Consider the following 144,179-nt stretch of genomic DNA (forward strand, 5'->3'; position numbering starts at 1 on the left):
GAAACTTTTTACCCTGTCTTAGGCTATAGTGACATGTTAACCTTTTGAGAGGGCTACAGACCCAAAATCTTATCAGAATTCGATATTTAAATAATCAATTTGATAACTCTTTAAATGTAGATCATTGTAGTGGTCTTAAATTTAATCATACACACGGATCGGTAAAAAAATTTAGTCGATGTTGAATAACGTTAATTTTTGACCTACAATTAAGCATTAACTTAAGTTAATAATAAAATATTTAAATCAACACCAAATTAGGTGTGTAAATAATCAATTTTGATGTCATTAAAATAAGAAACATTAAGGTCAACTCTGATTTAATAGATAAGTCACTTATCAGCTAAAATTTGTTGGTCAAAACAATAATAACATTTTTCAGAGCGTTCGACCCTATGGGACAAATCAAATAATATATGTTTCAAAATATCTTGAGTTATATCTGATCTAATCTATCCTTAAATTGATATAAATGTTAATGTAAATAGATTTTATCTATAAAATTTCAATTTTTTATGTATTAAAATTATTTATTTTAAATATTCTTTAAAAGGTTTATTTAATTTTTTCAAAAATAATTTTTGAAAAATCAAAACTCAATAGGGTCATTGCAACCCTTGGGCATGTAGGGTTATTTCTTACACTTAAATTTTTTTGTCTAATTCCTATATGCTCTATTTTCAACACAAACTATCATTATCTAGACTATTTAATTTATTTTTTAAAATATTTTTTTTTTAAAAATAAAGTTCTAAAGTGATCTCTACCAGGGTCGGCAGGACCTAGTGTTGTTTTGAGTATTTTATTTTGTTTGTAGATTAGATTTTAAACCCATGAAAATAAATTCAAATTTATTGAATTTACATTATATACCTATCGAGTTATCATAAATTCGCCTGAAATCCTATTTGACTTTATTTTGGTAAAATTTAGCAGTTATTTTATTAAATTCTTATTTTTTCATAATTACATTCTGAATGCAAATTTCATAAAAAATTAGCTCGAATCAATTTTAAGTTTTCATACTATATTTATTATAATTCCTCTTAGGCTATTTTTTATTTTTACACTTTTTCTCATAAAAGTTATTATTTATTTATTAAAAATTCCTTAAAGAATTACATGTATTACTTCTAAACTAAATTTAATTTCAATAAAAATATAATTTATTGTATTTTTTAACCTTAATTTAATATTTGATTAAATCCTATTTTAGATTTGAATCAAACTTAAATTTAATTATAATATTTTAAAAATATTTATTAAATCCAAATTCAAATCCAAACCTGATAAAAAATCAAAACCCTAATTTAAAATAAATTTTCTATTGAAAATTGATTCTAAATCCTAATAAAATTTTGAATTATAAATTAATTTTTATCTTAATCTCAAACAATATTTTTAGCCTTAAAACAATGTTATTTCTTTTAAAATTTAAAAATATTACAAGTATTGTACTTATAATATCAAAACAACAACAACAACAACAACAACAACAATGCCTTCATCCCAAAACAATTGGGGTCGGTGATATGAACCAAAAAAGAAAATCATTTTGGGTCTTTCACATGAATCCTTCTCCTCCAATCATTTATATTCAATGCCATGTCCTCGGTGAGGTTCAAAGCATTCATATCCTTTGCTATCATCTCCATCCAAGTCTTCCCAGGCCTATCCCGACCTCTTTCAACTAATATATTTTCTCATTTCTTCATCCTTCTAACTGGAGCATCATTAGGCCTTCGCCGAATATGTCCAAATCAGCGTAAACGATTCTCTCTCATCTTATTTTCAATGGGTGCAACGCCTACCTTCTTACCAGAGCCGGACCTGTAAAGAGGCCAATGAGGCTTGGGCCTCAGGGCCCCCCCAAAAAAATTTTAGGGGCCCATTTTTAAGATGAATGAGTATTGTCTAGGTAGTTTATATAAATATTTTATATATTTTTATTTAATATAATATAAATAATTGAAATATTATATTTGTTTAACGTGAATGCAAATTTTATTGTTATTTTGATTCGGAGGCACTGCCCCAGAACTCACTATTAATAGGGGGCCCATTTTTTCCCTCCGCCTCAGGCCCCATGAAACACAGGTACGACTCTGCTTCTTACGTATATCCTGGTTCCGAATCTTATAATATAAAAATAAATTAAATAAAAATATAAAATTCAGAATTTCACAAGTTAAAAATTTTCACTTATAAAAGTTAATCATATCAAAACTTTTCATAAGCATTTTTTTTTTCCGTGAGATCTTTTCTTCTTCCAAATGTGCCCTAAGGTGGCAATGGATACTGCTAGAAAAAATGAATGCAAAGTTTTTTTTAGTGTAGCAACTAGCAAGTATACATGACTTAGGTTAGAGGTGGATCTTAGTACGTATCCACTAGAAAACGTTCACCGAAATATGAATATGAATTGTAATAAAAGTGAAAAAAAATTCTGACCGTACCACCATGGGTCGCCCGTTTGGCCAGGGGTGTGATTGTGATTTGTGAGGGTGCTGAGATAAAAGACACCAGATCAAACTCAACTGGTGCACACGGGTGTGCCCGTAGCTTTCAGAGGTGCCCGTAGTTAATCAAACTGGACTTCGATGCATCGAGTCAACCGTGGACTCAGTTGAGCCGTAATATCATCTTTTTATCATAAGTGGGTCAAGCCGCCATCATCATCAAGTCTTGTCCCAACTACATGGGGTCGGTTTTACCAGTAATTTTTCTCCATTATTGTCTTTCTAGAACTAAAAAATGAGAAGTGAGGTCGATCAGCCCTCTCTCCCCGAGAGAGAGAGAGAGAGAGAGAGAGAGAGAGAGAGAGAGAGAGAGAGGGGGGGGGGGGGTTATAAAACTTGTAATTTTTTCGTTCCTAATTGCATTTTTCTTACCATTTTCTCACTTTCAAACGTGCCCAAGTCGGACTCAGAATCATGTCTATATCCTATCCAGTTCGACACCAGATTTGGATCTAAATATGCTACTATGATCTGTCCTGCATCTGACCTGCGGGTATCCTTGAACTTATGTTACCCTTATAGGTCTTGGCAGTGGTCTCTACCTTTGGTAGGTCCGCTTGGACCTAGACCCAAAACCAACACCTTAGATTCCGTTTTGGTTCAATCAACAAGGTTTTTGTATGCATTTTCGTAAATATATACTGATATTTTGTTGAGAATTTTAAGAAAACCAACATTTTTAAATGATCGCAGAATTTTTCGGGAAACGGGCCTGAGACAAGATGAGCCACCACTCATGGTTCTGCTCGTAATTTGAAATCATGAAATAAGATTGACAAGCTCGAGCACGAAAAACCAATGTTAGTCTCATTTTAACTTATTTATTAATAATAAACATATTTTTATATTGTAAAATGAAGATGGTGGAAGTGAAGTTTAGAGTTCAACTCCTATTACTTATAAGTTTGAAAGGATTATTTATTTTGTAAATGGGCTAGTTTGAGCTTGACTCAATAGGTTATAGCTTCAAATTCTATTGTTCTCAACATCTGAAAAATATATATTTTTGTGAGTGAGCTTGCTCGTGCTTGGCTCATTTAGCATGAGCTCGGCTCGCCGGAAGAAGCGAGCCAGCCAAGCTTTTCCAGCCCTATGGTGAGGCGCTTCGGCGTGAGGGTACTTTAGTAATTTGACAGCGTACTCTGGTCGCGGTGTATAAGCGAGGGGTTTTTATCTTAGCGTATTGTTTTCCAACGGGAGCTCTCCGTTTCCCTCCAAAACAGATAGAGAGAAGCATTCCAGAGTCCCAGACTCCACACAGAGAAAGAGAGAGGGAGCAAGAGCTCAAACCCTAACGCTAACCCTAGCAGAGAGTGGGAAAGAGCTAGAAGAGAAGGGGGGGAGAGAGAGAGGGATGGCTCTTCTGAGGCCGCCTCCGTTGCCGGTTCGCTTCATCGCTCACCGTTTCATCAAGTCCGCCTCCCTCTCGTTTCGCTCGTGCCCTCTCCCCTCCGCTCTCATCACCAGGTTGTCTCCCTTCCTACCCTTATCTCTCTTTTTTTTTCTGCGTTTTTTTATCGTTTTCGGCGGTTATTGGGCTCGGCGTTTCTTGATGCTTTGAGCGCGTAGGTATTGCGTTTTTCGTTACTGTGGTTGATCTTGATGGTCAAGAAAACCAATTCACTTCGGATTTCACCAGTTGAGTTTATCTCTTGCTTCAATCTGCGCCAAATTGGGCGTTTCGGGCCCGGCTAAACGAAACTACGGTTGAATCATCAACTGGGTGAATTTTTTCCAAGTTAATACGGTTATTCGATATTCCACTCGATTCTGCCATGGAAATTCCTACTTACTCCGTGAACACTTTGAGCATCACGTTGGTTTACTCGTCGATTGAGTGGATGCTGCGTGTCTTGACACCGTATTCATCCATCGTTTGTATGCCCTTTGTTTTGAGTAACTTTTTTTTTCTTGGTTTGTGTGGTTTTAGATTCCAATATGTTAAGTTTGCGGTTTTCCTCCGTGGAAATTGGATGTTCGTAATTTTCTTATTTGCCACAGACTAGTAGAACTCATCCTTTATGCGCTATTTGAACCCTTAATGTTGCGGCTTTGATGAACGTATCGGGTTCCCAATGATGGTTTTGTATGGGTTATTTTAATATTTCTTGTTTCATTGCAGGACTAGATTTGGATATGGAAAGACTCCGAGTTTATTTGTAAGAAGAAATGCTATTGCTACTAGGGTTTTTATGTCATCGAATGTATCTACGGAAGCTTTTCAAGAGACTCGGAAACCAAAAGCCTATGGCTCAGAGCAAATTCAGGTTAGTATAATGGTTATGCGTACCGTTTGAGTATGGCAGCTGATGTTTATTATTTTAGAGACACTGTGAAAGACACCTTCATTCTTATTGGTACTTTTTATTTGACTTCACTTTTTTATTGAACTTGTTTTATTAATGTATTTTTTCTTGTGACCACAAAGCAAAGGGAAGATAAATGGAGAACGTAGAGAACAAAATTTGAAATGGGAGAGGAAAAGGGATCTATAGTGGTTGCTTTATTTAAAGAGGATATATCCAAAATCAGTTCAGGGTTTTCTGATTTCATGTCTCAAACCTTGGAAGTTAAAGTATAAATTTGATAAAACTATTACTTGGATGAGTCATCCTTTACTCATGATTTGGCAAAGTCAAACTAGTCTCTGATGAAACTTGGCTTGAGTTTTTTATAAAACCAAGTTGCATATGACTCTGAACTTATTGTGGCCCTGATGTAGGATGACTTGGCAGAGTCATGGGTTAACTCTCTGATATTGTCAACCATTATTTCTGCTGCTAGTCCAATTTTGACACTTCCAACCGCCTACTTTTGTAAAAGTATGTGATGACCTCTGAAAACAACATTTGTTTGATTTTCTTAAGGCATTGCTCGTGTTGCCTTGGATCTGATTCATATTCAACTATTCTTGTATCATTTGTTATATTCCATTAACAATTCAAAATTTCACTATAACAATGGAAAGGATATTCAATACATATCCATAATCACCTATATCGTTCAAGGTAATTTCTTGGCAAGAGTTTTTCTTGTAGAGATTTACATTAATTGGTTTTTCTCGGAAAAATCTTGGGAGTTTAAAAATATACAAATAATAAGAAATATAAAAAAATAATATGTATTCTTGGAAAAATATAAGGATTTGAAAAGTTTCTAAAGTACAAAAAGATACAAGCAAATACAAAAAATGGGCTTAAAATATATATAAAAACAATATATTTTTTCTTCAAAAATATTGTGATAATATCACGATGTTTTGAAAATAGCTCTATATTTTGCCTATCTTATCGATGACCTGAATTTGTCGATAATATCACGACATTTCAAAATATCAGCGATATCTTGATGCTGCTTTTGATCCATCAGTCCATGCAAAAGCTCCATTGCTCCGTATTTAACAAAGTGCACTGTTCGAGATTTATTATTCATTTTTTGTATAGTGTATTCCTAACATGGATATGATATGTCCTGTAGGCTTTATTGGAAATATTCATGCTGATCCAATATCTTCATATTTAATATCTAGGTACTTGAAGGCTTGGAGCCTGTTCGGAAGCGACCAGGAATGTATATTGGAAGCACTGGATCACGTGGGCTGCATCACTTGGTCTCTCTCTCTCTCTCTCTCCAGGTCCCAAAAACATGTTTAGTTAACTTCTATATCTCATGCTTGTATCTGTATGTAGGTTTATGAAATATTGGACAATGCTATTGATGAAGCCCAGGCAGGATTTGCTTCGAAAATAGATGTTTTGTTTCATGCAGATAACTCTGTGAGCATCACTGATAATGGGCGTGGGGTAAGGGCTTAACCCTCTGGAATATATTTGCGACCTAAGGAAGCATAAGGAAGATATGTGTGATCTATTTTTCTCTATTGCTCTTTTCTACTCTGACTTGTATATCTGTCTTGAAGTATGAAAGGGTCGCCACTTGTCAGTGTTTTCTGCTTCATCAAACAGACTTTTTTCATCAGTTTTTTTTGGGTGGGGGGCGTGCTACCAATTCCATTAGAGAACTTTTGGAATTTATGTATCTCACACCTATCTATCTTATGGCCAGATAATGTGAATGTTCTGTGGTTAGCTTCCTGTCCCATTGCAAAATAAAGGCAACCACTTTCATAGACTTCTTATTAAGGAAATGATATCTTAGGGGTGAGTGAAAAGTATATATAGGAAACCGTCTCTTCCTAGTTTTGAAATCACAAAAGTTTGTTCTTCCAATTATCCTTCACCATTTTTTGCTTGCTTCAAATATGCTCCTCTTGTTTGTAGTTTGTACCAGCGTGATATGATGGGAACTTGGACTTTGGGTTCTCTTCCAGTCCAACATGCCACTAGTTTATAAGAATTGATTAGTGATTCAAGGCTTCATACCTCATATTTTCCTACTTTGAAGTGCAAATGGTCAGACTATCATGTCTGTCCTGTTTTTTCTTCATATTCTTTTTCCTTGCCCTTCTTGCCAATTCCTATTCCGCATTCTGTATTGTAATGAAGGGATCATTGTTTTCTCTGTGACTTCAGCAATGGTGCTGGAATCTTGTAGTGGTGATGCATGTTCAAACGAGTAATTTACGCCATGACATTCCAATTAAGCAATTCAAATTCTACAATATCTGCCCTTATTGGTGACTATGCTTCTGTGTATAATGTGTGTGTGTTTTTTTTTGTATTATTTACAATTTTCTTATAAATTGATAAGTAGGGTGGATAGCAATGTGAAGCCCTTTTTCTCCTTTGTATGAATCAACAGGAGATTGCCCCTTGCAACTTTCTAGATGCAATAGCTAGAACTATATTTTTTTTAGTTACTGATTGAAGCCTGTGAAGTTTCTTGTGTCCCAGGTTGCTGTTGCATGAACTAAATTTCTTGTCTATCTGCAGATTCCTACAGAATTACATGCTACCACAAAGAAGTCTGCCTTGGAGACCGTATTGACAGTAAGATTGTGGAAATATTTCTTTTTCAATTTTGGATAGCTATATCTCTTTTAGTTGCTGCAATGTTTGATATGACATCAAATATGTGCACCTTTGACTATGTGGTTGATTTAGTGTTATTAAGAGCATTGAGGCCAGTGAGGCACTACATCCTACCTCTGAAACGTGGCATAAAGTGTAAGTTTCTCAAATAAATATTAAAAATATAAAAAGCTTCAAAATAACAAATAAACAATATAAATAATTTTTAAAACCATTTTCAAGCAGCAATGTTGGTGCAATAATTTGAAAAAAAAGGAACCAATATCACTGTAAAATATTACTTTCTTTGATGTGGGCTTATGAGCTTATATTTATTATGCACATAAACTTAAGTGGCTTATGTCTATGTAAGCTATCTGGATTCCAAATAAACAAGCAAAGAAAGAGTTTGTTAACTATTAGACAAATCAATTTGAACAAAAATGCAAAAAACATGCAACCCAGATGATTGGGGTTTGTTGCATGTAGGGTGGGAATTGGTCCTTTTCCATACAAAGATAACCCATTTTTCCACCATTTCAAGTGAAACCTATGGTACCGGCCTACCAGGACACGCCATTTTACCCTCCGTATCTGTGTCGACAAGCGTGTCCCCATGTTGACACACATCGAAACCGGGACACACCATTTTACCCTCCGTACATACAAGTTTTATATTCAATTTATAATTATATTTTCAGTTTATAACTTTATATTTTTAGTATATAATATATATTTTAGATATAACATATATTTAGATTATATTCAGTTTATTTTGAAATTATTTTGTATTTATGCGATATATATTATATATATATAGTTTTCTATTGTAATAGTTTTTTGGGCATATTGGTCTTAGACCAATGTAGTCTATGGGATATCCCCAACCACTATATTTATAGCCGATGGGAGCATCCCAAGGGCCAATGGCTATATGGCTCTCATGTAGTCTATAAAAGGGGTTTAGATCCCCTCTTGTTTCTAATGCTTTTTCTTAAGCATTTAACATTAGTAAAGATTCTATTTTTTTTTATGTTCTTGTGATTTTCCTTAGTGGCTATTGCATGCACTTGTTGTGCTCTTGTGTTTGCCATTGATTGGCTTCTTGTATTGCCCCTTTGTGGACTTGTGTTGTTCTTTGTGCTCTTGGTATGCCCTTAGAGGCTTTTATTATTTCTGCTTATACAGGGCCTTGGGCTCTTGGAACATGTTGATTCAAGTTCGTGTTTGTGATTAAAGAACCTTAGTGTTCTTAATGTGAAAGAGTGCTGTAAACAAGTTTTCTTGTAGGAGGATCACATGATTGGAGACTCTCTTGCTTTGGAAAGCTCGCCATCAACATTCTTCTCCAACTATCTTCTTCTCTTTTCTCTCTCCTCCACTTATCGTCTACTATCTTCCATCTTTTTCTCTATAAGATGGGTAAAAAAGAACCCATGACGGTGGTCACATTCAAAGTCAATGATTCTAACTATCTAATGTGGGTCAACGCCATGGAAAACCATCTTAAAGGTAAAACACTATGGGGTATGTGAGTGGAACTACATGTGAGCCACAACTCATACTTACCAAAAAAGATGGAGACCAAATTAAAACCCTTGATGATGAAAGAAAAAAAGACTTGAACAAATATCATATTAAGGTGGAGGATTGGGAGGTTAAGAACGCTCAAATCCTATTTTGGTTCCTAAATAGCATGAAACTTAAGATAGCCTCCAACATTGTTAAATTTAAGAAAGCTTGTGATGCTTAGGTCTTTTTAAGGAATATGTTCCTTTAAAAAGACTTGACAAGACAATATTTCCTTCAAGAAAAAGTTCAAACAACAAGACAAGGAGATAAGAGTGTGAGAGATTACTTTGATACTCTCCCTCTTCTCTTTGGGATGAGTTTTTCATGCTTGAGCCTCAATGGGAAGGACCTGATCTTGAAATGAGGCGAAAGCAATTGGAAAATGAACTCTTTATGTTCTTATTTGGGTTAAAACCCGAGTTTGAGCTAGTTAGGTCCTCTATTTTGCATATGACAACAAGATTATGAAAGTTTTTAAAACACGAAAAGACTTCGGATTTGAGTTTAAGTATATCCAAGTATGTCTACTGAAATCATCTACGAATGTAACATAATATGAATAACCACCTTTTGACATAACGGGAGCGGGACCCCATACATCCGAATGCACTAATTCAAAAATTTCATTAGACAAGGAGGTTCTAGATCCAAAAGGCATCATTTGCATTTTTCCAACTATACAATCTTCACATACAAAATCTTTATCTTTACAATTTTTTTTCAAAAATGAAAAATGCGATAATTTAGATATATTTGGGTGTCCTAATCTTTTATGCCAAAGATCTAATTTAATGTCTTTGATATGATTACAAATAGAGTTTTTGGGTAAACATAAGGAATCAATATAGTAAATATCTCCTCTTCTATGGCCTTGCCCAATCAGCTTCTCTGACGGGAGATCCTGCAACCAACAAGCCTTAGATGAGAAGAATACTTTACACCCATTATCGTAAATTTGAGAAACTGAAAAAAGATTTAAGTCTAATTTTGGAATAACCTTCACATTTGCAACAAAAAAGTTTTTTGAGATATTGTTGAAGTTTCCTATACTTTTAAAAAAGTCGCATCGATGATTGATAGACATGAAAAATATGAATTAGTGCAATCGGATAATAGAGACTCATTATGAGTCATGTGAAAAGAGGCTTCTAAATCCAAAATCCAAGAAGACTTACTTGGAGGAGAAGAGGAGGAGATGTCGCCGCTGAATGTAGGAGTGGCTTTAAGAATTTGTGAGACGACCTCTGCTGTTTGGGCAATGGTCAAATCATTGAAGTTGCTTCATTTCTTTGATTCTTGAGGTTCTTCACTTATGACATCCACTTTCTTAAACTTGGGACAATCCGGTCTTATATGCCCCGGTTCCTTACCATGATGACAAATGATTTTACCTTTGTATCCTCCTTCGTTATGCCATTCTTCATTGAATTTTCTTTCAAAGTGAGGTGCTTTATATGTTTTTACAAAATTTTTGGGTCTTGATACGATAAGAACTTCATCATTAGACTTGTACATTCCAAGTCTTGTTTCCTCTTGACAAATTTGAGCAAGAGCCTCACTTATAGAAGGAGTCAAAGTCCTATGAAGCAAGGAGGACCTAACTTGCTCAAATTTCGGTCGGAGACCATAAAGAAAAGAGAAAAGATTTTCTCTTTTTAATTTTGATCTTCTCATTTCAATAGCCAAACCCTCTCATTTTGGTTCTAACATGGCTAGTTCATTTCAAATAGGAGATAAAGTACCATAAAAATCTCTTACACTTTTATCTCTTTGTTTGGTATTATATGCATTGTCTTGAAGATAATATAGCCTAGCCATATCTTTTTTGGATGAAGGTACTCTTTAGAAAAATCCATGCATCACATACCCTTTTAAACTCGATGATGTTGGTAGCGATTTTGAACTCCATGGTATTCATGAAGCATGAGAGAATTTGAGCATTGCTAGCTTTTCAATCTTCCAACTTGTTTTGATATTGTTGCAAAACTCTCTTTTTTTATTCAGATAGAGCTTTGATTTGATCTCATTCTCTTCTTGTCAATTTGAGTTGAGGTTCATTAGTGGTTTCACGAACAAAACCCCATAGCTTTTTACCTTTGATTTGATTCTCCATAGCGGTTGTCCACATTAAATAATTGTTTTCATTGAGCTTGTAGGAGATGATGGAGGCAAAATATCTCTCTCATAATGAAGAATTCTTGTGTAGAAGGATTGGATGATGACTAAAGATTGAAGATCACCACCACAAGTAGGATAATCCTAGGATAACTTTCGCTACTTCAAGAGCCAAGCTATGTAACGAAACAATAGTGCACAAATATAATGCCAACAAAGGGCTACACAAGTGCACAAATATAATATGGTCTCTAATGGATCGATAACAATCTCATAAAAGAGATGCACAAAAATATGAAACCCACAAGATCACAAAAGCATAAAGCTCACAAGAGCATAACAAAAAAGATATTGTATTAATACACACCAAATGCTTTTGTAAAGCCTCCAAATACAAGGGGAGGTGAGGCTCTATTTATAGAGCCTCACATTACATAAAGGTAGGCGGTCCAACGACTAGTTGGACTTACCACCCAACAGTCATATTGACTTTAACAATTAAAAATAATAATAAATAAATAAAAGAAAAAGACTTTTCAGTTCCTAATCGATTATACTAAAATACATTATATGAAATGACCAAAATACCCCTGATATTACGTATATCAATGAATATGTACACAATATTTTAACACCCATATCATACAATGCATTATCATAGGTGTCAATTTCCTCATGAATTTGATCTTGAACCCTATAATTAGGGTTCAACCTTTCGATGCAAGCCAAAAGTCACTTGTTGATTTTCCTGTCCATTTTAAATGTAGTGGATTATCTAAATGCATGTTTTAAATTATATGTTGCAGCATGAAGATGTTGATGAAGTTGCTCAGTCCACCTATGATCAATGATGTTCCATATATGTATGCACAAAATTTTTTCTCCTTCAAATTATCTCTAATGACCTCTTTTGCTTTATCCATAGCCTCATAGAGATAACCTATAGCTGGTATGTTTTTACTGTCAACCAATCGAAGCACCTTCACCAAAGGTATAGTTATTCTCAACAATTTCATGCATGAATCTCATAATTCACTTCTAAATATTATATCTACAATTTCCATATGCATTTTACTCATTTGATGAAAACATTTTTTTAGTGCAACTCTATGCTTTATTAGACTTTGCACTGTCAAAAAATTCGTAGCAAATCTAGTAACTGCAATATGAATCAACTCAACACCACTAGTGTACTTCATCATTAGGATCAAAACCCATTTATGATTGTAAATAAATTTAGTAATTTCTCAACAACATTCAACTGTCTGTTGTACCTCATCCATGCTGTCAATGTCCTCAATCATGCGGTTTATACATTGGGCAATAGACAAGGTCCAAAAGAATGACCCAAAATTTTCTGCCAATTCTTTATCCGCTGCCCTATAATTTGCTGCGTTATCAATAATAAATTGTATAATATTTTAAGGTTCAACCTATTGCACAACCTGATAAAAAAACTCTGAGTGATACATCTGCTACCTTGGGCATATCAGACATATCAATTGACTTCAAAAACATAGTTCATTTGGGGCAATAGATAAACATATTTATCAAGGTCTTTGACTTTCTGTCTGGCCTCCCATATGACATGATGCCACACCTAGTTTCTCTTCATGACCGCTTCATCTCATGAGATTAGAAAATGATCATGATGAAATTATACATATTGATGATTCTAGTGACTCCTTTAATGGAAAAGTTATGAATCATGAGATTCAAACTTATTCTAGAAGAACTGGTGTGGATTCTCCATGTGCACTTGATAGGTATTTACAGTGTTGTGAGAGGCGTACGCCTCAGTACCTGAAGCGTACGTCTCAGAGGCGAGGCGCACGCTCAAGGTACTGAGGCACACCCTCAATACCTGAAGCGTAAGGTTAGTTTAGAGTGTGGCTTAATGGAGTTTTTTTTTGTAGTTGGGTCACGTGCGATGTTTTAATGAGCGCACCCGCCTGCACCATGACGGTTTAATGAAGGTTATTTCACTGAAAGTGTCTACTGTCCTGCAAGTTGCTGATGCATTTATCACAATGTTTGTTTATAAATATTTTTCATATTTTGCATTAAATATGATTGTACTTTCCAATATCTTTTTCTTGTGAAACAGATTTCGAACACAAACTTGTTTCGGTGTTGTTCATGTGCCTCAATCTATTTATTTCAGAAATTGTAGAATCTGATTTGCATTTACATGAGAATCCTAAATTTAATCAGAATCAGTTCCATCATTTAGTTTCTGAATATTAAATATGAATTTGTGAAGTCTTTGCGTGTGCTTATCCAAAAATTAAATTTACAGAAGTGGGAAAATTTCAAAATTGCAAACGGATCCGATTAGATAAACGGTTCGGCTTCATAAGCTCAAAATTTAAAACATTACTTTAATATTTAATATGATTTTGATGCCTTTTAATAGTGTTTCACTAAAAATGTAAGTTTATCTATCAAATATCAAAAATAAGTTTTATTAATTAAAAATGAAAAATCAGTGTCCTCTTTAATATTATATATTTTATTATTTTGATCATGAAGCTTACGCTTCAACGCCTCGAGGCTTACGCCTCGCTTCATAACATGCTCAACGCCTCGCTTCTCCTCATCGCATTTAACAACCTTGGGTATTTACAAAACCAATCATATGAAGAATCTAGTATTATAAAATCCAATAGGATCTCGAGAGCTTCTAATAAATTTATGTCTTATGATTCCTTTTCACCTAGATTTAAGACATGTCTTATGTCAATTTATTCATTTTATGAACCTTCATCCTACGAGGATGCTAAAGACTTGTCCAAAACGGGTAGATTCGATGCACCTAGAATTAGTAACACTAGAAAAAGCTAAAACATGCGAAATTCGTCTATTTACCAATTTGATGTCAAAAATACTTTTTTGAATGGAGACCTATACGAGAAAGTGTACACGAACCCTCCTCCTGGTTTTGAGATCGAAAGTGAGAATTTTTTTCGTTTGAGAAAAGCTCCATATGAGCTTAAATAAGCTTCAAAAGCTTGGTATGATAGATTTAATATTGTTATGCTAAATCCAGGTTTGAGATCTTGCTATACTGACACTGCTTTTTTTGTCAAAGATATAGGTGCTGTCATTGTTATTCTTCTATTATATGTGGATGATATGATTATTACATGAAGTGACAAAGAGAGAGTTGATGAAATCAAAATAATTCTTAAAAGGAATTTTGATATGTCTGATCTTGGTTTTTTAAGATTTTTTTTTATGTTTTGAATTGACTTACTCACTTAGAGGATATATTCGTTGCAGTGTTGCAGATATTGTTGTCAAATCGATAATCTCTGATGATAAGAAAGTTGATGCGTTGAAGGTCATCAATGCAAAACTAAGATTGGAAGATAGAACACTCCTTGAAGATCCAACTCCATACCGTCAACTAATTGGATCCTTGACTTAATTGTCCATCACAAGACCAAATATTGCTCATGTTGTGCATTTTGCCAGTCAATTTCAACTTACGCTAACTACCAAGCATGAGTGTCGTTTTGAGGATTATCAAATATATAAAAAATTCTTTGACTAAAGGGTTTTTCTTATCCTCATCCTCATCTTTAAATTTAATTGCGTATACTGATGTTGATTATTGAGATAATCCTCGTGATAAAGTCTCAACCATCGGTTTTTGTGTATTTTTAAACGACTCTATTATATCTTTAAGGTCTAAGAAGCAACAAAAGGTCTCGTTATCATCAACAAAAACTGAATATCGAGCCATGACAATAACTATGAAAATTATCTGGCTAAGGAGTTTTCTCAAAGATATGAGTGCCACCATTTATGATCCTTCGAAGTTGCCATTATGTCATAGAAGAATACTTAAAAGAAATTGTTCAGTCGCCATAGCAGACCTTCGAGTGCCAGCTACCTGACTTCTTCATTAAAGCTTTACCTTCACCTTGTTTTTATTCACTTGACAAATTTTCGGTAATTACACCGGAAGTTTGAGGAAGAGTGTTAAAATATATGAATATAGTTTTCTATTGTAATAAGTTGTTGCCTTTATAGGGGCATTTTAGTCATTTTACATGTATGCAATAAGTGTTGCTCATTAGGGTCTGATTTTCATTTTTGCTTTTTATTTTTTCTTTTACATATTGTGTAAGGGCATATTGGTCTTAGACCAATATAGTTGTTGGGATCTCCCCAACGTCTATATTTATAGCCATTGAGAGTGTCCCGGACCGAGCCTCCGGAATGGGGCATGTGCATTGTGGAGATCTACTGAGTGGAAAACACATTGAGTGTAGGAGCGCGGAGTATGCGTTGGCTTGATCGGTGACATGCGGTGATAGCGCCACACGCGATAAGCAATGATATCGGCGTTAGTGCATCGTTGTGTGGCGACGCAGACGTGGAGCTCAAGCAGTGCCAGCGGATCTGAGGATGTTGCCTTTGGAGATTTGGTTAATGACTTCTCGGCTTGCAAGAGTTTCCCACGCGTAGCGGTTGGACGCAAGGGGGTGCGTGTGGGTTAGAGCTAATTCCCCCAGGGATTACCTTAGGTGGTTCCAACCGAGTATGATGACTCGGGGCTAGTCGAGTGAATGCCTAGGCGCAGACGAATGAGTCTAGGTGGTGCTTTTCGCTATGGTGTTCAATCATCAACCAGTCTTTAGACTGGGGGCCACAAGGTCTTGTTCCTTCAATGACGAGGTTTTGCTGTGTCGTGCACATGGAGCCAGGAGCCGCTATACGCTTCATGGCTCGCAAGGCTAAGGCAAGTTTGTGCCCCTTTCGTAAGTGATAGCTGGTATGAGACGACTATGCACTAAGCGGCATAGACTAGATGAAATTCACATTTGAATATGCACTTCATCAGCTTTCGCTAGGCAGCTATGCACGAGGTGGTGCGCAGGGCCAATGAAAATGATTCAGCACATGGAAAAGTGTTGGTGCGCGGCCTTTGGCCATTGGGCTGGCCAGACTGGGTAGTCTGGCACGTCACGGGGTTGCAAAATTCTTTGCCCGTGAGAGGGAGCATCCCAATGGTTATATGGCTCTCATGTAGTCTATAAAAAGGGGTTTAAATCCTCTCTTGTTTTTAATGCTTTTTCTTAAGCATTTAACATTGATTGCCCTTAGTGGATGCACTTGTGCTCTTGTGTTTACCATTGATTGGATTCTTGTATAACCTCTTTGTGGACTTGTGTTGTTCTTTGTATGCCCTTAGAGGCTTTTATTATTTTCGTTTGTTTAGTTATATTATATATATATATATATATATATATATATATATATATATATATATATATATATATATATATATATATATATAGCCGTGTCCCCGTACCTACATATTTTTTGGAATCGCTGTGTCGCTGTGTCGTACCCTCCACACCCGCACCCGTACCCAGGTGACATAGAGTGAAACAAACATGCCCTTAGACAACTATTTTTATGGATTGAGTCCCTTTTTAATGGACTGGGTATTTTCTTTTCCCTCTCTGTCAGGAACTGTGTTTATCAATCATTTTCGTTTATCACCAAACTGTAAAGAACATTGTTAACGATACTCTAGATATGTTACCTACTTTTTTGCATCAATAGTTAGGTGCAATCACTTGAGTTGTGAAAGCTGAAATCTATTAGATATGTCCTCAGATAAGCTCTGAGAATTGAGTAAGTTGTGGCTGTGTCGCTGATTGAAATAATATTTCCTCATTTGATTATTTTTGGTTTCCAGAGTTACAGTTTCACGATGTACACTTTACTTCTGTTGTTTTAATGATCTGTCATGTGGTTTGGTGACAGTTTTCTCAAATTATTCTTTTTAATGTTGACAAACAACTAATTTGCTTTAATTGAAACTGTGCAGGTCTTACATGCTGGAGGCAAATTTGGTGGCTCAAGTAGTGGCTACAGCGTTTCTGGGGGTTTGCATGGTGTTGGCTTGTCTGTTGTTAATGCCTTGTCTGAGGTGTTCTCTTCCTTCCTATATTTTAATTTCATAATTTATTTTTACGTTGTTAGAAATTTTTGCTCATGTTTACCAGTTATAGTGCATCTTACAGTTCCCATGCAAAAGTTATTATGACTGATGTGGAATAAGATGGTCTTGTGATGTATTGGTTTACATCTTTCCTATGCAACCCGAGCATGTACTACAAGATAGAACTGTGCAAAGACAAAATATCATTACATAAAACTACAAAATACACACAATCAATCATCTAAGACGGTAGCCTTTGATCACTTGCAATGATTTTGCTAATCATGCAATAGATATAGATAACAAGCAGTAACCTGATGAACTAGAAGTTTCTTTTTTGAGGCTCTTGCTTTTTTTTTTTTGGATTTATAACCCGAAGAAACCACACCCGGTGCGAAGATCTGGTTGCGCTGGCTCAGCCTGCCATACCTACGGTTATCGTGCCGGCAGCGTAAAATTCCGAGGCTAGGACCCCTCTCCTGGGGCCTATGCTACACATTGCCTTGCGCAGAGGGGAGACACCCATGGGAATCGAACCTTGACTGCCCGTCTAGCAACCAAGGCTCCACCCCACTACGCCAACCCCGTTGGGGCTTTTTGAGGCTCTTGCTTGATAGGAAAATTGAGGAAGTCATTGGTAGGATCATAGGAAATGGCATTAGGGGCAATTTTTTAATTACACATATGATTTTTTCATATGTTGTAAATATAGACTTTGTATGGGTATTTTGGTTATGTGCATGCAACCCTAGTATCAATATCCAATACAATTGACAGACCCACATAGAAGAAACCAGTGGGTTGCTCTTCCTCTCCAATGTGATTCCTTGGTCTTCATCCTCTTTGTTTTCTTAGGTGATTTTCTTTTCCTTTTCTTTCTTTCAATCTATCTCTACTATTCTTTTTTTCCATTCTATCTTAAACCTTACATCCACACCTACTCATGTCTCAAACATAGATCTAATCAACAGATTTAAATGGTATCCTCTATCAATGATGATCTTTTAAAGCCTCATTGTTTCTTGAAGACATTTCAATATTGGCCAATTTTGACATGATAGGTACAATGCTTACACTACAAAATGCGCACATTAGTTCTTTGATGGTAGTGGTTTAGATGTTACAAAGCAAGCTTATGTTCTCTTACAGTTTTCATTTTGGGCTCTTCTTGTTAGGCATTAGAGGTTACAGTTTGGCGTGATGGTAAAGAATATCAGCAGACTTATTCACGTGGAAGGCCAATAACAGCTCTCACCTCTCTTCAGCTCCCGTCTGGATCAATTACTCGTCAAGGAACACACATTAGGTTTTGGCCAGACAAAGAAGGTTTTTCCTTTTTCCCTGCATGAATTTGTTGGCTATGTCACACGGACACTTCACCCAGCACGCATTTCATGTTGACATAACATAACATGTACCCCAAATGTGTCATGACACTTCAATGAATTTCATCATATTTGTGTAGAATATGGTTCTTTAACTTCACGAGTGTTTTAGTATGAACTTCATTTGTTAAGTATTTGAGTTGTTTTCTTTCTAATTTTTTGTCATGGATATGAGTGCAGTTGCATTAGTGATCTTGATCTTAACTTGGTAGGTGTGCAGTAAGAATATGGAGCCTCAAATGTCATATTACATACATACATACATACATACCTAAATGATTAATCACATAAATGCCTGTGTCTTCTACTTTCCATAAAATTGTCATGTTTGCATCACATATCGTGCTATCTATGTCCCATGATCTTGTCTGAGTCACTGTGACAATTTATCAGTGGTCATGTAAGCTGCCAAAAGTTGGATGCCCATCAGTGTGGATGTACTTCTTGATGTGCTTTAAATTTGATGGATTTTGTTGTGAAGTATTTATTTGGGAAAGTTTTTTAATACTTTACTAGTTGATTATATAATGCTTTTCTTTTTTTGCAGTATTTACTACTGATGTCCAATTTGACTACAACACCATTGCTGGACGTATCAGAGAACTTGCTTTCTTGAATCCGGGGGTATGCTTTTCCATTATGCTATTTTCTATTATGATGGTTCCTTACAATATTGATCCGAGTGGCCCTTCTCACTCTTTATGCAATTTAATTATTCTAATACCACGAGTGCATATGTGTTTATGCCTTCAATTCCTGCAAATTTTCTTATTTTATTACATATATTATTTTTATCAGTCTCCAAAACAAGTCACTAGTCTGTTCTCATTGTATAACTAGGTATCCTTTCAAGAAATAAATGTATTTTCAGTACCTTACAGTTGATTCATATCATATTAATTGCCAAATTAAATGTAGATTGTAGAATGTAGAGTAATTCATAGTTGCATGTGAGAGATGCACATAAAGTCATAAACTACATGTATACATTTTTCTGTTTCTAAGGCTTGACTGTACTTGATGGTAGTTTGTGCTAGAAAATCAGAGCATATTTCATGCATGGGCTTCCAACATTTCCTCTTGATTCCTTTTCTTTCCACCTTCTTCTTGCTAGATATTATCTTTGTCTGCCGCTACAAGAAAATGGGTGAGAAAACCAATATTTAGTTTCCTTTTAAGATTTATCTTTTTAGTGTAATAATTTGTTTCATGAAAAATGGTTGGTGAGAAAAAGCTGCAGATGGGGTAGTGAAAAAGTTATCTTACGACTGGTGGGTCGATGACCAATTTTTTTTCTCGAGTTACCAAAATGTACAACCATGGCACTTAGCATCTGTTGGAGGGTTAATCATATAACACTACAGGGAAGAAAGCAAAGTGAATGGCTTGTTAACTCAATAAGATTGCAATGCCTTTTTCATCTAGGTGCCAAATTTACTCTAAGCCTTTCCCTTACCTAAATTGGTTGTCTTTTTTACAAGGATCATCTGCATAATGTTTTTTTAGTGACAAGATGGCTGTAGCTGCCAGTTGCTGGATTGTAGTGTCAAGATCAATGAGTGCTCTTTTTCTCTCTGCTTCTTTTTTAGCTTTAGGTTTTTGGGTGCAGGTTTGGGATTAAACACTCTGGCCACCAAGTGGCAAGTTCTGATATTTGTTTTGTAACTTTGTTAAACATTTGGCATACCAAGTGGCAAGTTCTTTTGCTGAAAGTATCCTAACCATTTACAAAGCCTAGCATATTTATAGCCAGACCTTCACTGGCTGGAGATCTTGTGAGTATGTAGACACTTTGATGTGCACCTATGCACCATTGATGGGTTTATGGATGAACTGATGGCATTTTGGTAAATTTATAGACCACATTGAGATGATGTCTTCGTTCTCAAAGTACTACTGATAAACATCTATATTTTTGTGTAATTGGCGACCCTTGGTAGTAAATGTTAATGTATGGTATGACATGCTTTTTCTAATTGGTAAGGGGCCTACAACGGTGAACTTATTCTTATTAATCAATGTGTGCATGTTTCTGTTATATTGCATGGTTTGTCAAAACTAGCTATGATGTTTATTCATTCTTTCTGTTTTGGTAAGGTCTGAGTTCATGGCCTCTTTTTACAGCTGGCAATCACTCTGACCAAAGAGGATGCTGACCCAAAGAAGGCACAATCTAATGAGTATTGCTATGCTGGTGGGTTGGTCGAGTATGTGAAATGGCTGAGTAATGATAAGGTATTCTAAATTTATTGTACAAAATCAATTCTGGTCTTAAATTATATATATATATATATATATATATATATATATATATATATATATGTATATATATATGTTTGACTGCAATTTAATCGGTATTTTTAAATAACTTTGATCTAAGTATTTTTTTTCTATTTAAGCTGGAGTTGGTCGGCAAATAAATGGCTAATGTTTGGAAATATTTCTTTAAGAGCTAGTTTTGTTAAATTCTTTTAAACACATGGCTGAAGTTGGGAAACAAATGGAAGGATCTGATGACCGAGACAGTTATATCAACCATATATAGTGTTAATTGGCATAGTTTTGGATCTGTGTGTGTGTGTGACTTGATTAGGCATCCAGTCATTTTTGGTTGTGATGTTGATATGATGTCGTCATGTCAAGTATTGCCCTGCTGTTGGTGAAACTTTTAGAAATTCTGCAATTTTAATGTGAAGATGCAACATAAAATAATGGTTAAAATCTGATGTGAATTTGAAAATAATAAACAAATGTAAATATGACCCAGATACACATTAAGATCCTATTTATAAATCCATATACTGTAACTAATATGATGGGCTCAAATAGGATGATCGACCAAGCCTAATTTGTTTCGATCCCTAGTTTGGATATGCATGTTAAAGAACCAATAAAATCAGGTCAAAAAATGTCTTGGGTCTAAAGTGGTTCAGTTTAAGGTAGTTTTATGTGGGTGTCAAGTATGTATTTCAGAGAATCAGTTGGTTTGGGTATAATTGAGTGTAAAAAACTGTTACATGGATACGACTGCGGATAGTGGGATACAACCATTTTTATGAAGTTTCTAATATGACTTATAAGGGATATGGAACATGAGTCAAAATGGAGTATCCATGTGACAGGTAAAAAATGAATGACCTTAAAGCAGCTTGCAGGTTGTGTTGTACCAGAACATTTGTACGAGTCCCCTATCATAAACGTTGTGTTCAGTATTATTAACATATTAAATATGATGCATTTAGCTACAATATATGGTTCTTTGAAAGCAATTGATCCCGAAATCTGGTGCGTCAATTCAAGCTTTTCATTGGTGAAGTTTCCCTGTGACTTGTGAGACGCAGCTTGGCAGATCTAATCTGGCTCCCCCCAATAACCTATCCTATGTCACATGGGTGCGGGTGCGGGTGCGGGTGCGGGGATTCGGCACTTCCAAAAAACCCGGGTGCGGGGGTGCGGCAGGGGCAAAAATGTAAATATATATATATATATATATATATATATATATATATATATATAAAAAAAAAAGGGAAGTGTATCACTTTGATCATCTTATCACAAGAGAAGGTGGTGATGTGGTCTTCCCAGGTAATAAAATCATGCCACTGATGGTGTTTCCCGCTTATACAAAGTTAGGCCATATTTTGACATTAAAAAGTTTCATAAGACATTTAGGGTAAAATGAGGGTTTTTATAATGCATCGTATCTCTCAAAGATAGTATTTCTCAAAGATGAATGTCATTCATGATATACCACTTCTAGCATGCTTGCACTGACAAATACTATTATTAGAGCAAAATGGTCTCTATACGAGCTGGAAAAGCTTCCAGTACAGTTCTGGGCTGTCAGCCCTGACAGCAGATTTTTTTTAAAGATAAACAGCAGCTGCCACAGCAGATTTTTTTTAAAGATAGACAGCAGCTGCCTGTCAGCCCTGACAGCAGATTCTTTTTTAAAAAAAATCAAATTCGCAAGCCCATTTCACAGGGAATTTTTTTTTTTTTTTAAAATCCAAAAAACAAATGGACCTAAATGATCCTGGGTGCGGTCAACGCACCCAGGATCGGGTTGACCGCACCCGGTGCGGCACCCGAACCCGCACCCGCGTCGAGTCGCGTCGACGCGGGTGCGGCACCCTGCTAGCCGAATCCCTGTGACATAGAACCTATCCAAACAGCACGAACCCCTTCTGATCTATACCATGATTGCTATAATTGTTTGAAATGAAAGAAACAATTCTGACTGACCAACTTTTTTGTATCAGTATCTCTGGTTTCAGAAAATGATCTTAGAGTGCCCACTGTACATGTAATGATTTTAACCTCCTTTTTGTTATGTGCAGAAACCTATTCACGACATTTTGTCTTTCACCAAAGAAGTGGAGGGGATTACCATTGATGTAGCTCTTCAATGGTAAAACACTTGTGAAATTCCACTTCCTCCTTTAGCAATTAGTGTTAAGATTCATGTGCATTTATCGTGTGTAAGGCATGCCTATGTTAAGAAAACGATACTTTCTGTGCCTTCCAAATAAAGTGCTTGTGTCCATGGATTGCTGCAGTTAATTTTAGTGTCTGGAACACCAGATGGAAGCTTCATGTGGATTCAAGGAGGGTTTTTAATCATTTAAAATGTTTCCATCACAATGACATTTTTCATGTCTTCTGCATGAAGTGCTTGTGGGTTTAAGGGAGGTGTTTAAGACTTTAATCATTTGAAGAACTTTCATTGTATGTCATCATGATTTTAAAAAATGACAACCCTTTTGATATCCTTATGGTTCTTGTACCTATCCTCACTAACATTGAATCTGTTACTTGAGTTGGTCTATAGCTTTGGGAGTCAGAGTCTTGTTTCTTATTAAACGTGGTGAATGTATCAGCTGTCTTTTATTTGGTTTTTGGGTGCTCACTGCTTCTGAATCAGGTGTGCAGATGCATATGCAGATACCATGTTGGGCTATGCAAATAGCATCAGGACTGTTGATGGTGGCACCCACATAGATGGTATAAAGGCCTCGTTAACCAGAACACTCAACAACCTTGGGAAAAAGTCTAAGATTATTAAGGTGCATTGTTTAGTTTCTCGTGTTCTTGTTTGGAGTAGTGGTATTTTGTGGTTTCTGTGAGTGGAGATTGAGTCCAATGGCATAGGTTGTTGAACTTGAAATCACATATTTGTGGTTATATCCACAAGCATTGAATGCAAATATTAGAAAATCAGTGGGGCTAGTAGAGATTATTGTGCTCATGAAGGTGTAATGAGATGGACTAAATCCAAGAACGTCGCTTATGGACAAACAAGAACACACTTCAATCAAGTAGAATACTTGATTGAATCATCCAAACCACCCTCACAAGGGTAAAAACTATATATATTATTGTGTGGAAGAACTCTCCAAAAGACATAACAAATGCAAGGCCTTAATGGCGTATTTATACATGAGCAAGAGAGGGGGCAGCTCCAAGTGGCTGTTGGGGCTGCCCCCAAGAGAATAGTCTGCCCCTAATGGGCTGACGCCTATTACAAGAAAAGATCGAAATACCCATGATGGGTATTTTGATTTACATAGAATATAAATACATATATGTATATGTATATACATATATGTATATACATGTACATATGCGTATATGTATATCTTAACACCCCCCCTCAAACTCATGGTGGAACAACCGAGAGTTTGCCAAGTAGGAAGTGAAATCTAGGCGACGATAGCGTTTTGGTGAAGAAGTCCGCGAGTTGATACTCTGATGGAAGATAAGGCAATGTGATAGTCTTCCGCATAAATTCTTCACGAACATAGTGACAATCCATTTCAATGTGTTTTGTCCTCTCATGGAACATATGATTGCTTGCAATATATACAACGCTCTTGTTATCACAGCATAATCTGGAGGGTTTTGTTATGTGAATTCCCAAGTCCTCCAGTAATTGTCGCAACCATGCTAACTCAAACATAATCGTTGCCATGGCGCGATACTCCGTTTCAGTTGATGGAAGAGACACCTTTTGTTGCTTCTTAATTTGCCATGAGATTAGGGAGTTACATACAAAAACACAAAAACCAGTAGTTGAGCGTCTATCATTCACATCCCCTTCCCAGTCAGAACGAGAGTATGCAATAACTTCTAACAAAGAAGATGATGATAAAAACATTCCATGACTTATGGAATTCTTAATATATCTAATAATTCTCATTACAACACTCACATGTACTGTAGTGGGAGCATGCTGAAATTGACTGACAGAATGAATAACATGAGAAATATCAGGACGAGTAATAGAAAGATAATACAAAGCCCCAATCATTTGTCTGTATGGGGTTGGATCTTGCAGAGGTTTTCCATCATCTTTTTTCATTTTTGCATTTATGACCTCTGGAGTGTCAACCCGTTTTTCATCTGAGAGTCCTGATCTCTCAATGATCTCTGCTGCATACTTAGTCTGTGACAAAAAATGACCATGAGTGAGTAAGCCATTTCAATTCCAAGAAACTATCGTAAAAAGTTAAGATCTGTCATTATCAAAGTTGCCTTTAAGCACATCTTTGATATGATTTACTCCCTTCTTATCGCTTTCTGTGATTATCATATCATCTACGTAAAGCAGAAATATAACTATCCTTGCATTGGAAGACTTAACAAACAATGTAGTGTTAGTAAAACAAAATTTAAAATAAAGCTGAGTCATCACATTACTGAACCTATCATACCAAGCTTTGGGAGCTTGTTTTAAGCCATACAAGGCTTTTCGTAGCCGAAGAGTTTTTCCATGTGCTAAATTCAAACCTGGTGGAGGATCCATATAGACCTCCTCATCCAGATTACCATTCAAAAAAGCATTTTTTACATCCATTTGAAATATAAGTCATTTTTTAATTGATACTATAGAGATAAGAGTTCTAACAGTCGTCATTCAAGCAACTGAGGCAAAGGTTTCATCGTAGTCAATTCCATATTCTTGACTGTATCTCTTAGCAACCAATCTAGCTTTATATCTTTTCAATGACCCATCACATTTAGTTTTTATTTTGTAGACCCATCTACATCCTGTAGTTTTCCTTTTTTTAGGTAATGTTTGGATTTCTCAAGTTTTTGCATTTTCTAAAGCTTCTAATTCGTCATTCATCACTTTAATCCATTCTTGATGATTTTTAGCTTCATGGTAAGATGATGGTTCTGTATACGAGTGCATAGCCATAAGACATGATCTATACCTAGGTTCAAAGGAATCATATGATACAAATTTACTAGGAGCTTTGAAATTCTTACCGATTTTCTAATAATAGTAGAATCTATATCTTGATTTTGAGAATATATTTCTAAAGCACATGGTGGGTGATATTCGGTACGTCGAGTATAGGTTTGTATGTTATTATGAAATAGGTCATCGTTTACATTCTCACTTGCATCATGAGTATCTTCATTTTCACCCTCATGCTCATCATGAATGTATTTTCACACCTTTCATGTTCGTTGACAAGGTCAAAAAGAAATGAATAATCATAGTTCTCTTGGATTTTTTATTTGCTAAAACCATTTTCATTTTCAAGAAAAGTAACATTCCGTAAAAAATATAATTTGTTTTGTTCTATAACACCTATATCCCTTTTGATTTTCGGTATATCCTAAAAAGACACAAGGGATTGCTTTTGGGAAAAGTTTATCATTCTTATGAGTAAAAACAAAACATTTACAACCAAAGACTCTCAACCTGTTATAATCGGGAGATGTTCTAAACAAATTTTCAATAGGGGATATATTTTCAATATTTTTTGACGGCATTCTATTTATCAAGTAAATTGCTGTAAGATAGGCTTCAGCCCAAAACACTTGGAACATTTCTTGATATAAGAAATGTTCTAGTGGTCTCAACAATATGTCTATGCTTTCTTTCGGCTAGTTCATTTTGTTGAGGAGTGTATAGGCAAGATTTTTGATGAATAATCCCATTTAGATCAAGAAAGTTTTTGAATTCTTTTGATACAAATTCTCCCTCAAAATCGGATCTAAAAATTTGAATGTTGGTTTTGAATTGAGTCTTTACATAGTAATGAAACCTTTTAAAGCATTCAAATACTTCTGATTTTTGCTTAAGAAAAAAGATCCAAGAATGTCTACTATAGTCATCCACAAACACAACATAGCATGATACCCCGCCTTTGGATATAACAGGAGTCGGTCCCCGTACATCCGAATATACTAACTCAAATGGATTTTTTGATATAAAGTGTCTTGGCCCAAAGGGTAAATCCTTCATTTTGTCAAAAATGCAATCTTCACAAACTAAATCTTTTTCTTTATATCTAGTAAGAAATGAAAACAAATGTAAGTTGGACACACTAGGATGCCCTAGTCTTTTGTGCCAATTTTCTATATCTTTCTTTTCTATAAAATTACAAAAAGATTGTTTTGATAACTCAAGATTGTCCATTACATAGAGATCTCCTCTTCTATGGCCTTGTCCAATCGGCTTCCCGGACCGGAGATCCTGTATTAAACAATCATTAGATGAAAATAATACTTTACAACCATGATCCGTAATTTGTGAAACAGATAAAAGATTTAAATTTAATTTTGGCACAACTCTAATATTTGGTATGTGAAACTTTGGTTGTTTTTGAAAAATCCCAAAACTTTTGATTTTTAAAGATGTTCCATCGACAGTTGAAACATAAGAATTATTTGGGTTAGAATGACATTCAAATAATATGGACTCGTTTGGAGTCATATGAAAAGAGACACCGGAATCTAAAATCCAAGAAGTCTTACTAGGGTCACCATTTGTGGATACGGCCGCTCCCGAGAAGAAAGATGATTGAGTTTTGAACATTGGTTGTAGCGCCTCAATTAGTTGAGCCAAGGATAGTGAGCCAATGCATTTGGAGTCGTCTACATCATTCATTTCAACTGAAGCAACTCTCTTATCATCTCAGTGATCCTCTTTCTTTCTTTTGGGACAAAAAGGCTTGATGTGTCTCGGTTCATAACAATGGTAGCATATGATTTTGCCACCCTTTTTGTACTCATGATCACCTCTTTTGTCACTTCTTTCATAGTTGTTTGGGATTCTTTCATTTTCATTCTTTATAAAATGAGGAGGTTTGTAACTCCTAGTATGATTACTGAGCTTTGACATAACAAGCACGATTTCTTCATCCTTTGAGGAAGATGCCTTATTTAATCTATTTTCTTCCATAGTCAATTCCTCAAGAGTTTCGACTATTGATGGCATACCTCCTCTATGAAGGAGAGCGGACTTAGTTCCCTCAAATTCGGGCCTAAGCCCATTCACAAATTGGTAGAAATGCTCCGTTTTGATTTGATTTTCACAAAGTTCTATATCTTGAGGGCAATGCCATTTTGGCTCAAGAAGAGCCAATTCATCCAAAAGGAGAGAGAGTGCATTGTAATATTCTCTAATACTCATCTCTCCTTGAGTCATAGTTCTCATCTTATTTTGAACATTACATATGTGGGCAATATCTTTAAGACTATACATGTTTTTTAAATATTTTCATGCGTCACTAGCAAAATCAAATTTTGCTAAACTAGATATTAATATCCACACTATTGATACTATCTTGGAATGACCCTGAAAAGAAGACATTATTATCTTCATTGTATGACTGACCCGATCCATTTGTATAATGAATCGGGTCCAGATCCCGTTCATGTATTGTAAATTATCATTTTGTAAAAGGGTATTTTCGTACCCTAATGTTTACACTTTATTTTAAATAGAATGAGAGGGCAGTCACGATGGACTGAACCCTCCTTTCATCTGGAATTTCTCTCTCCCTCTCTTCTCTTCTCTCACTGTAGATTAGGGTTTCATTCTTTTATGGTATCAGAGCAGGTCGTGGATCTGCGTGAATCTGCGTGAAGAGAACCCAGCGTGGATCTGCATCAACTATCTGCGTGGATCTGCATCAGCTATCTGCGTGGATCTGCATCAGCGTGGATCTGCATCAGCTATCTGCGTGAATCTGGGTGTGAATACCCAGCGTGAATACCCAGTGGAGAATTTCTGGTCGTGAATCAGCGTGATTCTGGAAGTTTCATCAGTATACCAGCCCAATATCTGGGTGATTCTGGAACCTTCATCTGTGTGTTTCTGTCAACAAAATCCGTGTCTAATAAAATCAGGTCCCCCCTTTCCTTTGTGAAAATTCGATCATCTCTCTATCCGTAGTTAATTTCTGCTGTTCTCTTGTTGTTTTTCCCTACAGTTAATTTCTGCTAATCATTGCCAATCTACCTCTCTTGATCAGTGATTTCCTTCTGCTGTTTTTCTTGCTGATTTTCCCTGCATTGAATATGTGTTTTCCTGCTACCTGCTAATCCCCGTCAATCTGTAATTTTCTTTCTTCTACTTTGTATCTTTTGTTGATTCTAAAGAGAACTGTCTGCTAGCAGCCATCTGTTTTTCCTAATCTGAAGAAGTTAGCCGAGTTCTTTATTTTACCTAAGTGTCAGTTCAATCATATTCATCAAATGGAATTTACTCACGGGCAATCATGCCTGTCCTCAAGTTTTCTTGGTCAACTAGTTTCTGAAAAATTGAATAACTGCAATTTCTTAACCTGGAAAAGACAGATTATTTCGTTTATAAAAAGTCAGGACCTCTCTGGTCACTTGGATGGATCGGTCCCACCGCCTCCAGAATTCCTTTCGCAAGAAAAGGCGGACGATAAAGGAGAACAATCTGTTGTTCTTCATAAGAATCCAGAATATGTTGCTTGGATGAAGAGAGATCAATCGCTAGTGGCATACATCACTTCAACTCTTTCACAGGAGGTCCTTATTGCTCTTCCTGATGATTGTTCGGCAAAGGAACTGTGGGATATGTTATTTTCAAACATATTCACAAATTTCTGAGGCAAGAATCATGTTTCTTAAGCGAGAATTTCAAATGCTGAAGAAAGATTCCATGTCTATTATGGAATACCTGAATAAAATGAAAGGCATCACAGATCAGTTGGCGGTTGTTGGGTGTCTTGTCAGTGAAAAAGATAAAGTACAACAAACCTTGAGTGGATTGGGGCTAGACTATCATGTTATGACGACAACCCTACTATGTCTACCAGAACTTCCAAAGTTTGAAGATCTTCGTGCAAAATTATTGCAATATGAGATGAATCTGAAAGGTTCCTCTGAAACCTCCCATGGGAATTTCGGGACACAAGATGTGCTGGCTATGGGAATGAGTTATGGTCGAGGTAGAGGAATTCCTTTCGAGGAAAAGGAGGCCAAGGGAGAAATAACTATGGAGGTCGTGGCATTCTTTCAACACCCAATGTCCAGGGACAACGACCCATTCTCACCTGTTTCCTATGCAACAAGAAAGGGCACATTAAAGCGAATTGTTGGTTTAATCCCCAAAACAAAGGGAAAGCTCCACAAGCAGAGACTAAAAGGGATGGAGAAGTAAAAGAGTTACTGTTGGCAGCTTTGACAGGATTAAATATGAAGCAAAATGACAAAGGAATTTGGTATGTCGACTCCGGAGCAGCTACTCATGTTACAGGTGATGTAGGTAAGCTCTTGACTCTTACACCTTATGTTGGAAAGAATAGCATAGTCACAGGAGATGGATCCCATCATGCCATCTCACACACTGAAAATGCCATTATATACATGTCAAAATCCTCTCTTAAACTTCCAAGTGTCATCCATGCTCCTAATATTCAAAAGAACATTGTTTCCGTGTCAAAACTTGTTGATGATGCTAATGCTTCAGTCGAATTTACAACCTCTTCTGTTTATGTCAAGGATCTTCGCACGAGGAGGATATTCGCTGAAGGACAACGATGGGGCAACATGTACATCTTCCAAGAAGATCCTTCCTTCATTCATTCCAACTATTCATTCTTGAAGCCTCACCAACGTCAAGTCTTTGATTCTGATTTTATATTTAATGTTTTTTAAAGTAATAAGCCAAGACTTTGGCATAGTCGTCTTGGCCATTGTGGTCGTCATTTCATTGAAAAACTTGTCATGAATAATCTTATTCCTAAGTCCAGTCTGAGTTCAGAAGTCGTTGATACAAAATGTTCTAGCTGTCATCTATGTAAGAGTCATGTTTAACCTTTTGCTTCCATTAATAAAAGAGCTTCAAGACCATTTGAGGTCATTTGTTCAGATGTCTGGGGTCCTGCTCCAATTACTTCTTTTTCTGGCAGCAAATACTATCTTATTTTCATTGATAGTTACTCACGTTACACTTGGATATTCTTTATGAAGCACAAATCAGAAGTTTTTGGATTGTTCCAGAAATTTCACTCTTTTGTTCAAAATCATTTCTCTATCAACATTCTTAATTTCCAGTGTGATGGAGGAGGTGAATTCTCCTCGAGTGAATTTGTTAATTTTCTTCAACATAATGGGATAAAGAGAAGAGTGTCTTGTCCTCATACACCTCAACAAAATGGGATTGCTGAGAGGAAGCATCGACATATTGTTGAGACTGCGATGAGCATGATGCGCGGGAGCAATCTCCCATTATCATTATGGACTGAGGCTTTCCACTCCACAGTTCATGTGATAAATCGCTTGCCCATGAATATCTTAGAAAATAAGTCACCATACTTTTCGCTTTTTGGCATACAACCTGATTATCATGAATTACGTGTGTTTGGGTCTGTTTGTTATGTGCACATTGATAGCTCTCTCAGGCACAAGTTCCAAGATAAGGCTTTGAAATGCAGGTTTATAGGATATGCAGAAGATTACAAAGGGTACAGGTGCTATGATCCCCTGAGTAAGCGTGTCAAAATATCAAGGAATGTTATTTTCGATGAAATGAACTTTGCTGATCAGGATACTAATTCAACTATGGTAGATACTGATAACTCAAGCTCCAGCATTGAGGTATACTACCCATGGTTAAATTCAGAACTCTTCTCCAACGGTACAGTAGACTGTCCAGAAAATTGCAGTCAAAATGAGCCACATGAGGATTCAGCCAATGAGACTCAAACGAAGGAAACTGTTACATATGACTTGGAGCCAACAAGGTATAAGGGAATTGTGTACACTCGGCGAGAGAAAGAGCCCTCATTCATTCCTTGTACGAACACGGATCCATCTGGATCATCCGTTTCGCAGCCAATGGATATCAGAAGATCTTCACGGATTCGACATCCGCTTGACAGGTGGGTAAGTTATAAAAATTTTTCAATGGATTTTCAGTTATTCTTGACATCCATAAGTAAAGAGGATGAGCCTCTTATGTTCTATCAAGCTGCGAGCTCTAGAAGATGGGTAGAAGCAATGAATGAAGAAATGGAGGCCTTACATGAATGTGGCACATGGGAGATTGTGCCTAGACCACTGAACAGAAATGTCGTTGGGTCAAAATGGGTGTACAAGATAAAATATAAACCAGATGGGAGCATCGAAAGGTACAAGGCTCGACTTGTAGCCAGGGGATTCACACAAGAGGATGGTCAAGACTTTGATGAAACTTTTAGCCCTGTTGTTAAGATGGGGACTATTCGTATTGTGTTGAGTCTAGCCATTAAACATGGATGGACATTGAGTCAGCTGGATGTAAAAAATGCTTTTCTGCACGGGGATTTAAAGGAAGAGGTCTACATGGAACAACCCACTGGGTATGCAGAACGAGACGCCAAAAAATATGTATGCAAATTAAAGAGAGCACTCTATGGTTTGAAACAAGCTTCTCGTTCCTGGTTCGATTTCTCTAGAAATACAACGGCATGGCTTTTCTAGGTCTCTTCTGGATTACTCATTATTCATTCACAATGAACAAGGAGTTACTACTCTTCTGTTGCATGAACCTCGTGTGTCACATATGGAGGCAGTCAAACGTATACTTCGCTACCTAAAGGGTACAGTGGGTGATGGGCTGGTATACAAAGGCAAGGAAGAATTAGATCCAGGTGGGAGCCATGAGATTATTACTTATGCTGATGCTGATTGGGCGGGGGATCCAGACGAACGACGATCAGTATCCGGTTATTGCAGCTTCATTGGGCCAAACTTGGTATCCTGGAGCAGTAGAAAACAAAAGGCGGTTGCTAAATCGAGCACTGAGGCCGAATACAGATCGATGGCCACTGCCACGGCCGAGGGTACATGGATAAGACATCTTCTGACTGAAATGGGAGAGCCGATTGCTCGATCACTGTTGCTGTGTGACAATCAAAGTGCCATCAACATGTCATTCAATCCCATTCACCATAGTCGAGCGAAGCACGTTGAAATAGATCAACATTTTATTAGGAAAAGGGTTGAAGACAAAGAGATTGAGCCCATGTATGTGTCAACAAAAGAACAAGTTGCTGATATCCTCACTAAAGGGTTAACAAAGGATAAATTTTGGTTTTTGAAGAACAAGTTGTTCATGGTCCAACACCATGCACAACTTGAGGGAGGCTGAAAAGAAGACATTATTATCTTCATTGTATGACTGACCCGATCCATTTGTATAATGGATCGGGTCCAGATCCAGTTCATGTATTGTAAATTATCATTTTGTAAAAGGGTATTTTCGTACCCTAATGTTTACACTTTATTTTAAATAGAATGAGAGGGTAGTCACGATGGACTGAACCCTCCTTTCATCTGGAATTTCTCTCTCCCTCTCTTCTCTTCTCTCACTGTAGATTAGGGTTTCATTCTTTTAGACCCATCCTCCATTCTTTTCATTTTCTCTCATAATCGGAAATGACTTTAGACATTTCCTCTCCTTGAAGAGCCACTTCTTTTCCATTCTCAATTTTGGTGAGAATGAGTTTGGGTTCTTTTTCGATACTGTCCACCAAACCCCATAAGCCTTTTTCCCATATTTTGTGCTTTACTATGAATGCCAACATCACATACTTTGTATCATTTAGGCGTACGGGAATGGAGACGATTACTTCCCTTTCATTCTCCATTCTTTTACAACAAGAAAAGAGAGAGGTAGAGAGAGGAAAGTGAGAAATGAGGAAAAGAAATGCAAGGTTTGCTTGAGAGGTGGTGCACTTCCCGATGCAACGATTCGTTGTTTTCTTCAAGCTCACAATCATCCTCCTTTTGATGCTTATCACGATTTCTCCTCTTGGAACAATGCTTCAAGGACTCCAAAGCTTTGATACCATGTAATGAGATGGACTAAATCCAAGAACGTCGCTTATGGACAAACAAGAACACACCTCAATCAAGTAGAATACTTGATTGAATCATCCAAACCACCCTCACAAGGGTCAAAAATATATATATATTATTGTGTGGAAGAACTCTCCAAAAGAGATAACAAATGCAAGGCCTTAATGACCTATTTATACATGAGCAAGAGAGGGGGCAGCTCCAAGTGGCTGTTGGGGCTGCCTCCAACGGTCACATTTGTGACTGTTGGGGGCAGCTCCAACAGCTATTTGGAGCTGTCCCCTCAGTCTGAAAAAGCTGACAACAGCCAAAAAATAAATACAAAAACCAAAGAAAATAAAAAAGGAGAATAGTCTGCCCCTAATGGGCTGACGCCTATTACAAGAAAAGACCGAAATACCCATCAACATAGAATACAAATACATATATGTATATGTATTACATATATGTAAATACAAATACATATATGTATATGTATTACATATATGTATATCTTAACAGAAGGTACCAAAGCCCCCATGTCTGCACACGATCATGCACAGATTATGACTTTCTGCTCCGACAGGACCTAGGAGTGTGTGTGCATGAGTGTTTGTGTGTACACGTGTATGGGTGCATGTGTGTGTGTGTTATTGAGACATGATTGGGATACTCGTGTCTCGTGGATCTGGACCTACCAGATCCAATATGTTTCAGATCTGGATCCATTCTTTATTGACGTGTAAACAGGGCTGTATTTTTATTGGTGCATGTTCTGTTATTGTCCCTCATCAGTTATGTATTCATTGTATATTAACGAGGGCAATGTTATAATTATTTCGTATGTGAATATAAATTAGAAAGCAAAGCACACTTTCCCACATTCGGAAACGTGAATTCAGAAATCTGTCCATCCTCTATTCTCCTCCTTTTCTCTGCAGCAACTCTGAAACCACAACAAGCTACCAAAATCTCTGATGATATCAGAGCAAGGCCGATTAATGGGAGTTATCCAAGCTATGTTCTTGAATCTTGATTGCTTTTCCAAATCTCCTATTCTTCTATCCTGTTCTTGTTTTGCCTTCTCACTACCTTTTTCATATATTGCTTCTTCTAATCGTTCTCCATCACGTTTCTTCTTTCACACAACTGCTGTTTCCCCATCGTTTTCCTTTTTTGTTGGTTAAGCAATAGTTTCTTGCTATCTTGCTGCTCAAGTCAAGGCCTATTTCCCTCTTTCTTACTCCTGATCAGTTTTGATATATAAAAAAATATTGTATATCAAATCTGATTTGAATATTGCATTATCAGAATCTGGCTCATACCTATCAGCTCTGATCTGTCTGCAGTTTTTCTCGTGATCAGTCCATTGGCTACTTTTCTTTCATGATTATGCTTGAAATTGGTGTTGGGTCATAATTTTAGTATTTCCTGGTGCCAAAAAAAACCCTCAGTGGGGAGGAGGGGTGGGGGGGCGTGGGGGAGAATTTATGATTCTATTTATTTCTTGAATAGTCCTTTTTCTATCAATGAGATATTCTTGCATTACTCTTCTTTATTTCAGTCATTTATTATCTGTATTCTGCGTGGATCTTAATCTTCCATCTCCAAATCTGTCATCCAGTTTTCTTCGTCAATTAATCTATGAAAAGCTCAACAATTCTAATTTTCTAATTTGGAAAAGGAAAATTACTCTTTTTTATAAGGAGTCAAGATCTATTGAGACATCTAGATGGTTTCTATCTCGGTCCTGCCAGAATTTGTTTTACAGGAAGACAAAGATGAGAAAGGACATGTTGTCCAATGGCAGTTTAGAAATCCATAGTTTATTTGAAGGATCAGGCATTCATTGCTTACATCACCTCAACTCTTTTTCAGGAAGTTTTGATTGGGATTCCAGATGACTGCACCACCATACACTTGTGGATACATTTGGCTTAGATGTATTCTCAGGTATTTGAGTCTAAAGTCAAGTATTTGAAGCGAGTTCTAGAATTTGAAAAAGGACAACATCTTAGATTATCTAAACAAATTAAGAGCAAAACTGATCAGCTTGCTCTTATTGGGTGTGAAGTTTCAGACAAGGATACAGTGCCCCAAGCCCTTAATGGGTTAAGTTCGGAGTATCATGTCATTGCTATCACCATGTCATGTCTTGAGAAGCTCCCAAATTTTGATAATATGAGGCCGAAGTTACTTGACTATGATATGTCACTTAAGGGGCTGTTTGATAATGCTAACAAAGGTCAAGGGGATTCACATGACATCCTCTTTATGGGTTCTTGTAACGATTTCAACTCATACTCCCGAAAAAGTGTGATTTTTTTAAAATCAATTACGAAAAGTTTCCCAAAAACCTGGGGCCTTTACAGTTCCTTTTCACATCCACAAAACCAGAAGGGATCTTACACCCCACCTTTCAAACCAAACCCAAACTGAATCAACTTTATTAATTAAAAAATCAAATAGTCTAAGACAAGTGCAAAATAAAAGAATCAGAGTAAGTAAATGAGTAAGTGAAGGAGTAGAGCCGCGTTGTCCCTAAGTGATCTGTCCAGCCGTCGTAATGCACTTGTAGCTCTCCCAGAAGCGAGTCCCATCACTGGGCGTCAGAGGCTGCAAGATATAAAAAGATGGGTGTCAGAACCGAAGATTCTGCGTACAAGTCCTTCTAAAGAAACAAATAAGCATAAAGAATACAGATAAGATTCATGCAATAATTTAAAGGGATACTACTAGAATAATTACACAATATCAAATAAGTAGTATAAATATTCATCATGCAATAAGATGCAATATCATGCAATTAATCTTACAGGACAAGTAAAGAAACAAGTAAATATGCATGATCTAATGCATAACAGGAAGATGCATGATGTCAGTGCATATGCATGAATAATTTGTTATCTTTAATCGAGTTCTCTTTCATATGCATGTCCCTATTAGAATGCACACACATTTAAGTTTCACTTTTTATTATTACCATTGCCCGCAAATACTCAAAACGGGTAAGAATTTTTGAGGTCAAGTAGGGTTTCCAGCATAACTTAGCACAAAAGTTGTATTTTATTATTGAGTTCCAAACTTAGCCCTCGATCGATATCAGAAAACATCATGCCCAGACCGGGCCAGTGTAGCTGCCAGGGCCTGACAGCTTATAGGTTCTCCATGATGACAAAAATTAGCCCACACATTGCTTTTCTTATGGTTGAAGACACCAGATCCTGCAAGATGCAAAGCTATTACCAATTTTGAAATATAACTTGAGAAAATAGGACTGTTGCAGCTCCTTATTGTGTCACCCACATCTTTATCATATTTGGGAAAAAGTTGCCTTTTAAGTACCTAAGTTGAAATTTATTCATATGATTCTTCTAAATATCCAGGTATGAATTTGTTTATGTGTGTTTGTCCAATAAAATTCATATACCCTGTATTTATGGGCTTACTGATCTAACTGTGAATAGATGGACCTAGAAATCAGCACACAGTCTAAAGTTTTTCTTTTGATGCTAATTTATTTGATAACTTACAGAAGATGGAACATGAGAAGACATAGCAACACTATTATTTACTGAAACTGTTTAGGAAAGGTTTGAAAGATTGCTTTACTATGAGATGATCTTCACATGGAGAATACAAAAGCCATGTACTGCATTAAACAATTCTCCACATCTTAAATTCACACAAATCTATAGAAAATAAATAGTCATGAACATGCGTCAATACATGCTATTCAAATCATGAACCATAATCGAGACAACATTTCTGTTTCACAGGACAATAAGCATAAACAGTTTTTTTTTTTTATGTTTGACAGTGTGCTGGTCTGCTCCAGATTCAGTTCAATCGACTGAATCAGCTGGAGTCATCATTCTGTACACCGCTAGTAAAATTCTTAGTAAAAGACTATAAATTGTGTCATGGAATTCCTTTGCTTATGCTCCACAAAAACAATGCAAAATTCACTACAAATTTCTGCTTCCTCTTTCTACTTAAAATGTCCATATGTTTCTCGGAACAATGGTGATCATGTCGCTGTGAGTATTCTATGCTAAGACGGTTCCAAATTATGATGCTCCATTTGTTTCTTTTGTTTCGTTTAAGAGGTTGATCAATTGATGGTCATTTGTCCAAGAAGCGTTTCTTTACTGTCAACACGGCAAATATTATTTATCAATTTTACTTGTGCTTTACTATAGTGCACCTCATTGTCAATATGGCAAATATTATTTGTCAATTTTACCTGTGCTTAGCCAAGTTAATGGCCTTCGCTATAATCACAGTGACAGTTTTAATTTGCTTTGAGTATTCATTATTAGATTGATTCAGTCGGCTGGGACTGGTCCAGCACCAATCTGGACAGCTGCCTGGGACTGGACAGCAGACTATCCTGTCCCAGACAACTGTCTAGGCTGAGACTGGACAGCTGTCCATCTTGTCCCAGACAAAAATCCAAAAATTTTCACATTAACTGAATATGCACATATTTTTATTTCCATAGATTTGGTTCGGTTTTAAGAACCATAGCCCCATATCCACCTGTCTCTAAATATATACCTGTCAAGGGGACATATCTGCCCAGAATGGACAGAACGGATAGGGGCTCAAATCTGGCCAGATCTGCCCGCTTAAATCATGGGACAAAACTGTCTAGACCTGGACAAAGTGTCCATACAAGGCAAAAACATATATATGCATATGTATACATGCTTTTATATATATATATATATATATATATATATATATATATATATATATATATTGAAAAAACATAAAAACATGCAGAAAATCATAGAAAAATAAATACCACATGATCTAAGCCTTCCTACATCGATTCCCATGGATTAAACCATGGTTGCCAGTTGAGGAAGCGGGAAGCGGCGGGAAGCGATACGGGAAGCGGGAAGCGTGGGACTACTTAGGAGCGAATCGGGAATCGTCTCGGAAGCGACCTAGGAAGCAAAAAAAAAAAAATTATATATATATATATATATATATATATATAATTTGAAAAAATGGGGGAAGCGTGATGGGAAGCGTGCTCTCCATTAAAGGGAAGTGCGCTTCCCATTTAAAAAGGGCGCTTTCCCGCGCGTTTCGGAAGCGCGCTTCCTCACTTACCTCGGCGCTTCCGGTAACTCTGGATTAAACCATGAAAAATCAAGAGAGAATCCATGGTTTCCTATAAAAACATTGCTTAAAGCTTATTTAGGCTTTTTTTCTCATCCGAAACAAAAGAAAGACCCATACCTTAATCGTAGATTGAAAGAGAACTAGAAATCAATGGTGGAAACGTCGGATGATTAGAGAAGAACGATCTCCTTGTCCTCTTCTTCTCTCTTTTCCTCTCTTTTCTGTTCTCTTTTTCTTGAGGCTATTTGTAGAGAAAAAGGGGAGTAACACCCTCTTATCCATCAAAGCCTTTTAGAGAGTGTTGGATCTAATCTCTAATTGAAACTCTCTCACTTTCCAAAATTTTAAAACTCTTTAGGTTGACTTTTCAAACTCCTAACCTAATTGGACTTCTAAGGTTTTCTCAAACCTTCTTTAAGTCCTATACACATGGGTAAAGACTCTACTAAAGAGTTCTAAACAATTAACAAAATAAAATTTGGAATTAAATAAAATTAATTAATTATTAATTAATTATTAAATACTTAGAAGCTTCCAAAAGTTATTTTATTGAACTAGGATACTTCTTAAGTGATTCTATATGGGTTTAAGAATTCCACTTAGAGTCCTAAACCAAGACATAAATCAAATTTCAAAATTGAAATTAATTAATTAATTGGTTATTGTTAATTAATAAGTATCTAGAAATTTCCAAAGGTTATTTTAATAACATAGAAGACTTCTTAACACTAAATAACTCCAATTTAAAGCTCTCTAATGAATTTAAAGTTGGAAAATTGTTGGGCATGAATCTAGATCCGGATCCGAGATCCAAATCCATCTCTAAAAATCCAAATGGGTCTTATGCTGGATCAATACCAGATTAATATGGGTCTTGGATAGAGTTTAGGTCCATATTAATTTGGATCAAATCCATCAGATCCAGTCCGATACAAATTTAGATCCGAATCGACAAACTGCTCCTTTTTCGAAAAATACGATTTTCGGGCCAGCCGTAATCCGAATCAAGGAAAATAAAATATCGTTATGCTCAGAATTTTGAGACGCATCCAACGATATATATCATGAATATAAATTTTGAATTTCACTCGAAAATAACCCAAATTTCGTTAGAATTTCACTTGAATTTAAATATCGAAAATAAAACTCTTTCTTACGTTTTAAGTGACTCATTTAGGCCTTGACAATGAGACCTGGGCCAAACCCAGATTCAAAAGCTTCGGCCTAAAATCGAGATTCTACTGATTTTTCTTCTATATTTAGCCAAATTTTCGAAAATCTCAAAATGATTAAGGGCTAAAATACGCGATATTACAATTTTTCACATGGGAGAGGCTGCGGTTTTCCTGGAGACAGGGGTCGAGGAAGAAACAATGCAGGTGGACATGGTTTGTTGCCCGCTTCAAATATGCCTCCCTTGATGAATAATCAAAGAGGACGTGGTATTCTTATTTATTATTTATGCAAGAAACCTGACACATAAAGGCGAATTGCTGGTATAAAGATGATCTAAGGTACTCTAATGAAACAAAATGTGCACAAATACCGTGCCACTAAGGGCTACAAAAAGTGCACAAAACACGCAAGCCTCTAATGGAAAAAATACAATAAGCCACAAGCGCTAGCACAATCAACTCCAAAAAGTATAAGAGAGAGAACACACAAAAATATAAAAAATAATATGTATTGTAATGCTTTAGACAAGCATAAAGGAGACAGGCAAAGAGCCTCTTTAAATAGGCCACAATAGGGCTCTTAGAGACCTTGGAGAGCTTCAATGTCTCTAAATATAGTTGTTGGGATGTTTCCAACGACTCTAAGAGCCTATTTTAATAGGGTCCTTTCACTTTAGTGAAAGGACAAACAAAGAAAAATAAGAAAAGAAAAAGAATTACAATGTTGCCCCTAATGGGAAACTACTATTACATAAGAAAAAAGCTAAAATGCCCCTAGAGGGCATTACTAATTATATCAATATATATATATATATATATATATATAAGGTATATCCATATATAAAAATGTATATATTTTAACACCTTCCCTCAATAACACTTTCCCTCAAGCTGACGGTGAGAGCACCGAAAGTTTTTCTAGAAGGAAGGAGAACCATGGAGATGTCAAAACTTTGGTGAAGAAATCTGCAAGTTGACTTTTGGATGTGACAAAGGAAAGTTCAATAGTGCCCTTCAAAATTCATCACGAACATAATGATAATCCAACTCTACGTGATTTGTCCGTTCATGAAAGGTGTGATTACTAGCAATGTAGACCGTGCTTTTGTTGATGTAGAGATATGTAAGAAAGTATGAGGAAAGGTATAACAAGAATGCTTAATGCATTCACACGGTCCAATGAATGGACAAACCCAAACCCACAATGGGGAATATAGAAATAGTCTACTAAAGGACAACACAAGAAGCATTTAAAGAGGCAACACATAAAAAATATAAACTTTATTGAATGAGGGCTTGAAAAGCCATGAGTTACATAGGGGATTACCCCTCTATTTATAAGCAAAGGAGAGAGTGAGTGAGAAAAGAGTGAGAGAGAGAGGGCATTGGAAGGCCCAATAAGGACTCGTTGGGCCCCCAACAGTCACATTTGTGACCGTTGGGGGTCCAACGACTCTTAGTTGGGACCCCCAATGCAATGCATTTAATGCATTTACAATCAAGAAAAATAAAAATAAAAAAAGAAAAGAAAAAAGAAAAGGGAGATAAAAGAAAAGTAAAAAGACTAAAATGCCCCTATTGGGCAGAATTACAGAAATACCCTTTATCAGGTATGATGTGATATATATATGTTTATATATATACATGATTACATATATTTTAACACCCCCTCAAACTTTATGAGGGGATAACGAAAAGTTAGGAGATAAAAAAGGAGGATTCCAAGTCTTCAATGGAAGCCATCATCTTTATAGCACATGAAAGAACTTTGCAAATGTCCTTTAACTGTCTTTAATGATTAACCCCAGGCTCCTTCCATGATGTATCATATATACTTCTTTCATCTCATTTTGAAGATCCTATGGAACAAGCCAAAAAGCTCTAAGTAAAAAGTATCTTTGTATCTCAATCAAATAAAATGAATCAAGAGACCATAACATTGATCAAGAAAAACATATGATTCATAAAAAAACAATGATTCAAAAGATATTTCACGTATTTCAATGCAAAAAATGAATTAAGCTTAAATACAATATTGATAAAACTCACTATGTTTTTGAAGAAAGATATGTTGACAAAGGCCCAATAAATACTTACAAAGGAATTTATCAATACTTGGAAGTAAGAAGTGTGCACAAAAGAACACGGAGAACACTCACAAGTGCACAAAGACACACAAAATATGAGATTTGTATTAAAATCAAGTAAAACTCTTTTAAAAAAGTTTTATGTATTAGAAATATCTTTAAGAAGACAATGTTTACACAAGAACTAATTGCTCCCAAGAGAATGTGTATAAGAGCACACGAAAGAAAGCATGTTTAACACACACAAATTAATAATAGGGAGACATTTTATCAACAAAAGATGAGTTAATGATTTCTCACACATCTTAGAGAGAAGAAAGTCTATGCCAACAAATATCATGTGCGAACTTGCAAGAACATGATTTAATTAAGTATGATAAAGACATCCACCCAAGAGTCAAGAATGAATGTTATTTGAGTAGAGAACCTTACTCATTGAGGAATTTCTCACTCAAATATTTGCAAATACAAAAGCTTACTAGGTGATTGAAAACCATAAACACTTAATATGCAAAGTACTTGAATTCCTTATAGGGTAAACGCCAAAATGTAAAATTGATTTTCAATTATGCATATCAATGATATGATCTTTGTATGGATAAATATTTTTCTTTGCAAGTAGTAAGAAAAAACTCATTTAGAAGGAAATCTCTTATGATATATGCATATCAAAAACAAATTAAGAATGAATTTTTGCAAATTTCAACAATAGTTCATCCACTAAAAGCAACCACCTCATTAGTCCTCCAAAACCCATAAATCAAGTGTATAAGATACTAGAACAAGAATATAAACATAATACCACTAAAGGCCAAAAACACACACAAAGGTGTGTATAAACACCTCTTGTCTACATATAATAATACTTGAAACGAGTGTATCAACGACTAAAACAAGAGCATAAAAGCCAACCATGATCTAAAATCACACATAAAAATATAAATAAACATCTCTTGTCTACATATAATGACACTCTAAATCAAGTATGTTCAGCTAGTAGAACAAGAGTACAAAGCCAACCATGGGTTAAAACACACACGAATGCGTGACTACACATCTCTTGTCTACATAAAATGACACTTGAGTGTATCAGCGACTAGAACATGGACACAAAAGCCAACCATGGGCTAACATCACACACAATGGTGTGAAACAACAAGCCTTGTCTACATATAATGACGTTCAAAACAAGTATGTTCAGCTACTAGATCAATAGAACAAAGCCAACAATGGGTTAACAACACATACGAAGGTGTGAACAATATTTCTTGTCTACATATGATGACACTTAGATAAGAGGCATAAGAGGAGAAGACACTTGAGGCAAGAAGGCTTGTAATGAAAGACATTTAACAGGAAGGATATCAATTTTTCAATAAACCTTGAAACACTATGGTTTCAAATCTTAGACATCCATCACAGGTATACATAATTAAGAGCATCCATAATAAAATCAATGTCAAAAAACAAACGAGTGACACACTCATAATCAGAGATCACATAACATGTCATTTAGAGTCAAACTACAAGTTGACAATCTAAAATGACATAACACAAGGTGCCCATAACTCACCTCAACAAACAACTCTGATTCAATAATAACAAGGTCAAGAAGATTGATGCATTATATAAAGTTTGTGATGGGCTATACAAAAGCCATAAGATGCAACAAATATTTATGGAAGTTATTTTCCAAGCAAAGTATCGATTTGAAAAAAAAACATGGTTTCAAATCAAATAATGGTAGATGTAATTATAAGTATTGTTAATATAAGCAAGTTATAAACATCTAACTTGATCTAGTTTATAAAAGGAACCGATTGGAACATATAAAGTTCCAAAAATTTTCTTATGATAATTTTGGCAATGTATGAAAGAATTTACAAACAAGAAGATTTTTCACAAATGATCTCTCACAAGAAACATATTGGTTCACATACAAGGCTTTCTCGCACGAACCACTAGGGTTCACACATAAGAACAATAAAGAGAAAGCAAAATATAAAAGATGAATGAATTTCATTCAAGTTGGATAAAACTTCACAACTAATCAATTTTTAAGAGCTCCAAACGGAATATCTCAATGAAAGCACCATCGGAATTTCAAAAAGAAGCTCACAAGAGATCTTTCTCAATGAACACAAAGATTCATTTAACACACTCACAAGAACCGAAATACTCAAAAGAGTGCACACACCAAGCGAGAAAAATATATCTCATTAAAGTGGGATGAACCCACACAGAAAAGTAAGTTTTAGTAAGAATCATGCTTATTATAAGCAATTCTTCAAAAAGAGTTCATGAGTACATCAATCAAGAGATAAATGCAATAAGGCATATCATATGCAAGGAATCCAATGATTCTAAGAATAATGTAAATGATATCGAAAAACACTATTTAGATTTTGCTCACAACATGATTATGAGACAATTAATATCATTAAAGAGAGTTAAATAAAAGAAATTTAGAAATAATTAAGGCCACATATCATTTTATGGATGTGCACATATTTTCATAGAGGGGAAAAAACTCATGCAATAATTAAGGCCACATATCTTATACAAAAAAACACGTTTACCACCAAATAAATGCAAGTGATAGGATTTATATAAAATTTTACATTTTAAGCATGTAATGTGTCAAAAAAGTTTTAAACATGAACACACATGTCTATCAAGGATGAAATATAAATTGTATTTGACGATTATCATATATATATATATATATGTGTGTGAAATACAAGTTTATATTTTATAAAATAAGACATCATTATCAAATCATTAAGATAAGACAATGATTGACGAAACATCTAGAATTAATAATTCATGGTTATATATATATACTAGAGTTATTTTCAAAAAAGGCTTCAAGAAAAATAAAAAGTTCAAGATTCAAACATAATACATATATCTAGTTTCCTTAAAACAAGTTCAATGATGGTTAAAATAATATTTTAGAATTTTCCAAAAACATACATTTCATTTTTATTTTAATCATGCAAAATATATGTATATATGTGTAATGAAAAGAGGCGGAAGCACCAATAGAGCAAAAGTCACTCTTTAAGAGTGACCACTAGAGCCAAGAACACAAACACCAAATGTGCACACACAAAACTCTCAAATATAGAAAATGACTTAAAGTCATAAGTTGGATATTATTGAAGAAAGGAAAAGAAGGGTGAAAAACCCATGCTACAAGAGGAGAACACCTCCTCTATTTATAGAGGAGGGGGACATCAAGAAGGGACAACAAGGGGGCTCCCTTGTAGTCGTTGGGAGCTCCAACGGTCAGAAATCTGACCGTTGGGGCCCCAACGACTACAAGAGTGGGGCTCCTTGTGGTCATCCAAAAGAAAGAAAATAAAAAGAAAAAAATAAAAAAGGAAAAAAGAAAAAAGGAAAAAGGTAAAAAGTACATTGGCTGATTTACAAGAATACCCCTATCGGGTATTTCAATAAAAGAGAATACGTATATACATACATATATGTATATATATACTTATATATATACTGATGTATATATATATATTAGTATATGTATATATATACATATTTTAACACGCCCCCTCAAACTTTACGGGGAGAAGACCGAAAGTTTGCTAAGGAGAAACATAAATCGTGGAGTTGGGAGCGCCTTGGTGAAGAAGTCTGCTAGTTGTTACTCTGAAGTAAGATATGGTAATGAGATAGTCCCTCTGAGGTATTCGTCTCGAACATAGTGGCAATCCATTTCGATATGCTTGGTCCGCTCATGAAAGGTGTGATTGCCGGCAATGTATATCGCACTTTTGTTATCACAGCAGAGCTTGGTGGGAGTGGAAATGGGGACGCCCATGTCAGCAAGGAGACTTCTGAGCCATACGATTTCCATAGTTGTCATTGCCATGGCCCGATATTCAGCTTCAGTGGATGACAGTGAAACCTTCTGCTGCTTCTTGCATCTCCACGAAATGAGGGATTCACCTAAAAAAATACAAAGACCCGTTATTGAGATACGATCATTGGGATTTCCTCCCCAGTCAACATCAGTAAAAGCAGTTAAGTCAAGAGATGAGGAAGAGGATAAGAAGAGTCCCTTGGATATAGTATTTTTGATATATCGCACAATTCTCATTACGGCTGCCATATGAACCGAAGTAGGTGCATGCTGAAACTGACTTGTTGCATGAACCGCATGAGCTATGTTTGGACGTGTGATGGATAGATAGGTGAGAGATCCGATTAATTGACGGTATGGGGTTGGATCCTCAAGTAGAACACCATCTTCAAGTCTCAGTTTTGCACTAATAACTTCGGGAGTCTCAACTTTCTTTTCATCAGATATTCCTGACTTGGTACAAATTTCTGCAACTAATTTCATTTGAGATAGGATGTATCTTCGCGGGGAATAAGCCACTTCAATCCCTAAAAAATATCTCAAATAACCAAGGTCAGACATATCAAAAGTTTCTTTTAACATGAACTTTACATCATTTACTCCCTTTTTGTCATTCCCAGTAATGATCATATCATCAACATACAGTAGAAGCATAATAATGGAGTCACCTGTCCTTTTAACAAAAAGAGTAGTGTCAGTATAGCAAGAAGAAAATCCTAAATTGATTAATACGTTACTAAACCTATCATACCATGCTTTAGGAACTTGCTTAAGTCCATATAAAGCCTTTTTTAATTTCAAAATTTTTCCATTTAAATTCATACCTGGAGGCGGTTCCACATAAACTTCTTCATTTAAATTACCATTCAAAAAGGCATTTTTGACATCAAGTTGAAAGATTGACAATTTTTTAACTGAGGCAATAGCAATAAGAGCTCGAACACTAGTCATTCGAGCAACTGGGGCAAAAGTTTCATCATAATCTACCCCATACTCTTGGGCATATCCCTTGGCTACCAACCTAGCCTTATGTCTTTCCAATGAACCATCACTCTTAGTTGTTACTTTAAAAACCCATCTACATCCAATGAGTTTCTTGCCATTGGGAGGATCAATGATTTCCCAAGTTTGTGCCTTTTTAAGAGCATTAAGTTTCAGTTCCATAGCTTCATTCCAATGAGCATATTGCTTAGCATCATTGTAATAAGATGGTTCATGAAAGGAGTGAAGAGCAAGTAGGCATGCTCGAAAGTTAGTAGAAAAAGAATCATAAGAAACAAATCTATTTGGTATTTTGGAAATTCGATTTGATCTTCTTTGAGAGGTCTCATCAATGAACTCACGTTGGGAAAAATTTTCAAGGGCACAAGGAGGATTTCTTTCATTCCTTCTAGAGTAGACTTGAATTTGTCTTGAAATATTTTCTTCTAAGTTTTGATCATCACTCGGATGTTCAAAAAGATCTTCACTAAGGGATTCACTAGGATCAATATGATTATCTATGATGTTTTCTTTAGGCAACAAGTCAAATAGAAAGGAATAATCAATATTTTCATTTGGTTGTTGCGAAAAACCATTTTTCTCTTCAAGGAATGTGACATCTTTAGAGATATAAATCTTGTTTTTAAGTATGTCAAAACATTGATAACCTTTTTGTTTTTCGCCATATCCCAAAAAGATACATTCAATAGCCCTAGGAGAAAGTTTATCATTTTTGTGAGTTAGAACAAAACATTTACATCCAAAAATTCTTAGTCTTTTATAATCGGGAGACATATTGTAAAGTTTCTCAAATGGAGAAAGATTTTTCAAAGAGGATGAAGGAGTTCTATTGATAAGATATGTAGATGTTAGAACCGCTTCGGCCCAAAAGGATTTTGGAATATTTCTTGAAATTAATAACGTTCTTGTAGTCTCTATTATGTGTCTATGCTTTCTTTCCGCAAGACCATTTTGTTGCGGAGTGTTGGGGCAAGAACGTAGGTGAGAAATTCCATTTTCTTTTAAATAGTTTTGAAAATCATTGGACATATATTCGCCTCCCGAATCGGACCTAAGAATAGATAGATTTCCCAAAAATTGATTTTTGACCATTGCCTGAAATTCTTTAAAGAAGGAGAAAACTTCGGATTTGCGACTTAGGAAGTAAATCCGCGTAAATCGAGTGAAGTCATCAATAAAGACCACATAATACGAAAAACCTCCTTTAGACAAAATAGGGGAAGGTCCCCACACATCGGAATGAATAAGTTCAAATGACCGAGTGGTAAAGTAATTTCTTTGAGGAAATGGAGTAGCTTTAGATTTCCCAAAAATGCAATCTTTACAAGTCATGTGATTGTCTTTACAAGTATTGTTCAAAAACGGAAAAAGAGACATTTTTACAAAATTTGGATGGCCAAGTCTCTCATGCCATATTCCAATACTTTTGTCTTTTACAAGATTGCAAGATGACTTAGATGGAAGAGTCAAAAAATCCATAAAGTAGAGGTCACCCCTTCTATGGCCTTGCCCAATCAGCTTCCCTGACTGGAGATCCTGCATGGTGCAATCTTTAGGTGAGAAAGAGACTTGGCATCCATGATCGGTGATTTGAGACACGGAAAAAGGTTTAAATTAATGTTAGGAACGATTCTTACTTTAGGAACAAAAAAGTTTTTAAAATCAAGTGATCCAATACTTTCAATTTTTAATGATGTACCATCGGCCGTTGAAACACGGGAGGATATGGGTTCGGAAAAAACATTTGAAAGAGAGTTTTTATGAGATGTCATATGAAAAGAAGCACCGAAGTCTAGTATCCACATACCTGAAGGTGATGAAGAGTAGGCGATGGCGGCCACAGATGTTAAAGGAGAAGTCTTGAGAAAATGTTGGAGAACTTCGGAGATGTGATTTAGAGTTTCTTTGATATCTCCTTCTTTGGTACATTCTTCCTTCTTTGGAGAATTTTTCCCAACCGCGGCTACCTTTCCTTTGAGTTTTGGACAAACCGGTCTAATGTATCCCGGTTCATTACAATAATGGCATATTATTCCCTTTCTAGGCCATTACTATTTTTGTTAAAATGGGGAGGTCTATATGCTTTAACATTCGATCCGGGCCTAGTAACGGCCAAAACTTCATCACTCTTAATGCTCAAGCCAAGTCGAGTTTCTTCTTGACATATCTCGGCAAGGGCATCTTCAATAGGTAGGGCTTTGCTTCTATGGAGAAGAGATGCCCTAACTTGTTCAAATTCCGGGCGAAGACCATGAAGAAATTGAAAAAAATGTTCATTTTCAATTTGTTCCCTCCTTAATTCAATATCTTCCGGAGCCACCCACTTAGGCTCAAGAAGAGCAAGTTGATCCCAAAGAGGGGTTAGAGAGCTAAAATAGTCCCGGACACTCATGTCCATTTGTTTGGTGGAACGGATTTTTTCTTGACAAAAGAATTGTCGAGCAAGATCCTTTTGGGTATACATACCCTTAAGGAAAAACCAAGCTTCATTGGCCCTTCGAAATTTGGCAATATTAGCACAATTTTTAAGGTCAACATTGTTCATAAACCATGCCAAAATTTTGGCATTGTTACTTTCCCAATCCTCAATTTTGGATTGATGATCATTAATAGCTTTGATGCGCTCATCGCCATCTAAAGCTTTTTCAACTTCATTTTCTATTTTGGTGAGAATAAGAGAGGGTTCGGGAGTAGTTCCCATAACAAAACCCCAAAGTTTCTTACCTCTAAGATGATTTTTCATAGCGGAGGCCCACATGAGATAGTTGGACCCATTTAGCTTAAAAGAAAGCTCCACTTTAGAGTCACGTTCCATCGGCACCAAAAAAGTCCTTCCTTTCTTCAAAAATGAGAGCCACACGTTCCAAAGAAAAGCCCAATCACCAACCGAGCTTTGATACCATGTAATGAAAAGAGGCGGAAGCACCAATTGAGCAAAAGTCACTCTTTAAAAGTGACCACTAGAGCCAAGAACACAAACACCAAATGTGCACACACAAAACTCTCAAATATAGAAAATGACTTAAAGTCATAAGTTGGATATTATTGAAGAAAGGAAAAGAAGGGTGAAAAACCCATGCTACAAGAGGAGAACACCTCCTCTATTTATAGAGGAGGGGGGCATCAAGAAGGGACAACAAGGGGGCTCCCTTGTAGTCGTTGGGAGCTCCAACGGTCAGAAATCTGACCGTTGGGGCCCCAACGACTACAAGAGTGGGGCCCCTTGTGGTCATCCAAAAGAAAGAAAATAAAAAGAAAAAAATAAAAAAGGAAAAAGGAAAAATGAAAAATGAAAAAAGGTAAAAAGTACATTGGCTGATTTACAAGAATATCCCTATCGGGTATTTCAATAAAAGAGAGTACGTATATATATACATATATGTATATATATATAAGTATATGTATATATATACATATTTGAACATATATGTATACAATGGTAAAGAAAAAACAAGTGTTTTTCTCATGCGTAATGCATTGGCTAAATACTTGAAAAGTGTAAGAATACATGCCAAGTAATTCCAAGTAGAAGGAAGAGAGATAAGGGATAACAAACACTTCACCACTTTTTTGAATTTTTGAATATCACGCTTCTTGATGCACCGAAGGACTAGCTTGATTATAACCGAGCTTTGATACCATGTAACAAAGTATGCAGAAAGGTATAACAAGAATGCTTAATGCATTCACACGGTCCAATGAATGGACAAACCCAAACCCACAATGGGGAATATAGAAACAGTCCACTAAGGGACAACACAAGAAGCCTTCAAAGAGGCAACACATAAAAAATATAAACTTTATTGAACGAGGGCTTGAAAAGCCATGAGTTACATAGGGGATTGCCCCTCTATTTATAAGCAAAGGAGAGTAAGTGAGAAAAGAGTGAGAGAGAGAGGGCATTGGAAGGCCCAATAAGGACTCGTTGGGCCCCCAACGGTCACATTTGTGACTGCTGGGGGTCCAACGACTCTTAGTTGGGACCCCCAATGCAATGCATTTAATGCATTTACAATCAAGAAAAATAAAAATAAAAACAAGAAAAAGAAAAAGAAAAGGGAGATAAAAGAAAAGTAAAAATACTAAAATGCCTCTATTGGACAGAATTACAGAAATACCCTTTATCGAGCATGATGTTATATATATATATATGTTTATATATACATGATTACATATATTTTAACAAGATGATGATCCCCATGTCTTTGAGCAAACTCCGCATCCATACAATTTTAGTGGTACCGATCGTTATTGCCTTATATTCAACTTCAGTGGAAGACAATGGCACCTTTTGTTATTTCTTACATCTTCATGATATCAACGAATCACCAAGAAAATACAATATCCTGTGGTAGAAATACAATCATTAAGGTTACCACCACAATTAGAGTTAGTATAAACAATTAAACTAGGAGATGAAAAAGAGGATAAAAAAACCCGTTTGTCGTTTGCTTTAGATATCTGACAATACGCATGACAACTGCCACATGAATAGTGGTAGGTGTGTATTGAAATTGACCTGCACCGTGAACCGCATGTGATGTCTGACCTGGTGATAGATAAATATGTAAGAGACCCAATCAATTGGCGATACCGAGTAGGATCTTCTAAAGAAGCTCCATTTTTACCAATTATATCTGATGCAAGTTTCATATGGGACAACACATACCCTCTAGGGGAATATGCAACTTCAATACCTAAAAAATTTCTTAGAAATCCAAGGTTAGGCATACAAAAATTTCTTTTAAGAACATAATCATATCATCAACAAGTTTTGTTAAAAATGTGCTTCGAGTCGTAAAAAGCACACCTTGAAGCGAGGCACAACCTACTAAGCCTCAATGCGCGCCTAAAAAGCGCATTAAGGTGCGAGGCATGCAACTCATGCACCTCGAGGCGCGCCTCACACATGCAGCACACACTTATATAAGCTGGTCAAATTAGGTCAAAGGCCCCATTTGACCACTTTAATGTTGTTAAAAAACCAAAACAAATGTTTTTATCAAAAACGAAAGGGAGAAGGTTTTAGGTCATCTCCCCTTCTCTCGCTCTCCTACTCTACCTCCCTTCCACCGCTCCGTTGATTGGCTCACTGTTCTGGTGGGAGCTTTCGACAACAAATGATACTCTCTCGCTGTTTTCTTTCTTTTTCTCCTTTTTTCTTTACCCCTTTCTTCCTGTCTCCTTTCGTTCTTTCTTCTTCTTTTTCTTTTTCCCCTTTTTTTCTTCTTTTTCCTTTTCCCCTTTCTTTCCATCTTCTTTCGTTTTTTCTTCTTTTTTCTTTTCTCCCTTTCTTCCCATTTTCTCCTTATTCTTCTTTTTTCTTTTTCGTTTTTCTTAACCTTCTTCTTGATTCTTCTTTTTCTTCTTCTATGTTTTTTTTTATATTCTTTTTTTTCTTCCTTTTCTTCTTTTTTTTCTTCTTATTCTTTCAGGGATGAGCCAGACTATTGCTCAGCTTGGTTAAACATGAGCATGAGCTGAGTCACAAGCTCGGTCTACTGGTAAACGAGCCGAGCCTGAGCTCGAGCGTGTGCTATTCGGTTTGCTTGGCTTGTTTATTAGTGCTAATTGTTGTCTGCGAGGCCTGCTTGTCTCTTTAAATTTGAGCAACAATGGTTGTATGACACATCCTTTTGCGACATCATTAGGTCAGAGTGAAACACCATGATCTTCGGCAAGTGGACAATCTTATTGTAAGAATATAACCTGAAAAATCAATAAAAGATTTTGTTAGTCAAACAAATTATGAAAGAGTAGCATTTAAAATATTATGAAAAAGAACATAAATGGTGCACATTTATTATTATTATTTTTATTTAGTTGTTTTTTAATATTTTTTGTGAAGCTTATGCTTTACACTTTGCTACGCCTCAACGCTTTTCTCAACATTGTCATCAACATATAATAACAAAATAGTTATACTGCTACCTGCATTTCTAACAAAAAGAGTGATAACAAGAGTCAAATCCATTGTCAATAACAATTTTTCTAAAACGGTCATACCAAGCCTTTGGAGCTTGCTTAAGACCATAAAAGGATTTTTTAAGTTTTAAAACTTTCTCTTTTTTAATATCAAACCCAAGATCTATATAGACTTCTTCACAAAGATCCTCATTTAGAATTGCATTTTTGACATCTAATTGGTAAATAGGCCAATGTTTGATTGATGCTAAGGCAATTAGAGTCCTAATACTAGTCATTCTAGCAACATGCACAAAGATTTCATCATAATTAATACCATACTCCTGCATATGCTCTTTTGCAACTAGCTTAACTTTATATCTTTCTAAAGAGCTATCACTTTTGGTCTTTACTTTATAAACCCATCGACACCTAATAGCCTTTTTTCCTAATGGTAGATTTACTTCTTTCCATGTGTTGGCTTTGCTGAGAGCTTTTAATTCTAATTTCATAGCATCTACCCAATGTGAATGTTGTTTGGCTTCATGGAAGTTAGCGGGTTCATGATAGGCATAGTACATCATCAGATAAGCCCTATATCTTAGGTAAAATGATTTATAGGGCACAAAGCTTTGAGGAGACTTAGAGATTCTAGGAGTTTTTCTAAATAAAGATTTCTCTGTATGTTCTAACAAGAAATTTTGTGAATAGTTTTCAAAAGCATTTTGATGTCCTTCACCCTCACGTCGGGTATACACACGAACTTCATTGGAGTTCTCATTAAGGGAATAATCCCTCTCAAGGGGACTAACCCCATCAATATGAAGATAATCATTACCACACTCAATGTCATTAATAGATATATTGGAATCGTTTATATGCAACAAATAAAAAAAAGAGAGAATAATCCACTTGTTGTGCACATTGTTAGTTGTATTGTTTCTTTATTCAATTGTTAATTTATTCTTAATTTGTTTGAGCAAGTTAAGGTTATGTAATATAATTGCTTTAGAGTGTTCAAAAATATATTATTTGTCTATTACTTATTGTTGATTGATTTTATATTGTATACATGTTTCTTGTATTTTTTTATTTATTTTTATTTGGAGTACTGCCTCGGCCCCACCTAGGCATTTTTAGGGGATCACCGCCTAGGCTTTGCCTAACACCTATAACAACTAAGGTTGGATCTTGATTTTAAATCATGTTATATTGGCATTGCTCTTTTTATAAGATCTACATGTTTCACTTTTGTTATATTACTCCTATATGTCGATGGTATGATCATCACCGGAAGTGATAAGAAAAAGGGTTGAACAAATTAAACTATGCTTAAAAAAACTTTTGACATGACTGTTTTTTTTTTTTTTTTTGAGATATTTCTTAGGTATTAAAGTTGCTTACTCACCAAAAGGATACATTTTATCTCAAATGAAGTTCACAACTGATATTGTTGCTCTTTCAGAAATCACATATTATAAAACTAGTTAATGCCAAAATGAGAGTTGAAGATGGATTTTTACTAACTCCTTACCGACAACTTATTGGATCATTAACCTACTTGTTTATTATTAGATCAGACATTGCACATGCAGTGCATACTGCAAGTCAATTTCAGTATGCGCCGACTTCAGTTAAAATGAGTGTCATGTTGCAAATAGTCAGATATGTAAAGAATACTATCTCCAAAAGGCTTTTCTTATCATCCTCTTATTTAAATGTTATTGTTTATACCGATTTAGATTGAAGAAGAAATCTCAATAATCGACACTCAACCACTGGTTTCTTTGTGTTCCTAGGTGATTTTCTTGTATCTTGGCATTGTAAAAAACAACAAAATGTATCATTGATCTCCACGGAAGTTGAATATATGACTATGACTACAACAACAACCGAGGTCGTTTGATTGCAAACTCTTTTTATAGATATGGGCATGAATGTTTCTGAACCATCAAAGTTATGTTGTGATAACAAAAACATCATATATATTACCTGCAATCATAATTATCATTACTCTAAGGAAGAATACTTAAAATCTAAGTCACATGGGTGCGGTTGCGAGACTTTCAAAAACCTTGGGTGCGGGGGTGTGGGGTGCGACAAAAACAAATTATATATATATATATATATATGATATTATTTATATAAAAAAAACTCTAGCATCAACAGTTGGAGAGTTGGAGAAATTTATTCAGCAAGAATCTTTTGGAAGCAAATGAGACAGATGAGGACATGACACAAGTGTAAGTTGAAGTATCCATGAAACGTAGCGTTTATATTCAAGATTGAACAAGACCTAGGAGTAGACATTGAGCCCACCCGGTCTGGCCCGAACTAGACTCAGGCCCATCTAAAGCCCTGCCTGACTCTTGTTGCTGAAAACCCCCTCATGTCGATGTTTGGCAAGCATTCTAGCATGCTTGTATTTTCAGGGAGAGTTGAGAAACACTAACAATCGGACAAATCCAGAAACCTCAGCTTCTATTGTAAAATCCCACGTAAAAAAAATCCTTTTGGACTCTGGTCGGATCTGGATCCGGTCCTGACCCATAACCCATTAAGGCTATTAGCATGCGAATGCGAGGGTTAAAACCCTCACATATTTCAAACCCCCACAGCCTCCCCTTCTTCTGAGAAAGGAAACCCCTTCGGGGTTTCCTGAATCGGGCGTCCCCCGAGCCTTCAAATAATCGCAGAGGGGGGGGGGACCCTCACCGCCTGCGCCTCCCTCCTCCGCCTCATCTACCCTCCCGATCGCCCTCCTCATCTCTCTCTCAATCGCTCTCCGTCTGCCTCGTCTCTCTTGACTCGTCGGAGAACCGGTATACTCCCGAACACCACCATCCCCTGTGTGCATCTGCGAGCTCAGCACCATCCCCTCTTCTTCCTCCCGATCATCGTTGCCGCCGTCGTCGCCGTGACCTCGCTGGTAAAAAGCCTCTCCTTGCGATTTTCCTTTTCGGTTGGGTCACCGGTGAACCGACGGAGGGCCGACAACCTCTGTCGTGCCCTCCCTCTCTCCTCTGTTTCCAATCAAGGTGTCGGCAGGAGGTCGGTGGCTCATGCCGCCCCTGGCCCTCTCTCTCTGTGTCGCCGGAGGGTCGGCAGTCCCCTGTCGTTCCCTCCCTCTCCCCGGTGGTGCGTCGGAAGGCCGGTAAGGAGCCAATGGCCCTTTGTTGTGCTCTTCCCTCCTCCTCTACTCCTTGTCGGAAGGTCAACGCACCCAGGGTTGGGTTGACCGCACCTGGTGCCGCACCCAGGGTCGGGTTGACCGCACCCGATGCCGCACCCGTACCCGCGTCGAGTCGCGTCGACGCGGGTGCGACACCCTGCTAGCCGAATCCCTGTGACATAGCTTGAAATCAGCTATTGATTTGCTCCCTTCATAATATCAAATCACGGATTTTTTACCAAAGTCCTACCTTTACAGCGATTTCTCTTAACAAACTTTTGGTGATCTCACCGTAAGTTTGAAGGTGATGTTAAATGTTGATGTATATATGTTTATATGTATGTATATATATATAATACGTAGTTTATATATAATGTATAATATGTATCATTAAAAAATGCATTTTTTTATTTCTTATTTCTTACATTTTCCTTTTTTATTTTTTGATTTATAGCTGTTGAACTAGTCATTAGGAGTGTGTTAAGACTAGCCATTTGGCACTCCTAACGGCTAGTTCTAGCCTCTTGAGCCTATTTAATGGGCCTTATTTCCCATTGTATGTTATGCTTTTTGTAAGCATTCTTATTAATAAAAATATATTTTTTATATGTTTGCTCTCTCTTGCTCTCACTCTCTTGTGCCTTAGTGCATTTGTATTGCCCATAGTGGCTTGTGTTTTGGCTTGCTGCCAATTTCTATCTCAAATATTCTTCGTTATTATTTGATTACAGATTGTTACTTTATATTTGAGAGAGGCAATAAAGAACTGCATGAAAAGAGAGGATTCTAGTTGCAATTCATACTCAATTAAACTACTGCTGCCACATGGTTGTAAAACGATTTTGATAACAGGTGTAACAACTACGTTTGCTGACAGGAGCAGCCTTTTGATGCACTGGGACATTTTTGATGTATGCAAGACCAGTGCATGCCAGTAAAATTCAGAGGGAAATGACAATATATTGACTGCTCGCTTGAGATCTTCTGACTTCACTTTGTATTTGGCTTCTTTTGCTATTCAGGAAAAGGATGTTACTTTAAGCGGTGAGCATGTGCGAGAAGGACTAGCTTGTGTCATCTCAGTGAAAGTTCCAAGTCCGGAATTTGAAGGACAGACTAAGGTTGCTTCCATTTTTTTCTGATTCTGATTTATCCTGACAACAATCTTTAATTCTTTTCTCTTCGTCTCTTTTTGTACCCTAGAAAGTACTTGCTTCTGTCCTGCTAAGAATTTCTGCATATCTTTGTTTAGAATTACCTCATTGAGTTTCTATAGCCATTCTATTGTACTTATGTGTTTGCTTACTTGTTTACTTTAAAAGACAAGGTTAGGTAACCCAGAGGTACGAAGAGTGGTGGATCAAACCGTGCAAGAACACCTGACCGAGTACCTGGAGTTGCATCCAGATGTTCTGGACTCAATTCTCTCAAAGTCCCTTAATGCACTGAAGGTATCCTTCTGCAGTTGTAATTGAAACTATAATGATTAAAATTCATTTTTGATAGACCACCTTCAAGAAACTTTTTCTAGGTTCTTTGCGATGTTTGTGTTTCTAGAGTGACTACTTTTATGTTATTATCTTCAAATGTGTAGTTGAGTTGGTTTGTCGACAGTTTAGTGAAAACACAATTGGAAACAACTTTCCCAATATCACATGAGTTGGCATGAAAATAAGTCTTGTTTTGGCATTTCCTTTTCTTGCATTTTCTGTCAGTCTTTATTTACAAGGATTATTGATTATCAGTTACTCTTCATGTCTGTCTTGTTCTGATTTGTTTGTTTATATGTTGTTTTATAGTGATCATGTAACCTGCATTTATCTGCTTATTGGTTGGGGGGAGAGGGGTGGGAGGTGTGCGTTGTTAAAGCATTTTGTCACCAATTTGGTGGTCAATAAGAAAATTTTTCGCCTATTATAGCTCTGATTCTGGAAATTGTCTCCATGTCTGCATATGCATATGTGATAGAAACAAAAATGGGGAGAGAGTAATTCATGAGTCCCAAAATTTGCATTATAGCAAGTGCTGAGTAATGAGCTTTAGCAGTGGTGATTGCAGAATAAGATAAGATATCTGTATGATGTATGCTTATACTAATTTTAGGTGCCTTTATCTTTTGATTATGATTTGCTTATCTACAGATTTCTTTTTGTGAATTATTAAAAATCTTTTGCGGTATACTGTTTTTCACTTGAGGAGTGGATGGAATTGTTAGGAGTCTCATGTTTTAAGTTGCATAACAGGTCTTCTACTAATATTTTGAAGTGTCCCTTTTTTTCCATTTTAGAACAAATAACCCTTAATTTTTTTTTGCTAATGTTCTTGCAGTCTTGCATAGTAAACCTGGTCATATACCTGTTTCTTGGGCTCTCTTAGACCTGAGTCTTCCTAGGGTTGTTGATCTTGTTGTCACTGACGATTTTGTAAATATTGATTGTTATATGAATTGAAGGTTTTGTGTCCTAAAATGACGATCAGGAGATAATTGATTTATTTTTCAGGCAGCTTTGGCAGCTAAAAGAGCAAGAGAATTAGTTAGAACAAAAAGTGTCCTGAAATCATCATCTCTTCCTGGAAAGCTTGCAGATTGCTCTGCAACGAATCCTGAAGAATCTGGTATATTATGCTCAGAATTACTGATTGAGGTGTTTTATTCTTGTTCTGGATTTGAATAACATCAAGGTTCAATGTTACATATCTAGATGAATAATCCCATTTAATGAGACAGATTTTCGCCTTTTCTGCACTATGATTTTTGTTTCTAACTGTGGATTTCCCTTTATATCGTTGCTGTTAATATTTGAACTATTCTGGAAGCATCCTTAGAATCCTTAATTGTGTATGGTTTAAAAACTTGGTGTGAGAGTGGATTTCAATCAAGGCATGTTTCCTAGTGTGAAGTAATTTGCTTCACCTGAGAAAATAGCTTAAAATTGTTTCCTTGGGGTGAGAATCGGAGAAAAGTCTCACAGGAGAATTTTCTCAACTGTGAATGTTGATTGTCTCATGAGGGCTCTGCTCATCAGTAGGGATGGCTCGTGAATGTCGCCAAGTTGATGATTCATCACAAGTTTGAAACCCATGGGTGCACATCCTTTGCTGCGAGGTCGAGCCTGAGTGTACTCCCTGGTGAGCAAGTGCCCTAGGGTTTTAAGCTAATGAGCTGGGTGAGTGGGGTGGTTTTTCTCCAGTTATCCAAAAGTCATTTTGCCATGAGAAAATAAATCACATTGCAAACTTCTGGAAAACTTTTCACCTGAGAAAAATGAGCTATTTTGCCAGATGAGAAAGTAGGTTGGCAAACTTGCCCTAAATGTTGTATTCTCAAACATTAGTTGAAGATCTGTCAAGTGCTCTCTTGTTTCATTTAAATGTTATCTCAGATTATGATAGTTGTTTAGGTGCTTATGGCATCAGTATGTATTTACTGATTTTGACTAAAAGAATTAAAAAAAGTAGGGATTCAGGTGTTTTGTTCTTACTACATGTACGTTGACAGATTTATAATGAATCTTCCGAGGCTGAACATTTGTTTGTGTATTGCACAACCAAAATTCAATAGATCGATTTGCATTGAACAGATACGGTGAATGGGCATAATTAGCTCTTCAAATTTTTTTGTATGAGTTGTGTTTCACTTTATTTTCAGTATTTCGTTGTTGCATTATGTTGCATTTAGGCTGTAAGTGGCTTTTACAGTAAGACGTAGGTCCAGCACCTTCTGCCTCCATTTGATTTTTGGTATTTTATGGTACAATGAAAGGGCATATTGTTGTATATCTGTGTCTTCTCTTTGATGTATTAGGGTTTGGGACTAACAGTTCCATTTCTCGGAAGAGCAGTCATTACTTTATATAATTCAAGGGTTAATGTTTGTACTTCTCTAAACGGTATTCAAAATGCAGAGATCTTTATAGTTGAAGGGGATTCTGCTGGAGGTAGTACAAAGCAAGGCCGTGATAGGAGATTTCAGGTAAGATGCTTCTGAGGACCTTTTAATCTTTGTTTTTTGGATGGAAGTGTTTTGGACTAGTATCTGCTGGCTCACCTAGAGCCAAGATGGGGTTGTGGCGCAACTAATCATCACACTCATGGATTGATTCATGCAGTTGTTAGAACTTAGAATATATTGGTGTAACAAATATGATCTCTTGTTACTTCTGTATGATGTATAGTGAAGCTTTTGTAATTTATTGACATCTTCTCTGAAGAAATCATAGGTATTTTTGTTGTTTGGTTGTTTGATTTGACCAGAACATCTTTGTGCAGGCCGTTCTGCCCTTACGGGGTAAAATTCTAAATGTTGAACGCAAGGATGATGTAGCTATGTATAAAAACGAAGAAATTCAGAATCTCATTCTTGCACTGGGACTTGGTGTGAAGGTTGGTACATTCTATTCATTTATCATTATCTATGTGGCTGCTTTGTTCCTCCCATTTACCCACTTTATTTTTGTTACCTTAGGGAGAGGAATTTAAGAAAGAGGCCCTTCGCTACCACAAAATCATCATTCTGACTGATGCTGATGTTGATGGTGCTCATATCCGTACTCTTCTTCTGACATTTTTCTTTAGATACCAGGTATAATTAAAAATGCTCCTGTATTTTTAGTCTTTCTGTTAGTCCATCTGAGAGATTAGGCTGGTAAATTAGCCAAACTGCTAGCAAGATTGGACTGTCTTAAAACTCATTCAAACAATGCAACTAAGCTTCTGATCTGAGGTTGCGCAAATTTAGGCCATGTATAAATCAAGCTTAGCTTTTTATGTTCAGTACTACATTATGCATCCTCTCATTTTCTCACGGCAGCTGGTTTGTCCTAGCAATAGGAACTTTCTTTGAGAGTATTTTTTGCAAGTCACCTGTTGCATGCGTTAGGAAAATCGGGATCCTATTGAACCTGTGCCTGAGAGGCACAGTGCTTGTTTCCTTTATGCCATTAACATTATCTTTTTTGCCTTTTTTTGGTTAAAAAGAAGGCACTTTTTGAAGAAGGTTGCATCTATGTAGGAGTTCCGCCACTTTACAAGGTGCGTTTTTTTTTTTCAGTTTTATCTATGTATTTATTTATGTTTATATGCAAGGTAAGGTAGGGATTATGGCCCCCTCCATCATTTTGAGATAAATCATGTGGTTTTTATTGGTTCACCTTGAATTTCTTATTTACCATGAAAAAGTAGGTGGAACGTCGTAAACAGTCTTACTACTGTTACAGTGAGGCAGAGTTGAAAAAGCTGCAAAATTCTTTGCCACCTGATACACCTATTACCATTCAAAGGTTCAAAGGTAAGTTTTTTTTTTGCATCATTATCTTTCTCTATATTTAGACGATGCACACAAGATTCTCGAGAGAAGTTCTTTGATGCGATCACTCTAGACATGCTTTTGCTGAATGTGCTATAGTTTCATTTTGCATGTCATGTTGTTCCTCTGTAACAGGCCTTGGAGAGATGATGCCAGCACAACTGTGGGAAACCACCCTTAATCCAGAGCAAAGGTTGCTAAAACAATTAGTTGTTGAAGATGCTGCAGAGGCAAATTATGTGTTTTCTGCACTTATGGGCAGTAGGGTAAGTCAAAGTGAATGCTTCTATACTTCTGTGTTGTGCTTTTGTTAGCGACAGTATAAACCCCCAAAAATAGGAAAAAAGACAAAAAAAGGAAACCTTGCGACTCAAATCTGTCCATTGCAGAGTAGATTTTTGACCTTAAATAGGCCTACTAGTACATTCTTGGGCCTGGTGTAGCCTGGCTCTTCAGACTGCACTTGATGCGCTGGACAAACACTGCCCGGACATACGGGTGGCGTTCTGTCCAGAACGTGCCAGTTGCTCCCCAAGCACGTCCCGCCTGATTACACTGCACAGGGATGAAGTGGCCCCAGTTGGAACCACTTTATCCTGAGTGTCAAACGCAGAACACTCCATCCAGCTAGCCACTTTGTCCATGAGAAGGTGTCCTGCGTGTCAAACATACTCTCAAAGTCTGTCATGTTGCAGAATGTGCCTCAGGCCCTCAAGAGGCACGTCATGAGGGACTAGATTTTGTAGAACTAGTCCATGGTCCTGACCCATTGTTCTGTGTCAGATACTACTATGTTTTAATTTTCCGCTCTAAATTTTCAGGTTGATGCTCGGAAGGAGCTCATTCAGACGAATGCAGGCTTGATTGACGTGGGCAGCTTGGATATATGATTGTAAGATGTATACACAAGTGCACAAACGAGAAATCAGAGTTCATAATAGAGCCATGTGGATCTGAAGGACATGGCTCTGGTCAGCTAGGCTCCAGTTTTGGGGGTGGGTGAGAACCTGTGCTGGGTTGGCCTGCCTTGGTTTCCGTGATCCCGTTTGTCATAATTTTAACTTGCTGGTTGTAATTCCAATTTATGTTGGCTTGTGACTCCGGCAGCATATTAAGATTGTAGTTTTGATCCATGAGAGATATAGAAGGGCTCTGAACATCCAAACAAAAGAAAAAAAAGTTAATCCATGTAAATTCACCTTACAGTTTTGTTTGCCTTGCTCCAAAAGCCAAACTCTGTATGAGCCGTTTAGAGAAATGGGTGCCATCCTTGAAACTTTTTGATGTCCATTGTATTGAATTGCAAAAATGGCTAAAGATTGATCCATTCTTATGCCTTGAATTGAGACAATTTAGTTAAAAGCCTCTTACTGGAAGCGACTTTGTTGAACTCGTTAAAGTGATGAAATCTATAAAATGTGGTTGATTTACATAAATTGAATAACGTTCAGGGTATGTTTGGTTGCATTCAAATATGATTTGGAATCTCATGCAAATGAGAAACAGAATGTGATTTCTAATTTTGGCCAAACTTTCTGGATTAAGGGCTGGTCTTTGGCTGGTTTGTCTCTATTCATCAGGTGCCCACTCAAGAGCACCTTAAGTGCTGTGGCTTCCATCTTGTGAGCGTCTGCTACTTTTGCGCCATTGCTGAGTCTCCCTCACACCTCTTCTGCTATTGTCCAGCTTTCATGTGGCTTCTTCAGAAAGCCTGGCCGAAATTGGATTTGTCCTTCCTAGCTGAGCCTTGTGTTAGCGCATTGTTGCTTGCTCCTAAGGATCTTTTGTTATGGACGAAAGTTCAGATATGTATGGATATGGTGCCTTTTATCAGTGGTGATATTTATGGAATGAGAGGAATAGGTGGGATACTCGAGGACAAAAGGGCCAGCCTGTACCAAATCCGCATCGTCAAGGACACCAGCAAATGGCCTGATGACAATCTTCACTGGCTGGGGTGGAATAATTAAATCTGCATCACTTATGTTCTTGTTCTTCTTCATCTTGCTGTCTTTTTCATGACTGGGATGGTGATTGCTTAACACCTACCACCATGAAATTACGTTTGCTTCCTCTAAAAAAAGAAACAGAATGTGATTTGAAATCACGTTTGAATTGAATATCATGTGATTCCAAATCACATGGTGGAATATGTGATTTGAAATCATGACTTCAAATCACATTTGATTCCATCTCATGTGATTCACAATCATATGAGATGCAACCAAACATACCCTCAGTGTGTGATAGGTGACATGATCCAGTTATGAGAAATTGGCATCACAAGGCAATTTTTTTCATTGAATATTTCATATGTAACTTGATCAAACACCGAATACACATAACTCCATTGAATGGTCAATATTAATTTTTTTATATTGACGTTTGGCAACCTTGGTGACTCGTAAAGCAGTAAAATGTCAGTATCTCTGCATGTGATAATATTATGGGAATTCTAGTTGTTCCCTTTACTGTGGAATTTGTTATTGCTACTTGCATATCGCTTTTAGGAAAATGTGATTCTTGGTCATGAGAGTTTGATTTGAAGTTAGTTTTTAGTTATCAATGGTAGCCTTCACCAAGGCAGTCAGAAAAATGTTGCAAAAAATGCAGGGTGGTGGTGGTGGTGGTGGTGGGGAGGTGAAACAAACGTGCATCTGTGGGAAAGAAGCATCAGAGGCCGTTTGTTAAATGCACAATCCTTGTTTTCTATGACAGCGAGGTCAAACCACCTCCCATGGGGAAGCACTCTTTCATACGGCATCCCTTTCACCAGAAAGTGCCTTCCTGTGGGTGGGTGTGTAACAAACGTCCCTGATAGATATTAAAAGATCAATGAAATGTGCAATACACAAAAAGAATCATCATTTTCTCATTAAATTATTTTATCAACTTAGGAAAAAGATGTCTAAGACGATTCTTTCAGCTTCCTTTTGTTATCTGATATTCCTTACCATTTTATTTACTTCATTTATTAAATTTTCACCCTGTTTTTTTCATCTGATATTCTTTATCATATTATTTTAATTAATTTATTTTATTTATTTTGGCCCAAAAACACAAAAAAAAAGAAACTTCTAGAAAATCATGTCTGTTAAAACAACGTTTTTAGCATTCACACAATCACACTATGCTCCACGTCTAACATTCTTCTAGTTTTGTTCGTGGGAGGAGCACATCATCAACTCAAATCAGGATTATGGCTTAATTTGGTCGAGGTCCATCTCACTATTGGCATAAGTTACCCGGCGTCTCCTGCCTTTACACATCAGGTGCACACAAATTACAATCAGGGATATCGCTTGACAAATTGCTGTAATTTTATGGACTGATACTCTAATAAACCATGGATGCCAAACCACATTTTTGAGGCAGTGTTAGATGTGCCTTTGTTGATTCTAGGATCATGATGAATTCACACAAAGATATACAGTGAAATAGAAAAAAAGGTTGGGAATTAACCTATCAGTTTACATTCTATAATGTTAGCTATTCGGTTAGGTGCTTCATGTATATTACAAATTACAAGAACCTGAAACTGTCGCAAAGTTTAATACTATCCACAGAATACCCAATGAAAATTATTGCCTTCTCCAGTTAGAAGTAGGGGTGTGCAACAGGCCGGGCAGTCCGATGGGCCAAGCCGACTAGGCCCGCCATGGGCCGGGTTTTGGTCAAGGATTTAGGTCCGGGCCAGTTAGTTACCGGGCTGAAACCCGGCCTGTTATATATGTGGGCTGGGTCCGGGTCGTCCCACGGGCTATCGGGCCAGCAACAGGCCTCAGCTATTTATTAATTTTTAATAATATAAAAATTAATGAAATTAACTAATTACATAGTGATTTGATAATTATTATTTACCTAATTAGTTGCATTAATTTTATGGGAACTTTACTATTTACCTAATTATTTGCACTAATTTTAGGAGAGAGAAAGATAATTTTATGCGACTGGGTTTGTAACTTTGATTAGAATAACTGCAATCATTTTTAAATATTTTTTCTTTGTTTTTTTTGTTTTTTTATAGGTTATGCTGCATATAGGTAAAACATATCAATGGATTGAATAAAGCATGTTGTCTTGCATAGGACTAGAATTCAAGATAGTGCTTTATGTTATTTTGGAAAATTGACGTTGATTTGTTAGTTCAAATACTATGTCATGGACAAAATATTGTTATGAACTTTTGATTTGGATACTTTGAAGATTATCAAATGTGAAATTTTGAATTTTATCGTTTTTCATTTTCTTTCTTTTTTTGGAAATTATAAAAATAATTTATTAATTTTATTAAAAAAATAACCTAACAATGGGTTTGGGCAGAGCCGGACCCTGCCCGGCCCGCGTCATAATGGGCCAATGGGACGGGTCATGGGATGCTCTTCGAACCCAAGCCCATTAAGAACCGGGCCAAAACCTGGCCTGTTAGTAAACGGGCCGGGTCGGGCCGGCCCAATGCCCACCCCTAGTTAGAAGGCAGTTTTCACTCATAGGAGATAGCACATGCTCTACTATGAAAAACATGAAAGGAAGATACTTAGGTCCTACCACCGAGGTGGTATCCCATGTGGTAAGCAGGGTCCTGTGCCAAGCTGAAGGCCCAGGTTCGAATCCCTCTGCCACATGGGGCTCAAGGGATATCTGGTAGGGGTCTGCTTAACCCCCCCTCCCAAAAAAAAAAAAAAGATACTTAGGTTCTGACTGTTGATAGCCAAAACTCAGAAGCACTAAATTTTACACTGTTTAATTTCCTGCTAACCTTTCACCACTTACTACCCATCTATAAATCCCATGCGCCCTCTCATACGATATCAATAAGCAACATACCTTGTAAATCATCACACGGTTAAACCCATGAAAGTCTAGAAGTTGTCTTCAAACTACCACTCAATTTGCCACAAACCATCAAGGTGTTGACATCCATTGATAACCTTGAACAGTTCCATTCATTTCCATCTATCATGAAAGTCTGGAAGTTGTCTTCAAACTACCACCATTATAATTGATTATGAACTTTTCCCCATAAGCTTCACATAATCTTGCATCCATCCCATGTTTCACAGCCAAACTATTGTTGTCAACTTGTCTTGTCCTTGATTCGCTTCTCCATGAAACATCATATTTGTTAATTTGTCTACTTTATTAGTTGCATTAAGAAACATTCAGAAAATTGTCACATGGATCCAACAACTGATCCTACCAGACGACTATATGAGCAAAGCATGGGGAAGCCGTGCAGGACAAATTAAGTCTCAATTAGTTGATACCAATTGTGGAACCCAGAACTGGACCTTGTCATCAACCTATTTGAACCAGTACATTAAATCTTTTCAGAAGAAACAAAAATACTCAACTACAGTTTACAGACCACATTTTGGCTTAAAAAAAGCTGGAAGCAAACAGAAATGCTTCATTTAATTTATATCCAGCTAGATTTATCATTGAACACAAATATATGGACAAATCAATGTATTTACTTATTTGGGAAGAAATAGTTAGAAGAAAATATAACCAACCATCAAGCATTAAACACGAATATATGACTGAGCAAATTGACAAGGTGCATTGACCACTAAGGTATGTGGAAAGAGAACAGATATATCAAATATCCACTAATATAAAGGATAATCCTTATGAATCACGTTTCCATCACCTAGTCAAGCTAATTCTGTAAATCCAAAGTTGTAAAATTCTGGGTTTTCCTTTTTCCTTAAAGCCCAACCAAGCCCTGGTTGTCATTATTATCAGTTCTTTTCTTTCTCATGTTATGTCATACCTTGTATTGTACACAAATTATCTTAGATGTTTATTCATTAAGACATTGATTTTTTTTTTAGGCCCCACTGTTTCAATTAAATACAGAATTTGTTATAGGTGTTAAATACCACACACACACACACACACACACACACACACAAGATAGACTACAATATGCAGATACATATTAGAAGGGCTGTTACCCAGAACAAATTCCAGCCATTAGATTCACCCAACCCTCAGATTTACAACACCTATCTAACTTATTATAGATTCACAACAAAACAAAAGTTACACGTCATATCATCATTTTTTATTGCTGCCAGTTTTCTTCTAATTATATGTAAAATAAGAAAGAGGAAGAGGAGAAGATAAACTACAATTTGCACCTTCCAAGTTGGCATGCATGTAGGACTCCTTGCCTGCTAAGCAAGTGATAATGGGAGAAAGCATGACTCAGCCTATATCACATGGATACAGTTGCAGATACGGGGATATGGCCCCTTTTATGAAGTATCAAATACGAATTGTATATCAGGGGATAAAGAGTGGAAGTTAAAATGGAGCATCCATGTGACATAGGATACAACCCTTCCGAATGAGGTAGCATGTGAGCTAGAAATGATCGAAGTGTCACGAACTGAAGAATATGCCTTGATGTGCCACTTATGGGCAAAAGAACACTTAGAGAATATGACCTTTTATGGGTCAATACACGAAAACAAAGAATGAGCCACTAAGGGTCGAGAAACACTCATAAAAATAATGGATATTATTGGAAAATAATCCCTTTTATAATATATGAATGGAGAGAGGGGTCTCACCCCTTTATATACAAAAAAAGGCCCTAGGGAGCCATTAGGACCTACCCAATAACTAGAATTCTAGCCTGGTAGGGTCCAACAACTCCCTATCCATTTTCCAAAAAGCCCCTTTAAGGTTGGAAATAAAAACAGAAAAAATAAAAAAAATGAAATACACTTATTTGAATACACATATGAAAAGACTAAAATGCCCCTAGATAATATATCTATAGACATACATATGTAAACACACACACACACACACACACACACACACACACACACACACACACACACACACACACACACACACATATATATATGTTTACATTATACGTGCATATATTAACACTCCCCCTCAAACTTATAGTGGAATCACATAAAGTTTGTCTAATAAAAAATGAAACCTCAGAGAGGGCAAGTCTTTTGTGAAGAAATTTGCAAGTTGATATTATATAATAGTAAAATAGTTTTCTTTAAAAATTCTTCGCTAACATAATGACAATCCATCTTAATATGCTTAGTCTGCTCACGAAATGTGTGATTTCCAGCAATGTAGATGGTACTCTTGTTATCATAACATAGTCTTGACGACTCTCTTACGAATACTCCCATATCTTTGAGAAGATGCCTAAACCATACAATTTCAGTTGTCGTAGCTCGATATTCGGCTTATGTGGAGGAGAGAGATACTTTTTGTAGCTTCTTACATTTTCATGAAACCAGAGAATTTCTTATAAACACACAAAAAACAGTAGTTGAGCGTTTGTCATTTGAGTCTCTCCCCCGGTCAGAATCAGAATAAGCAATCAACTTAAGAGGAAAAGATGAAGATAAAAATAATCCTCTAAAATATATCCAAGTATAGTGAGAGTAATCATCCACAAAAATAACATAATAAGTGTATCGTCCCTTGGAAGCAAGGGGGTTAGGACCCCAAACATCAGAATGAATTAGTTCAAGCAGTTTAGTAGCAAAGAAAGACCTCTCTTGATATGGAATTGATTTCATTTTTGTAAGAATACAACCAGTGCAAGAGATTTGTTCATTACAAAAGATCCTCAAATGAGGAATATTGGATAATTTATACACACTAGGATGTCCTAGTCTTTGATGCCACAAAACTGTATCCAATTTTTTAACATTAAAGAAAAAAGTCTTAACAAGAATTTTCAATGATCCATATAATACAAGTCGCCTTCTCTATGCACTTCCCCAATTTGTCTCCCGGATTGGATATCATGTATTAAGCATTAGTTAGAAATGAAGAAGACTCTACATCCATGATCAGTGATTTGAGAAACATAAAGTAAATTTAAATTTAGTTTTAGAAAAAAAAATTATTTAAAGAATACTAAAACTATGAGATTTTTCAAAATTTCCAATTCTATTAATATCAATAGAGGTTTCATCGGTAGCGTAAACATTTCTTTTATTGGTAGAGCTTCTACAATTTAAAAGTATAATGCACCCGAGTCTAAAAATCAATAAGTCATACCTAGAGGAAAAGAGGAGACGGCGGTGCCGGTCACAGATTGCCCTCTAAGTAGAGGTTGCAATGCCTCCACGAGTTGAGAAAGATACATGTTCGAAATTGATTTACTTGAAGAACCGAAGCAACCTTCTTTTTATCTTTTTTTGAATTCTGAACAAAAATGTTTAATATGTCCCGGTTCCCCCACAATTATGGCAAAAAAAGCCTCCCCTTCTCCTTCCACCCATTTTTCCTTCATACACATGATTCTTTCCATAGTTATTGTTCTTATAAAAGTGCAGGGGTTTGTATGTATGAGTGTTGGCACCCGGTCTTAGCTTTTTTTGCTTCATTTTGAGACCTTAATCTAGTCTCTTCCATGTAAACTTGGCCTAAAACCTCTTGAATAAAAAGTTCATCTTGTCTTCTATGTATGATGTTGCTTTTCATTGTTCAAATTCGAGTCGCAACTCTCTCATGAATTGAAAGAATTGCTCATTGTTTATTTGCTTCTTTCTAGTTTGCGCATCACTCGGAGTTTCCCAAAAGGGCTCTAACTTAGCCATTTGAATCCATAACTTTTTTAGAGAGCCAAAATACTCTTTAATATTTAAGTCTTCTTGTTTACAATTGTAAATCTTGTCTTGAAGCTCCTATCGAAATGCAATGTCACATTGAGTATATGTTTGCTTAATGAAGGGTTATGCTTTATTGGCTCTTTCAAACTCCAAAATTGTTTCACATGTATCTTCGTTTATACTTTCCATAAATAAGGAAAGTACCTTGAGATGTGTAATTTTTCATTCCTTCAAAGCTTTCTTATAGCCTATAAGAGCTTTTTCCTTTTCTTCTCCTTTAAGAACCACCTTTCTAATGGTTTCATCTTTTTCTTTAATGGATTTTGTAAGAGTGAGTTGTGGTTCTATTGTGGAACCATCAACATACTCTCAAAATCCTTTACCAATAAGGATTTTTTTGATGAAGTAGCCCATAAATTGTAGTTCTTTCTATGAAATTTTATTGGAACTACTGTCACCACTTCTTTTTCGGACATAGAACATAAGAACACAAAGCAAGAGAAAAAAAAGAAAAAGAGAAATAAATACTTGAGAAATTTTTTAACTCTTTAAGTCTCTATGCATTCATAAGGAGACCAATCTTCAAGAAGGTTGGTAGGCATGCTTCCCGAGGCAAGGCACTATCTTCACAAAGCCTTAAAATATGCTTGAGAAATAGTTGAAATACACAAAGAAGTCGATAGGATCTGATAGCATGTCACGGACTAAAGAATATGCCTTGATGTGTCACTTATGGCAAGAGAACACTTAGAGAATATGATCTCTTATGGGTCAATACACGAAAACACAAGAATGAGACACTAAGGGCTGAGAAACACTCATAAAAGTAATGGATATTATTGGGGAATAATCCCTTTTAGAATACATGAATGGAGAGAGGGGTCTCACCCCTTTATATACAAAAAGAAGGCCCTAGGGAGTCGTTGGGACCTAGGGTGCAACGACTCCCTACCCATTTTCCAAAAATCCCTTTATGGCTGGGAATAAAAACAGAAAAACAAATAATAAAAATAAAAGGAATAAAAAAAATGAAAATACACTTATTTGAAATACACATGTGAAAAGACTAAATGCCCATGAATAATATATGTATAGACATACATATGTAAACACATACAAATATATATGTTTACATTATATGTGTATACATTAATAGGAAGCATGGTATCACAAAAGGCGAGTGCTTCACTCTCGACCTGGCACTGAAAAAAATTAGGTACTTGACAAAATCCTCTCCATGGGCATCAACAAAGATGCTAGAAGCACATGGGCATCCTTGCCCATAACCCTTGTTATTTAAAATGAGAATTAACTTGGGCCAATATTAATGTGCAGGTGTGAATGGAGACTCTACATCATATGCACAAAATGGTAAAATCCCATTGGATGGGTTCTCTTTTGTGATAATATTGGTCTTGGCTTTTGCCTTGGGTTTTCGTCTTGGGTCTCTAAGTTTTAATCTCATAGTATTCTTCTTTATTGATTAGTAATCAAATTATCAGCATGCAGAGAGTAGTTTGATGATAGTGTTAATAAGGATTGACATATGAATTTATTGGTGCAGAAAAATAGAGAGAGGCCTCCAATGAGAAAACTCAAAATTTCTTTTGTTAATTCAACCATTCATTTGTAAATTCTTATTAATAGTGATTATAAAAAAAACCTTATTAATGGTCCTCTACTCCTCTTGTAACCCTTCTTTTTAAACAGAAGCAGAAATAAGAAAATCAAAAGAAATAATAAATTAACTGCTAACCATGATGAACAAGATAATGATGAGCACAATGACAAGTGATAAAAGAACAGCAAATTTGCATGGCCTAAACTATGAATAAGCGGGTTTATTTTACAGGATTTTTTTCAATTAACTATTTTATAGAATTTATGGCAGAATACCCTCATTGCTTCTTCCCCCTTTATATTCTTCATCCCCAAGGCAAAGATCTATCAGAGGAAAAGTTGGTATTAACTATACCTCAATCTTTCCTTCTCAAGGTTGAAAATGGATTAGTATGTGCAACACAGAGCATGGGTTTTCCTGGAAAGCATGTAGCTATATGCAGATTGTAGGAACTAAATACATGAGCTCCAGTTTCCTATTAAGAGCTGCTCTTTACTGCATTTTGTTTTTCTTGTTAATTTAAAACTTTAAGAGAATATCGTGTGCAGCTTTTATTAAATAACGTACATGCATGTTTTTTTATCAATCTTAATGAGTGTTACTGTATGTATTATCCATTTCTAGTGGACTGATCAGTTACGAATTTCAACATTGAATGGTTGCGTAATGTAAACCCCAGCTCAAGTGCGTAAAATAATTTCAATTTTTCTAAAAGGAAATTACCATTTGTTGAAAATCCTTGGGCTTAAGCAGGATGATTAGAAAGTAGCACATGGATGTTCTCCTCATTAAGCAACATTTTACAGTGTCACTGAAATCACTGCTATTTGAAAATATCACAATATTATCGACAAAATCAACTAGGCCGATAATATTGGAAAAATATTGCGATATTTTCAAAATATCGCCAAAATGAAAATATTGCGATATTATCATGATACAACAACTACGCCTTCATCCCAAAACAATTGGGGTCGGTGATATGAACCAAAAAAGAAAATCATTTTGGGTCTTCCACATGAATCCTTCTCCTCCAATCATTTCTATCCAATGCCATGTCCTCAGTGAGGTTCAAAGCATTCATATCCTTTTCTATCATCTCCATCCAAGTCTTCTTAGGCCTACCCCGACCACTTTTAACTAATATATTTTCCCATTTCTCCATCCTTCTAACTGGAGCATCATTAGGCCTTCGCCAAATATGTTCAATCCACCGTAAACGATTCTCTCTCATCTTATTTTCAATGGATGCAACGCCTACCTTCTTACGTATCTCTTCGTTTCAAATCTTATCTTTTATTGCATTTTCACACATCCATCTAAGCATACGCATCTCAGCTACACTCATTTTTTGAATATGATGTCTCTTGGCAGCCCAACATTCCGTACCATATAGTAAAGCGTAAAAAAACTTATTTTATATATTTTAAGTATATTTTTTCTCTTTTTTGGTTTCTTTTGTATTTTAAAAACTTTTAGATTTCTTTATATTTGTTACAATAAAAATAATAGAAAACCTATTATTTTCCTATGTCTCTTATTATTATCTATATTTTTTCAATTTTTAAGGCTTCTAAGATTTTCCCAAGATTCATCACTTTTTGAAACGAGCTCGCCGAGAAATTATCTTGAACTATATAGGTGACTATGATTTTACATAATGGGAATTGGGAAAGAAGCTTAGAATAGTCATACACTGTTTTTGCAACTTATTCAGTCATATACTGGGTAAAGCAAAGAAACCCTCAGAAACTCCTATATATTAGAAGCTTAGAACATTTTAGTCACATTTTAATTAATTCATCCATTTTATAATTTGGACATAAGATAGATAAATAAACAAAGTTTACAAGTTCTCTTTCCTAATTGGTCATTGTTTATTATTTTGCATCTATGAATGGCCTATCCATTCAAGGAAGGAAGCAAGCATGCATTTGTATCATTAGATTGCTGTGTTTATGCACTATAGTCCCTGATATCCATATATCCCATTTTAAGGTGGAGTGGCTAGAATTCATGGGCCTTGATGAATGATGAGGCATGCACAGTGAAAGGGATGAGGTTACCTTTATTAACTGTGGGATTTGTAACTTGGATTGTCACATTGGCATCAGAGCCGCTAATCTCCTTTGACAATAAAAGAATAGGAGTTAGAGATATTATATCTATTTTTCTTATTCATGATAATAGCCAAGCCCAGGTATCATGGGCCATGAGAAAGTGGAGTTCATGGAAATAATCTAGTACCAGAGTATACCCAGTAGAGACACTCAATTATCCTTTAGCAACAAATTGTCAGTCTGCATGCAATGTCTTCTCAGATAGCATTCAGGACCATCAGTTTCAGAGTTATATTCTCTGTAATTCTCACTTCATAGAATATATCATGGGCCTAAGGATGAAAAACAGTTACTTTACAGTGTAATTGTAAAGCATATAAAAGATGCATTCCAGTAAAGTATTAGGAAAAGCTATTCATACAACAAATAATCCACGGCCATCAAAGGTTCAGAACAGAAAAAGCACTGAGAAAGGGCACATAAGAAGTTTACAAAGCACACGAAACAATCCCTCTTCAATTCATTTAAATTACTAAAACAATAGCATGCTCTATCTATCTGAAGGATAAAAAACATGAGTCCCATTTCTTAATCTATGAGCCCATCAAATTCAATCATGAAGCAATGCACCCACAGAAATGTAAAATGTAAGGAGCTGAAAAACTAGAGGTTATTCAAAAGTCATAACTAACAAAAGTCTTCCGCTTCAGCTGATCTCAACAGAAACGCGAGCGCTCAAGTCATCAAAAAGATGACCAAGTCTCCCTACTAATGACAGAATCCTAGAACAAAGTTTTACCCTAAAGAACTATGGTGTCACCCAAAATTCAATAGCATAAGCCTGAACATGTAACAGGAAAGACAGAAAAAGAAAGACATCATTCACTCCCAAACTCTTCCATGGAGCGAACGCTTAGCTTTTAAAACTACCAAAATCAAGTTCTTGTATATAATTGCACAAAGATTATACCAACTTCCAACACATGATCGCAGTCGTGCTTAGCTCAACAGGCATGGAATTCGATCCCGAGACTTCGGCAAATCCTTCTGGACCAAGAACATGGGTTCGGCCTTCGGAGGTGGCTGCAGGCATTCCGGGTGAGTTTTCTTATGAGCCAGAAGGTTGCATTTGAATGCGAATTTCATCCCACATTTGCATCCAATGGGTTCTCCGCAGAGCTTCAAGTGGTCTCTCAGATCCACCTCAATGTAGAATCTCTTCCCACATTTCTTGCAGCGATGCGTCTTCTCCCCCTCCGAGTGTTTCCTCCCGAAATGCCGCCTCAATTCGTACAGACCCACGAAAGTCCCGCCGCATACCGGGCATCTGCAGGGAATCTTCTTGTTCTGTCCTGCCTTGGATGCCTGAGGAACCGACTCTGAGCTCAGTTGCAGTGCAACCTCATCAGAACAATGAGTCTTATAGTGCATTTTCAACGTCTGCGGATTCTTGAACGTCTTCTCACACCCCAAATGCGAACATTTGAAGGGTCTCCTGTTCTGAATGAGATCAACAGACACTGTGGCTACTTGGGTACCTTTCTTTTCAGCAGGGGCCTCATTCAGGAGTGGTCTCTCCGCATTTTTAGCCATTTTCCCCAATTGGGTATCTTTCCCCAGCCCTATTTCAGCCAAACCAGCACTCCCCGCATTCACATCCTTCATCAGAACATCATGGATCAACACCAACTCTGCCTCCAAGACATCCAATTCCTCTAAAGAGATGGAGGACTCCAATGGGTAATCTGCAACTTTAGTACTGCATGAGCTCACTTGGAAACCATTGAATGGAACATCAAGATGGCAGAATCCAGGCGAAACAGAGGCCTCATTGCTGGAGAATTTGTGCTCATATGGCAACACCACAGTGATAAAATCACAAGCTTCTTTAGATTCCAGCGGTAGATAAGAGCTTGCAAGCGGAGTGAAGGAACCAGGCTCCATCTTCTGGCATGTGGTGAATCAAGGGGTGGGTGCCCAAGAGTGGGAAGCGCTTTTATTACTGAAGATGGGCCTGCTTCGTGAGGAAAACGACCATTTTGAGGAAGACTTTCTTGTTGGGGGACAGCATTTTCTCCTGGTTTCCCTGTCCCACTTCATCATTTAGTCCAATTTGGTGAGTGGGCCTTGGGAGGATAATCTAGAGAAGTGTCCAAAGAGTCGTTTTTGATGCAGCGGTGGTCAAGGAAACTAGGTACATGTTGTATGTATATGATTTACTACGTAAATGCGTATATAATTAGGGTTGGGAAACAAGCCGAGCCACTCTTGGCTCAGCTCATAATCGGCTTGTAAGCTCATCCGAACTCGTAAAATAGTCTCAGCAAGCTGAATATGAACAACAGGTACTCTGCTCGGCTCGACTCTTATAAGCTTGTTAGGTATTTCAAAATATATTTTAAATCTATTTTATAGATATTTTACATATATATTTTTTGTAATCCTATTTCTTTCAGCTCTAAACCAATCTATTTTTTTTTTATAAACAAGCCAGTTCAAACTCGGACTCATTATGAGTTTGAACTCGACTGAACTCAGCTTGGCTCACCACAATAATGAGCCAAGCTTAAACACTTCAAGCTCAGCTCGTTCACCTCGTTTACTAGACCTATATATATAATAATATGGATGCATCAATTACCAAAATGGCCTTTCGTTAAACAAGGGATTGGCTTTCGTATGTTTGGAATGGTGATGATGGCATTTGATGAAAGTTGAAACCAAGCTTTGACATGAGACGGGAATTTGTTGGTCCATAAGTCATTGTAACCCAATTAAGCACTTAATCTTGTGAAAGTTTTGTATAGAAATGACTGGTTGCAGCTTTAAGGTGTTGTAAAATGCAGCAGCCACAAAACCTTGGCTAAGCTATGTCACAGGGATATTCCAACTTACTTCATTGTCAGTTTTCCTTGACTTCACATTATATGCAGGGGTGCGGTATGCTTGCAGTGACCCGTAGCTGCATACTTGCAGCGACCCCCTTGACAGCCACTAATCTTGTCATTTCTTGAGATAGGTGTGGTGTCTATCACAAAAAAATGTTGAAATGGATGCTGCAGTGCCGCTGCATAGAAAATGACCTTTTCCTTATATATTATTCTAGCATACATTTGTCGCATACCCTACGGAATGGTGAAAAAAGATATATTTTACATCTCAGAGGGGCTATAATTGAAGTTGACATTGTTTCTGGTACAAAAGTTTTTATATCAATGGGAAATGCCTTAATTTTGAGTACCATTGATTTACTTAATTGAAAGTAACCAATTAAGTTTATGACAAAAACCTAAAAATCGATCATTAAATCAATTTGAGTACCTATACTAGATAAACTTGAATAGAAAACTGAAGTGTAACGGCAGCAAGTAATTGAGTTCAGTGGTTCCTCATATAAAATTATGGACTCTAAAGATATGGTAATATGGAGAGGACAAAATTGTTTGAGGCACAGATAGAACTGAAAGGGCTCTTTGTTTCAAAGAAAGGAAGATAGGTTATTCATATTGCATTTGATGGTCGCTAATTAAAAGTTAAGTAGTGGTCATTCTAAAGATCCCCAAGGAGAAAATAAAGATATCTATTGACACAAAATTAGCATTTCCTGTGGCCTTTTAGTAGTGCATGTGTGACATTGTTGTTAATGCATGCTTGAGATTGTTGAAAGTGAAGTTGAGGTTTCACTTAACCACATATTCCTTCATCTCTCCCTTTAAGCCATTTCATAAAGAAAACAACAATTTTATAGCTTTTCCATGATTCTTAAAGTTATGGAGAAAAGTAAAACTATGTAATTAATATAATATTATTTGATTGTGCTAAAAAAACCATGAAAAGTGTTTCCAAGGCATTTCACTTTCCATGAGGACAACAATGTTAAAAAAAATTGATATATTTTCAACATCATTTAGAAATTGTTATCTATTTAGTGTTGAGAACGGAACATATTAGGCTCTATTTCTTGTTCTGCCCCATTCTGCCCTATAGTTTTAAAGTGCTTTATGATAGATCTGAACCGTTAGATGTGTTTAACATGCTCTATTTAGTGTGAATCAACTCTTGGATCATGTTTTTTTGACGAAAAAACATATTTTTATAATCTGAAAAAACTTACTTTCATAGCCATTGATTTTGGATCACCGAAAAAACTTCAGATTCTGGTAATTCAAAAACAGGTTCCCACTATACAAAACCTATAGATCACATCTATGGTATTAGATGTGAGAAACAACAACAAAAAATGTGATTTTGAGAGGGCAGGGCAGAACCAGCTCATTACTCTTTAGTGTTTCAAGGATGACTAAAACATGGTTATCCTAAAAAAGTATGACTAAAACCTGCTATTAACTATCTTCGATCATGTATTTATATTATTGTACATATTTAAATGTGAAAAGTTTACTTGCCAAAAACCATTATTCGTTAATATAGACATAAGAGCACAATATAAAAACCATAGTTTCTTTAGATTTCCTAATCTGCAGATGAATAATGATGGAATAGTATTAGGCCATATTCTTGTCCTTCTCGAAGATTTAATATATACCGTATAAATATCAAATACAAACTCTTTTATACAATAAGAATGGATTGTGTACGGCTACTGACTGGTAGGTGGAGAGAAGAAAAAGGGAAAAGGTAGGTTGATCCTAGATACCCCATGTGCCCATTTTACACATTTTTTTTTCTCAAAAAATAACGGTACTACTGAAAATAACCGCAACATATCACAATACTCATCTCATACCCACCCACTTGATTTTTGTTGAATTTTTGACGATTTTACTTAAAAGTTTCAGCAAAACTGAGATTTGCACAAAATTGAAATGGTGAAACCCAAAAATTTTAGTGAAACTCTACTTTTGCCAGCGAAACTGAGATTCACCTGAAACTCAATTTGTGAGACATGCTTTTTTTTTTTTACAATTACTTTTCTTCCACTTCGCCCCCATCAATAGGGTGGACAACAACGGCCCCCTATTAAAGCCTACCCGATCAATTGGCCTAAATGGGACGGACTGAATATATATACATATAATATATATGTATATTTATATATAATAATATATTATTTATTTATATATACATAAAAGTTCACACACACACACACACACATATATATATATATGTGTGTGTGTGTAAAAACCTCCTCAATGAAAACCCTCCCAAACCTTTAATGGAGTTTTTTGGGTATGTTTTTTGAAATTCTGACTTTCTTGTAAATTTTAAGGTTTTAGTCTACCAACCTGACTTTTGAGACATAGTAATTTTCCAAATATCTTTCAATTCTTTTGGAGAGAATTATTTGCAGGAATCTCTAATTGGTTGATTTTAGCTTGAGAGCCCATATATTTTGATCAAATGATTGTTCAAAATTGGTTGCCCCAAACTAAAAAATTTTCTCGAAATAGTGGAGATATGTGCTTGAAGGGCGTCTCTTAGTTTTATCAAGATATAATATCATATATTTTGTTTAGCATTGATATTCAATTTTAGATAATCCTTCTTTCCATTATCACTTAAAAAATTATTATGCTGCTTTGAGGGGTGGAGTCCTAGGGTTTGAGATTACGAAAAAAAAAAGGTGCAACACTGAAATATGGATGTAAATTGGTAAAATATGGGTTGGTTCACATTTGAGCCGAACTTGGAAAAAGTGGTAGCTGCCAAAACCACTCTTCAATTCCAATATAAAGGGAAGAGTCTTACTTCCTCTCTCAAATGCAAAAAAATCTCATCCCAGCTGTCCGTTTCCAAACACGGCCACCAAGGTAGTTTGACCATGTATATATTAAATGCATAAAGTCCCGTCCGAGTGGGAGGTTAGCCTTGAAGTGTGAATGTTTTGACCTAATTTTTTGGCCATTATGTGGAATATGCTTTTTTTTTAAGTGTATTTTACCTCATTCTCAAAAAATGTGCTTATCTTTTTATATTTGTCTATAAGCAAATCTTTTATTTTTTAAGTGAAAACGAAAACATTTCATTAAAGCAACATAACAGATCATACAATCTGGTTGGTCGCAGAGAATTCGACCAAGAAAGAGTCCAGCAAAGACAAATTACCACTAAAAACAGGTTTAAGGCTTTCAACCGATCCAAATAGTAAGATGCCCGAACCCAAGTCTGAATCCAATTATGATCTGAATCCGATTAAGTGTAAATATCGAGTTTTAAGCTAGTCAGATCCATATTTGGTTTTATCTGATTCCATCCTGCTCTGAATCCAAATCCAACTCCTAATCCGATTAGGTCCAACTCCATAATGCTCAGATTCGACCCCAGTCCAACCCATTTACATCCCTACTTGGTCCGTAAGGATTTTCTGAGTTACATGAACCTACCCTAACCCCTTAGGACATTCCTCGAGCACGCATAGCTTCTCTCACTCACTTTTTAGTTTGCTAGCGTTGGTGTTAGTGCTCTAGCCCCAGCCAACAGAGTGGATCAAGGAGTTTCCACATCCTGGAAAAGGTGTTGGGTTGGCTTGTCGGGACATGTTCTACTCTAATTGGATCAAGTTGCTTGGTCTGATCAACCACAGCCAAGTTGATTCAAGTCTCTTGGGCTTAAGAGTGTCAATGGGTCAGGTTTGTCTTGAATCCGACCCGTACCAAACTCTATAGGGGTTAGTGTTTGGCAGAAGGAGGTCCCGGATGTAACCCAAAGAGTCTGATTAATTTATGGAGTGAAATTTCATACCAGACATTAGTTTGACCCAAGTTCCAATTAAGATTTGTTATTTTCAGCGTAAAAAAGATAAAAAAAATGTTACTTTAGCACGTATGGATCAAGTCTGGTTCATGTTAACAGGACTCAGGTATGGTTTTTCTTACTATGAACCTAATCATACTTGAGTCCACACCTGGTACCAACTAGGGGTGTGTCAACGGCCGGAGCTGATTCGGACCTAGGTGGTTTCAAACCTTGATCTGACTTTGAGGTACGGATACAGGGTCCAGACTTGGGTCTGATATGAAAAACTATACTCGGATCTTAAATGAATGAACGAAACAAACCCAATCCATACCGAGTAAAATAATATCTTTTATCATTTTTATATTGAAAAATCATGGGTTTAATCAGAACTCCAGTCGTGCCGGGGTCTGGTGTAAATTTTTACAAACCATACTCAGCTCCATGCACTAATCAGATCTTTTGAGTTTGACCCAGATTCTAATGGAACCTCCTCTTTATTACCAAACTCTGACCCATTAAGGTTTGGTACGGATTGGATCTGAGTCAAACCCAACCTATTGACACCGGGTAGTACCAACACCTCAAAGCCAGAATCCGTGTTGAGATCCACTTGAGTTCGAACCAGCCCGTTAATACCCAGAGAGAGAGAGAGAGAGAGAGAGAGAGAGAGAGGTCTGCGGTGCAACAACGACAGGAAGGGGCAATGGCGTTCGTGATGAGGCAGATGAAGGTTCCGCCGAACTCGGCAAGCCTGGAGGAGGCGAGGGGCAGGACCATCGAGTTCTTCAAGCAGGCCTGCAGATCAATCCCCACCATCATGGAAGTCCACAACCTCCACGACGTCGTCACGCCCTCTCAGCTTCGATCCACCATCTCCTCCGAAATCAGGAAGAACTCCCACATCACCAACCCCAAGGTTGTTTTCCTCTCTCTCTCTCTCTCTCTTTGTGGTTTCTTGATGGTGTAGAAAGAAAAGGAAGAGGAAGGCAAAACAAAAAGATGACTTTGAGAAGACCCCCCCCCCCCCTCTCTTTCCACTGCCTTTCTTTTTCTGGCATTGGAGACCGTCTTTTGTTTCGAAATTTGATTGTCCTTAGTGGGACATGGTTGATTGATAGTGGGTAGGGTCGATTTCCTTGTTTTTTACTTTCGAATAAGTTCTCTTTATACTTGAATTGGTTGATTTGGTACGAGTTAGTGATCGATTTTATATTTGCCCTTTGTGATTATTTGGTATCGCGTTGATTGATTTAAGACGGATACATTGGCTGTGTTGTTTGTTTGGTCAATTGCTTGTTGGGATTTGGAGATTTTTGGTGCATTCTTTGTTTGGTTTTTTCTTGGTGATAAAATGTTTGTCTATCCTTCTTCATGGGTACCTATTAAGAATCGAGATGAACCAATTGTTCCTTTTTTCCCTCTCTCTTGTTTCAGGGCTAGTAGTTTCTATTTGGGTATTTTTCTTTTTTCGTTGTTGTTGGTTCTTTATTGATGCATAGTACATCTCACTAACATTTGAGAATCGTTAGTGGTGATCCAAGGAAGGATTTAACTAGAAAGAGGAGAAACCTCTTTCAAAGGAGAACACTTTTGTCTTTCATTAGATTGTCATGTTTTATACTTCCGAATCTTATACCACATTGACAAATAAGAAATAACTGTAAGGCTCATAAAATCCCAAAAAGAAAAAAATTGGAAGTTGCAAAGTGGATTGCAAGAGAAAGCAACTGGAAAAAGTAAGAGGAAGGGTTTCTCTTTGATGGATAAGAAAACACCATAAGGTCATTTTGTTGATGGGAGGTTTTTATCACATTGTGGCTGGAGAGAATCTGAAGAAGGCTTCATGCTGTTAGGCAGCCTCTAGCTTTTTGTCTAACATAGTTTCAAGTCAGAAAAGGCGACTATCATTGAGCGAGAAAATTTTTATATGGAGGCCTGCTGATCATGCTTCAAAGTTTCAAACAAGAACAGTGCGAGAAAAGATGAAGCACCCTTCCACTCCTTTATGACTTGATACCTAGTGAAAAGTGGGGCGAAGATACCATTGTTGGTAAGAAATTACACAAGATTAGCCACAAAAAACAAGTGTTTTATTGGATTATTCAAAAGAAAAAACTGCAATAAAGCTAAGCGGTTGCAAAGAAAATGTCACATTTATTGACTGATTGTCAAGATTTTGAGATACCAAAAGCTTTCAATTCAAAAGAGCTTGATGCAGATAGATATTAGAAAAAGATGGTTTCAATGGGAGTTGTGGATGGTTTCTCATCACTTCATTACATGAGTGAAGGAAAAAGAGAAAGTCGTGAGGAAGGGACCCAACATCTTCCTCTTGAGACAAGGGTATGGGAGCCATTCAGAGCATCCATTTTGCCCACCTTGTTTTGGAAACGAGAAAAGGAGGAAAAAGAGAAATGGAAGAAGAAGCCATGAGAGCTCTCTTTGAAGGAAGTGCACTAGGTTACAAGAAATGATGGCATCTTTATTCTTTGAAAGTGGTCACTGTTTTTATTGCAATCTTGCTGCCTTCCAGTCATGGGAACTCTTTCGGATTTTCAGTTGTGCATATTGTTCTAATCTGGAGTTTTACCGTGCTAAAAGAAAAATCTCATCTCTCTTATTTGCTGCATGGTTTGGAGAATATTTGGGTTATGTTGTTGTATTCTTTCCCTAGCATTTTGTTCTGTTGGTAAATACACAAAGCTGGATTGCTTTGTTATCCCGAGTCATGGGTTCAGAACTCTAAATGGAAGTTACAAGCCCCACATTTCAGCTTTCTCAGGCTGACAATGAAGAAGTGGCTGGGTTAGGAAGTTTCAAGAATTGAAAGGATGCAATGTGGTTTTCACCTTTGTTTGCATTTACCTGATTTATAAGGAAAGACCATCTTAGAGATGCATGGTGTTGCAATTAAATCTCTTTCTTAGGCAGATAACCATTAAAAGGTTCATGAAGGCATGATACCATCTACTGATAACTTTAAGATCCTTTGATGTTGCTTCCTTTCATTTAAATGAATTATGTATAAGCACCATTTGGATGTTTATTTTTGCTAACTTGGCTCTTCTTTTAAATTTGACTATGCATTCTTATTTCTTATCCCTTTGAGAGGTTCTTTTCTGAGTTTTCAAATATTTGTTCTAGTATTGAGTCAAATTCATTATGAACGAGTACATATTTTATTCGCCTTTTATTAATGTTTGCTCTGTTCAGTTTCAAAGTAGCTAATATCTCATGCATCAGAGGAAAATCCAATTATAAAGATGATCTAATACTTTTAATCAGTACATATTTTTGCTTCGTCCAAAGGTTTACAACTTCTGTGTTATGTGGTCTTATGTTGATTCTGAGTTTGAACACCAAAATTCAAGGCAGGTTTTGAAGGATCAACTGAACTTTGCTTTGATCATTTTAGACAAATTTGGTGCTGATTGTATGCTAATTACTAAATTGGATGAAATTTTGTATGTTGTGAGTTGTGCTTCTTGAAGTAAGTATAATGGTAATATAGGATTGTGGCTTTTGGCCATTTGGTGTAAAATTGTGCATTGCCTTGTTCTCATGAATAGCTTCAATATTCATTGATGCTTGAGTTTTAACAGGACTGCCTAGTGGATATGTACTAAATCACTTTTAAAGTGTCTTCTTTGTGACAAAGGTTGTTGTTTATGTTGGTTCTCTTTTTTTGTTAATGCAAGTATGTAGGCAGGAAACCCATCACCATTCCAATGAATTTGGGTGTGGAGGGCACGGAAGAAATTATGATGTGTGAAAGAAACCTGTTGTCTGCACCGGTGTTATTAAAAATGTGCCTCGCCTTAAGGCGAGGGGCTTTTTGCCTTGAGGTGCAGCTCTAAGGTATGCGTCTCGTAGGCCTTGATGCATACGCCTCACTATGAAGCGTGCCTCAAGGTGAGGCGCATGCCTCATCAGCTTTGGGTCAAATGGGGGGTCAAAGCTCCCCTTTGACCCAAAATGTTTAAAAAACAATTAAAAGAAAAGGGGAGGGCCCGATGGGTTAGGGCAACCTCCCACCCTCTCTCTCATGTTCTTCTTCTCCTTTTTCGTCTTCCGTTCTTCTTCTCCTTCTTCCCTCCTCCTCCTCCTCCTCCTCCTCCTTCTTCTTCTTCTATGACTGTGTATTTGTATTTTTTTATGTGTATGTGCAATTAATTGACTGACTCTCAATTTGTCTATATAAAGATTGTGTATGTCAATTTTTTGATCTCAGTTTGTGTGATTATTTGCAAATATGCTTGTGATTGTGTATTGATTGTATTTCTAGGTTGTTAATGCTAGTATGCATTATATGATGATGATGGTGATTTTGTTATTTGATTGTTAGTGATTTTGTTAATTTTTCATTGAATGTTCATAATTTATTTGTTAGATACTTATGTAGATCAAGTTGTTGCATTAAAGTTGTTTTTACATATTATTCTTGTAATTTTTTAGTATTTGTTTGAGATTTCCTATTTCTTATTGGTTGTTGCTTCATCAAAAAAGTGTTTCTTTTATTTATTAGTGTTTTTAGATATTTTTTAAGTTTTTAAAAATATGTTTTTGAGGCTTACACTCTATGCCTTGAGGCTTACGCCTTGCTTCATATTTTGGTATAGCGCTTCGCTACGCCTCAACACTTTTCACAACATTGGTCTGCACTCTATGTGAAGTTGTGAACCAATTAACGGGTACTGAAACCAGGCCACTTAATGATTGCCCTAAATTCAGTCTCTCTTTGAATGAACTCGTGAATTGACAAGAATTGGGAAGCCTTTCCTTCAAAGATTTGAACTTTTTTTCCCCTTGTCTTTAGATTTGTATTCCACCATGAGACTCCATTGCTGTAAAATAACTGTAATATTTTGCCTTTAACCTAGAGCCAATTTCCTATTATGATCTCTATGCATGTTGAAATTCTTAAAGGTGTGCCCTTTTCTCCTGTTTAGAGTTTAGTGAAAGTTTCCCAAAAAGACAGTGGCAAAGGACATGGATTACCAATCATGTGTTTTTAGAACAAAGCAAACAATAGCCCGCAACGACATCCACTAAGTTGTAGGTTCTCAATATGATAGATATCAGTCATATGAAAAGAGCTAGGTGATGAACCCTTAAATAGCTCTCATGATGCCAGTGGTTCTACAAGTGGAGAGAATGTTTAGGGTATGCTTGGTTGTGTTTTACAAAAGTGAAATGGAATCTCATGATATTCAAAATCTCATGTGATTCCAATTCTCATGTTTGTTTATTGTGAGGAAAGGATTCAAAAGCTCGTTGGACGTCCGACGAGCTCTCGCCTTCCCCCCTCTCATCATCACCAAAAAAAAGAAAAAATTGAAAAACCCCAAACAAGGGCAGCCCCTGCTTGAGTCTCAAATGAGGAACGATGGAGCTCGTTGGATGTCCAGCGAGTTCCCCCCTCCTCTCCCCATCACCGCTCATTGTAGATAAAAAAGAGAGAGGAAAAAGCCTCAAACATGGCTCTTCGACGGAGATCCCCTGTTTTGGTTTTGAATGAGGGACGGTGGAGCTTGTCAGACGTCCGACAAGCTCCCCCAGCCACTCATCAATTTTGGTTGCAGACATAAAAAACCCAGAAAAATCCCCAATCAGGGGCTGTTCAACGGAGAGCCCCTGTTTGGGTTTTGGATGAGGGGGCGGTGGAGTTCACCGGACATCCGGCTAGATACCCTCCCTCCCCCCCCCCCCCCCCCCCCCCAATCGCTGTCAGTTGCAGAAAAAAAACCAACTTGTCTCTCCGGCGAGCTTCACAATGCATCTCCCCTTCTCTGCCCAATGTAGGGTTTTATTTTCTAGCGACCTCGATTTCTTCCGGTAAGTTGCAGATCGGTTCTCCTCTAGAGAGCCTCCTCCGCCTTCCATTGCACTGCAGCGCCCCTAAAACACACACACACACACAGAGAGAGAGAGAGAGAGAGAGAGAGAGAGAGAGAGAGAGAGAGAGAGAGAGAGAGAGAGAGAGAGAGAGAGAGAGACCCAACTACTTTTTGACAACCATGGGGTGTTGATTTGAAATCACATGGTAGCCCATGAGATTCGAAATCTCACGGGTTGGTGAGGATCATTTTATTTTTGTTTGGTTACCAGGTCGAATGAGATTTGGATTCTAATGAGAATCCAAATCTCATGTGGCTCAACCAAACATACCCTTAGATGTGAAGATCACATTTCTTATATTCTTCCAAACTTCTCTGTCTTCTCATTCTATCAAGAAGGTTCCTTAAAGTTTTGACATCATCACCATCGTCATGAAGCCTTATACAAACTACATGGGATCGGCTTTGCAAGTCCCATTTTTCCATTCCTGTCTATCTAGAGCTACAACTTTAAGCGACAATCCTTCATGTTGCCTCTGACTGCCTCTTTCCAAGTCTTCAATGGTCTCTCTCTTTCCCTAGTTCCTTTTACTTGTATCATCTCAACCTTTCTCACAGGAGCTGTAATAAGTCTTTGTGCAACATGTCCTAATCATCTTAAATGACATTCACTTATTTTATCTCTCATTGAAGTTTTGAGACATCAATTCTTCCCATAAAGTGACCTGCTAGCAAGGTTGTGTTGGAGTGCATCCACCAATTTTCATCCATGGTATAGTACTTTATGACTGCAGTTCACATGAGCAAGACTGGTAAAGTTGTTCATTTGGCCCTTTATGAGCCGTTGGTCATTCCAAAAGGTAGCATGTTCAATCTGCACTTTTTCCACTTTGTTGTTGATTTTGTCTAGGAAGGAAACAAAGGTAAAATCCCATCCCTTGCACATGCTAAACACTTGTCCCTTGTGAAGCATTCTCCTCCGTAACCAAGGTAGGCCTGGTATGATATTCTATTTTTGACTTTCATCATCCTCATCCACCACTTATCACTTGAGTTAGGAACTTAGGAGTACCTGTCTTTTAATTAGCACGGCTTGATTAAACAGCCCAGTCTACCTAGCACCTAGTCCCGTCTTTGTGATATATCACCAAGTTCCTACTTGTAAGGCACAACCCATTCTCCATATAAGTACTTCAATGGAAAGAAGCCTTGAATAGCTCATTGATCCTATTAGCAACTGATTTAGCATCAAATGGAATGTGAAAATATAGACCAAATTAGTTGATGATATGTGTTTGACAAGGGTTACAGAAACTGCCAAAGGGCATACCTTCCATGGTATAATACACAAACGAGAGCATTTTATGATAATGAAAACTAGAGCCATGTAAAATAGTCTTGTGAAGATTACCATCATTTGGTGAGCTCTACTTGATTGCATAAGGTCAAAACAAAAACTAGAAGCTGGATATGCCAAATCCACATTCAATTTCATTCCCAACAAAATTTCACACGTCCAGCTTATCCTCATCCCCTGGTTCACTTCAGATCAACTCTCATGCTTCAACTAGGTTTATCTGCTACAAGATTTTTTGTTCTCCATTTATGTTTTAATGATCTGTATTTTGGTGCTTTCCATGTTTTGGGTTGTACAGCCTGCTTTGACTTGGTACTTTATCAGCCATGGATTAATCAGAATAGATGAATCCCATCCATATACAGGTGACTCATCACACCTGAAAAAGACATTTAGAGTTGGTCATATAGGTACGAGAGATTTGATACCAGTAGAATTGCATCCGCTCACACTTGCGCTTATTTGAGATTGTGAAGAGGAATCTTTAGTACGTATGGAGAAAAGAATTTAATAAATATAAATATGTAGGTAATATATAATGTGTATAAACATGAAGCACTCGACACCAGGAACCCAGAGGTACCTGTATTGTTACAGGTGCACTGGACATTTTGAAGCACCCATATGGCCATACAACATTGTACATGATGGAAAAGCGAGTGTGGTCTCTTCATATTCCAACCCAGCTTCTTGAACTGTATGATTGCTTTTATGTATCTAGTCTACAATAACAAAGAACCATGGCTAACAAACAGTGGGAGCAAGTTGCATGTGTAGGATCAATCGATCAATACTGGATACTTCCTGGAGCCTGGAAGTTCAAATGATGAGTTCACCATAGATATGCCATGAAATAACGCTGTGTTTGCTTCTTTGGCTGAAGCAACCTTTTGCTTTAGATGCCCAAGTAACTAACTGATTGCATACACCAACTTTGTAAATGATTTAGATCCACAGCATTGTGTACATGATGTACGTAACATTTACATCCAAAGGCTTCTTAAAGTATCATGCTTAAGTATGTACAGCAAAAGCAAAAGGAATCTTGGTAAGTTGGTTTGTGATTTGATTAGTTAAAAAAGTGGCAGCATGGAGTGCTTCACCAATAGGCTGAGGAAGTTTATTTTCAAGGATATACACAGAAATATTGCTCTTGGTTACCATTTGATATCATATGCATATTAGGTTTTTGGGGTTCACATAAGATCTTCAAATGCTTCTCTTGCAAAGGTTTCCAAATCCCAACAGCTTTCACTTTAAGGACTAAATGTGTTGTTCTTTTGTTGCTATGCTTCATGATGTTCCCTTGTATTGTTATGCTGTCGCATCCATGAGTTCATTTCCTGCATTACTCAAGCCTTGGTAATGTTCTGCTTCTGCTGCATTAAACAGATAATTGACATGCTTCTATTCAAGGCGATGGAGGAACTAGGCAACATTGCTGAACATGCAAAGCAACGGCATCACGTGATTGGTCAGTATGTAATCGGACGTGGGGGTCTTGTGCAAGACCTGGGTGCCAAAGACCAGGGAACGTCAGAGTTCCTGAAGAAGTTCTACAACACGAACTACTACTGAGATTGGACTGCTTCATTATGACGATTTTCCCCTTTCTTCTGGCTGTTGATGCTTTTGGAATCTTACAATGAATTTTAGAAATAAGCTGTTGGCATCTGTAAGCATTTTGGGTCAATTTTTATGCACTTATTTCCTCCTCTTTTGAGGGCTTCTGTTTGGGAAACGAGCATGGAACCCCTTTGAATATGGAGTTGTACTTTGTGCTACACAAGATTGTGTAATGTTGGACTCTCTCTCTCTCTCTCTCTCTGGTTGGTGATTTTTTAGTTGGAATGGCAAACTAGGAGAACATCTAAAAGTCCAGCCAGACCACTCATGCTTGCTGCACCTACAAAATTGTTGTTTCAGGATCTAATGACATTAGGAGCAGGTTTGCAACGCCCTGTGAAAGTGGGGTTTTTTCAAGTTCTCGTCAATAAATCGCAACCACAACTTTCATAGAGCAACACAAACATGAGAAAGTTGAATCATAGCTGTGAAAATTGGTCATGTGTGAACCTGTGACCAGGAATCATAGGCTGAAGAATCACAGTCGAGAATCAATGACAGCTATGAGCAAAACAAGTTTAGATGTCTAGACAGCAAATAAGACTGAAAACCAAGACCTCTTCGGTTCTCTTCTGCCATTTGTATTTAAAAAAAGGTTACATTCTCAAGAGGCTTAGCGAGAAAACTTCCAAGGTGCACAATATAAGTGTACTTTTTTCAGATGACATGGAAACCGGCCATAACAAAAGATTGGAAAACAGGCTGCAAGACCCTTCCCCGATACCGGACTATAATTGAGGCTTATTCTCAGATGCGACATAGCATTCATTTTGCAGCCACCATCCGTAAATTGAATTTAACATACCTTTGAAACCAGATGAACGGAACTTCCAACACCCGTTAATAGTTAAGATAGAACCCTTTCAACAGAGAGAGAGAGAGAGAGAGGTTCTAAAACCCATTTCAATTGTTTCAAGACTATTCAACCAGCTTTAGTTTAAACGAGTACACATTTTATAGGAAGCAAAATTTAATGATCTCGGGACAAACCGTAGCCCCGGTTGAAACCTGCCTCGCAGATAAGAAGGAAAACAGTATCACGTTTTCACAGTTATGACAAAGAAAAGAAAATACAAGAAAAAATTCAGAGGTTCCCCATGAACCCAACGGCCGCTTAAACCACCTTAATCGCTAATCCTACACAACTTATTCCAGCAATTCGGCTATCAGTGACTTCTTGAAACAGTCGACCTGCGCCAGCTGCGCTGCGATTACTTTCATTGGCACTATATTGTCTACCTTCATTCTTTCTCTAATTCCATATGCAGGTGTCTTTGCATTTATGTATGTCCAGAGAAGCTGCTGATACATTCCAACCTTGCCCAGGTATCCATCCCGCCTCAACTTCTCCAAGATTTTCTCAGCATTGTGAATGTCACCTTTCAGGGCGTATTTCTCCAAGATGGCCATGTACGTGGCATAGAGGGGCTTCAACTGTCTTTGCTGCATAAGCTTATGTAGCATAGAATCAGCCTTCTCTACCTCACCTGACTGCACATAGAGCTTCACAATTGCATGACATGTCCATGGCCCAATCTTGAGGCCTTCATTCAACATCTGCATCACCAAATCCTTCCCCTTATCTAACAGTTTGTGATTTGCATAAACCTTCAACTGTTGAGATAAGGATCATTTAAAATCAGTTCCCGCACCTTTCTATCTTCTTAGATATGATGCAGATATGGAGTTGTTGGCATCTTTAACTAACTCCCCTTCTTGTTGTAACTAATCCAGCAAGAATACTGGATTTAATAACAGCTTATAGTTATCCGATTGGTGATCATCATGTATTTATATGTGTGGCTTCAGCCATAGAATGATATGAGAAATATATGAGGGTGTGGGTTGTCTCGTGGACGTAGGCTTTCATAGCCGAACCACCTTTAATTCTGTCTCATTATCTGTAAATCGCTACAGAGAACTTGTAAATCGCTACAGTCGCTGAAGAGTTAACTCGTAAATCGCTATAGAGTTAACTACAAAGTTAACTTGTAAATCACTGTAGAGTTAACTCGTAAATCACTACAGTCGCTGAAGAGTTGACTCGTAAATCGCTATAGAGTTAACTCATAAATCGCTACATGGTATCAGAGCTCTAGCCTGTTTGGCTTTCATTGCGTATCCTCATTCGTCATGGCTGACAACAATAGCACCCACTCACGTATCCTCGTTCAAGATCAGGCAAGTCCCAATCTGAAAATTACATCTATTCTGTTAAATGGGCAAAATTACTTGTCCTGGTCTAAATCTGCCGCCTTGTTTCTAAGTGGCAAGGGAAAATCCGAATTTATCACTGGAAAATTGCCACGACCTGAAGCCACAGATATCAAGTTCGATGAATGGCAATCCAACAATGATCTTGTTATGTCTTGGCTTCTAAATTCTATGGAACCCAAGAGCGTTGAATGCTTCCTTTTCTTAAACACGACTGAAGAGGTTTGGAGAACCGCAAAGGAACTGTATGAACAACAATATAATGTTGCTCGCATGTATCAACTTTCTCAAGAAATCAGCAATCTCAGAAAACAAAATCAGTCCGTCAGTGAGTATTTGTGTACTATGTGCAGCATGTGGGATGAACTTGATTCATATAAACCCACGGTGACTGATCCAGTAACTCTTCAAAAGCTTAAAGAGCAAGATTTTTTTTCCAATTCCTCGCTGGTCTTGGACCAGATTTTGAGAGTCTTCGAAGCCAAATCTTGATGACCCAAGACGTGCCTCCTCTAGACATTGTTTGCTCCACTATCCTAAGGGAGGAAGCCAGGAGACGTGTTATGAACCCTGCTGATCCATCCATCACAAACATCGAGACTCCTGATCGAGTGGTTCTTCATGTTAATACCAAGAACGAGGGGGCCAACCCTATTGGAAAAAATAAAAGCAGACAACCATATTGTACTTACTATAGTAAAGAAGGTCATATTAGGGAAAAATGTTGGATTCTCCATGGCAAATCAAACAAAATCGATAAATACAAATCAAAAGAGTTGACTCATGTCTCTAAAGAGTCGGCCAACATCGTCAACCATCCATATTCTACAAGCACTCCAGTCACCATGGAAAAGCTTGCCAAATTTTTTGATACGTATAGTAAGGCGGGAATAACATTTGCTACCAATACTCACACAGTTCCAAACATCACCGACTCAGGTAAATCTATCTCTCAGTCTAACTCGGTTTGGATAGTGGATAGTGGAGCTTCAGATCACGTCATGTTCTCAAACTATCCTCAATAAGTTGAGCTCGACTCATAACAAAGGGCCGGTGGTCATTGCCAATGGACATATGATTCGGGTCCAAGGAATTGGTGATTTTTTTTTAAAGATCATATTTCTAAAGCTTTGTATATTCCAGATCTTGCGTCAAATCACCATTTTTGTCTCTACCAAGAATGATAAGCTCAGTCCTCTTGCCATTAAATGTTTATTTCTTGGATACTCTAGTTCTAAGAAAGGATACAAGTGCTATGATGTTCAGAATAAGCACTTATATGTTTCTCGTGATGTGCATTTTGATGAAGATATACCTTACTTTACTTCTAAGCTGATTGATAATGATTTTCAGGGAGAGAATCAACCTGTTCTTCTTAGCATTGACTGGTTAAGTGATATCATTCTGACTGAACAACATCAAACTGGTCCCAATGGGGGAAATACGAGAGAAGAAATCATGAGGCAAGATGAAGAAGAAAGTTCCTCTCTACCACATGTTAGAAAGTCGGGGAGACTCACTCGACCCTCTAGCCGACTCAATGATTTTGTCACCTACATCTCCACGAATCATCCTATAGAAAACCACATTGGATATAACTGCTTGTCCAAAAGATATTTAGCCTGTCTTAGTGCCATTGACAAATACAAGGAACTTGCATCATATCAAGAAGCAAAAAAGGAGTTCACTTGGGTTTTAGCTATGAATGAAGAATTAGATGCCCTTCACAAGAATAAAATGTGGGAGATTTGTTCACTCCCAAAAGGAAAAAAGGCAGTTGGATGTCATTGAATCTATAAGGTAAAATATCAAAGTGATGGGACTCTTAAGAGATTTAAAGCTCGCCTTGTTGCCAAAGGTTTCACACAAACATATGGGATAGATTATGAAGAAACATTTGCACCTGTGGCAAAGATAAATACAGTCGGAATTATTCTTTCTCTTGCTAGCAATTTCAATTGAAAATTATATCACTTGGATGTCAAAAACGTATTTCTTCAAGGAGACCTCGAAGAAGAAGTTTACATGCACTTGACACCTGGCCATCCTCAAGAAGGTAATCCTAATTTAGTTTGCCATCTCCAGAAATCCCTTTATGGCCTAAAACAATCGCCCAGAGCATGGTACTTAGAACTAAGTCAGGCTTTAGAAGAAAGAAGTTTTAAGAAATGCATAGTTGATAATTCCTTATTTGTGCTTCATTCTCAGGGAAAAATTACTATCGTCCTTATTTATGTAGATGATATTATCATTACTGGCAATGATGATCTTGAAATCTCTAAGATCAATGCACATCTACATAAAACTTTTGATATCAAGGATCTCAGGCAGCTTCGGTATTTTTTGGGAATTGAAGTTGCTCACTCAAAAAAGGGAATTTTTCTAAGTCAAAGAAAGTATGCCTTAGACCTCCTTAAAGATTCAGGCAAACTTGGAGCTAAACCTATTGACACCCCCATAGAATCATATAACAAATTGGATTCTAATGAAAAGTTCTTCCTCCTAAAGAGATTGAAAAATTCCAAAGGTTAGTGGGACGCCTTATATACCTCACTGTCACCAGGCCAGATATCTCATATGCAGTCAGTTCCATAAGCAATCATATGCATTCTCCAAAATCATGCCATGTAAAGGCTGCTGAACGTATTCTTAGATATATAAAGAAAAATCCAGGTCAGGGATTGGTTTATACTAGGAATGGACATATTAGTGTTGAAGGATATTCTGATGCAGATTGGGCTAGAAGTGAAGATAGGAAATCGACTATTGGCTACTGTGTGTTTGTTGGAGGTAACTTGGTTTTATGGAAAAGCAAGAAGCAAAATACTGTGTCTAGATCCAGTGTTGAAGCACAATATAGAGCTATGGCCACTACAACCTACGAGATGATCTGGATAAAATCCGTTCTTGGGGAAATAGGTGTGACAATTGACAAACCTATGAAGATGAACTGTGACAACAAAGCTGCTATTCACATCGCCATAAATCCAATATTTCACAAAAGAACTAAATACATTGAGATAGATTGTCATTACATCAGAGAAAAGGTTCAAAAGGGAGATATTAGTCTGCCTTTCACTAGAAGCAGTGATCAACTTGCAGACATACTCACAAAAAAAACTACTAGTGCTCAATTAAAAAATACTCTCAACAAGTGGGGATGTTTCAATATCCACACCCCACTTGAGGGGGAGTGTTGAGATAAGGATCATTTAAAATCAGTTCCTGCACCTTCCTATCTTCTTAGATATGATGCAGATCTGGAGTTGTTGGCATCTTTAACCAACTTCCTTTCTTGTTGTAACTAATCCAGCAAGAATACTGGATTTAATAACCGCTTATGGTTATCCGATTGGTGATCGTCATGTATTTATATGTGTGGCTTCAACCATAGAATGATATGAGAAATATATGAGGGTGTGGGTTGTCTCGTAGACGTAGGATTTCATAGCCGAACTACGTTAAATTGTCTCATTATCTGTAAATCGCTACAGAGTTAACTTGTAAATCGCTATAGAGTTAACTCGTAAATCACTATAGTCGCTGAAGAGTTAACTCGTAAATCACTACAGAGTTAACTCGTAAATCACTATATCATCAATATACTGTAAAGTTTTTGGGTGAGCTTCCTTCCAGGCTTGATCATCTTCTGGAACGGTGCCTCTGCATTCTTTATCTTACCCAGATTCCCCCATGCTTCAATGGCAGCAATAGACTCCACCGATTGCAGATTTGGCTCACAGAGATTCCAAATTTGGATAACAACATCAGTTTTACCCAGAGAAGAATATAGGGGAAGTAAATTTTTGCATGCAGCTCGATTAACTTTTGACTTACCTCCTTCCATTTCCTTCAAGATTGCCTTTGCCTTCTCTTTGAATTATCCCTTGATGTAGTAGCTAGCTATCAATGCTTGGATATAAATATCAGGTTCTATCCCCTCAAACTTCATATTCTCTATCACCTGCTCCATCCCCTCATAATCACCAACGCAGCCTTTGGCATCAATCAAGATCTTGTAAGTGGAAAGTGCGGGCTTGACATTTTCTTTCTCCATCATCAGTAGAACATCTGCAGTCTTCCTCTTGCCATGTCTCTTATACAACACAAATAGTTGGTTACATGAAAATGCGTTCAAGGGGAAGCCTTTGTCTCTCATCCTATTAAACAATTGTTCAACTTTCTTGAAGTTGTTCCTAGAAATGCAGTTGGCTAAGAGGGTTTTGTAAACTACTCGAGTCTGTATGATTGGTGGAATTTTCTTCATATAAGCTTCAACATCATGAATGCCATGAGCTTTGGCAATCAAATCTACACGAGAAGCATAGTCTCGCTCAGTGAAGGTTGTGGTGTTGTTTGCTTCCAACCATTCTGCAAGCTGCAAAACCATTTGAAGTCAAAGGTAAGACAAGAATTAGTGAAGGTTGGAAGTTCTGCCTAATCTACTTGGAGATAATTTAATAGCCCCCGTGGTTTCAGTGTAATGGCCTCTTTCATCTATATAGTCATGCCTCTAAACAAACCCTAAAACCCTCCTAGCGGAAACAACAACAATTTTAATAATAATAATAATAATTGCTCCCTACTTAAATATAGTCATGGAAGATACAATAGAATAAGGCACTAGTTGACTTTCATTTTACTCTAACAGCAAGCCAATGGCAAAGCCAAATATCAATTTCCAAAGACAATAGCTAGTTGCAATGACAACCAACTTTGTTGAAGTTCTGGCCAAGTCAACCAAATTGAAAAGGCATGTGAAAAGAGGCACTTTTTCATAAAGAAAAGACATTTGTGGGTCATCCATTTTGGATTCACCTTTTTTTCAACAAGGTCAATGGAGCAAGCCCCTCCTCACTACCCATTCCAAAACAGAAGGTGGATTTGGAGAAGTTGGCCAAATAACACCATCGATAAAAGACATCAGTGTCCAGAATCAAAAGCTATTCACTACAAGTAGTTAATCTCTCACTAATTATGTGGCAATGGAAACATTTGAGGTCAACTAAATTTGCATTGCAAACTGATGGTGGATGTCTGCTACATGAAAGCATTTTCCCTTTTGTCCTTGATATTTAAGAAAAGAGGACTGAGATGTCCCACTTCCTATTACTTCAATGAGTATACAAAAATGAACATAACCTCTTCTTGTTCATGTAGCTATGAAGTAGATAATTTTTTGCTCTTAACGAACAATAAGGTACAAGTTTTTTAACCATAACAGGTGCAAAGGAGAATCAAGTGGACAAGAAGAACCACTCTTCTACTTGCCTCTCTTTCTTCTGCAGTTTCCCATATATCCATTCCCAGCCTATAAATCTTTCAAAGTGTTGGTTGTTTAATTAATGGAGAGAGGACCCAATCAATGGATTTTCTTAATTTCATTTATAAATGTTATAGTTGGAAGAAAGCTGGAAAAATCAGTAGCTGCTAGAATGAAAATATTTGATGAAGGTAATCCATTTAATGTCCAAATAAACAATATTCTGCCACTCTTGTCATGTGGAGACCCTTCAATGGAGCCAAGCATGCCAGACACACCACATGACTAATAAATTTAAGGCATGGAAGATGAGAAAATGGACAGACAAGAAAATAATCCCATCTTTCATCAGTTACTCAATGTAACTATCATCTCAACATCACTTCACGCCTTGTCCCTGACATGAATTGAAGAGGTCATAACCAGATGTCTCACATGAAAGAGAGAGAGAGAGAGAGGCTGTAAGTGGTTGTGACTTCCTTCTAGGTCACACCCAATGATATATAATAAATTCTGGGTATGAAAATACCCCTGTACATAAGAGAGATTTACAAATATATTAAAATACAAATTAATGACAAAAATTTTCCTGAACATCTATTATTAACATGCCCCCTCAAACTGTACATGGGTTACTCAAGACCAGGAATAGTTTGTTTTTAAAGAACCAATGCCCTGCACACGTCAAGGGTTTAATGAAAAGATCTGGTGCTTGCTCTTCACCTTTAATAAAAAGGGGCTAAATTTTTTTACTTTCAACTTTATCCCTTATAAAATGTTGATCTAACTCAACATGCTTCATCTTCCTATGTTGAACCGGATTGGAAGCAATGTCAATGGCAGGGACCTAGTGATGAGTTGATGCATCGAAGAAAGGAGATGGTGTATCCATAAAACTTCCACAGTAACAGCTGCCATAACCTTGGACTCTGTCTCGGTACTTGATCTTGCTATGGTTCGCTACTTAGGACTAGCTCATGATACAAGGTGATTCCCAAGAAATACTCTATATCTTGTCACATAACGTCAGGTCACGGGGTCTCCTGCCGAGTCAACATTTGAGTATGCATGTACAACTAGAGAAATACATGCACTCTTATTTGAATATTCTATATACAATAATATATCCATGATGGTCCCTTTAATATGCCTTAATATTCTTTTGGCTGCCTCGATTTGACTCTTCCTGGGTTCATGCATGAATTGAGAGACTTGGTTTATAGCAAAACCCAAGTTTGAATGGGTAAAAGTGAAATACTGCAATGCTTCAACTAGACTATGAAAAACCTATGGCTAGCCAAAAACCTCATCATGAATCTCACTCATCGTCAACTTAGTGTTCACTACTACAAACATGAACATATGCATGAAGTCTAACATACCAAACCTGTTAAAAAGATCAAGAGCATACATGTGATTTGTGAGATTTATAGACTTATGACTCCTGTCAACATCAACACCCAAGAAATATCTGAGGTTTCCTAGCTCTTTCATATGAAACTTGGAATTGATGATTCTCTTTAGCTCTGTAATCCAAAAAATGCCATTGTTCGTGATGATAATATCATCTACATATACCAATATCACACTGATATGATTCTTGTCACAGTGGAGAAACAATGAGTAGTCACACTAAATTTTTATGAAACCAAGATTGCATAAGGCACTACTAAAAGTCTCAAACCATGGACGTGAAGCCTAAAGATTTCTTCAATCTAAGGACTGGAATTTGAGGATCACCTTCTGTATATCTTGGTGGATGCCCCATGTAAACCTCTTTATGAAGCACCCCATGAAGAAAAGCATTTTTCACGTTCAACTGACTTAGCTCTCAACCATAAGTAATTGCACGAGAGAGAACTACCTGAATAGTTCTCATGCGCATCACAGGGCTGAATGTCTCATCAAAGTCAAGTCCATGCTCTTGAGTATATCTTTTTGCTACCAAACGTGCTTTGTAACGTTCTATGCTCCCATCACTTTTATACTTAATTTTATATGCCCAACAACACCCTACAACATTCTTTTAGGAAAGTCTTAAAACCACATCTCAAGTGTCACATTCATGCAAGGCTAAAATCTCTTCATTCATAGCCTCTTAACTTAATGTTGACTCTGACATGCCTCATGATAAAATTTAGATTCCTTTTCTTGAAACAAACTTACAGAAAAAAGTTGAAAGTCTTTTATAAAATCACTATAAAAAACCCATCATTGTGGAGGATGTCTTGCTCTCGTGGATGCTCTAGGCTGGATCCACGAAGGCACATTTGTTTCAGGTGAAGAGTCACTCATAACTACATCATTGGGACCTAATTTTAAAGAAGAAATATTACTTAATGGTTGTAAGTGACATTCAATTGGTGGTGGCTGCATGTTGCATTCTATTGGTGACAATGGCAGTGTTGTTGGAATAATATCTCTTGCTTGAACACAAGTTGCTTTTCTTTGAGCATATATTTGAGGGTAGAACCGAAAAACAGGTTCAGGTTTATAGCTTGAAATTGGCTGGGTAGATTTATTAGAGTCAGTTGATTGGATCTTAGCTGATTCAATATTCCCTTTTCATTTGAGCTGGTTGTAATTTCTCCTGCTGAAGACATAATAATGGGCCAAAATAATTTAAAATCTTCCTTTTTGACATGATTTTCTGCATCAATACTTGATACATAATCACATTCATGAAAAAAAAAAAACATGTCTGGAAATCACCAACTTTTGAGTATTAGGATTAAAACATCTATATCTCCAAAACTCATCACCATAACCTACAAACTGACACTCTTGGGCCTTAGGATAAAGCTTATTTCGTAATGATGCATGAATATGCACAAAACACTTACTCCCAAAAGCTTGCATGATAGAATAATCTAGATATTTCTCATGGAGCAATGAAAATGGACTTTCTCCCCTAAAATTGGAGAGAGGCATGTGATTCATGCAGTACACTATCGTATGAAAAGCCTTAGTCCAAAAATCTTTTCTAACTTTAGAATCCATCAACATAGTCAACATTATCTTTACTGTGTCGATGTTTCTTTTCAGCCCCTCCATTTTGTTAGAAGGTTTTTGAGCAAAACATCTCTCGTAATATATCATTCTCGAGTAAATAGTTAGTAAAAGCTATAGATACATATTCACCACCATTGTCACTATGAAAACTAAGGATTTTTCGATAAAATTGGGTCTCAACATAGTTTTTGAACCTTTGAAACACTTGAAATACCTCATCTTTATGCTTCAAGAAATATATCCAAGTGTATTTGGTGAAATCATCAACAAGAATCACATCGAATTTAAACTTAAACATAGATAAGACATGATTTGATCTTCACACATCAGAATGAATTTATTCAAAAGAAAATGAAGCTCTTTTATTAGATAACTCAAAAGATAATTCATGACTCTTACACATAAGATCGTTTGAATACATAGGAGACACTGTTGGGACTTTATCTCGCAAAGAGATAAGACCTTTATTATATAAAACTTGAATGAAACTGGAATTACAATGACCAAGCCTATGATGCCATAGTTGAGCTTCTTTATTGACTTCAACGACTTCAGAAACAAAGGCAGACAAACTGCAACTCAAACTCTTTTGAGCTTCATGCATGACATAAATATTTTCCTTTCTTTCTCCCTCAGTGAGGATCTCCTTCATAAAAGGGTCCTTCATAGAAACAAAAAGAGGAGAAAAGACAACACGAGATTTGGTTTGGTCTATTAATTGGGAGACATACATAAGATTACAATGGATATTAAGAGCAAGAAAGGTATTTGAAAGATTAAGCACACCATGACTAATAGGAATAGTGGTAGTTCTTATGTGCATAATCAGATGATGTTTCCCATCTTTCATAACTATAAGCTCGAACATTGCAGACCCTTTTGTTTTATTTTTAGCTTAGAGTTTATTTTATTTAATTAATTCAATTGGGTTTGTATTTTATTTAATTAATTCAATTGGGTTTGTAATAAGTCCACTCATTATTATTTTTGTTTTTTTAAGCCCTCCGCAGAGGTTTGCACTCTCATTTATTTAATTAATTATTTTTATTTTTAAGGCAATAAAAAGTAGTTTAGCTTTTGTGGAATACAAAGTACTTTCTCACATTCCCTGAGATTGACATGGCTCCACCACTCGTGCGAGCCAGTTTCTATTATTTGGTGTTTTGCTTGCATAAAACATTTTCATCAAAAATATTATTTTAAAAATCTATTTCATAAAACTTACACCAGTAAGCTAACATGTAGCATATGCCTCGGCGGCAAGGGCCCTAGCCTCAAAGTTTTATGCTGTCAGCATGACGACCGTAGGTGTGGCAAGCTGAGTCAACACAATCAGGTCTTTGTGTCGGGTGAGGTTTCTTCAGGTTATAAATTCAAAAAAAATTTGGGCATGATGGATCCTTATGCACCAACTTGAGAGGGAGTATTAAGAACTACCATATTAAAAAGTTATCATCTAGTGTGTGTAAAAGTTGTATTGGGTGTAAAAAACATGTGTTGTTAGCTCATTTGTTGTTAGAATATTTTTTCTAATTTTATTCCTTGATTTTAGCTTTGGCAATCCCTTCTTGCTAAGTTTAGAGGTTTTGCAAGTTGTAAACTATCTCTATGTGAGATCGTCCTCAAGGCAATCAATCAAGAAGTTCACTACTCCCACTTAACGAGAAGCCTTTTTCTTTTGAAAAAAACAATTTTAGAGGAAAAGTGCATTTATTATGTGGGTCCTCCTATATATTTCAGATAATTCATTTCATTTTTTATAAGAAAAAGGCCATATTTTTTAATGAAAGTAAGTATCTTTCATAGGAAAGGGCATGAAACAAATGCCACCTTATAGCCAGCAAATCAATGTACATCAATGTTCTTTCTTTCTTTTTTCAAAGAAAGCGTACATGGAATTCCACTAACCAAGCATAATACTAAGGGCATGTTTGAAAGCAAGGAAAACTCTCATAGGAAAAAAGGAAATTTTGTCTATGAGAAGTTTTGATATGATAAAAAATTTTAAATAATTTTTTTTTTACTTATTTGGGTAGCATGAGAAAAATAAAATGAAAAATCTTAAAAAAAAAACAAGAGAGAGGAGGAGGGGCTGGTGGTGGAGCTTCTCTAGCATGGTTTTCCGAAAGGTAGGTGATGATGAGATGGATGGTGGTGATTGATGATGGAGATAATGGTTTTTTGGAAGGTGGATGGTGAATAATCATCGTTGATGGTGGTGGTGGTGAAGCTTTTTCGATGCCATTTTAATTAGTGAGGTGGGTGATGGTGAGTGGTAATGGTGAGATAGATAGTGAAAATCATCATCATGGGAAGAGCGATTTAATTTTAGAGAGGTGGGTGGTGGTGAGATGGATGGTGGTACCGTGGTAGTAATGGTGACATGGTGGTGATATGTGGGGGAGTGAACTTCACTTTTTTTTTTTGTTTTAGGAAACATTTCTCCCTCTCTCTAGTGAAGGAATGTTTCCTATCAAATCAAAATTAAAAAACCTCTCTTAGAGATATTTTCTCTCATTTGAAAAGGTTAAAAAACTATAAGGATTTTTTATTTTGCGTCACTTTCCATGTGTCTTTTTGGCTTCCAAACAAGCCCTAAATGCCATCGAAAATCCAATTTTTCTTATATTTTTGAACTAAATAGTTCTAATCTAATAATGGAACATCCGTCACATCTTGTTAAATTGTAGTGGGAACAACCACGTGAAAAGGCTTGTGACTCGTGAGAGAGAGATTCTTTGCAGCTAAGAAAGAGCGCTAGAGCTCACGTGATGCTAATCATGATGCCATGGTCCAAATTTTCATGGTTTGAATTAGTGGCCGCCCACATGGGGATGAAACACAAGCGTCCAACATGTGTCCTCATGCCATAGGCATCATCACCAACGTGATCTCCCTCTGAGTTTTGCTAAGATACACGCGGAATGTGCATTATTGCATAAAGAGTTCACCATGCATGGACTCTCTTGCTTGCTATTTGCTAATCAAATAAATCTGTCATGCATGTATTCTCAGCTACCTATGCTTTTCTGTACACACACATGCACTGAGTAGGAATTTATAGAATTTGTTTTACTCACGTCTCTCTCTCTCTCTCTCTCTATATATATATATATATATATATATATATATATATATATATATATATATATATAGAGAGAGAGAGAGAGAGAGAGAGAGAGAGAGAAATTGGTTCCTCCTATAGTTCATAAACTGTAGACAGTGCTGATTTTCAATAATCCAAGCTATGTTTTGCATATTTATTTGATAGGAATTGGCTGTTAGATTGTGTATTTTCAATGAAAAATGTGATTTATGAGCTTTGAAATTTATGAAAATTTAGGCTGTTGATTTTTGAGGCCTTATAAAAACTAATTCACATATCTTAATTAATGATTTAAAAACTGATTTTTACTGAGTAAACCATGCACATGTGTCAGTAAGGTCATATTCCAAAAAAAATAATTAAAAAATACAACAAATAAAAAAATAAAATAGTCCACACCGTCTTCCCCAGGTAGGTGGAACCAATCTCTATCTCTCTATCATATATATATATATATATATATATATATATATATATATATATATATATATATATATATATATATATATATATATATATCACCAATGCATTATGTGATGCGGTCTAATGCACAAAGATTTTGAAGATCCGCCTACATATTGATTTTCAGTAGAAATTCTACAGTCTAGAGCACTTGGTCACAAAAGGGAAAGCAAATGATTATTTGATTATCTTATATGACTGCAAAGCATCTCGTGTCCCTTCTTTACTTACAGTACTTTTCTAGGCACTTTGCGGTACATTGACCTCGGAATGTGAGCAAGTGGCCGCTTTAGTTTAGCTTTTCTCTTCCACTTTTATTTTTGAGAGAGAGAGAGAGAGATCTTATGATAGTTGAAGTTCATTTAATCACTAAGCAAATCAATGAAGGATGAATTGTTCATCTAATCAATTATTTTACGTTCCATCTATAATCGAATGCCTAAATTAATCACTTTGTCAAGAATAGATGTGCTATGTGAACATGATCTATGTTCTCACTTATGCATGCATGAGGCAGATCTCACAGAATAGGGATCACTTGAAAATGCTGTGCAAGTGAATTTATGCAATACCCATAGATGGATGTCCATCTGAACATTAGTTTTCTGTCCAAACCAAAGGCCTTGTTACTTATAATATTGGCAAACAATCAAGGACAATAAGTGCTTGATTGGGGCCATAGATATTAGTATGATCTTAAGAAAACAAAAACAAAAACAAAAAGAAGCCCTTAAGTTTAAACTAGGCAATCATTAAACCTGCATGCATATATAAGCTTTTTCTTCATTTTTATCTTCTTATTCATAAGACTTGTATATCATCATATTCCCTAGATATAAATATAAAGATCTTGATTTCCATAAAGCTTCAAGCCTTCAAGTTGCATATGTGGTGTATGTGATGTCACATCAGGACTGTTAGTTCAGAAATTTGTGTCCCACATCTTATGCATTCCCCCCAAAATAATCTGGCTTTTCCTCTTGGTGGGGCCACATTAAGATATGGGATGAAACAGTACTTTAGTGAAAGATTAGATCGATCCAACTCATTATACGTAGTGCTTCGTAATACAACATTATCCTCAAATAATTCCTCAGTGCTAAATGACAAAAGGTGCAACTTGCTTCCTGTCTGAAGGAACAGAACACCTCAAAAAGAGAGAGATCGAAGAAAAAGATCAAAAAGAGTCTGATTGCTTCAAGATACCATGTGCTCCATTGCAAACTGCACTAGCCTTTGGGGCTTGTTGCTGCTTTTGATAGTGAGTAGTGGGTATCTTTCAGCATCACATAAAAATTGGTCTTAGAGGAAAAGAGCAATTTTAAATAGCATTGGAATTGTAGAAGGTTCTATGGGGAAACATGTCACATGCTTCATGAATATACTATACTGGAAAGGGGAAGTGGGGACCTTCCATGCATGAATGTTGTGCTTTTATGTGGGGAATTGTTCTCTATATGACACATTGTCCTTTAGTTATTTGTTTATCAAATTTAGAATACTTGATTGGGACTCAAGTTTCTAGAACCGATTCCATTCGGATTTTTCTGTCCTAGTTTCTTTCCAAAGGACAATGGCTCTATGGTTAGGAGCTGTGTTTCTGCCAATAGGTATTTAGCTTTATCTGCTTGTCTGTTATATTCTAATTGTTCAATATAAATGTGATATTAGTGTATATGAGAGAGAGAGAGAGAGTGTGTGTGTTTATAAGATGAGTTTATTTGGACCCACTTTTTTGGATAATCCAAAAGAAAAACCCTCACCACCAACAGCACGTTGGCTCACACCTTCAGTTGGTAAAACCCTTGAGGTCCCCCTGCCCACTGGGGAGTACACCCAGCTTTGTGAGTTTTGAACTTGTGACAGTCCGTCAACTTGGTGACATTCACAAGTTCCCCGACCAGACAGGGCCGGCTGGCCTCTTTGATATTTGAGGCCACTGCCTAGGGCCTCAAATGAAAAAAATATAAGGCTTGTATTTCACATGCCGAGGGCCTCCAATGAAACATGGCAATGAAAAAAAAATGGAGAAAAATGGGCCTCCAATGAAATATGCCTAGGGCCTCAACTTCTCTTGAGCCGCCCCTGCTACCAGATGAGTGGAGCCCTTGTGGGCAGTTTAATTGGACTCTTGCTATTAATATCCATACTATCCTCATTTTTTCAACAATGTGTAAATGAACTGGTATTGGCTAAGTATATATAAATTGGTTTATTGTTAGACGCTGAATTCAGGACAATTTCTGGAGCAACTGTACACTTACCTAGCAGGCTTGGTTTTGGACAGTCTAGCGCGTGTTTGCTGGAGTACAGTTCATGAACTTAGCGATGCATGGGACCAGTAGAAACACTGGAGATCATGAACTCTCCGAACACAACAGATCTGATGTGAAGATATAGCAGACTTGAATTTGGATCAAATAAGAAGAGGGTAAAAATAAAGTTTTTATGTGCAGAAAACACAATAATCAGATCTGAACCGGCAGAAATTGCTGATACGCATCTGAGTTTCAATCCAAATAAAAAGAATTCTGAACATGTAAATCCAAATCCAATCAAAAATGCATTCTGATCATAATTTAAGATCCAAATACTGGAATAATGTATCAGATTCAGATCCAAGATCAAAATTAATCTGTTCCATTTGCACGGGTACATTTGATGCGTTGTTCTCAGCGTGATTTGGACGAAAATTATGCTAAGAATGGCGATTTTTGACAAACGTTGGACGCAGAGGACGACGTTCTGCGCGTCCACAACGTTCTTATAAGTATGCTATTTTTGTTCCACCCTCCCCCTGTTACAAAAATAACAAGAATGAAAGGAACGAAAATTGCTCGACGGGCGTGCCCACGACCTCTTCGTTCCTATCGGATCCCGAGTTCTCCTTCACCATCTACGCCTCCTCTTCCATCGCCCGACGGCGGGCCAAGCCTAGCGGAGTCAAACTCGACGGCATACGTCGGCGTCCCGTCGGACTTGAAGAGCCCGTAGTTCTTCTCCAACGTCGCCCTGGGCTTCAGGTTCTCATTGAACAAGGCGAACACGTACACCTCCAGCCCCACGTCTGGCCGCTTCGGCGTCCCCCTTTGCTCTGCCACAATCCTCATCAGGTTCCTGTTGTACGTCCAGGCGTTCTCCAGCGAAGCGCCGATCTCCTGCGGGTCCCCTTTCGACGGCCACCCCGTCTCCGACACCTTTACCCTCAAATTCCCCTTCCCCTCTGCCTCTAGTGCGGCGTACACGATGTCGATTTGGGCGAACAACATGTTATCGTAGTGAAGCCCGGTGTCGGGGTCCAAGATTCTGACGTTCTCCTGAAAAAGGACGTAGTCGAGGGAGATGTGCTTCGGGTTTGACATGTAGGCGAAGAACGGGTAGGCATTGACCAGGAACGGCGATCCGGTCCGCCGGTGGAACCCTAGCAGAGACCGAACCGGTCCAACGAGATCTCGTTGGAATCGGCCGCTCGACGGCGGGTCGGATGATTTCAGGACGGCGAGCGAGTGCGCCGTCGTCACCTCCACCTTATCCCTCAACCCTAGGGTTTGTAGAGTGGTGTAAACGTTCTGCATCGCCAGAACGAGGCACCCGACCAACGACGAGTTGTTTTCGGTGAGCACCTCATTCCTGATGGTTATGTAACCGACCCGGCTTGCTGGAACGTACTGCTGGATGTTCTCTTTGACCCAGGCAAGGGTCGTTGCCAGATCTGCCATCTTTTTGACACACTCGTTCGGGATTGTGACGACGAACTCGACGCCGGTGCCGTGGAAGGCACGGAGGACTCTCGGATCGGAGCCATAGAGCTTCACCTTCGTAATGTTGATGGATTGGAGCAGCCCCGCCACTCGGTCCGACAACGGAGGTTGTTCACCACCTGCCCGTAGTTGATGCCCACTGTCAGTGACACGCTTGCCAGAAAAATGATACCTGCACGTAGAGAACCAAACCGAGCAATCCGACCTGGGGGTACAACGTCATCAAACAATGGACAATTGAAACATAGCATTTGAGTACGGTTCAAACAAACATTGAACTTAGAACAGTTGTTACAGAACGAACAGAACCAATGCTCTGTTTCTTTTTTATTATTTCATCCTACCTTGGACAAGCCATCAAACATACCCCTAAGTAGCCATGAACTTTAAAATTGACATGGAAGTCCAAAGTAACAAAGATGAGGGAACCTCAACGCCCATGGGGGAAGTTATGTGTGTGTATATATAATGACGTACTATCCTCTAAAAATGGCTCGTTTTCGCAAGAACCTACAAATATGCCAAAATTCTCTTCATGTCCAAAAACATTAATTCCCGACTTATTTATGGTCATTTTGCACTTTGTAACATATTTATGCAGATTTCTTGAAGTTCTTACAAATATGTTGTGAACCACCTGACGTTCGCACAAATATGTTGCGAACATCTTGACATTCACACAAATATGTTTCAAACCTCTTGATATTTGCATGTAAACTTTATGACGTTCGCACAAATATGTTGTGAATGATATGAATTTGGACATGCGGAGAATTTTTGGAATATTTGTGGGCTTTTGCGAGAACACGCCATTTTTAGAGAACAACACAATCAGTTTTCATATATATATATATATATATGTGTGTGTGTGTGTGCATGCGCTATACATGTATTATATAATAGATGTATATTAACAAATTATGAAAAACACTTCAAAAAACAAACTTTTCTATTGGAAATGAGCTGGCTCATGATCGACTCGCAGAGGTCGGCCTGTAATGAGCTTGGGCTCGGCTCGGACTGTGATGAGCTCACGGTTCACCTTAACAAGCGGAGCCCGAATAGCCTGAGCTCGGCCTGTTTGACAGCTGTGATTTGTTTTAATAGAGGAAATGCACACTCTTGCTTGTCTCTATATGCTCAACGCCTTTGCCTTTTCCCCCTCTTCCCTCCAAGTCCAAAACATTGAACCTCTGCCAATCTCATATAGAGGAAAGAGTCGAACAAAAAACAAGAAAGAAGAAAAAGGAACTTGGAAGCTAGTCCTATTTTAAAGCCTTGGGAATTCCAAACCCAAAAGTGAAAACCCCTATTACCTACAAAAGTGCAAGCCCTTTTGTGCTATTCGCTAATATATTGAAGAAAAATCTTTTGTAATTTTCTTATCATATAGTCTCTTTGACTACAGTAAACGAGGTGAACACAAAAGTGCCTTTAGAAAAGAAAACAAAGAAAGAAGGGATGTCTGTCGTTCGGTTTCAATATTTATTCATAAAAAATGAAAAGCAAGCCTTTAAATCTCATCACGTAGTCCAACATCAAATATAGAACTTAAAAAAAATTAGGTTCACAGAGAACAGCATGGTAGCAGTAACCAAAGTAAATTATTCCTCCATTCCCCTCTTTCTCAATCACGGGTGCACATTGAAATCACCAAATAACATGCACATTCTTACCATGATATGAAAGCCCTAGAATGCTCCAAAATGGCCAATATGCTCACAGTATTTCACAAGGATACTTTTCATGCATGAATGGTCCCCTCGCATACATCATGTATGAGCCTCTAGAATTTTTGAGTCTCAATCCTAAAGGTGGATGGTCCAACACTGGAAGGAATTCTTAAAAAAAAAGCGTAATTTTACATATAAGCCCCTAATGTATGAAGAATTTATGTTTAGCCGCTTCAAGTTTCAAATTTTTTAGATAGGCGCTTAACTTTTTTAAGAAATTGGTCACATGACTGCTAGATTTCAGCTGGTTACGATCAGATGTAATCCAATATTATCCGAGTCGAATTCCAATCCATTTAGTCAGATTCGATACTCAAAGTTGATTAGATTAATAATTGGATCGGGATTATGTAGTGATATTTGCATTCAAATGGGAGTCTAAATCTGAATACGTGTAAATGTTAGATTTTAAGCTAACCGGATCTAGATTCAGATTTATCTGATCCCATGATTCCCATCCGACTCCAAAACTGAATTGGAGTTTGATTAGGTTGGACTCAATAATGCCTCGATATCTGACCAGATTTGGACCCGTTTAAATCCCCTTGAGTTGCTTTTTTCTTTGAAATTGCTTATTTACCCTTAAGTGTAGCTATGAAAGTAGAACTACAAAACTGACATTAATTCAATAATTTAAAGAAAAAAGGTTTAAATTATCATTTTCAAAAGTTAGCTAAAGTTAGGTGCAACTCAGATGATCATTTATTGAGCGATTTTTTAAAAGTTAGATGTTTATCTTAAATATTTAAACTTTAGGTGACTAAATATAAATTTACCATGCATTAGGCGACTATATGTATATTAGCTCCCCCCCCCCCCCCCCAAAAAAAAAAAAAAAAAAAGGTTGTGAAAAGAACCACATTTATGGATCGGAACATGACCAACATGAAAATAATAAATGTGGACCATAAGGATTCCTAGTGTCGGCATTTATGAGCTCATTCCAAGCACATAAGCATGGTCCTCCTGTCATCATATTTCTTTACCAAGATTCTGAACCATGAATGACATAAGTCTGTACAGTTTAGGTCTTTAGTGCTACTATTAGTGGGGGGAGGAAAAACACAGAGTAAATTGTGAATTTTGGTGCCATCAAATCATGTCAGTAAAACTAAGGCTTGTCAGAAAAACTAAGGCAACATGAGTTTAATGGTTGTGTTTCTGTCAAAAAATGTGTAGTGCATATGTAAGCAAGATGAACTACTGTTTCAGAAGGTTGTATAGTATAAACAATGTCACTTTATAGCAGAAAATTGCTCAAGGTATGGGTGAAAACACACACACTATAACTTTTTAGTTTTTAGATAGGAAGGGGTTCTGTTCTTCAGACATGAGCATTGAAGTTGTGATGAAGCATCACAGTGGTGCTCAAAAGTAGAGGCCATCAACTTATATTGTGTTGGTTCCAGCATGATAGGAGCTATATATACTCAATGCACCATGGCCATCTTGCTGGTTCATGCTAGATAAAGGTGCAAGAGCATTTTATCAACTTCCAAATTGTCAAATGTGGTATAATGAAAGAGCTAGTCTTCAGTGGAATGCCTGCAACAAATGATGCTTCATTACAGTGCCTGGATGAACCATGCCGCAGGGATCCAGCAGTGTTTTATGGTCGATGGCATTTTAGTAATTTAAGTGAAAAAAGGTTTTCCTTTCACAATCTTGTCGCAAGCAAACACATGCTGGCCACAATCCAACGGTTTAAAAATTGGAGAGAGAGAGAGAGAGTATTGAGTATATGAACTTTGAGCATGATAGTTGAGAGAGAGAGAGAGAGAGAGAGAGAGAGAGAGAGAGAGAGAGAGAGAGAGAGAGAGAGAGAGAGCTTTTATTGTTGGGGAAAGTAGAGGTGAGAGCCTGAGAGGTGAATGTGTGAGTTTGGCTATCTATGGGTGTTTTGGTGAGCAACTGTGAAGGGATGCTTGTGACAATGGAGTCAAACCAACCAGTTCCAGCACCCTTTCTCATAAAAACTTGCCAACTTGTTGATGATCCCTCTACTGATGACATTGTATCATGGGGTGAGGATGGATCAACTTTTGTTGTCTGGAGGCTACCTGAATTTGCAAGAGACTTGCTTCCCAGCTACTTCAAGCACAACAACTTTTCAAGTTTTGTTAGACAGCTCAACACATATGTAAGAAATCAAATTATTTCCTATCCTGTTGATACTTTGTGAATGACTTTCTGTTTTTCTTTCTTTTTTCTCTTTTTTTTCCTTCTTTTCTGCTTTGGATGTCTGGAGTGGATTAACATAAAAAATGGATGACTGATTCCTTTGTCCATAGTTTGCGAAAATGTCCTTTATTTATTTTTTTGCTACTAATGTGTTGGTTAAATAGTTACTAGTGCCACTGCAGGAGCTTATCTAGATCATAAAAGAAGTTTGATGGTTTTCGTTTGATTTGTTAATTTAATGAAAAAGTTACTATTTCTTCAAATGCTGGTCATGTAATGAACGATTTGCATTTGAATTTCATGAGAATAAATTACCATATTGTGGGTTTCCTCCTGTAATGTATTTTTCATTCCTTTTTAGCCTGTGATATTTTGAAATTTTATTGAGATTTCCAGTTTGCTTTTCAGTCACAAATTGTTCCAGGATTGGGTTTGAGTAGCTAGTCATGTTATGGGCTTTTTTCATAAATGTCTTGTGAGAAGCCGAGTGATATTGGCTGCCATTTCTTGCATCATAAGTGCTTCAGTAACTTTGATGCATCTATCCAATAGCACGTGCCACTTTAACAATGAGTGGCTTCAAAAGGCTACATATCTTCAGTATTACTTGTTTTCCTTCTTCCATTTGTTTTTCATTGAAAACTGGTCCTTCACCAAATGGATTTGGAATTTTTTTACTGGTTCTTGTGACACAGGATCAAAAGTTTTTAAAAAGTATATATTTTCTTTAGTAGATATGTCCCAACCCTTCTTCTGGATATCTCAAAACCTTTTTTTGTTCAATAAAATGGTTTATAAAATGGGATATTGACCATTTACCTAATACACTGACTTTGCATGTCTTGCACCATTAGTTAAATTAGCTGCAGCTTCTGCTATGAAAGACTAATGTGATTCTTTTGCCTTCTTTTCAGGGATTCAGGAAGATAGTTCCAGACAGATGGGAGTTTGCTAATGAATTTTTTAGGAAAGGAAAGAAGCATTTGCTTTGTGAAATTCACAGAAGGAAAGCAACTCAGCTCCCTCATCAGCAGCAGCACCATCACCATCCAAAGTCACCATTGCTGTACTCAATGCCTAGACCAAGCTCAGATGGTCAAGCAAACTGGTGGGATTCCCCAACACCATCCCCAAGGGAGTCTTCAATTCCAAAAGACCACCCTGACTTGCTGTCATCTCTCACAGAGGATAACCAGAGGCTGAGGAAAACCAACTCCCTGTTGCGGGCAGAGTTGACCCACGTGAGAAAGCTCTACAATGGCATCATCTACTTTGTGCAGAACCATGTGAAGCCAGCACCACCACCAAATTTACCAAGCTACCCTCCACTACTGCCCCAGCTCAAACTCATAGAGTTTAGGCCCTCCCTTGAAGAAACCATAAGGAACACCAGCTTGACCAGTAATAACTACTCTGTTATATTAGAAAAAGAACCCAACAATGATGTCAAGCTTTTTGGTGTTCCCCTTCATGGAAAGAAGAGATTGCGCTCTGATGCAACTGAGTGATCATCATACAAGTTTGAACCCACCGGGCTTGCCCAAGTGCCACCGGGCTTGGGGAGAAGGTGGTGATACCTTCATCGCAGGTTTGACTCCCATTGGGTGTGCGGGTGCCCTTAACTGCTGGGCTTCTTAAGGGCTTGGATGTCGGTGACCCCACCCGGGGTTTACCTAGCAAGGGGCAGGCCCATTAAGTGATCTGCCAATCGCCATTTAGCTAACAAGCCCATGGATTTTTTTAACTAGGAACTCTCGCCAAAACCGAGGAAAACCCCGGGTAGGGCCCATGATCACCCTGCCTTAGGTGGTCCACCTCTGGAAGTTATGGATAGACCCGTGCGCCAGCAGGGTTTGATCTGGTGCCTTCATCTCAGCACCCTCACAACCACCCGGCCGGCCTCGCGGGTGACCCCAAGCCTGCGGATATTGAAGTTGCAGAATAGGACTCCCCAACTTATTTTTAGACGGAGTCAAGATTCATTACGTCTCAGAGGTACCTAAGATTTCTCAGTGCGTCTGTCGACTGAAAGGAAACCAAAGAAACTGTGGACAGTGAGTTTCAGGTTTAGCATCTGGTGACCACAAGATAGGAATCTATCTGCCTGTGCACTATCTGAGTTGGTACCAAGTCTTTCAGTTTCAAACAGTAATCAAGATTATGACAAAATTGTCGTTTGAGTGGAAATCCCATCATTGTAGATGGTCTCAAATGGTTGATCAGATATGTCAGTAAGGCCTAAAATCTTTCTCTACTTTCAATGGGGATGGAATATCTGTTTGAGACACTTTTAAGGAAATCAATTGTCATTGATGAAAGTTTGAATTGTGCTCTAATCTTCAAAAACGGCCAACCAGTCATCCGTCATTGTGTACGTACGGACTGCTTGTTTTTCACTTGCAACGCATAAAAGGTTTGGATATTGAGTGCTATTGAAAGGTCTCCCTCTAGTGGGCGTAAGTATCACTAAGGGAGCTCTGAATCTGGCAATCATGACTTGCTTTAAATGGTTAATGGACATTTTCCCATCAGATCAGATGGAATCTGAAGTTAGTTTTTGGTACTGTTCACGTCAGCTTCCACATTTTGGTCTCTGTCTCTCTGCCAAAAGTCACATGGGATGGGCAGTGCCATCCAAAAGAAAGCAGTACTACGTTGATGCGATGACAGAGTTTGAGTACATAAACTTGTGCGCCTCTCTCTCTCTCTCTCTCTCTCTCTCTCTCAAGCCCAAAGGTGAAGAAGATTTGGAAAATACCTGCAATGTCATAAGAAACTGAAATAGGCTTCGTTGTATAGACCATCTTCGTTTAGCACCTTGGTGAAGTTAATTGGCTGGCGCGTGGACTGACCCAGTGGGATATATTTATTCAGAATTGTTTCCACACCACGCCCTTGAACGAGCATGAATTTCTTTGGAGTCAATGGTGCAGGTGTTTTTGAGGAGGAATAAAAACCTTTCATTTCATCATCAAACAAGCAATCCGCATGCAGTGACTAGGTATGGACCAACAGCTTAAGGATTTCAGATTATCAGGATTACATTTGAACATAGGTTGGAGCTAACCTAAGGTTTGTTGGAAATCCCATCTACGGCCCGCCATTGCATAGACATCAAACACCAAGGATCTGTGAACGGAAAACTCGATTATTTCCTTCACGCCAAACCTCCCACCAAGCGGAGATGAGCCAGCAGCACCAAACGAAGCACCAGCACTTAGTATGAGAGATACAATTCAGACCGAAAAGGAGGTCCCTCACCCACAAAGCTTTCCTAGCATCAGGGCAAGGAAAAGACCAAACAATTGAAAAAAAGTTGTTTAAAAAGCTGACACAAATCCGATACTAGATTTGCCAAGAAACAACCAAGTTACACTACTCTTACTAATCTACGTTATCAAAGAAGTATTAATGAAAAATAATCAAATTAACTAATACAACAACAACAAACAACAACTACGCCTTCATCCCAAAAGAATTGGGGTCAGCGATATGAACCAAAAAAGAAATTCATTTTGGGTCTTCCACATGAATCCTTTTCCTCCAATCATTTCTATCCAACGCCATGTCCTCGGTGAGGTTCAAAGCATTCATATCCTTTCCTATCATCTCCATCCAAGTCTTCCTAGGCCTACCCCGACCTCTTTTAACTAATATATTTTCCCATTTCTCCAATCTTCTAACTGGAGCATCATTAGGCCTTCGCCGAATATGTCCAAACCACCGTAAACGATTCTCTCGCATCTTATTTTCAATGGGTGCAACACCTACCTTCTTACGTATCTCTTCGTTCCGAATCTTATCTTTTATTGTATTACCACACATCCATCTAAGCATCCGCATCTCAGCTACACTCATTTTTTGAATATGATGTCTCTTGGCAGCCCAACATTCCGTACCATATAGTAAAGCGGGTCTAATAGTCGTCCTATAAAACTTTCCCTTCAACCGCAATGGCATTCTACGATCGCACAGCACTCCAGTAGCACTTTTCCATTTCATCCACCCAACCTTTATCCTATGATTTACATCTCCATCAATTTCTCCATACTTTTGAATGATGGATCCCAAATATTTGAAATAATCATTCACCGGTATATCTTGCTCACCAAGCTTCACTACACTCCCATCACTACTTCGTTGCTTACTAAACCGACATTCCATATATTCAGTCTTACTCTTACTCAACTTAAAACCTCTAGCTTCCAATGTCTGTCTCCATAATTCTAACTTAGCATTAACCCCAGCTCTAGACTCATCAATCAAAACAATATCATCAGCAAACAACATACACCACGGTACATTTTCTTGAATTGATCTCGTAAGCTCATCCATCACTATCGCAAATAGGAAAGGGCTTAAGGCAGATCCTTGATGTAACCCAACCGTTATCGGGAAATTGGTTGTCACCCCTCCACAAGTGCGGACATTGGTTACTACTCCTTCATACATATCTTTAATTATACTAATGTACTTGAGAGAAACACCTTTCTTCATCATTGTCCACCAGAGAACGTCCCTAGGTACTCTATCGTATGCCTTCTCTAAATCAATAAAAACCATATGCAAATCTTTGTTCCTCTCTCTATATCTTTCAATAAGTTGTCTAAGAAGATGTATAGCTTCCATAGTTGATCTTCCAGGCATAAAACCAAATTGATTCTCCGATATCATGACAACCTTCCTCAACCTAGACTCAATCACCCTCTCCCAAAGTTTCATAGTATGACTCATGAGTTTTATACCACGATAGTTTGTGCAATCTTGTATATCACCCTTATTCTTATATAAAGGCACCAAAGTACTCTTCCTCCACTCATTAGGCATCTTATTTGTTCGCCAAATCAAGTTAAAAAGATTTGTCAACCATTCTAAACCTTTCTCTCCCAAGCATTTCCAAGCCTCGATAGGTATACCATCTGGGCCAACTGCCCTTCTTGATTTCATTTTCTTCAAAGCCTCTGCAATTTCTTTCTTTTGAATCTTGCGCATGAAGTCACGATTTATCTCATGAAAAGGAATGTAGAAGTCTCCAAGATCTTGAGCATGACTATCATTAAATAGCTTATCAAAATAATCTTTCCATCTCTCCTTAATCTCCTCATCTTTGACTAAAACCCTTTGCGTTTCATGTTTGATACATCTAACCATACCCAAATCCTTCGATTTCCTATCTCTCATCTTTGCAAGCCTATAAATATCCTTCTCGCCTTCTTTGGTATCCAACTTGTCATAAACCTCCTTATATACCTTAGCCCTCGCGTTTCGAACAACTTTTTTAGCTTCCTTCTTTGCTATCATATACTTCTCCAAATTCTCATTATCACGACTCTTACTTAGATTTCTATAACACTCTCTTTTAACCTTAATAGCTAATTTGACATCCTCGTTCCACCATGATGTATCCTTACCTAGTGGTGCACCGCCTTTAGACTCACCCAATACCTCCTTAGCTACTTTTCTCATACCACCCGCTATCTTATTCCACATTGATTCTGAATCCTCCTCGAGACACCAATCAACTTTCTTAACTACCTGCTCTACAAACATTCCTTGTTTAGCTCCTTTCAGTGCCCACCACTTAATTCTAGGATCTATCCTATGTCTATCCCTTTTGCGGCATTGTCTAATTCTAAGATCTAAAATTAAGACTCTATGTTGTGTAGCTACACTTTCACCTGGTATAACCTTACAATCGATGCAACAACCCCTATCTCTCTTTCTAAGTAGGAAAAAATCTATCTGACTCGTATTAACCCCACTTTTAAATGTTACTAGGTGAGACTCCCTCTTCCTAAACCAAGTGTTTGCTAAGATCATATCATAGGACAAACAAAAATCTAAAATCCTTTCTCCACTATTGGTTCATTTTCATAGGATATGACAAAGTTTTTATGCTGGCTGTCACAGGCCTACCGCAACCCTCCTCCTTTATCCGGGCTTAGGACCGGCAGTGTATAACTACACAGGCGGAGTTAATCAAATTAACTAATGCATAAAATTAAAAAAATAGCAAGTTTCAAACATCAACCCCTTCAGAAATCCTTATAATGAGTATGGATCTATTACATTAAAGAGATCCAAATATAAATAAAACCCAAATAAAAACCTTAAACTGAAACTAGATCCAACCAGGATTGCACATTGCTCCACTCCTGCATAAAAGACCAACACTCATGGAATAAATGATACATTGATTCCTCAACAGCATGACAAAGGGAACATTGGCGGCAGGGGCCGGTCTAGCAATAGCAGCCACGACAAACATTCAGGCCTTTGAACCGAATGAACTCAGTTGCCATCACCATAACACCGAGGTCTGATAGAAAATCGCAATAGCTGGACACAGAGAAAACACCATCTTTCCTTCACATCCAGCTGAGACTACTATAGCCATTAGGTCTGACCTGAACCCGATCCTTAAGGGGGCCTTTGATTTGTGGACAATCCTCAACAAGGACACTGTGTTCTGTGAAATCCTGGACAGTTACAAGGTATTCTTGTCCAACGTTTGCATTAACCATGTTAAAACGTTACTGTCTAAGTGCCTCGTGTTTGATTCATCATCACAGACAACTTGGTCCCAAATATAATATGGGTAGGATAACTTCATTTTAGATTGTACGACATAATCCATTCCACTTTTAGATAAGTTTGGAAGAAATTCATATTCTTTGGATATACAGTGCAAAATCAGTATCATATTGGATCCAATTATGAAAATATGTTGAAACTTTGAGGACTTGGCAATCAAATATAGGTATCATATTGGATCCAAATACCAAAAAAGTTTAAACATTTTGTATTTTTTATTATGAAAATGTGGGTATCATATTGGATTTAATTATGAAAATAATTTCATTCAAGTACATAAACAATCAGATCCAATATTCTTTTACTGGATCATCTTAGACAAACCCAGTCCAAATTGCTTAGTTTGATCCTAAATTCCTAATAGGCTCCACCAAGTTCAACGGGCAGCTCAGTCTGATTTCTCACTTTGATCCAAATAGTCAACCCAATCCATTAGACACATCTAACTGAGTTCAAATCATTTGTGCGTGGGACCTACCACCGGACTTCCATTTTATTTATTTATTTTTTTATTTATCCATGCGGTGAAAGAAAGGGTTTTCTCCTTTCTTTCCTTTTTTAGTTCTCTCTTTTATTTTTTCTTCGTTCTTCTTTTTTGTCTTTTCATACAGACCTGGGGCCAGCTCCTGCCACATCAGTAGTGGTATTTTTGAAATATCTTTTAAAAGCAAGGAGACTTTTATCTCTGTGCGCACATCAGTCAGTCAATATGTTTCCCATTTTATTTAGGGTATTAGACAAAATGACGACCTACCTGGGCCAAAAATTCAAAGTCTCTGAGGTACCATTTGGTAATTTCATCTCTCTGCAACTCCGTCGTCTCTAAAACAATTCCCCAATTTTGATCGTTTAAACTCTAGAAATCCCCTTCTCTTTGATCGCGTAATTTGGACCTTTGGATCCTCAGAATTCTAGGGTTTTTCCTTCTTCTCCCTTGAAGGGGAATTCGCCCCCGCCCCCCCCCCCCAAAGGCCCTCGTTCCCTTTGAGAGTAAGGAAACCCTAATCCCCTCTTTTCATCAGATCCTTTAAACCCTAGTTCCCGATCGTCGCTTCCAAAATGCAGGGAGTCGTTTCCTTCAGACAGTTTGCGATTGGCGGCGATTCCGCGTTGCTCTGCAAGAGAACGGATCGAGCTAGAAGGAGGAGGAATTGCGCCGCGATTAGGGCTCCGGGGTTGAGAGTTATCGCCTCCGAGGCTTCGCAAAGTGGTAGGGTTTCGTTTTAACCACCAACTCTGGGATTTCATCCTGTTGATCGGTTTGGGATTTGATTTTCGCTTTGTTGTTGAGGTGAAAGTACGGATGATGAATAGGGTTCGTGAATTTGGACGTTGTTAGGTGGTACCGTGAGTGGTCTTTGGGAGTTTACTTGCTGATCCATCTTCTTGTGCTTTAATTGTATCTTTTATGAGTTTCTATTGCCATGTTCGGTTCTACGAATTTAATGTCAGAGTTGCAAAATCCCCGTAGAATCAAGAATTTCTTATCATTTTGCAGATTCTGTATTCCAGAAGATAATAAGGAATGGGAAATTGTTCATTCATGCCTAAGAATGCCACCTTTTTTCCGTAAGATATGGGTTCTGTGTTTCTTGTAAATCTTATATCGCATGTTTGGTTCGTAGAATTGATAGGTTATTTCTTAGAAATGATATTTTTGTTGTGCAAGTTACACGAAATTTGGAGGCCTTTTTGGTCAGGAAAGAGATGATTTGAAGGATAATAGTTTGTATCCATTAAGAACTTTCTGTCCTTATTTTTCTGTGAAATGTAGATGCTTTTCCATATTCGGCGAATCAGCATGCTAAAAGCGTGATTTTTTATTCCATGGAGTAAGCTTTACTTCTACAAACCAAGCATTTTCCTAGATAGCTTGTTAAATGTGGAGTTTTTAATTTAGTTCTTCTTAGCTAATCCATTTCAGTGCCTTTGTTTTTCTTTCTGAATTTATGATGCAATTCATTCGGTCGAAGCAATAGTGTGCTTTTTCTTAGGCTAATCATATAAATAGGCCTAAATAGTGATATAAATTTCTGGATCAGTAACGATGCCTGCAGAGCAAGACTCTTTGAAGCGTGCTCTTGCAAGAAAGGCTTTGGGACTCGTAAAGTCTGGAATGGTGATTGGACTTGGGACTGGGAGCACAGCATCACTTGCAATCGAAGAGTTGGGAAAACTTATCAAACAAAGAAAGGTTGATTAAGATATATGCAGCTACGGTTTGCTACAAGTTCAAGTGTTCTTTCGATGTTCTCCATTTATTTTGATAGGATCAACTAAATTTCCTTCCAGAAATCTGTGGGCTTATGCTTTGGAAGTTTATTGTCTAGAGTTGACAGTTCAACACTATAAAGATGTAAAGCTAATTTTTAATTAAAACATGTGCATCACCTACACCCGACTCATGTGCATAATTTGAGCTGTACCATCCCAACACAGTTTAAGAACTTGTCTCCTACCACTGAATGGTTATGCAACTTATCTTTTGCTTTATTGACAACCATCATAGTTTTTATCATTGGAGAGTGATGATTCCTTTAACAATGCCCAATATATTAAAATAAGGGAAACATGACAGATCCAACTTTTTCAGAAGTTAATAGTTGAAAATTCATCTCAGTAAAGGAAAATATTTGCAACAGCTAAATTTTGCAATTTTGAAACATTTTGTTTCTTAGTAATTTTTTTTTTTGGATTATGACTGCTGCTTGAAAATTTCCATGTCTGTCCAGTTGAAGGATGTTGTTGCTGTGGGAGCAAATTACCAATCCAGAATTCTGGCTAGACAGTTTGGTGTAAAAACTGTGAGTTCTTATGTTAAAGGACCCTTTTCTTCTTTCTCTGTTTGGGTCCAGCATTCTCATTCTTCATATCATTATAATGGCTCTAACAACTGTGATGTCTCTATGCTTAATAATTCTGTACCCATTGTTATGAGTATTGATAACTGGAAATCCCATTTACAGATTGACTTGAATGATGTTAGTCACATTGACATTGCATTTGATGGAGCAGATGAAGTTGACACCAAAAAAAACCTATTGAAGGTTAGGGTAGTTCTATTTGTCATCATGATCTTACTGGCAATACTTGGTATTTATGATGCAAAGTTTTTGTCTGTTAGTTTCATTTCTAAGGGATATTGATCACCTTTTCCTGTGTAGGGTGGTGGGGCTGCTCATACAATGCAAAAGGTAATGAGAAAAAGTCCATGAACTAGGTATTTTTTGTTGTCTTATAGGTGCTATTTCACAGACTTTTAGCTTTTACTCAATTGAGCTAACTGTAGAATATGTCACTTCTCCTCTTCACACTCTCGTCCCACTGAAAACACATTCCTTTCAAACTAGTTGTGAGACAAATGCTGGAATTGCTTGACAAATTTTCACTTCTCTGGACACATCTTAAGTAACAGTTCATGCTTAGTTTCAAGTTGATTTGATCTGATCTCTTTGTTCCATTTCACCAGGTGGTTGATTCCATGGCTAAAGAATGTGTTATATTGGCTGACCATTCAAAAGTTGTTCTTCAGCTTGGAAGTACATTTCCTGTTCCGGTAATTATCTTTGGCTTTTATATATTCTTTTAATAACTCCCATTTGGGACTGTATCATATTTTTCTCAAATATGAACTAGATATGGCAGTAATCATGTCTGAGTAATCACTTATTAGTGGTGTCCTCAAACTATTCCAGTGATTTACACAAAAGGGAAAAAAGAAGAATCATTTTGGTCATCATCCTAGCCATATCAAACATAAAAGTTCATAGATGATTGTTGGTGCAGGGGAAATTAGGCACAGTTGATCAATATGTGTGGAAAGCGGTAGCCTGGTAGGCAGGATTCAATGTGATTGTTAAAATCCGGTCCCCATTTTGTATTTTGAGCATTGAATTTAGTAAGATTGAAAAGTGTAGTTTTTTGTTCTTGAAGTGTTTTCTTTAAAGTGTGCTATATCTCACCCATGGTGACAAAGATCATCCTTTTCTCTTTTCGATTTTATCGTGATCTAAAGGTTTTTTTTTTAATGTATAACCCAAAGAAACCGCACCTGGCAGGTAGACCTGGTCGCGCTGGCTCAGCCTGCCATACCTACGGTCGTCGTGCTGACAGCGTAAAACTCCGAGGCTAGGACCCCTGCCCCTGGGTCTATGCTACGCATTGGCTTGCACAGAGGGGCAACGCCCATGAGAATCGAACCTTGACTGCTCGTCTGGCAGCCAAGGCCCCACCCCACTACGCCAACCCCCCCTTGGGGCAAAGGTTTTCTTATTTAAAGATTAAAAAAAGAGATATCTGTTAAAATGTAAACTGCAATATATATATATATATTATTTAATATTATTATATTTTCTTTTATTATTTTATTTTTCTATTTTTTATTTTCTTTTTTAGTATCTAGTTCAATTGAAACTAGATATTTTGATCCAGTCAAGTTCCTGACTGTGCAAGTATAATAAATGTTGTTGGACTATAGTCCAACAGCTATAATAATAAATGTTGTTGGACTGTAGTCCAACAGCTATATTAAGAGACGTTGGAATCCAACGTCTCTTTTTGGAGAGCTCTCCTCTCTCTCCCATTTTTTTGTATATATAGGGGTGAACCCCTTCAATGTAAAGAACTATGCTTCTTAAGCATTTTGTTCATGAATAAAGTATTATTTATTTTTCAAGTGTTCTTCCCTTTATACCCTTTCAAGGGTCATGCTTGTAGTGTCTCCAATAGACACTTGTTTGTGAGTTATTTGTGCATTTGTTGAAGACCACCATTTTATTACATGGTATCAGAGCTACGAAATCCTTAGATCTTGAAGTGCTTCCGCCTCGATTTCCGTGCCACATTTACAAAAGGTGTTTCATCACCTTGTTCTTGGCTCAAGAAGATTTGTTTGAAGAAAGGCGAACTTGTGCTACAAAAAAAATTTGGTTTTGTATCCTCTCTTATTCTTTTGTCTACTCTTTTTCTTTTCTTTTTATTTTTCTCTCTCTCTCCTCCTATTTATTCCTCTCTTACCCTTGTAAAAGATGGATGACAATGATAAGATCACCATCATTCCTATGAAGCTAAATGATACTAACTATGTAATGTGGGCTTCGATTATGAAGCACCACATTTGGGGAAAAGGTTTATGGGGTATAGTGGATGGTTCCGATTTGGAACCTAAACTATCTCTTACCAAGAAAGAGGGTGATAAAGAGGTTCCTCTAACGGAAGAAGAGAAGAGTAAGGCGTTAGCCACTTATGAAAAGAAATGGAAAGAATGGAGGATAGGGCATGCAAAAATTATGTCATGGCTCATCAATAGCATTGACATTAAAAAATGCTCTAGTCTAGCTAAGTTTGAGCATGCCGATAAGGCTTGGGAATACCTCAAAAACATGTATTCCCTTAAAGATATTGCACATGTATGCAATTTACAAGATAAAGTTCGGACAATGACTCAAAAAGATAAAACTATTCGAGAATATTATAATGAGTTGTCCGAACTTTGGGAAGAGTTGGCTCTTCTTGAGCCCAAATGGCATTGTGCCGAAGACATCGAGCTTCGCCAAAAGCAACTCAATATGGAACATTTCTATCAATTTGTGAATGGTCTAAGGCCGGAGTTTGAATCCACCAAATCAGTCCTTTTACATCGTGGAAAAATTCCTTCTATTGTTGATACTATAGAAGAGCTCACTATGGAGGAAAATAGACTTAGAAAAAGTACTCCAAAAGTTGATGATGACTCCGTTTTAGCTGTATCTAGACCGAGGAATCATACTCGTACTTACAAGCCGCCTCATTTTGGAAGGCAAAACGGTGACTTTGATAAAAGAAAAGTTATTTGTCATCATTGTCATGAACCGGGGCACTATAGGCCTCAATGTCCAAAGTTAAAAAGAAGAGAAGAAAAAAGAGTTGCATCTGTTGAATCTGAGTCAAAAGATCAAGATGCACCTGTGTCTATGGCTCAACTGATGGAAATCCTTCAACCTCTTCTCAAAGGGGTATCCTCCTCAACCGAAGCCTCAACTGGAGCGGCAGTTGCATCTTTCTCCGGTCCAGGTAACTTTCCTTGGCTTTTAGATTCTGGTGCTTCTTTTCATATGACCCCAAATGTTAATAGTCTATCCGAATGTCTTAAAAATAACTCAAGTGTGTCAAAGGTTTTTACAGCCGATGGCACATCTCTCGAAGTAAAAGGAATAGGATGTTTTGAAAATCTTCAAAAATCCAAAAGATTTTTTATCCCAGAAGTTAGATATATCCCTAAACTTAATTTGAATCTCTTATCTGTCTCGCAAATATCTGATTATGGATGTAATATCTCCTTCTCTTCTCATGGTTGTTGGGTACAGGATCGCCAGTCAGGGAAGCTGATTGGGGAAGGCCATAGAGAAGGAGGACTTTATTATATGGACTTTTTGGAATTACCCAAGAATGCATTTTGTTATAATATTCAGAAATTAGAATTGGATTTATGGCACAAAAGGCTTGGCCATCCTCATATGTCTAAAATTCAATATTTTCCAAGTTTGGAAAAATTTTGTAATTCTGAAAATTTTTCTTGTAAAGACTGCATTCTTGGCAAAATGAAAAGGTTACCATTTCTTAGTAGAACTTTTGTTTCCTCACGACCACTTGAGTTAATACATTCGGATGTTTGGGGCCCCGCACCAGTTATTTCCAAAGGTGGTTATACATATTATGTCATTTTTGTTGATGACTTTTCTAGACATACTTGGATTTATTTTCTTAAACATAAATCTGATGTCTTTGCTAACTTCCAAATATTTCATAAAATGGTTAAAAATAAGTTTCAAAATGATATTTCTGTTTTTCGCACTGATTCAGGGGGAGAATTTATGTCCAACGAATTCAAAGACTATCTCAATTTACATGGTATTACACATCAAAGATCATGTCCACACACTCCACAACAGAATGGCCTAGCCGAACGCAAACATCGGCACATTATGGAAACTACTAGGACATTGCTAATTGCAAATCAAGTTCCAAAAAGTTTTTGGGCTGAAGCGGTCCTAACTGCCACCTACCTCATTAATAGGATGCCATCTTCCTCATTAAAGAATACAACTCCAATAGAAAAGCTTGTTAATTTAACTCCAGATTATTCTAGATTAAGAGTCTTTGGATGCAAATGTTTTGTTTTCACCAACAGAAATGATAAACTCTCTCCTCGTGCAATCCCATGTGCCTTTTTAGGATATGCTGATAATAAAAAAGGCTACAGGTGTTTCGATTTTCAAAATGACAAATTATATGTGTCAAGAAATGTATCTTTTTTGGAAAAAGAAAGCTTCTTTGAATTTGAAAAATCCATGTCACTGAATACTCGTTTTTAATTGATCCAACTTCAAAATCCAATGAATGTGATGTTGGATGTGACCTTGACAATGATCAAAGTCCTATTGTTGTTGAAAATGATGATAATGAAGAGCAAATCCATAGGGATGTTAGTCTATAATATTCAAGACGTAGAGAGCAAAATCTTCCATGTGCATTACAAAAATACTCTGAAGTCTCACCTAGAAGAATGTCTAGAATCTCTAAACCTCCAGGAAAATTTGTGTCTTATGAATCTTTTTCACCCACGTATAGGGCCGCCATTACATTAATACAATCATATGTTGAACCATCATCCTATTCTTAAGCAAAAAATCATATAGAATGGATAGAAGCCATGAAAATAGAATTGGATGCACTAGAAAAGGCCAATACTTGGACGATGCAAGATATTCCTCCGGGTAAGAAACCTATAGGTTGTAGGTGGGTATACAAAGTCAAAACCAAAAGTGATGGGACCCTGGAAAGATATAAGACCCGTTTAGTAGCAAAAGGATATGCCCAAGAGTATGACATCGATTATAAAGAAACATTTGCTCCTGTGGCCCGTATGACCACTGTTAGAACTTTAATAGCCTTGGCCTCCATTAGAACATGACCTATCTTACAATTAGATGTCAAAAATGCTTTCCTGAATGGGAATCTCGTCGAAGAAGTATACATGGAAGCCCCACCTGGTATTAGTATCCCTAAGGGTAAAGCTCTTCGTCTAGAAAAAGCTCTTTATGGTCTTAAACAGGCTCCAAAAGCCTGGTATGACCGATTTAGTCATGTTATGCTTGATATTGGTTTTCAACCTTGTTTAACTGACACTGCTTTGTTTGTTAAGAAATCTGATGCAGGCATCATTATTCTTCTTCTCTATGTGGACGATATGATCATCACCGGAGGCGACAAACAGGGAGTTGCAAATATCAAATCTCTTCTTAAAACTCACTTTGAAATGACTGACTTAGGTTTATTAAGATATTTTTTAGGCATTGAAGTTGCTTATTCCCCTCGGGGGTATTTGATATCTCAATCTAAATTTGCTCTTGATATCGTTTCTAGGTCTGGAATTACAGATGATAAGAAAGTAGACACTCCAGAAGTTGTCAATGTTAAAATGAAAATTGATGATGGAGAACTTCTTGATGATCCTACTCCTTATAGACAACTTGTTGGAGCTCTTTCTTATCTTTCCATTACTAGGCCAGATATAACTCATGCGGTTCATACAGTCAGTCAGTTTCAACATGCTCCCACCTCCGTGCACATGAGAGCGATTTTGCGTATTATTAGATACTTAAAATCCTCTCTTTCACGAGGACTCTTCTTGTCTGCTTCATCTTCATTAAATTTAATTGCATATACTGATGCTGACTGGGGAGGTGATTCCAATAATAGACACTCAACTACTGGTTTTTGTGTGTTTCTAGGTGAAACCTTAATTTCGTGGAGGTGCAAGAAGCAGCAGAAAGTCTCTCTTTCCTCCACCGAAGTTGAATACAGAGCCATGGCAACCACCACTATGGAGGTTGTTTGGCTCAGACGATTGCTAGCGGATATGGGAGCTAAAGCAACGCAAGCTTCAAAGATGTGTTGTGACAACAAAAGTGCGATCTACATTGCAAGCAACCGGACATTCCATGAGCGCACTAAACACATTGAGATGGACTGTCACTATGTCAGAGAGGAATACTTACATGGAACCATTGATTTGCCATATGTTACATCAGAATATCAATTAGCAGACTTCTTCACCAAGCCTCTCGCTGCTCCCAGATTTCACTTCCTCTTAGACAAACTTTCGCTCATTGTACCGTAAGTTTGAAGGGGAGTGTTAAAATGTAAACTGCAATATATATATATATATATATATTATTTAATATTATTATATTTTCTTTTATTATTTTATTTTTCTATTTTTTATTTTCTTTTTTAGCATCTAGTTCAATAGAAACTAGATATTTTGATCGGAACTTGACTGTGCAAGTAGCTGTTGGACTGTAGTCCAATAGCTATAATAAATGCTGTTTATAATAATAAATGTTGTTGGACTGTAGTCCAACAGCTATATTAAGAGACGTTGGAATCCAACGTCTCTTTTTGGAGAGCTCAAAATGAGCTCTCCTCTCTCTCCCATTTTTTTGTATATATAGGGGTGAACCCCTTCAATGTAAAGAACTATGCTTCTTAAGCATTTTGTTCATGAATAAAGTATTATTTATTTTTCAAGTGTTCTTCCCTTTATACCCTTTCAAGGGTCATGCTTGTAGTGTCTCCAATAGACACTTGTTTGTGAGTTATTTGTGCATTTGTTGGAGACCACCATTTTATTACAATATCATGATAAATTTAAAATATTAGAGGATCACATTTTTTTCCTGAAATTCAAATTTTCAATTTTTTTGGTTTCCAAGATTATGTACTCTTCATATGCTAAAAATCCTCAATATTTTTACTGGAGAAAGCTGCTTATTTTTAAAGTCTTGAGAGAAAAACCCTTGACAATATTATTGTGGGACTAGTATTTGTCTTCATTCTAAACCAGCATAGCGCTATGAGGGAAACTATTTTATGTTGTATGCCTCCATACACTGGAGAAAGGAAGAAAAAGAAAATTTGGTCAAATTCTTTTCTGTTTTCCCCCTAGGCCTCTTGAAAATCCAACTTGCAAATTATTTGTAGGTGGAAGTTCTACCTGGTGCTGTTACACCTGTTCTCAGGTGGCTTGTTGCCCTTGGAGGAGGTTAGAGATGGCATTATTGGACCTGTTTTATGTCAACAGCAAACAAGCCTGTGCCTTGGACGCTGCCAGGGATTACATGGGGTTTCTTTATAGAAGCTAAAAAATTATAAAACTGAACAGAAATGACTAACAATGATATTATTGGGATGGCAGTTCCTGAAATACGATCAGCATTGAGGAAAGATGGACCAGTGATCACAGACCTGGGAAATATGGTTGTTGATGTGAGGTATGCCTTTATTTTCTCTCTCGTTAAAATAAAAAAAAACCTTAATTGATAATGAAGAATGACCATGTCTGCAAAAGATGCAAAAATCTTTTTGGGTACATTTTTGGATTTGGATACCTCACTTGTTTCTTGTGATTCTGTTGCTGGTGAGACTGAAAACTAGTGTGGCTTTGTCTTGCTGTACAATGAGACCTGAAAAATGTTCTATGCATGTATGTGCTCAGAGACATAAATGCATGGAACATCCTGCATATTCGTGCTTTCTGGCACGAACAAGCACAGAAACTTACAGTTGGTGACGGTTAGTAAGAAGGGTGAAATTTGCCAATTTCTAGCAACCTGTGACCCAATATGTTCTCTCAAAATATGGGTGTATATGTGCTTTTCTTTTTTGTGTTGGCCATAGATGTATCTGTGTAAAGTAGCACGAAATTACACTTCATAGTTGATGCATGCAGATAATTCCCTGAATCCCTTCAAATATTGAAAGGAATTGCAGTCTGTATGTCATGTCATTCTTCGTGTGTAAGAATGCATAATCATTTGTATAGTAACTTACAATAGGATTCACCTAGGTATATAACTTTGCTCTAATACCTGCTCACGTGTAAGCCTTTTCTTTTCTTTCTTTTTTTTCAGAAATTACCATTTGACCAATTTTCTACTAGGTTGAGGTAGACTCTTTTCCTAGTAGTCTTCATAGAATCCAATGGTTGTACCTTTTGTGCTTTTAGAGACGGTGTTGATTATTACATACTTGTGTTCATATCTTAGGTTGTCTAATATTTGACAGATATTGAATTTTAAGAACAATATGTGGGTTATTATGAGATAGCTGGATGGTTAGATCGCACTATCATAACTGAGGGTTTGCGGATAGAGGTGGGCAATGGGCTGGGCAGCCCGACCCAGCCCACCACGGGCCGGGCTTGGGCCTATAAATTAGGCCCAAGATTGGCCCAGCCCGATTAGGCCCAAGATTGGCCCAGCCCGATTAGGCCCATGGGCCTAACGAGCAGGCCGTGGGCCAGGGTTTTCCCAATGGGCCGGGCTCGTTGCCCACCCCTAGTTGCAGATTCAAATCCCACTGGGGTTATCCCCACCTTGCCTAACAAAAAGAGTACCATTTTGACTGATCCAAACAAAGCATGAATTATGGTCTTCACTAAAAGCCTAATTTGACCACAAATAATAGCTTGTTCTTTGATATTCATGCCATAAACTGCTCATTTGCAGCCTTGTGGCCATTTTGACTAATCCAAATTAAACATGCATTATGCTTTTGGAAGACCTTATTATAAAGAAAGTTGGCCTTCCATCTGAGACAATGTTTTCATTTTATTTCAGTTTTTGTATTAAATTAAATTTTCCTGTTCCCATTTTTTTTTTTTACTTCTTAGATTGCTAAATTTGCAACTTAGTGCATGCCATGTACAACAGTTTTCCTGGAGGAATTCAAGATCCGGCTGAACTGGACAGGAGCATCAATGCCATACCAGGAGTTGTTGAAAATGGTAAAATGGAAATTCATGTCATGTTGACTTCATGGCAACCTTTGTCTAGAGTTTGTTCCTATTCATGGAATGCTGTGCTAAGGGTTCAGATCCAGAACAACAAAAAATTGCAAAACCTCCATCCTGGATCTGACCCATTTGCATCCGTATGGAATATGTATAGACATGGAGAGCTTTGGATATTTTGCCATTGGTCTTATAAACAGTGACTAGCTGGTGGTGGGCTTGGATTTCTTGTGTCACAGTGGATCTAAGTCAATCTTTCTGTTGTCTCCTTTTCGGTTTCGCGAAAAGCACCACAGTTGATATACCTTTTAGGGAAAAAGTTCAATGAGTTGAAATAGAAAGTGGCCATGAATATATTATCGGTATTTATTTGTAGGACACATATTTGCTACTGTCTACTGTATATGCAATCTAGTTAGGAAATCATGTGTTCAACATGATTTGTTTGGTAAGGATGGTGTCTTGGGTCATATTTTTTCAATGCTATTATTTTTTTGAGTCATGAAATTTTGAGACATTGTAAGCCATTGATTTTTGAAGCCCTTGAAAAAACTGATTGCATGTTGTAAACACATATGGCCTAAAACCTGTTTTTTAAATCACATCTATAAGGTTAGATCCAAAAAAAATGAAAAAATATGGGAAAAGGAGCATTTTTTACTAGATTGTATGTACAAATGATTGTAGCAAATATATGTCATTGTTTGTATCCTTCATATGCAGATACAGTCCTCACTCGAGAATCTATTTTGCAGGCATTGTTGCTGGTATTGCAACTTCAGTACTTGTTGCAGTTCAAGACGACAAGGATGCTGCAGTTCTTGAACTGGAGGAGTTTGTGAACATCTTTGCTAGTGAACACACCATGTAACCTTTTGTACCTTATTTGGTCCATAGGTGTTGGATAATTCAATAGGTCATGTTTTTAGTGGAAAAGGCCTTTAGGTTCTACAAGAGTTGTGCACTTTATGAGGTTTGAGAGTTGACTGTTTCAGTAAATAATCAGTGAGAGTGCAGAATTTGCATGTAAATACTAACGACGATCATCTAATTTTGTTTTGAGGTATTTTGTTTTGATAAGCTCCATAGTGTATGAGTTGTGTCAATTTTAAGGAAAATTCATTTTAGAGAAGATAAGGGGAAGGCTGACCTTCATGCATGGTGTGGTTTTAACTTGAACAAAACAAGAATAGGAATTTTGTTATTAGAAAAACAAACAAAAACACTTTATTGATGTTAAAAAAATAGAAATGGGACATATAAAACGGTAGAATTCTATCTCAAATCAGTAAACTTGCATGAGATTGATAGCATTTGTTTTCAGTAGGGGTGGGCAACAGGTCGAGAGGCCCTCGGGCCAGTTTTTTAGACCTTAGGCCAGCCCAAAGTGGGCCGAGGCCTGGCCCAGCTGGGACAACAGCCTTGTCAACCCATCCACACTGGAGGGCAGATCAGGTGCACCGGTTCGCGTTGGGGGAACAGCCTGAGCTGTGGGGCCCAACAGAAGATGGAGTGTGGATCAGGTGCAGCCACACACTAAAGTGTTCCATGTGATTTCACCATACCCATGCTAAATCAGCAAGTGAGTCAGGTGCTCCAGCATCAAAACGCCACCTAAGTTGCAAGACCGTGGTGCGTCCATCATTTCATGCATGATAGGGGAAATCAAGGTGAAGCCAGCATTGCTAGATTTAGGAGTGAGCGTCAATATTCTTCCTGGTTTCTTCTATGACTACTTTAGATTAGGGAAGATAAAGTCTACACCTATGACCCTTCAGCTAGCTGACCGTTCTATAAAGGTGCCTCACGGCATTCTTGAGGACGTGCTAGCGAAGGTCGAGGATTTCTACTTCCCAGTCGACTTTGTCATCTCCAAACTGGTGCTCCTTGCCTATAAAATGGCCATGCAGGCTGGGCGGTGGGCCATTTTTTCAAAAATTCAAATTGCCTATTGTCTAGGTGGTAATGATTTTAGCGAATGTGTCATTTGAAAGGATTATAACAACTTTCTTTGCTAAAGTTTGAAGAGTAAGAACACTTGTTGGCTGTATACAAATGCACCCTAATATTACAAAATTTTGAAAAGGGAAAAACGACCAAAACAAGTAAAATATTTTGCACATAGGTCATCAATTCTAATTGGACCCTTATCCAAACTCATCAAGACCTGTCATTGGTATCATTTTGTGCTTCAACATTTGTGTCACGGGCCTATTTCCTTCAATGGGTCAGCGCAGCACGACGGTCCCTCCTCACCGCCGCAAGCCTACTTGTCAGCTCGCTTGCCGATCGCGGAAGCTTGTAATCAGAGTGCAAGAGAGCAAGAGAGAATAGAGGGAGAGAAATTGCAATCACAAGAAGCAATCACAACGAGGGTGAACAAAAGAAAACTCAACGCATTTACTTCATTCACAATTTTGCCCGCAGGCTATTACAGTTCAAGTATACGGGCTGCCCCTTCAGGGTATTGATTCACCTGAACCGGGCAGCTTACATCAGACTCAACAAAAGCAAAACAGACTCTAAGCGCAACTGTACAATATAAGTCGCAAGAGAATTGCACAACTCATTTTGAAGTCGTCAAAGGTGTCTATCACGCATTGACCCCTCTCTATGTCGCTGCGATTTCGCTTCCACCAAACGATGCCATCTCCATCAAGTAAGGCCGTTGCGGCCTTAATCCTCAGATCCCCAATGATCACATTCTGGATATCCAAGTAGTCTTCTACTTGAAATAAAAAGTTCTCAATGACCTTGCTATCACGAGAACCATTGAATTTCGCAGGTCTTGGCACATCAATCCTTGATGGCCTCTCACAATTTTCGCCATTTAGGGTCACCGTCCGCTGCAACGTACGGTTCTTCAACTGAAGCTCCCCTACTTCAGTCTGCAAGTCGACCATTGTAGTCGTCAACGAAGTGACCTGGCCCATTAGTAAGTTTACCTACTCTTGCAGGCTCGCCACCACATTATTGAGTCCACTGAATGATTCACATGCGCGTGAAATCACTTCCTCATGCGAAGTCACATCTTCCACCAACTTGTTAACAGTTGCAGCCAACTCTTCTTGGCCCCGAGGTGAACCCATCTCCTCAGCTTCGACAACTGTCTTGCCTTTGGTGTTGCGTAAGTTTTGATAAGGCGCCATAATGTCTTGCTCATAAATCGCAGCCTGTCAGCGTGTCTGTCGACACCGACTCCGGAGTCACTTCTCCAGCATGAGAACGGGCTCTGGTACCACTTGTCACGGGCCTATTTCCTTCAATGGGCCAGTGCGGCGCGACGGTCCCTCCTCACCGCCGCAAACCTACTTGTCAGCTCGCTTGCCGGTCGCAGAAGCTTGTAATCAGAGTGCAAGAAAGAATATAGGGAGAGAAATTGCAATCACAACGAAGGTGAACAAAAGAAAGCTCAACGCATTTACTTCATTCACAATTTTGCCCGCAGGCTATTACAGTTCTAGTATACGGGCTGCCCCTTTGGGGTATTGATTCACCTGAATCGGGCAACTTACATCAGACTCAACAAAAGCAAAGCAGACTCTAAGCGCAAGTGTACAATGTAAGTCGCAAGGGAACAATTTGAGTCCAATTTATAAATAAAATTGGCACAGGGATACTTTAATTTATCAAAAAATGACAGTATTGTAAGACAAAAATGATGCATTTCCTGAAAAACTCTATAATTTTCAAAAATTCACCTAATGTCCAAAATCGCAAATGTCTGGCTTTGAAAAGATTACTTTACCCTTTGCACAGTGGACCTCCTCAGGTTCACGCAAACCTGAGAAGATCTATTGTGCCAAGGGTAAAATAGTTTTTTTAAAGCCAAACATTTTGTATTTTGGACATCGAGCAAATTTTTTTAACAAAAAATGATAGTACTGTATGACAAAAATGATGTATTTAAAAAAATGTTCCACAATTTACCAAATTCGTCAAATGAACAATTTCGCAGGTTTCTAATTTTCTTATAACCTTTTTACCCTTCTTATGGCGAACCTCACGAATTTCACAACCCCATTGTGAATTTCCTCAAAAATTTGCAAACAACCTATGTTCTCAGATCTATATCTCAGTCAACCGATATTGAAAACACACACTTTTATAGCCATTAGAATGTTGAGACACAGATCTCAAAGTTTCTTGTTTTGAGTCAGAACCGAAAACCCCTTTAGGGTTCTCGTTTCTGTGATCCAAAATTAAAACAGAAAATTGTTTTGTAGACAGTTACAATTGAACAATCTGTGTTCCAGAAGGCGTTTCTTTTCAACCGTTTATCAGATCGATGTGATCTTTGTGGCATTGGAAATTTAACGTCTTGATCTTCCTCTGTTATTTTTTTTGTTTCCCTACAATTCTTGGCACACGTGGCTGAAGTCACTCGTACATTGCATTCATTTTATTCTTTTACAAAATAAAGTTGCTCATACATTGCATTCATTCCATTCTTTCATAAAATAAAGTCGCTCATACATTACATTTATTTCATTCTTTCACAAGAATGTTGCTTCTAGTTGTCTCTTTGATGGGGAAAAAATAAAGTATGTGTAGAGGTATCTCCATCTCTTTGGCCCTCAAGAATGTTGTATATCACTAGATCTTTGATAGGGAGAAAATATAGTATTTCATTGTTGATTCTATATTCTGTGTTGTTATTCTGATTTTTTCTATCTCACTACCATGTGATCGAACGAACGTTGGTTAAGAGCTACGTTGACTCTACATCATCATTGTCCAACACATCTTTTTGGCTATCATAGTTTGTTAGAGCGGATGCCTTCTGCACCATCATCTTTCACGTTCTCTATAATAATAATGCAGCTCTTACGAACAACTCGTGGACTTTTGGTTTCCTATTCCACCTATACCATAAGATCTCATTGTTGATGCTTTTACCAAAAAAACTCACCGATGAAGTATCATTGATCTTTTCACTGCCGATATTTTTATCGAGAAAACTCACCATCAATGAAGTGCCACTGATCTTCTCACCACTGATGCTTTTACTGGAAAAACTCATTGTCGGTGAAGTGTTGCCCATGCTTTTACTGAAAAAACTCATTATCGATAAAGTGTTGTCGATCTTCTCACCACCAATGCTTTTACCGGAAAAAATCATTGTCGATGAAGTGTCGTCCATGCTTTTACTAAAAAAGCTCATTGTCGATGAAGTGTCGCCTATGCTTTTACTAAAAAAACTCATTGTTGATGAAGTGTCACCCATCACCACCGATGAAGTGTTGTCCATGCTTTCAGGGTTTTTTACTGTCAGCGAACTGTTGCTGATGAACCGTCGTCGATGAAGGATTTTTACAAAGCATGAATATCGCTTGAATGTCATTAAAATATCGTCGAAAGGATTTGGGACCATCGGTTGTTGACCAAAAGAACCCTTGGCTTGAGAAAATAGGGCATCTGCTTGCAAATAAGGGTTTGAGAAACAAAGCGTCATTTATATAGATAGAATTTTTGCAAGAAAAAGGAATTTTGCAATGCTGGTGCGATACTCTTTGAAAATTTTGCAATATAGGACTTTTGCAAGTTTTTAATAATTTTGTAATAGTTCATGTAATACTCCTTAGAAATTTTGCAAGGTAAAGGATTTTTGCAACACTTAAAGGATTTTCACAATGCGACTTGCGATACACTTCACATGTTTCGCAAGTTGTTTGGAATTTCGCAATATTTTTTGGAATATCCCAATATCAATTGCAATTTTATTGACGAGTTTCGCAATATTTTTTGGAATATCCCAATATCAATTGCAATTTTATTGACGAGTTTCGCAAGTCCAACTTTTAGTGTCATGACCTGCGAAAATAAAAAATTTGCAACTATAAGGGGTAAAAGCATCTAGAAAAAATTGAGACCCTGCGTTATTTTTCATTTGACGAATTTGGTAAATTGTGGAGCATTTCAGAAAATGTGTTAAATTTATCGTACAGTACGGTTATTTTTCGTTTTTTGAAAATTATAGGGTTTTTCAAAAAATACAATGTTTTTGTCATAAAATATGGTTATTTTTTATTAATTTATATCCAGGTTGCTCCTCGTATTAGGGATGCAAATGGTTCAGACCCGGAACAACTAAATACATCGGAATTCAGACCATAATTGGATCTAGAACTGCCAAAAATTAGGAAACCTCCATCCTATATCCGACCCTTCCATTGGCATCCAAATGGACTCGAGCTTCAAGTACTTGATCCTTACCAGGTCCACCTGCAGATTTTCTGTACAATTTGCAATTTTCGATGCTAACTGCCCCAACTACACTCTGTTAACCTCCTCAAACTCTCTTATCTCCAAGCTTTCTTCCAACCCTAATTTGCATACTTGTTTCCAACTAAGCAGATGATTATGCCTCTTATTCTCTTGGTCATGCCATTGAAAACTTCACATGATAGCCTCAAGTTTCTTGATCACAGCTGCGAGCAACTTGAAACTGCTCATCCAATAGCTCGGGAAAGTTGCCGTCACAAATCTTATTAAAGTGATTTGTGGCCATTTTCCATGTCTTCAGCTTTGCATAAAACTTCAGCATTGGTTTACTACACATATCCTCACTTAGGCTTCCCACGAATAGGAGAAGTCCCAAGTACGTGATTGGTAAGGTTGTGGGGGCATCGTCCACTCTATCTTTGGATAGTTCTAGTGTGGCTTAGCGAGAGATTAAAGGGAATAAAGACAGACTTAGCCTTGCTTACTAACAAACTCGAGGATCTCTAACCGGCCAATGCTATTCAAGAACTCCTTAATTGAGTTTCTTTTGTCCCGCACATGGAAAAGTTTGTCGTCAACATAGAAAGTGTGGTGCCAGGTGAAACCCTTGATTGGAATCAGCTAAATGATCCCTCATTCTACCTCCAAGGATAAATGTCGAGTTAAACGCTCCATCGCAAGAAGGAACAAGTATGGAGACTATCAGGTTCCCTTGCCTGATCCTCTACTACAAAATTGTTCAGAAGCCTCGCTGTTGAGCACCACTACAAAAGATAGTATTCACACATCATTATTTTCTCCCTTTACTCTCTGGTAAACCCAAAGAAGTATAATTTTCCTTTCAAAAATGGCCAATCAACGTGGTCGTAGGATTTTTTGAGGTTTGTCTGAAAGATCACACATTTCTTCTACTTGATGCCAAAGAATCTACTAATTCGTGGGCCAATAAAATGTTGTCTTGGATGTGCCTCCCCTTCAGAAAGGCTCTATGGTTATGCTAATAATTCACTTCAAAATCTCTCTCAACAGTTAAAAAAAAAAATCACAAACTGATGGACCAAAATCGACTAAGTCGATCAACCCCTTCTGATTTGGAGATACGAATAATATTTGTTCCATTCACCCTTCTTAACAACTGACCAATCTTAACAAAAGTTGCAAATTGCTTTGCTAACATTGTGTCCCACTATATGCCAAAATTTTTGGAAGAGCCTGGGGAAACCATCCAGCCCCAGGCACTCTCAACCTCGAGCAAAACTTCCTTCACTTCCCTATCTGTCACTTTCCCTCATAGCTGCCTACTCTCCTCCATTGACACCCCCGGATCAGCTCTACTGTGGAGGGGGGCCTTTTAAATAATTTCTCAAAAAAGAACCTCACTTTAGCCATTAATTCATCCTGAACGCTTATGGTCGATCCATCCTCCTGCACCAACCTCATTACTTTCTGCTTCATGATTTGTTTTTTCACTATTGAGTGAAAATAGTCAGTATTTCTATCCCCTCAGCAAGCCATTTGCATCTAGCTGTTTTCCTCCAAAAGGACTTCCATCTCTAAAAGGATTTGGAGTTCATCGCGGAGGCCAGTTCCTTCGCTATACCTTCAAAGCACCCTCTTCAACCCGAGCTCTTGGAGATTAATTTGTTTCTGGTTGGGATATGGCCCACCAACATTTTTGCCCAATCAAACAGCCTTCTCTTGATAGCATCTAACTGAGCTACCACCTTATACATGGCACAACCTTGAATTTTGGTCATCTATTTAGCTTCATATTCCTCCGACTTGGACCAAAATAAGAAAAACTCGAAGGTTGCGGCTAGCCTATTATTCTTGGGATTGCTAACTTCTAAACTACAACGATCCAAGATTGTTGTTGAAGTTAGCCTTGCTTTTTATATTGGAAAATTTGCTAACCCATTTGGAGTTAACCAAGACTATGTAAAGTCGTCTTGTTCGATACATGCTCCCCTATTGGATGTTATGCCACATGCACACTCCCCAAAGCAGTATGGAGCCCTGTAAGACTGTAATTTGCAATCTCATTGAACCGCTTGTTGTCTGGATGTCCATAGCACGATCCTCTTAGTTCCTCCAACGAACAAATTGTATTCTAGTATCTGAGGGATATCTAGGGAACCTCGTTTGAGTGCTATTCCAAAAGGGTTCACAGTTCTTGGCATCTCTCTGTTAAACCACAATAACTTCCCCAACTTGCGCAACAATGACTGAAACAAGCTTATATATGCTCATTATAACCTCAACTGAAACTATGGTTGGGTTTCTACTATTTGTCGTGGATTCAAAATTACCATACAAGTCATAAGATCTAAACTCCTTTTGGATTTGGGGCATCAGCCCCTCTATAACCCATATTGACCTTCGATCTACAAAAGGTTTCTGCAATATGCATCCTTTCCCACTTCCTCCCCATACCCCTAATGTTCCACACCATTATCTTTATTTGGAAAATTTTGGGGTTGAAATTGTGTTTTCAGGTCTACCCCTTGTCGTCCCTCTTCCTCAATTGACACCTCATTGTCTCTTTTTCGTAGGTTCAAAACAATAGATTTCCTTATCTCCCTTTCTCTTTCATTTTAACTTTGGCTCATATTTCTTCCGGCCTACCAGGTTGCTCTTATCTCTCAGAGCAACAAGACGTGACTGGCTACCATTTCTTTTGAAGATTTCTCTCATTCTTCGTGGTTCCCTGTTCTGTTTTATTGATGCCTATTCTATAATGCCCCCATCACATAATACTTTCCTTGATTTCCCGAGCCCGGGTCTGAATCAAGCAGAATGGGGAACTTGGAAAGACACAGCTTCAAACCTGAGTCTATATTTAAACCCTCCCCTATGCCAAGGGTCTTGTCCAAAACTGGGCTCCAGCCAGTTCCACCTTCCTTGGGGGGGAAAGGAAAATCTAGTTAGACAGACTTACTTGGGAAAGCTCGCCCTAGACATGTTGATGGTCCTTTGTCGTTTTCATGGGAATCATGCTGTTGGGGCCTCCTTGTACTTTCCTTGGGTGTCAAACACCCCTCAGAGGAAATGTGTCTTCATATGTCTCCTCCTCACAATTTGTGATTGACCGATCCATATCTCCCTCCCACGAGTTGTGTCCCCTCCTCTAATTCGTGAGGTTCCTCGAGCTCCAAACACAACTTATCCAACCTCCACCATGGAGTCTAAGCCCAGGTGGTTGCTTATGTGATCATTTTGCATAGGCTCCTTGCCTTCCTTTTTACCCCTGCATTTGCCCCTCTCATGGGTTCTTGTGATCATCGCAAAATTTTTTCTATCCTCTTGTGGTTTTCTCTCTCTTCCTTTTCTAACCTCTATTTTCCTTCTTTTTGAAGGGAGAAAAATAAAAGAAAGAAAAAGAGAGAGATAAGAGAAAAGAAAGAGAGAAGATGAACTCTTTTGCGCGGTCTCACTTGACCTTAATTTGAAAATATTTAGAAATTTAACTCGCCACCGTTTTGAAAAATTTGCGGAAAAATGGAGAGACGGGATTTGCTCGTCGGTACGAGGTTCGACCGTTCCTGGCGCCTTTACCAGGGGTAATCGAACCAAGGATCGAATCTATGCCTTTTACTTTGCCTAAATATAATCTAAGAATTTATTCTAACTCTAAATGCACAAAGAATCATACTTGTGCAATGCAAAGATGTATGCTCTTTCGAAAAGAATGTTTTGAAAAATTTCCAAGTTTTCTGAGATGAACTTGATAAGGGAGTGAAGAAATGATTGAATTTGACTTTAGAACTTGAGATGAAAGGAAATGAAGTTTTGAAATGAAAGGAAATGAAGTTTCAAAGTCGAAAATGGACTTTGAATTTTGAATTTGAATTTAGGAAAGGAAATGAATACTTGAGATGGAATTGAATTTAAATTTTGAAGTTTAAAATTGGAATGGACTGAGAAAATCAAATGGTATTTAAGAATAGAAATGGATTCAGATTAGATCCGAAAATAGAATTGAAATCTAGAATTGGAATTTGATTCCGGATCCTAAACAGAATGGGATCCGAGATTTGGAATCCAAGATGGACTTGGGTTCTGGATCCTAGAATGGATTTGGATCTGAAGTCTAAGATCCAAATGTAGAATTGGATTTCTGATCCTAAGATGGATTTTGGATTTGAAGTCTAAGATCCAAAGTGAAATTGGTTCTGGATCCTATAAGGAAATTGGATCTGAAGTCTGAGATCCAAAAGTGGAATTGGATCCTGGATCCTAAAATGAAAAATTGGATCTAAAGTCTAAGATCCAAAGTGAAATTGGTTCTGGATCCTATAAGGAAATTGGATCTGAAATCTGAGATCCAATATGAGTGTTGAATCCTGGATCCTAAAATGGATTTGGAGTTACATTCAGAAGATGAATCAAGAACTTCCAAGTTTAAATTGAACTTGAAAAATGAAATTTAGAATTTGAATATACAAACGAATTTCAAGGTCAAATTAGACCTTGAATTTTTGAATTTGGAATTTAGAAGATGAATTAAGAGTCTCAAAGCTAAAATTGAACTTTGAGTTTGATTAGGGTTTTGAATATAAAATGAATTTGGAATTTCAAAGTCAAATTGAACTTTGAAATCTGATTTGACTTTGAATACAAAAATGACTTTGAAATCTCAAAGTTAAATTGAACTTTGGGATTGAAAATGAAATTGAATTTGAAAATGAAAGGATGAATTGGATTTTATAAGAATAGATTGAGGAAGATATTTACATCACTTGGAGTTTTTGAAAAAGGAGTTTTGAAAATATGATGCAGTTCTATCCTAAATGATGAATGAATTTAAATTTTTGAAATTGGATTTTTGAAAAGCTATTTCATTCTTTAAATGAATTAAAATAAGATTGAAGATATAATACATCCTTGACTATGGTCATTGGATGTATTATATAATAATCTATATTTAAATTCAGGTGAAGAATAAAATACATTTGGTGCTTTTATAGAATTTAAAATAAAATTAACTCTTAATATACCCTGACTATGGTCATTGGTATATATTTTGAATTAATTTTAAGTTAAATTCTAATAAAAGAAGAAGATATTTAAGGAAAATATGATGAATTTTGAAAACGGATCCAGTGTGGATCCAATGTTATTTCGTAAAAGATAAAAATGCTAAGTTTTGTCCACACCCTGACTATGGCCATTGATGTGGATCATCAACTTAGTATCAATTACCTCTTACAAAACGGTGCACATGCCATCCGTGTTTCACCATTGTGAGAATTTTGAGGAATAAAGGAAGAAATGCATGAATACAAGTAGTTCAATGCTTTTACAATGCTCATTCATTCTATCTAAGACTGAAAATGTAGATTCTTATTCCAACCTAACTAGTACAATGGATAAAATCAAATGTACAACCCCAAATAATGATATCTTCCACATATTTCCTGAAAAGCAAACAGGTTAGTAATAGAAAGAGAAGGAAAATCACATATGTCATATGAAAATCAAAATAGTGAAAAGATATGTATGACGAAAAAATGATGGAAATGATACATGTGTACCTATATACGTGTATATATATACATATAGGTGTATTCACATGTATATGAGTATGTATATGTATATATACATATATATATATGAAGGTATACACAACAGGGAGATGTGCTGAGGAATGGATGGCTATAGCCCAAAATTCTTGAAGAATCCAGCAAATGTTTAAGTCAGTAAACCAGAAAATTTCACAAACATATTGTATATCAATGCAGCAGGGACATAGCCACGGGATGGTTGTAGACAGGATGGTATTGGGACTGTGTTCTCTACAAAAAAAAAAAACCGTGGCAGCAAGGTAGATGCTGTTGTGGAATGATGGGTATTGCTGATGGTGCAGAGGCAGGGCTAGGATGTGGGTATTATTCTACTACAGCGGGTATCACACTGCCATAACACGGGTAGGGGCTGTAGCAAGAGGTGCTACAGTGGACATATATACAAATTCAATAAACAGGAAGGCAACAGGATGAGTATAGGCAAAAGATGACGTGTGTAAAGTGTGAAATGTTGTGATAGTGATAAGGGATAGGCATGGTATTGCAGAGGTGCAGGATATTGGTGAACTCCATAGAGGTGCAGTGAAGCATGGAAAGTGGATGTCACATTAGGTTAAAACCTTGACATGCTGGGAAACTGTGTGTTGGCTGGGGAAGCAAGGTGCCTGATAACGGGTTTTGGGTGCTGCCATAGTACTATTTGCAGCAGGACTACCTAATTTGGGCAGTGGTGTGGTGGATGGACTGAATCAGGAGACTCGCCGAGCTATGAGTACAAAATGTGGCTCCTTGTGTGCCAAATTTAGCACAGTGGCCTTTTGGCCAATTAGTGTACGATATATAGTTGGTGGTTTTTGCACCATGGTGCTGTAATGTTACATGGAAACTGCTAGTTGGTTGACAAATGTAAGTGACAGAAGGATCACAACAGGTTTAAACACTGCCAGAGGCGCAAAAATGGGAGCCACATCAGGGTTGGCATGGCTATGGATATATGAAGGGCTATAACAGTGCTTGACACTGTTATAGATGGATAAACACCACAAAATCTGTGAAAGGCTTGAGACATTCCAATTTGCTATATTCAAAAAAAAAAAAAACAATTTACAAATAGTACACACAATACAGTTTGTTGTTGAGGTGATGAGAATATGCACAATATAGTTTCCTATGCTCATAACATGCCCCTATGATAATGTGCCTATATTTACAAACAACACTATTATTATTTACTAAACACACTTACAATATCAAAATTTCGGACAATATATAACCCGAGAAAAGCTTACCTAGTTGGTCCCTTTCTTAGACCACATGTATTCATCTTAACCAAATAAAATCAAGCTGTATCTTGATGGGTAATGTACATGGCGAAACAACGTAACTGGGAATTAACATGGCAGGTGGAGAAAACATAAGAAGAAGAGATTGATAAATTACCTTCAGCCTTTTTGGCTTATTGCAAATTTTGGCTATCAGCACCTCACTGCAAAAATATATGACAGGTGAATATTTAAACTTCAAATACATAGTGTCATATACAAAAGATAAAAGGGACTGTGAAATTCCAGAGCAGATTCATTGCAGCATAGCTGCTGGGGAAATCTGCATATCCAAATTGAGTTGTATCAATCGATTTTCATAGTAACAACTCTGAAACTGATCCTGAAGACAGAGGCAAGCACAATACTCAGGTGCAAGGTATATACAACATAAGGCAATATGCAGGAAACGTAAATAAAGAAAATACAGAGGAGGCAAAAGTGAATATTGTAGCAGGTGCCGATTTGTATCTTAGAGTGTCTCAAGACGACCCTGACAGGTCTGAGAATGTCTCCTAACAAAGCACCAAATCTCGAAGGATCAGACTCTGCGATGACGACTTCGATTTGTGAGAGATGTCCACAACCTAGATTTTGAATACTACTTGTGGTAATAATTATTACCATAAATAGCATTCAACTTAATAGGTTCCCACATGTCCACAACCTGAATTTACCAAATGACCCAATCCTCCGATCGAATTCGTTGTGAATCACCCGATTCATAATGAAATAACAAACGAATATCAGTAGATGCTACCTTAGTTCCACCAGATTTCATAGCAGAGTCAAAACAGAAGAAATTATGATAGATCTTATTATGCATCAGGTTTAATTCATAGTGGAACCTTAACAGACCACGAAAGGGAGAGGATGCACTTACAGAGAATGAGGTAATGACACCGAATATTGTTGTGATATTGATGCTAGAGGCTGAATTTATTGTCATTCAGATTATACATGACAGATCAAGGGCAAGCAAATGTAATGCTGGGATAAACTGAGTGTGGCTACTGTGATGCAAGGAAATGTAATCCCCACAGAAATTCATCAAAGCACTCTGCATCATTTATCAATCTTGCTTCCACTGGCTGAGGGTCCCTATAGCGTGACCCTTTCAAATCTCCAAGCTCCCTCGTCATTCACCTCCTTGATTCATGCCAAACACGACCACCATAATTTGGTAATGACCGTTGCTTTTCACTATCATTTTGAAAAGCCCTTCTAGACTTACCAAAGAATGACCATTCTCAGAGCATTTCCCCCCCTCAGGGACAGTGATATCAAAGATTCAGGTATATTCCATGGTGACTTTGGGATTGCTCCCATAGTTACAAAGGGTGATAATGTATGCCCATGGATACAGAATGGTAATTAGAATTATCACAGACGACTAAGATTAGCAGACATTCGATAAGATCTAAAACCCAAGGGTAGTAGATATATGAACAGAAGAAACCGATAGCCAAACAAGAGAAAAAAATGTTGAAAGTTAAATAAACTGAAGAAAAACAAATTTGCAACGAGAGGAAAAGGGTGTTGGAACTGAAGGGCTCCATTGATGTCGCGTAGGGTGGGTCGGTCCTGCTATGTGCAGGTCGACCCCACCTTTTGTGCATTTTAGCAAAATGAAATGGGAGGATTAAAACGATAAAAGTGAGATTTCTGCAGAATTTTAAAACAAAACAAAAGAAACTCAAAAGGGGAACTTCAAGAAATAATAATGCAAAATCGAAACAACAGTGAGCAACGTAAAGAGCAGGAAAGGAAAGAGGCTACCTATCGTGATTTGATAAAAATCCGATTGCAGGTTGATGGGTTTGTTCTTTCAATATTCTCTGCTATCGCAGTCTGTA

General features: G+C 37.3%; 3 protein-coding genes and 3 pseudogenes across 4 annotated transcripts; 4 read left to right on the forward strand and 2 right to left on the reverse strand.

Annotated features, from left to right (window-relative positions):
• Positions 1–3,718: 3,718 nt before the first annotated feature.
• LOC149814145 (DNA gyrase subunit B, chloroplastic/mitochondrial-like) lies at positions 3,719–62,483 on the forward strand. The gene is made up of 21 exons (XM_089989077.1): positions 3,719–3,986; positions 4,642–4,786; positions 6,049–6,129; positions 6,209–6,322; positions 7,412–7,468; positions 17,025–17,126; positions 18,314–18,464; positions 19,071–19,147; positions 20,648–20,758; positions 22,864–22,934; positions 23,448–23,589; positions 56,998–57,096; positions 57,298–57,426; positions 58,477–58,591; positions 59,881–59,948; positions 60,245–60,358; positions 60,441–60,557; positions 60,953–61,006; positions 61,157–61,262; positions 61,416–61,546; positions 62,102–62,483. The coding sequence occupies exons 1-21, from the start codon at positions 3,874–3,876 to the stop codon at positions 62,168–62,170; spliced, it is 2,166 nt and encodes a 721-aa protein (XP_089845203.1). The 5' UTR covers positions 3,719–3,873; the 3' UTR covers positions 62,171–62,483.
• An 18,400-nt stretch (positions 62,484–80,883) lies between these two features.
• Positions 80,884–89,248, forward strand: LOC149814146 (NADH dehydrogenase [ubiquinone] 1 alpha subcomplex subunit 6-like). Its single transcript, XM_089990334.1, has 2 exons — positions 80,884–81,188; positions 88,859–89,248. The coding sequence occupies exons 1-2, from the start codon at positions 80,976–80,978 to the stop codon at positions 89,042–89,044; spliced, it is 399 nt and encodes a 132-aa protein (XP_089846460.1). The 5' UTR covers positions 80,884–80,975; the 3' UTR covers positions 89,045–89,248.
• Positions 89,249–90,238: 990 nt separating this feature from the next.
• Positions 90,239–95,153, reverse strand: LOC149814147 (pentatricopeptide repeat-containing protein At1g15480, mitochondrial pseudogene; annotated as a pseudogene).
• Positions 95,154–95,186: 33 nt separating this feature from the next.
• Positions 95,187–107,484, reverse strand: LOC149814148 (glucan endo-1,3-beta-glucosidase 11-like; annotated as a pseudogene).
• A 3,050-nt stretch (positions 107,485–110,534) lies between these two features.
• On the forward strand, positions 110,535–112,332 carry LOC149814149 (heat stress transcription factor B-4 pseudogene; annotated as a pseudogene).
• A 6,057-nt stretch (positions 112,333–118,389) lies between these two features.
• On the forward strand, positions 118,390–130,187 carry LOC149814150 (uncharacterized). 2 transcript variants are annotated; one of them, XM_089990335.1, is made up of 10 exons: positions 118,390–118,628; positions 119,461–119,612; positions 120,151–120,222; positions 120,385–120,465; positions 120,583–120,612; positions 120,888–120,974; positions 127,442–127,502; positions 127,656–127,731; positions 129,172–129,245; positions 130,007–130,187. In XM_089990335.1, the coding sequence occupies exons 1-10, from the start codon at positions 118,478–118,480 to the stop codon at positions 130,120–130,122; spliced, it is 900 nt and encodes a 299-aa protein (XP_089846461.1). In that variant the 5' UTR covers positions 118,390–118,477; the 3' UTR covers positions 130,123–130,187. The 2 variants fall into 2 exon arrangements, with proteins under 2 accessions (XP_089846461.1, XP_089846462.1); XM_089990336.1 differs by lacking the exon at positions 129,172–129,245.
• The last annotated feature ends 13,992 nt before the right edge of the window (positions 130,188–144,179 follow it).

The sequence above is a fragment of the Nuphar pumila genome, chromosome 15 (genome assembly GCF_984573655.1).
Source record: "Nuphar pumila chromosome 15, dmNupPumi1.hap1.1, whole genome shotgun sequence".
Taxonomy (NCBI): Eukaryota; Viridiplantae; Streptophyta; class Magnoliopsida; order Nymphaeales; family Nymphaeaceae; genus Nuphar; species Nuphar pumila.

Bases quoted from the DNA above. Each gene is read 5' to 3' on its own strand.
- LOC149814145 (XM_089989077.1), top strand. From the start codon at position 3,874: ATGGCTCTTCTGAGGCCGCCTCCGTTGCCGGTTCGCTTCATCGCTCAC. The intron at 20,759-22,863 runs GTATTCTAAATT...TGTTATGTGCAG, and splicing joins AATGGCTGAGTAATGATAAG to AAACCTATTCACGACATTTT. The intron at 61,007-61,156 runs GTGCGTTTTTTT...ATGAAAAAGTAG, and splicing joins GAGTTCCGCCACTTTACAAG to GTGGAACGTCGTAAACAGTC.
- LOC149814146 (XM_089990334.1), top strand. From the start codon at position 80,976: ATGGCGTTCGTGATGAGGCAGATGAAGGTTCCGCCGAACTCGGCAAGC. The intron at 81,189-88,858 runs GTTGTTTTCCTC...TGCATTAAACAG, and splicing joins CCCACATCACCAACCCCAAG to ATAATTGACATGCTTCTATT.
- LOC149814150 (XM_089990335.1), top strand. From the start codon at position 118,478: ATGCAGGGAGTCGTTTCCTTCAGACAGTTTGCGATTGGCGGCGATTCC. The intron at 119,613-120,150 runs GTTGATTAAGAT...ATGTCTGTCCAG, and splicing joins AACTTATCAAACAAAGAAAG to TTGAAGGATGTTGTTGCTGT. The intron at 120,613-120,887 runs GTAATGAGAAAA...CCATTTCACCAG, and splicing joins CTGCTCATACAATGCAAAAG to GTGGTTGATTCCATGGCTAA.